Source organism: Pelophylax lessonae, assembly GCF_965119305.1.
Source record: "Pelophylax lessonae genome assembly, chromosome: 11".
NCBI classification, from domain to species: Eukaryota; Metazoa; Chordata; class Amphibia; order Anura; family Ranidae; genus Pelophylax; species Pelophylax lessonae.
In genome coordinates, this window is record NC_138778.1 from 13,179,936 (window position 1) to 13,306,910 (window position 126,975).

General features: G+C 43.5%; 1 protein-coding gene across 4 annotated transcripts; it reads left to right on the forward strand.

Annotated features, from left to right (window-relative positions):
* Positions 1–24,217: 24,217 nt before the first annotated feature.
* MYOCD (myocardin) lies at positions 24,218–117,730 on the forward strand. Of its 4 annotated transcripts, none has more exons than XM_082271187.1 (14): positions 24,218–24,442; positions 57,200–57,265; positions 64,779–64,834; positions 71,330–71,405; positions 73,085–73,246; positions 81,611–81,789; positions 94,874–95,002; positions 100,510–100,757; positions 102,501–102,648; positions 105,703–106,662; positions 112,678–112,806; positions 115,397–115,519; positions 116,718–116,775; positions 116,886–117,730. In XM_082271187.1, exons 1-14 carry the CDS (start codon positions 24,388–24,390, stop codon positions 117,422–117,424), a joined length of 2,928 nt encoding a protein of 975 aa, XP_082127313.1. In that variant the 5' UTR covers positions 24,218–24,387; the 3' UTR covers positions 117,425–117,730. The 4 variants fall into 4 exon arrangements, with proteins under 4 accessions (XP_082127313.1, XP_082127314.1, XP_082127315.1 ...); XM_082271188.1 differs by having other exon boundaries at positions 100,513–100,757; XM_082271189.1 differs by lacking the exon at positions 57,200–57,265.
* The last annotated feature ends 9,245 nt before the right edge of the window (positions 117,731–126,975 follow it).

The following is a 126,975-nucleotide window of genomic DNA, read 5'->3' on the forward strand; positions in this document are numbered from 1 at the left end:
GATACGGTGGAGCCAGGTGTACTGTCACTGGGATGGAAGATACGGGGGAGCCAGGTGTACTGTCACTGGAATGGAGGAGTTAAAAACTCACATTTGTGAGTGTCACAAAAATGTGAAGCGTTTCAGAGCATGCGCCGTATCGTTTGGGCCCAAACAGCGTGCACCTTTGTCAAGCTATCGCATTTTTATGACGAAACGCTTCACATTTTTATGACCTCACTGGCGCAGGTTGCGGTCCATGGTGCGGTTCAGCCCTCGGTTTCATCTCTCTCCGGAAGCCGGCTAAAAACATCTACATCTACGGAGGAAGCAAAGAGGAAAAACTGTACACCAAACCTGCTGGAAGCACTAAAGACCCACCGTCCAGGACTCACAAAGGGACTCCTCACTCCCCTATTTCAGGCGTCATACATTCATGTCAAATGTGAGTTTTTAAGAACCTGTGTGTCTTTTATTAAATTATCTACAGTCTGCATTTAGAGGCGCCTTTGGGTTTCTTCTTTTCTTATAAGAAGATTGCCAACTCCAAGACCCTGAATGGTCAAAAGTTCCCATAGACACACTCCTAAACCTTGTGGACAGCCTTTCCAGAAGAGTTGAAGCTGTTATAGCCGCAAAGGGTGGGCCAACTCAATATTGAACCCTACGGACTAAGACTGGGATGCCATTAAAATTCATGTGTGTGTAAAGGCAGGCGTCCCAATACTTTTGACAATATTATATATATATATATATATATATATATATATATATATTTATTTATTTTTATTTACATTTTAGCCACTTGCTGACCGCCAGTCGTAATATTATTGCGGCAGAGCAGCTCGGCTGCGTCCAGTCACGTAGTACTACATGAAAACCAAGAAGATCCTGCGCTAAGTGAAATAATATAAACAGAAATTGATATTGTGAAGCAGCTGAAACACTTGATCTATATAAATCAAAAATTATGGAAAAACAAATAGTGCAGCGCTATCATGAAAATTGAAACATGTATATGAATTAATACAAAGCAATTGCCAAAAATGACACAACAATTGGTGCAACTCCAAATTAATAAGGTGACCAAAAAGTGCAGATATGATCAATAATCAATTTGCATATAAAGTGAAAAAGTCCAAACGTCCAAAGGTATATATGCAAGATCCAAAGTGAATGGTAAAGGAAGACGTGGGATTCCCAAGAGGAAAAATAACTGGAAGAACACCTGTGACAAATCTGCTATAATGGCTGCTTACTAGAAGAATCGGCCCCCAAATTAATGGTCAGGCCATATACGCTGGGATATATATCTGAAACACTCCTCTTAGTATGATCCTTAAGTGGGGCAATCAATCTCTCCCAGGTCAGGTTAAGCACGATCCAAGTACATGCAAGCCACATATATGGGAAAAGAGACACGAAGACCCATAGTGTAAACCAGTAAAGATAAGCAGTTTGATTTATTAAAGGTTGCACTAACATCCAGTAGGTAAAAAAATAGCATCGATACAGCATGTAAAATCCGCGGCGTCCCGCGTGTAGTGTACAAGCCAGGCTTCAAGGGGCGTGGTAGTTGAGCGTCAGGTACCGCCCGACCGGTTTCGTCATACGTGACGTCGTCCGGGGCGTGGTTGGACTACGTAGTACTACATGATTGAAGTGCATGTGGTTTCGGTGGCAAAGCGGGAGGCGGGCCGCGGGAAGAGCGGCGGCGATTGCCACTGCCCTCCCGCAATCGTCGGAAAAACCAACAGAAGACCCGCCTACTTATTTACACAAAGCAGGCGGATCTTCTCTCAGACAGGCAGGGAGACATCAGCAGTTTCAGCTAAGCTACAACCCCAATCTCTCTGTGCCTGACACAGAACCCCTCCCCCCCCCCCCACACAGTCAGTAAGCATATTAGGCATACATTTAACCCCCTTTTTGATCACCCCCGTATTAACCCCTTCCCTGCCAGTGTCATTTATACAGTAACAGTGCATAGTATTTAGCACTGATTACTGTAGTAATGTCACTGGTCCCCAAAAAGTGTAAAAAATGTCAGTTAGGGGTCCTATCTGTCTGCTGCAATGTCGCAGTCCCGCTAAAAATCGCAGATCGCCGCCATTACTAATAAAAAAAATAAATAAATAAATAAAAAGTCCAAAAATCTATCCCGTAGTTTGTAAACGCTATAACTTTTGCGCAAACCAATTAAAATACGCTTTTTTGGATTTTTTTTTTTACCAAAAATATGTAGCAGAATACAAATTGGCCTAAACTGATAAAAAAAATTGAATTTTTTTTTTTTTTTTTTTATTAGGAATGTTTAATAGCAGAAAGTAAAAAATATGGCAGTTTTTTTTCAAAATTGTTGCTCTTTTTTTGTTTATAGCGCAAAATCTAAAAACCTCAGAGGTGATCAAATACCACCAAAAGAAAGCTCTATTTGTCGGGAAAAAAGGACATCAATTGTATTTGGGTACAGCATTGCATGACCGCGCAATTGTCCGTTAAAGTAACGCAGTGCCGAATCGCAACAAAATGGCCTGGTCATTAAGGGGGTAAAATCTTCCGGGGCTGCAGTGGTTAAGTGAAGCATTGTGTCAGTGTAACCTTTCCAGGTATTTATTACCTCTCCCAGAGATGACAGTACTCCCCCTGACAATGTCTTCATCTGCTATTTTTTTCTCCAGAAGGACGGCCCCACCTGTTCAGCATAGGCGTGCGCACAGTGGGTGCCAGGTGTGCCTGGGCACACCCTAATCACCCTGTGTGGCACAGATTTCCCCTATTTAAACCCCTGATATTTCAGCAAAGCCCACCATACGGGGCTCCTTACATATTGTAAAAAAATGTAATTGTAAAAAATAAAATAACAATAAAAACTACTGACACTATCCACAGCCCTATTGACACCAATCTCTAACCTATTGACACCGTCCACTGCCCTACTGACACCATCCACTGCTCTACTGACACCGTCCACTGCTTTACTGACACCATCCACTGCTTTACTGACACCGTCCACTGCTTTACTGACACCGTCCTCTGCCCTACTGACACCGTCCTCTGCCCTACTGACACCGTCCACTGCGCTACTGACACCATCCACTGCTCTACTGACACCGTCCACTGCTCTACTGACACTGTCCACTGTCCTACTGACACCATCCACTGCTCTACTGACACCATCCACTGCTCTACTGACACCATCCACTGCTCTACTGACACCGTCCACTGCCCTACTGACACCATCCACTGCTCTACTGACACCATCCACTGCTCTACTGACACCTTCCACTGCTCTACTGACACCATCCACTGCTCTACTGACACCATCCACTGCTCTACTGACACCGTCCACTGCCCTACTGACACCGTCCCCTGCTCTACTGACACCATCCACTGCCCTACTGACACCGTCCACTGCTCTACTGACACCGTCCACTGCTCTACTGACACCATCCACTGCTCTACTGACACTGTCCTCCGCCCTACTGACACCGTCCACTGCCCTACTGACACCATCCACTGCCCTACTGACACAGTCCACTGCCCTACTGACACAGTCCACTGCTCTACTGACACCGTCCACTGCTCTACTGACACCGTCCTTTGCCCTACTGACACCGTCCTCTGCCCTACTGACACCGTCCTCTGCCCTACTGACACCATCCACTGCCCTACTGACACCGTACACTGCTCTACTGACACCGTCCACTGCTCTACTGACACCATCCACTGCTCTACTGACACCATCCACTGCCCTACTGACACCGTCAGTATATATACACATGCATGTGTACGAACTTTGAGGTGCACACCCTAATGCAATAGGCTGTGCACACCTATTCTGTTCAGGCATCATTCAGGGCTCCAATCTACTTCCTGGACTGAGATGCCGGCTCAGAGATGACACAATCATGGTCTGTGACTTGCTACAATGTTGCGGTTCAGGTTAACCAATATGTTTCAGATTCTGGAGTTGGGAGGGATAACATACAAGCGAGCTGATTTCCTATTTTATTCAGAATAATTTGGTGTCAGTGACGATCCAGGATCACACAATGATAAAGTCCTGAGGTCATGGTGAAGTCAGGAAGCGCTGCCAGTGGAGGGTTACATCACTGTCCCATTCTTTTGATCATTTCATTGGAAGCCGTCTCATTACCCCGAAACATAATTGAGGATATTTTGGTTCCCAGGAAAAGCAAATCACATCCTCACATTTTGTCAGAAAATCCTCCAAATGAATCACGATAAATAAATTCCCTTTCTTCTAATGTACAAAATTTCTTAGAAGACATTCCAGAAATGTTAGTTTATAGTGAGGGTCAGTGGTAGGGGTCGTGTGAGGTACATTGGTGGTCAGCAGTGGATAACGTGGTGCACTTGGTGGTTGGGGGGGTCTGATGGGGTATATTGTTGGTCACTTGGGGCTTGAAGAGTACCATGGGAGTCACTGGGTGGTAGAAGGTTATTGTGGTGATTAGTGGAACTTTAGAGGTACAGTGGTGGTTGTCTGGTCAGTGGTGGCCAGAGGGGTACATTGGTGGTCAGTAGTGGCTAACATTCTACACTGATGGTCAATGGGGGTTGATGGGGTACAATGGAGGTCACTGGGGGCAGAAGGATAAAATAAAGGTCACTGGGGGGGAGTATTAGAGTAGTATGGTGATTAGTGGTGGCAGGAGGGGTACATTGGAGGTCAGTTGTGGCTAACGTAGTACATTGATGGTCAGTGGGGTCTGATAGGGTCCATAAGTGGTTAGTGGGAGCTGGAAGGGTAGAATGTTGGGAGCTTAAGTAGTACATTTGTGTGTTTTTTTTACATTTGTGTTTAGTGGGGGCTGAGGTGGTACATTGGTGTTCAGCAGTGGATAACGTGGTACACTTGTGTGACTGATTGGGGCTAGAAGGGTACATTGGTGCTTGGTGGGGTCTGATGGGGTACATTGTTGGTCACCTAGAGCTTGAAGAGTACCATGGGAGTCACTGTGTGGTAGAAGGTTATTGTGGTGATTAGTGGAACTGTAGAGGTACAAGGGTGGTGGTCTGCTCAGTGGTGGCCAGAGAGGTACATTGATGGTCAGTAGTGGTTAACCTTCTACACTGATGGTCAATGGGGGTTGATGGGGGAAGTATTAGAGTAGTGTGGTGGTTAATAGGGCTGTAGAGGTAGATTGGTGATTGGTGGTGGCAGGAGGGGTACATTGGTGGTCAGTTGTGGCTAACGTAGTACATTGATGGTCAGTGGGGTCTGATAGGGTCCATAAGTGGTTAGTGGGAGCTGGAAGGGTAGAATGTTGGGAGCTTAAGTAGTACATTTGGGTTTAGTGGGGGCTGAGGCGGTACATTGGTGTTCATTGGAAGAAAAAACACAAAACTTACCTTAACACCTGTAAGCGAGTTTAGTGTTTGAGCGTTCATTCGTTCCAATGGCCAGAATAAATTAACATTCTGGCCAATGGAATGAACGAGCACCCAAATGCTTGACGTGCCTGAACGCAACTAAAACAGTGTTCCCAATACACAAGTTCCTGAGAAAGGCCAAAGAGTGAGTGATTGCTGTAGCGAAGAACCAGCTGGAGACCTGAATGATTTAAGGCAAAAGATATGTCACCAGCACACCGGGGATCTCCATAAAAGGGTCCAATGCTTTATTGAACAATCACATCACAAAAGAAAAGAGAAACGCTTCGGAGCAACGCAGGACCCCTTCATCAGGCTTGGTCACGTGCCTGGTGAAAGGGTCCTGCGTGGCTCTGAAATATCGCTATCTTCTACTGTAATGTGATTATTCAGTAAAGAGTGGACCCCTTTATGAAGTTCCCTGGTGTGCTGGTGACATATTTCTTGCCTTAAATGCGCCTAAATGCATTAGTAAAACACAGCTTTAGGCACGTTTTTCTTCCCTGGAGTCCAGCGGAGGAAAAAAAAACATCTTGCATGCATGCACTGCAGTTGAGGCCTCCTATGACTTGTAAGTAGACCACAACTGCAGTTGAGGCCATCTATGTCTTGTAAGTTGACTACAACTCCAGTTGAGGCCACGTATGCCTTGTAAGTTGACCACAACTGAAGTTGAAGCCACCTATTCCTTTTAAGTTGAACACAACTGCAGTTGAGGCCACCTATGCCTTGTAGGATGACCGCAACTGCAGCTGTGGCAACCTATGCCTTGAAAGTTGACACCATCTATGTCTTGTAAGCTCACCTCAACTGCAGTTGATGCCACCTATGTCTTGCAAGAGGACCGCAACTGTAGTTGAGGCCACCTATGTGTTGTAAGTTGACCCCAACTGCAGTTGATGCCAGCTATGTGTTGTAAGTTGACCACAACTGCAGTTGATGCAACCTATGTCTTGTAAGATAACCACAACTTTAGTTGAGGCCACCTATGCCTTGTATGTTGACCACAACTGAAGTTGAAGCCACCTATGCCTTGTAAGTTGACCACAACTGCAGTTGAGGCCAATTATGCCTTGTAGGTTGACTACAACTGCAGTTGAGGCCACCTATGCCTTGTAAGTTGACCACATCTGCAGTTGGAGGCCAATTATGCCTTGTAGGTTGACTACAACTGCAGTTGAAGCCACCTATGCCTTGTAAATTGATCACAACTGCAGTTGAAGCCACCTATGCCTTGTAATTTGATCACAACTGCAGTTGAGGCCATCTATGCCTTTTAAGTTGACCACATCTGCAGTTGAGGCCACCTATGCCTTGTAAACTGACCACAACTGCAGTTGAGGCCACCTATGCCTTGTAAACTGACCAAAACTCCAGTTGAGGCCACCTATGCCTTGTAAATTGACCACATCTGCAATTGAGGCCACCTATGCCTTGTAAACTGACCACAACTGCAGTTGAGGCCACCTATGCCTTGTAAACTGACCACATCTGCAGTTGAGGCCACCTATGCCTTGTAAACTGACCACAACTGCAGTTGAGGCCACCTATGCCTTGTAAATTGACCACACCTGCAGTTGAGGCCACCTATGCCTTGCAAGTTGACCACAAATGCCCTATGGCAACCATGTATATACTTGGGGTAGAACTTGATGATTCTTATGAAGTTGAAAACACAACTGAAATATAAAACAAAGCAAAAATTTAAAGGCACAAAAAAAAAAAAATAATTGCACAATATCGTTATTTAGCAAGATGATGGCGGTGTCCCCTTAACAACCTCAGGCCCCGTACATGCTAAGGTGAGGCCACGTGGCTGCTGAAGAGAGACAAAGTTTATGACTGATGGTTGTTTAATGAACTCTAGATGGGATGAAAAATGACACAAATGGCTTAAACTGGGGAAGATACAGCCCAGATACTGCCGGGCCGGCTCTATGGATGCCTGGAAGCCATACATCTTCACAACGACACATGGCCTGTGTAAACTGTTTAGAAAGCCCAGTAGAGACAAAGCAGCCTTCCTGGTGTAACAGGAGCGTGCCCCGCCTCCCCGCTAAGTGCAATCACTTTGCCGTCCTTCTGAATTGTCGCAACGGCCCCGTGTCCCCTGCTAAGGGTCGCGTTCAGCCTGTCAAGCAAATTAATGGTGAATGCTCAATTTTTATTTTACAGTCCGGAGCGCTGACAAGGAGCAGACAGGCCATCTCCGTCAAATTTCTTCCAGAAAACAGGCGAGTCACCTGACTTAAGGGGGAAAAAAATGAAGAAATGATAAATTCAAGATATTTTCTGGGTAAAATAGACAGATATTTACATCAGGGGGATCAGCCGGGAGTGGAGTATTTCAAGGCAAGATGGAGGACTTGACGGCCCCATATCTCTTCTGGAGAAGTGCGTGGAGGATGGGGGACATGTGTGCATTCCAGGGATTAAAAATGGGAAATAAACTAAAATAATACTTTTATTGTACAAATGAGGACGTCAGGTGAGAGTCAAGAGTCAAACTGGGGACACATTTTAATAGGGTGACCAGACACAGTGCCAGGACGAGGTCAACCAGTGCTCAGGGCAAGGATAGGAAAAATGGCCCAGAGTTGGTGATGTCACCGAAAATAAAAAATGTTCTCAGATCAGTGGTGTCACCAACAAGGTCAACCAGTGCTCAGGGGGAGAATAGGAAAAATGGCCCCGAGTTGGTGGTGTCACCCAAAAGAAAAAATGTTCTCGAGTCAATGGTATCACCAACAAGGTCAACCAGTGCTCAGGGGGAGGATAGGAAAAATGGCCCTGAGCTGGTGGTGTCACCCAAAAGAAAAAATGTTCTTGGGTCAATGGTGTCACCAACAAGGTCAACCAGTGCTCAGGGAGAGAATAGGAAAAATGGTCCTGATTTGGTGGTGTCACCGAAAAGAAAAAATGTTTTCAAGTCAGTGGTGTCACCAACAAGGTCAACCAGTGCTCAGGTGGACAATAGGAAAAATGGCCCCGAGTTGGTGGTGTCACCGAAAAGAAAAAAATTTCTCAAGTCAGTGGTGTCACCAACAAGGTCAACCAGTGCTCAGGTGGAGAATAGGAAAAATGGCCCAGAGTCGGTGGTGTCACCCAAAAGAAAAAATGTTCTTGGGTCAGTGGTGTCACCAACAAGGTCAACCAGTGCTCAGGTGGACAATAGGAAAAATGGCCCCGAGTTTGTGGTGTCACCCAAAAGAAAAAATGTTCTTGGGTCAGTGGTGTCACCAACAAGGTCAACCAGTGCTCAGGGAGAGAATAGGAAAAATGGTCCTGAATTGGTGGTGTCACCGAAAAGAAAAAATGTTCTCAAGTCAGTGGTGTCACCAACAAGGTCAACCAGTGCTCAGGTGGACAATAAGAAAAATGGCCCCGAGTTGGTGGTGTCACCCAAAAGAAAAAATGTTCTTGGGTCAGTGGTGTCACCAACAAGGTCAACCAGTGCTCAGGGGGAGAATAGGAAAAATGGCCCTAAGTTGGTGGTGTCACCGAAAACAAAAAATGTTCTCAATTCAGTGGTGTCACCAACAAGGTCAACCAGTGCTCAGGGGGAGAATAGGGAAAATGGTCCTGAGTTGGTGGCGTCACCGAAAAGAAAAAATGTTCTCAATTCAGTGGTGTCACCAACAAGGTCAACCAGTGCTCAGGTGGAGAATAGGAAAAATGGCCCCCGAGTTGGTGGTGTCACCGAAAAGAAAAAATGTTCTCGAGTCAATGGTGTCACCAACAAGGTCAACCAGTGCTCAGGTGGACAATAGGAAAAATGGCCCCGAGTTGGTGGTGTCATCCAAAAGAAAAAATGTTCTTGGGTCACTGGTGTCACCAACAAGGTCAACCAGTGCTCAGGGGGAGAATAGGAAAAATGGCCCTGAGTTGGTGGCGTTACCGAAAAGAAAAAATACGGAATTCTGGGGAACAGCGATCTGGCTGTTTCTTCTCCCTGAAAAGCAGGGAGAAAAGACAGCCAGATTAGTAAGTAAAAGCAGCACATACTACACATTGTTAGGCACACAGTTAACCCCTTGATCACCCCTAGATGTTATCCCCTTCCCAGCCAGTGTCATTAGCAGGGGAGGACTGGACCAGGAGGGGCAGGGGGGCAATTGCCCTCCCGGGCCGCTCTGATGCTCCGTTAAAAGGCTGCACCGCTTCTGCCACAGACATGCTTAAAGGATTACTGGTGATGAGAAGTAAAAAGTCCCAACTTCTTACTACTGGGTGCGCAATGAAGACAAGGACAGAGCGCAGGACTCCCCCCCCCCCCCCCCCCCAGCATGGATGGTGTAAACTGTGTCTGAACAGAGGCCAGTTTCCTGCCCCACTGGAGACTCTCCTCCCCCAGCTTCCCCAACTACCCCTGCTGGCCAGGTCAGGAACCCGGGTTCACCCGGTGAGTAGAGAGTACCTGGAGCGAAGCTTCAGTCTGGAATGGGGGCCAGGAGGAAGGCGGGAAGAGGGAGAGTGGGAGGGGGGCTGAGTCGCTGCACCACGGGCCTCTGATTTGTACTTGCCCCCTGGGCCGAAAGTTGCCAGTCAGCCCCTGGTCATTAGTACATGTCACTAGCGATGTCAGTGTCATTTAGTGACCCTCCCAGCCTGTGTCTGTTAGCGCCAGATTGCCCGCCACCCTATCACAGTCACACTATAAATCACTGATCACCGCCATTGCACAGCGGCTACAAAAAGTGTATCTGCTGACTTTTAATAAACCTGTCCCAGGATCCATCAATGCGACTGCCCGAAGCCTCGATCCTCTCCCTCTCCCTTTGGCGGCACCGGCATCTCAAGTGTGGGCACCAGGCTGTGACAGTCAGGTGCGCACTGCGCATGCGCGAGTCACGCTGCATGTTGTGAATGGCCGGGTAACCTCTGACGTGTCCCAGAAGATTGCAGGGAGGGAGAGGAGAACTTATGCTCGAGACATCTAGGCAGCCCAGGCGGAAGTGGGAGCGGGTACCTGTCAAATCTAGGTACCCGTACACCCCCCCACATAAAAATTACATGCCAAATGTGGCATGTCAGGGGGTCAGGAGTATTTAAAGTGGAAGTTCCACTTTTGGGTGGAACTCCGCTTTAAATTAGGACCATTTCTGTATTCACAGTTCCACCCTGGTGTGGTACAACCAATACAATTTAATAGACAGGGAGATTCCCGGCGAATCAGGGACGCTTGGGAGCAAGAGGTATGGCTGCGCCCTAGGCGGCAGTGCGCCCTAGACGACTGCCTTGTTCGCCTAGCGGTAGCGCCGGCCCTGGGGAGAGTGCATGCATTTTCCGGGGAAGGAGCCGCATGCTCCAGTTGCTTGTGTATAAAGCAGAGAAGGTCGCTAATTCTGGTTGCAGGGTCGATCACATGAATGCATTTAGCTATTCTGCCAGTGGTGGCACCAGCAAGGTACAACCTTGACTCTCTCATTAGGATGGTCGATCCAATCGTGATTCGGGATTCTCCATCCGAACAATAATCCGGCAAACAAAAAAAAAAGTACAGTTAGAAAAGAAGAAACGTCTCCGATCCATCTGCTCGCTCATCGCCCTTCCCGTCCAATCAGCAGCTGCCATTGATTCCGACGTGCAGGCAGCCAGTCCGGGGTTAGCTCACTTTGTGATTGCCGCACTCTTCAATTAGGAGTAAATGGGAACCATCGACGTTCCGCAATCAGCGTAATTGTGGCGCAGAGGAAGTCTTCCCTCACCTGTCGCTTCTCATTTCATCGAAAAATCGCAACTTCATCCTCTCGGCGGGGCCCATGTCCCGGCACAGCCAACGCTTCTGCTCCTTCCTGTTCACTTCAAGGGCCACATTCACACCAAGCCATTTGAAATGCGCGATTTTTACGCTTTTTTTGTGCATTTTCACACATATTTCATGCCACGCGCAGAGGGCAGCCCGTAGATTTCAACAATCTGCCTTACGTGCAGCAAAGTAGCTCATGAAGCTTTTTGCCACATTCCTATTTGTGCTTTTTTTTTTGGTGCATTTTTTGCGTGTTTTTTTGCGCAATGCAAATTTGTGCCCTGTGTTTAGGGTGACATTAACCACTTCTGGACCGGAAGATTTCCCCCCTTAATGACCAGGCCATATTTTGCGATTCGGCACTGTGTTGCTTAACCGGACAATTGTGCGGTCGTGCGACGCTGTACCCAAATAAAATTGATGTCCTTTTTTTTTCCACAAATAGAGCTTTCTTTTGGTGATATTTGATCACCTGTGCGATTTTAATTTTTGAGCTATAAACAAAAAAAAAGCGACAATTCTGATAAAAAAAAAAAAAAAAAAATGTTTTCACATTCTGCTATATAACATTCTAAATAAAAATTTAAAAAACAAAAAAAAATTTTTTTTCCCCAAAAAAAAGCTTTATTGAAAAATGAATAAAAGTGATGTTTACACCATTTGTGTTAGGCCCCTTTCACACATGCGGTCCGTTTGTCCGTTTTTCATCCATCCGTTGACGGATGAAAAACGGACATCAATGCATCTCCATGTAAAAACGGATGACAACGGATGATCATCAGTTAACATCCGTCTTCATCCGCTTCCGTCAATGTCCGTTTTTTTAACGGATGAATGCCCTATTTTTCATCCGTCAAAAAAACGGATCGGACGAAAAACGGATGACAACGGATGAAAAACAGATAACTGATGAAAAACGGATAAGGGCTCTTTCACACGGTCCGCCTCCGGCGGATGACAGCTCCGTCTCCGCTTGCAGAGCGGAGAGGGAGGTGTCTCAGTCCCCGCTGCCCTCTATGGGGGATCGGATGAGAGCGGACCGCCTGTCCGCTCTCATCCGATCCGATCCGATTACTGAACGGATGGAAAAATAGGGTTTCCATCCGTCCAGATTTCACGGACAGGATTGGATACGGATGGCAGCGGGTGTCAGCGGACATGTCACCGCTGACATCCGCTGCTCCATAGGGCTGAATGGGGCATCCGATCAGATCCGCCTAAAAAACTGACAGGCGGATCTGATCGGATCGCCCGTGTGAAAGAGCCCTAACAACTGACGAAAAACGGATGAAAAATGGATGAAAAACGGATACATTTTGACGTGACTGAACTGATAAACTGAACGGACCGTATGTGTGAAAGGGGCCTTAATGTTTGCATTAAATTCTCAATAAAAGCTTTTATTGAAAAAAAAAGAAAAAAAAGAAAAATTAGTATTGAAGAATTATAAAATACGTCAAATAATTTTTTAACATTTCAGGCCAATTTGTTTTCTACAACATATTTTTGGTAATAAAAAAAATCCCAATAAGCGTATTTTGATTGGTTTGCGCAAAAGTTATCCCGTCTACAAACTAGGGGAAAGATTTATGTCATTTTTATTGTTTTTTTTTTTTACCAGTAATGGCAGCAATCAGCGATTTTTAGCGGGACTGCGACATTTCGGCGGACAGATCGGACCCCTAACTGTTTTTTTTTTTTTTTACACTTTTGGGGGGACCAGTGACATTACTACAGTAATCAGTGCTAAAAATATGCACTGTTACTGTAATAATAACACTGGCAGGGAATTGGTTAACTTTTATGGGTGATCAAGGGGTTAAATGTGAGCCTAGGGGAGTGATTCTAACTGTGGGGGCATGGCTTGTGATCCCCCCCCCCCCCCCCCGCAAAAAGTATGGAGTACTAATCTGCATGCTTTCCACCACAGCATACATTCTCCCTCCTCCTAGTACAAATCTGCCCCCCTGCTAAAATAAAAAAGCTAACCCCTAAAATGTCCCCTTCTAGTACACCCCCACCCCCCCCCCATTCAAATCCCCCCTCCTAGCACAATTTTTCCCCCAAATTCCTCCTCCTAGCACAAATTTTCCCCCAAATTCCCCCTCCTAGCACAAATCTTCTTCCCCCATCCTCCCTCCCAGAACAAATCCCCCATCTTAGCACCCCACCCCCCAGATTTCCCCTCCTAGAACAATGTAAAGTAGTGAGTGTACAGCTTGTATAACAGTGTAAATTTTCTGTCCCCTCAAAATAACTCAACACACAGCCATTAATGTCTAAACCACTGGCAACAAAAGTGAGAACACCCCTAAGTGACAATGTCCAAATTGGGCCCAATTAGCTATTTTACCTCTCCGGTGTCATGTGACTCGTTAGTGTTACAAGGTGTGGAATTGAAGTGGCCTCTGTGGCCCCTTGGGGCCCTTATTACTTCAGGCCCTGGAAGGGGTTAAATGCTCATAGGATCGTCTGGGCTCCTTGTAGGGGATAACCCCTGTGGAATTGAAGGGGCCTCTGTGGCCCCTTGGGGCCCTTATTACTTCAGGCCCTAGAAGGGGTTAAATGCTCATAGGATAGTCTGGGCTCCTTGTAGGGTATAACCCCTGTGGAATTGAAGGGGCCTCTGTGGCCCCTTGGGGCCCTTATTACTTCTGGCCCTGGAAGGAGTTAAATGCTCAGCAAATAGTTTGAGCTTTTTTGTAGAAGATGTCCCCAGCAGAGTCCTGTGACATGCAGGGGCCCCTGTGGGCCCTCAGGGGCCTTATCTCTTTATCTGATCCCTGTGTAAAGGGGGTTTGTATAGCAAGGGCCCTGGAAGGGGCTAAATGCCCAAAGAATAGTCTAGGTTCCTCGTAGAAGATGTCCCCTGTGGCATGGCAGTGGCCCCTGTAGACCCTTGGGGCCCCATCACTTCATTCCATACCTGTGTAGAGGGGATCGCACAGCAAGGGCCCTGGAAGGGGTTAAATACTCAGGGAATAGTCTGTGGTCCTTTTAGGAGATGTCCTTAGCAGAGCCCTCTAGCATTGTAGGGGCCCCTGTGGCCCCTCGGGGGGCCCTTATCCTTAACATTTAATCCAATCCCTGTGTAGAGGGGAGCGCACAGCAAAAGCCCTGGAAGGGGTAAATGCATGGGTAATAGTCTGAGGCTCTTGAAGTAGATGTCCCCAGCAGAGCCCTGCAGCATTGCAGGGGCCCCTTATCATTTCATCCGATCCCTGTGTAGAGGGGATCACACAGCAAAGACCCTGTAGGGGTTAAGTGTTCAGAGAACAGTATGGGGTCCTTGTAGGAGATGTCCCCAGCAGAGCCATGTGACATTCCAGGGGCCCCTGTGGCCCCTCTGGGCCCTTATATTTTCGTCCAATCCCTGTGTAGAGGGGATCACACAGCAAAGGGTTACTCAGAGACCAGTACAGGCTCCTTGTAGGAGATAACCCCTGTGGAAATGAAGGAGCCCCTGTGGCCCTTCAGGGCCCTTATTACTTCATCTGATCCCTGCTGTAGTATGGGTCATACAGCAAAGACCATGGAAGGCATTAAATGCTCAGCAAATAGTCTGGGCTGCTTGTAGGAAATGTCCCCAGCAGAGCCCTGTAGCATTTCAGGGGCCCCCCGGGGCCCTTATCACTTTACCTGATCCCTGCTGTAAAGAGGATCGCACAGCAAAGGCCCTGGAAGGGGTTAAACGCTCAGCCAATAGTTCAAGCTTTTTGGAGGAGATGTCCCCAACAGAGCCCTGTGACATGGCAGGGGCCCCTGGGGGCCCTCTGGGTTCTTATTGCTTTATCCGTTCCGTACTGTAAAGGGGTTTGTACAGTAAAGGTCCTGGAAGAGGTTAAACACCCAGGGAATAGTCCAGGGCCCTGTAGGAGATGTCCCCTGTGGCATTGGAGGGGCCCATGTGGCCCCTCGGGGGCCCTTATCACTTCATCCAATCCCTGTGAAGAGAGGAAAGTACAGAAAAGGCCCTGGAAGGGGTTAAACACCAAGGGAATAGTCAGGGCTCCTTAAAGGAGGTGTCCACTGTGGCCCCTCGGGCCCCCATCACTTCATCCAATCCCTATGTAGAGAGGATGATAAAGCAAGGGCCCTGGATAGGGGGTAAACACCCATGGAACAGTCAGGGCTCCTTGTAGAAGATGTCCCCTGGGACCTCTCGGGCCCCCATATCTTCATCCAATCCCTGTGTAGAGGATGGTACAGCAAGGGCCCTGGATAGGGGGTAAACACCCAGGGAATAGTCAGGGTTCCTTGTAGGAGGCGTCCCCTGTGGCCCCTCGGGCCCCCATCACTTCATCCAATCCCTGTGTAGAAAGGATGGTACAGCAAGGGCCCTGGATAGGGGGTAAACACCCAGGGAATAGTCAGGGCTCCTTAAAGGAGGTGTCCCCTGTGGCCCCTCAGGGCCCCGTCACTTCATTCAATCCCTGTGTAGAGAGGATGGTACAGTAAGGACCCTGGAAGGGGTTAAACATCCAGGGAATAGTCAGGGCTCCTTGTTGGAGGTTTCCCCTGTGGCCCCTAGGGACCCCCCATCACTTTATCCCATCCCTATGTAGAGCTGGATGGTACATAAAAGGCCCTGGAAGGGGGTAAACACCCATGGAATAGTCAGGGCTCCTTGAAGAAGATGTCCCCTGTGGCCCCTCAGGGCCCCCATTACTTCATCCAATCCCTGTGTAGAGAGGATGTTACAGCAAGAGCCCTGGATAGGGGGTAAACACCCAGGGAATAGTCAGGACTTCTTTGTAGGAGATGCCCCCTGTGGCCCCTCGGGCCCCCGTCACTTCATCCAATCCCTGTGTAGAGAGGATGGTGCAGCAAAAGCCCTGAAATGGGTTAAACACCCAGGGAATAGTCAGGGTTCCTTGTAGGAGATGCCCCCTGTGGCCCCTCAGGGCCCTTATCACTTCATCCAATCCCTGTGCAGAGATGGATGGTTCAGAAAATACCCTGGAAGGGGTTAAACGCTCAGAACTTTCAAAAGCCTCCATACCGTGCAGAGCGCGCTGTCTCTCGCTGGGCTGTTACATCACCCAGTGGCGAAATCCTTGCGGTTCGCCGTTTCCCCATCTGGGGTTTGCAGTGAATTTGCCTCCAGGTTATGTTCTCATAGTGGATTCATTGTCACCTTTCACTGAGCCCCCACAAACAGCTGCAGGTGTGCCCCCCCCCCCCCAAAAAAAAAAAAAAAACACACGACGTCCTCACGGTCCTGAACACGCGAGAGGGAATGGAATGGAAATGCCGCAGACCCGCGTCAGACCTCAAACCTTCTTCATAGGAAGGTTTCACAAGCCGGGGGCGGAAGGACCTGCTGAAATGTCCGCTTCCCCAAACCTTCGAAATGTTTCAGAAACGAGGGCCGTGTATTGGCCTTAGGTGCGGGCTTTGCGCACGTGCGCGCTGCGGGTAGGGCGGCTTATTTATTGCAATGAGAAAGGCAGAGAAAGAAGCCCCGACTCCTTGTTTTTTTTTTTTTTATAAATTGCGCCGCACCGAACCACATGGTGCTGTGCATTTCTGTGCGTATGGGGAAAACGCACAATGGTGCGCACGTTCCCGACACGCACAGATGTGAACTCCAGCTAAAGCCTAAATGACCAGAGCGTTCCGCTTCCCCCTTATTGGTCAGTCTAAAAATGTGCGCCCCTCGGGGTGTAGTCACCCGCTCAGAGGGTAGTCACCAAGAGCTGTCTCAACCACTTGTCAACCAGCCGTGGCAGACATATGGCGGCAGGTCCCTACGAAATGACGTACCTGTGCGTCGCTCCATGGGAGCGATGGTGGGCGCGCGTGCCCCCCCCATTAGCCAGAGGGGAAGCTGATCTGCGGGGTCGGCGGCTGCAATTGCCGCCAGGTAGCCATCGTGGGTGCGTGCGCCCATTCGCCAGCGGGAAAGCTGATGGCACTGTGGCATTGCAGGGGCTCCTGTGGCCCCTCAGGGCCCTTATTACTTCATCCAATCCCTGTGAATAGAGGAAAGTACAGAAAGGGCCCTGGAAGGGAATAGTCAGGGCTCCTTGAAGGAAATGTCCCCTGTGGCATTGCAGGGGCCCCATCACTTCATCCAATCCCTTTGTAGAGAGGATGATACAGCAAGGGCCCTGGATAGGGGGTAAACACCCAGGAAATAGTCAGGGCTCCTTGTAGGAGGTGTCCCCTGTGGCCCCCATCACTTCATCCAATCCCTGTGTAGAAAGGATGGTACAGCAAGGACCAAGAGCCCTGGAAGGAGTTAAACACCCAAGGAATAGTCAGGGCTCCTTGTAGAAGATGTCCCCTGTGGCCCTTCGGGGCCCCCATCACTTCATCCAATCCCTGTGTACAGAGGATGGTACAGCAAGGGCCCTGGATAGGGGGTGAACACCCAGGGAATAATCATTGGCTTCTTATAGGAGGTGTCCCCTGTGGCCCCTTGGGCCCCCATATCTTCATCCAATCCCTGTGTAGAGAGGATGGTACAGCAAGGGCCCTGGATAGGGAGTAAACACCCAGGGAATAGTCATGGCTCCTTAAAGGAGGTGTCCCCTGTGGCACCTCCTTTAGGGGAAGCTGATCTGCGCGGCTGATCTGCCGCCAGGTAGCGATCGTGGGTGCGCCCCTCCATTCGCCAGCGGGGAAGCTGATCTGCGGGGCAGGCGGCTGCAATTGCCGCCAGGTAGCGATCGTGGGTGCGCACTCCCCCCCCCCCCACCATTCGCCAGCGGGGAAGCTGATCCACAGGGCCGGCGGCCAATATTGCCGCCAGGTAGCGATCGTGGGTGCACGCGCACCCATTCGCCAGCGGGGAAGCTGACCTGCGGGGCCGGTGGCCACAATTGCCGCCAGGTAGCGATCGTGGGTGCGCCCCTCCATTCGCCAGCGGGGAAGCTGATCTGCAGGGCCGGCAGCTGCAATTGCCGCCAGGTAGCGATCATGGGTGCGCGCACGCCCATTCGCCAGCGGGGAAGCTGACCTGCGGGGCCGGCAGCTGCAATTGCCGCCAGGTAGCGATCCTGGGTGCGCCCCCACATTCACCAGCGGGGAAGCTGATTTGTGGGGCCGACGGCCGCAATTGCCGCCAGGTAGCGATCATGGGTGCGCGCGCGCACATTCGCCAGCGGGGAAGCTGATCTGCGGGGCCGGCGGCCGCAGTTGCCGCCAGGTACCTGTGATCGCTCCCCATGGAGGCAGAATGGCGGTCTGCTGTTCTGTCAGTAATGAACACAGGGATCCTCCTGTTTAGAAACACAGGTTCATTCCATAAGCACCTCCCCCACACAGTTAGAAAGCACCCCCTAGGGACACATTTAGCCCTTTGATCGCCCCTGGGTTAACACCTTCCCTGCCAGTGTCGTAATTACAGTAACAGTGCATATTTTTAGCACTGATTACTGCAGTAATGTCACTGGTCCCCCCCCCCCCCCAAAAGTGTCAAAAATGTCAGTTAGGGGTCCGATCTGTCCGCCGCAATGTCACAGTCCCGCTAAAAATCGCAGATCGCCGCCATTACTAGTAATAAATAAATAAATAAAAATGACATAAATCTTTTCCATAGTTAGTAAACGCAATAACTTTTGCGCAAACCAATCAAAATACGCTTATTGGGATTTTTTTTTTACCAAAAATATGTAGCAGTAAACAAATTGGCCTAAAATTATGAAAAATTTTGATTTTAATTTTTTTTTATTGGGAATGTTATATAGCAAAAAGTAAAAAATATTGTTGTTTTTTTTTTTGCGCAAACCAATCAAAATACGCTTATTGCGATTTTTTTTTTTTCAAAAAATATCTAGCAGACAACAAATTGGCCTAAAATGTTAAAAAATTTAGATTTTTAATTTTTTTTGGGGGGGGGGGGGGGGGAATATTATATAGCAGAATGTGAAAAATATTGTTTTTTTTTTTCTTTTTTCAGAATTGTTGCTTTTTTTCTTTGTTTATACATTTTTTATAAATAAAAATCGCACAGGTGATCAAATACCACAAAAAGAAAGCTCTGTTTGTGGGGAAAAAAAAGGACATTGATTTTATTTGGGTGACGACCGCGCAATTGTCAGTTAAAATAATCGCAAAAAAATGGCCTGGTCATTAAGGGGGCAAATCCTTCCGGTCCAGAACTGGTTAAAGGGGTATACACATAGGACACACAGCAGGACCAGTACTAAAGTAGAACCCAATCACTGACATCTCCTTTAATCCTTAACACGTTCATGTCATTTCAAGTCTGTAAATCTGCAGATTTCATCATGATAATCCCTGGAGATCCCGCCATGATGGTCCTTGTTCAGCCACTTCCTTTTATAGGGTGACAACGCTCCGTCCCTGTCTCCCAACTATGCTCCTGTGTTGTCACCCCATTCCACGGGTTACCAGCTTCCATTTGAACACACATTCCACTGTTGTCAGCATCAGAAAGTCAACTCAGAGACATGACATGTTTGAAGTAGCTGCAAAGAGGCTGCAGGCGATTTTCATCAGATGTAACCATGAATGAAAAAAGTATTTTATTTATTTATTTTTTTATGGCAATTGTTTAGGATATGCAATGCACAAAGGAAAGGAAATGTCAGCCGGCGAAGGGTTACATCTACTTTTAATTCCAGCCTGCACAGCTTTACAGGCCCCTATCCTGGACTCATTCTGATTTCACTGCACACTGTGAGCTTCTCACAATGTGCAATAGAAGCTGCAGTAAGTCAGATAGATAGAGCTCCCCTCCCTCCTTCCCTTGCTAGAGAACATCCAGCATTATTTAGGCCTTTGATTCCCAGCCTGATTTTCTCTGGCCCGCCCCTTTCATTCATTAGATTTCTGTTTCACAAATCATGGAGACTCAGCATTACATGTGGGTGTTACCTAGATTGGTCTGCTTGCACATTTAGCACCTGCACTCCCAGATTAACATCAATGCAGGCAGGCATTTTGATATTTGCATAACTCCTCCCACTGCTTGCATTAGGGCTGCAGATTCAGCATATTAATATTTACATAACCCCTCCCACTTCTTGCAACAGGGCTGAAGATTCTGCATTTTCATATTTGTTTAACTCCTCCCACTGCTTGCATCAAGACTGAAGATTCAGCATATTGATATTTGCATAACTCCTCCCACTGCTTGCATCTGAGCTGAAGATTCAGCATATTGATATTTACATAACTCCTCCCACTGCTGACATCAGAGCTGAAGATTCTGCATTTTCATATTTGTATAACTCCTCCCACTGCTTGCGTCAAGACTGAAGATTCAGCATATTGATATTTACATAACTCCTCCCACTGCTGACATCAGAGCTGAAGATTCAGCGTTTTGATATTTGCATAACTCCTCCCACTGCTTGCATCAAGACTGAAGATTCAGCATATTGATATTTGCTTAACTCCTCCCACTGCTGACATCAGAGCTGAAGATTCTGCATTTTCATATTTGTATAACTCCTCCCACTGCTTGCATCAGGACTGAGAGCTCTTGAAAGGAGTACTAAGGCAGGGTGCTTGTGATGTTGTCTGTGTACAGCACCCTTCTGGGCCCTCCCACTAGCCATAACCTGCCTGCATTGCATAGAGAACCACAGAGACCCAGTGATGATATCACACCCCTTTCATGTGTTAGATTTAATTTCTACCAATCATAAAGGCTCAGCAACACCTGCAGCCTGCCTAGGAACACCCACTTCTCCATATGCCCTCTACCTATAAAGGTATTCTGATATTTGCATAACTCCTCCCACTGCGTGCATCAGGGCTCTTGAGAGGAGGATTAAGGTGGGGTGCTGCAACGTTTTCTGTGTACAGCATCCTGCCGCTCCCTCCCACCACCAGGTCTCTTGAGAGGAGTACAGAAGTGGGGTGCTGCTGCTGGCCCCTCCCACCAGCTGCAATCTGCCTGCATCGCATAGAGAAGCACAGAGTCCCAGTGATGATGTCACACTCCTTTCATTTATTAGATTTAATTTCTACCAATCATGGAGGCTCAGCAACACATGTGGGCGTTCCCTAGGGTGGTATGTATGCAAATACAGCCTGCCTAGGAACAACCACTTTTCCATCTGCCTTCGCCTATCAAGGAATTCTGATATTTACATAACTCCTCCCACTGCCTGCATCAGGGCTCTTGAGAGGAGGATTGAGGCGGGGTGCTGTGATGTTTTCTAAATACAGCACCCTGCCAGGCCCCTCCCACCAGCCACAATCTGCTTGCATCGCATAGGGGAGCACAGAGACCCAGTGATGATGTCACACCGCTTTCATTTCAATCGATTTAATTTCTACCAATTATAAAGGCTCAGCAACACCTGCAGCCTGCCTAGGAACACCCACCCCTCCATATGCCAAAACCGCTGGTTGTTTTTTTTTTTTTTTAAGGCATAATGTGCTAGTATGCATTGCATACTAGCACATTATGTGAAACTTACCTGAAAACGAAGCCTTCCAGTGATGCGTTTTAATTGCTGGAGGCGGACTCCGGCTGTGTGACAGGTCAGAGCCGCGATGACGTCACTCCCGCGCATGCGCAGGGGGGGGCCGTCATTCACGGCACAGGTATGGGCGGCCGTTCCTTCAGAGCGCATGCGCCAATGACATCATCAGCTGCATGCAATGTAAATATCTCCTAAATGGTATGCTGTGCCTATAGGTAAGCCTTATTATAGGTATAGGGATGTCAAACTGGCGGCCCTCCGGCTGTTGCAGAACTACAAGTCCCATCATGCCTATGCCTGTGGGAGTCGTACTTGTAACTGCAAAGCCTCATGGGACTTGTAGTTCCGCAACAGCTGGAGGGCTGCCAGTTTGAGAGGAGTACTGAAAGCGGGGTGTTGCTGCTGGCCCCTCCCACCAGCCGCAATCTGCCTCTGCCTATAGGAGTCATACTTGTAGCTGCAAAGCATCATGGGACTTGTAGTTCCGCAACAGCTGGAGGGCCGCCATTGTTTACTTCCTCCTGAATCCCTGTTCACATATAAATGCGATTCCAGGTATCGCATGTGATTCGGAGCGCGCTGCTCTGCAAATCACATGCGATGTCTGTGCGATGCAAATTCAGCCATACAGATTGTAATGCAATTGGGTAACAATAAGAACAAAAGCAGTAAAATGGAAGCCAGCAACAATAGACCCCACCCCAGCAACAATAGACCCCCATCCCAGCAACAAAAGACCCCCATCCCAGCAACAAAAGACCCCCATCCCAGCAACAATAGACCCCCATCCCAGCAACAATAGACCCCCATCCCAGGCACACTAAATGCCCCCAGCAATAACAGATCCACCCAGCAACAAAGCACCTTCCCCCAGCAACAATAGACCCCATCCCAGCAACAATAGACCCCCCCATCCTAGGCAAACTAAACCCCCCCGCCAATTACAGATCCACCCAGCAACAAAGCATCTCCTCCCAGCAACAATAGACCCCATACCAGCAACAATAGACCCCCATCCCAGGCACACTAAATCCCCCCGCCAATTACAGATCCACCCAGCAACAAAGCATCTCCTCCCAGCAACAATAGACCCCACTTCAGCAACAATAGACCCCCCATCCCAGGCACACTAAATACCCCCCAGCAATAGCAGATCCACCCAGCAACAAAGCACCTCCCCCCAGCAACAATAGACCCCACCCCAGCAACAGTAGACCCCCATCCCAGGCACACTAAATCCCCCCAGCAATAACAGATCCACCCAGCAACAAATCATCTCCTCCCAGCAACAATAGACCCCATACCAGCAAGAATAGACCCCACCACAGCAACAATAGACCCCACCCCTGCAACAATAGACCCCCTTCCCAGGCACACTAAATCCCCCCAACAATAACAGATCCACCCAGCAACAAAGCATCTAACCCCAGCAACAATAGACCCCCACCCCTGCAACAATATATCCCCCTAGCAAAAGAAAAACCCCAAATCCCAGCAACAATATATCCCCTCAGCAATTTTAGATCCCCAAGCAACAATAGGTTCCTCACATAACATTATACACCCCCCCCCCCCAGCAAAAATGGCCCCCCCTGTTACAAAATACCACCTCAGCAACAATAGATCCACCCCAGCAACAATATTCCCCCCAGCAGCAACAACAGATCTATCAGCAGCAAGCAACAACAGACCTCTCCCTCAACAGTAGATCCTTGCCAGCAACAATTGACCCCTCAGCAACATAAGAAGCCCCATAGAATAACCAGACCCCCTGTGCAAAAAATTGATCCCTACCAGTTACAATAGATCCCCCAGCAGCCAGCATCATAGCCCCTTCAGCACCCCTTGCCTTTACATACATTCAGTGCTGGAGGTGCCGGCACTGTGTTCCCCCTGATTGTAACTGTATTGTCTTCCCTCACATTGTAAAGCAATGCACAAACTGATGGCGCTATATAAATCCTGTATAATAATAATAATAATAATAATAATAATAATAATATATGTGAACCAAGTCTGCAGGTATTCTGATATTTGCATAACTCCTCCCATTGCCTGCATCATTCAGGTCTCTTGAGAGGAGTACAGAAGCAGGATGCTGCTGCCGACCCCTGCATAGAGAAGCACAGAGACCCAGTAATGGTGTCACTGGGTCTAAAATAAGGTATGTAATGAAAACGGAAAGGTTTTATTTAAAAATGTCATTAGCATGTTGATGAAGGGGGGGGGGTAAAATATCAGCAGATTAGGCTTTAGCTTGCAGACGTCGGTCATCCTGCATCTGTCTGCAGCTGGCTGTTTGCAATTTTCTTCGCAACGTCTCCAGGCAGGTATTAGGAGGTTGGGTCACTTCCTCCCCGATGAAGACACAACCTCCCGGGGAGCTGATCTGTTTGCGGACCCTGGTGTTGGAAGTCGATTGGCTGTAAGTTTTTTGGTTGGGACCCCTCCTCCGATGATGATGATGATGATGATGAGGATGAGGGGGGGTGGGGGGATCAGATATCCCTCTTGATGTTTCCTACTAGACAGTGACATCAGCTGGGAGCCGAGTGATGCTGATAATAGTAACCCAGGGAGGAGGCGACTCCGGGAGGACGGCACTTAATTAATCCAGCACAGCTGAAGGCAGAGCATTCGCCTCTCGTACAAGGTCAGAGTTTGATGGGACCAAATTCTCTTCCGAAGGATCCCACCGTCCGCCGCTGAGCCAAAGGAAAGGAAAAGAAGAAGGGGGTGGGTGGGCTGGGACCGGCGAACGACCCGTCGGATGTGGCGTTCTCTCTCCTCCTCGCGGTGGTCTTGCCCGGGACTCCTTTTCGACCTTGGAATTGCGACTAAAGGAACAACATGACTCTACTGGGATCGGAACATTCCTTACTGATTCGGAGCAAGTTCAGAACAGGTAGGACGCCCAACCGCGCCACTGCCCATCCATGGGATCAGTGCGACTTTTTTTATTTTAATGGTGATATTCTCAGGACGCATACGGGAAAAAACACTGCTAAAAATATATTTATATATAAATATATATATATATATATATATATATATATATTGTAAAAAGACGTCCGATTTTAGCCGCCGTGGACAAGGCAGTCCTCCGTACTTACAAAGGGTCATCTGGTGTGGCCAAAATGGTCTACCGTACCTTCAAGGGGTCACCCGGTGTGGCCAAAATGGTCTAACGTACATACAAGGGGTCGTGCGGCGTGGCGAAAATGGTCTACCGTAACAACAAAGGGTTGTCCAGCGTGGCCAAAATGGTCTACCGTACCTACGAGGGGTTGTCCAGCATGGGCAAAAGGTCTACTGTATCTACAAAGGGTCATCCGGAATGGCCAAAATGGTTTACCGTACCTACAAGGGGTTGTCCAGTGTGGGCAAAAGGTCTACTGTATCTACAAAGGGTCATCCGGCGTGGCCAAAATGGTCTACCGTACCTACAAGGGGGTCATCCGGCGTGGCCAAAATGATCTAACGTACCTACAAGGGTTGTCCAGCGTGGTCAAAATGGTCTACTGTACCTTCAAAGGGCTGTCCAGTGTGGCCAAAATGATCTAATGTACCTACAAGGGGTTGTTCAGTGTGGCCAATATGGTTTACCGTACCTACAAAGGGTTGTCCAGCGTGGGCAAAATGGTCTACCCTATCTACAAGGGGTTGGCCAGAGTGGGCAAAATGGTCTACCGTACCTACAAAGGGTTGTCTGGTGTGACCAAAATTATCTAATGTACCTACAAGGGGTTGTCCAGTGTGGCCAAAATGGTCTACTGTACCTACAAAGTGTTGTCCAGCGTGGCCAAAATTATCTAACGTACCTACAAAGGGTTGTCCAGCATGGCCAAAATGGTCTACAATACCTACAAGGGGTTGTCCGGTGTGACCAAAATGATCTAACGTACCTACAAAGGGTTGTGCGGCGTGGCCAAAATGGTCTACAGTACCTACAAGGGGTTGTCCGGTGTGACCAAAATGGTCTACCGTACCTACAAAGGGTTGTCCAGCGTTGCCAAAATTATCTAACGTACCTACAAGGGGTTGTCCAGCATGGCCAAAATGGTCTACCGTACCCAGAAGGGGTTGTCCGGCGTTGCCAAAATGGTCTACTGTATCCTTAAGGCAGGCGACACTCTACATTTTATTATAGGCATTTATATAGCGCCAGCAATGTACATACTGACCATTCACATCAGTCCCTGACCTCAGGAGCTGACAATCTAAAACTGACCATACCCGTTGCAAACTGATTGTGCAATCTCCTTTACAAGGGTCTGTCTGATTGGATACAGATTGAATGGATTATATAGATCTGTCATTGTATTATATTGTTTCAGTAAATCGATTGTATGGTTTATGGCCACAAGCGCAGGGCGAGCATGCAAACTCCATGCAGCTGCTGTCTTGGTTGGGAATTGAACCCCCAATGCTGTAAAAGTGTATGGCCGGCTTAAGGTCCCCATATTACAGCCACATTAGACAGAAGCTGACTGATCTACCTGGGAGTGTAGAAGGAAATCCACACAAGCATAGGGAGAACATGCAAACTCCATGCAGCTGTTGCAGGTCTTGCTTGGGAATTGAACCTGAGAACCCCAGTGCTGTACTGTGTATCGCCGGCTTAAGGTCCTCTCTACATCACATATTATGGCCACATTAGACAGGAGCTGACTGACCTACCAGGGGTTATGGGAGGAAACCCACACAAACTCCATGCAGCTGTTGTCTTGGTTGGGAATTGTACCAAGAACCCTAGTGCTGTACTGTGTATAGGCTTAAAGTCCCCATATAACATACTGGGTACAAATTAGACAGGAGCTGACTGACCTAGCAGGGAGTATAGGAGGAAACTCTTGCAAGCACAGGGAGAACATGCAAATTCCATGCAGGTGCTGTCTTGGTTGGGAATTGTACAGAGAACCCCAGTACTGTACTGTGTATGGCTGGCTTAAGGTCCCCATATCACATACTAGGTCCAAATTAGACTGGGGCTGACTTACCTAGCAGAGAGTATGGAAGAAAAGCCATGCAAGCACAGAGACAACATGCAAACTCCATGCAGCTGCTGTCTTGGTTGTGAATGGTATGGAGAACCCCAGTGCTGTACTTTCTATGGCTGGCTTAAGGTCCCCATATCACAAACTAGGTCCAAATTAGACAGAAGCCGACTGACCTACCGGGGAGTACATAAGGAAACCCTTGCAAGCACAGGGAGAGCAGGCAAACTCCATGCAGCTGTTGTCTTGGTTGGGAATTGTACCGAGAACCCCAGTGCTGTACTGTGTTTGACCAGCTTAAGATCCCTATCTCACATATTGCGGTCACATTAGATAGGAGCAGACTGACCTACCAGAGAGTATGGAAGAAAAGCCATGCAAGCACAGGGAAAACATGCAAACTCCATGCAGCTGCTGTCTCGGTTGGGAATTCAACCTAGAACTCCAGTGCTGTACAGTGTTTGACCAGCTTAAGGTCTGTATCTCACATACTACAGTCCCATCAGACAGGAGCCAACTAACTTACCAGGGGAGTGTGGGAGGAAACCCGCCCAAGCACAGGGAGAACATGCAGACTCCATGCAGATAGCCCATTGATTGGTATTTGAAAAGAGAACCCCGGTGCTGTACTGTAAATGGCCGGCTTAAGGTCCCCATCTCACCTACTACTCCTGCAACAGACCAGAGCCGACTGGCTTACCAGGAAACAAACGCAGGCACTGGGGTGGCATGCAAACTCCATGCAGATAGTGTATTGGTTGGTATTTGAACTGAGAACCCCAGTGCTGTACTGTAAATGGCCGGCTTAAGCTCTCCATCTCACTACTCCTGCAACAGACCAGAGCCGACTGGCCTACCAGGAAACAAACGCAGGCACAGAGGGGACATGCAAACTACATGCAGTTAGCCTATTGATTGGTATTTGAAAAGAGAACCCCAGTGCTGTACTGTAAATGGCCGGCTTAAGGTCCCCATCTCACCTACTACTCCTGCAACAGACCAGAGCCAACTGGCCTACCAGGAAACAAACGCAGGCACGGGGGTGGCATGCAAACTCCATGCAGATAGTGTCTTGGTTGAGATCTGAACTGAGAAAAGCCAGTGCTGTATGCAATGTAATGTATTTCCAGCTTAGGATCTCACATTCAAGGGTGCTTCAGACAGGAGCCAGCTGACCTACCAGGGAGGAAACTCGCACAAGCTCAGGGACAGCATGCAAACTCCATGCAGCCGGTGTCTTGGTTGGGATTTGAACTGAAGACCCCCAGTGCTGCAAGGCTGATCTCCACTAAGCCCACTTATTGATGTAGGGGATGATAGGGTCTTCCCCCGCACGTAAAATCGATCACTAGTACCGAAAAAAAGAAAGAAGAATCCGATTTCTTTATGCATTTCAATAAACAATCGATTTCTTTTTTCCAATCGATCTCTCCCAATAGGGATAACCAAAGTTGACATCCTATTCGATCGATCCAACATGCACTGGGAAGTGGGTTTTGATCAGTATGGTTGGCAGATACGGCTGTAAATTACTGTTGTCAGTCTCTTAATCCGATCGATTGAAATGTCATTGATTTGGGTAGAAATTGATCAATATATTTCCGACATGGCCGATCTACTTAGATTGATCGGATCCGGTCTAGATCGATCGGAAGGTTAGATTAAATCGAACGTAAAAAAAAATCAACGTGTGCACGGCCATCGTTAGATCTACCAGTGGCGGAAGGGCTCTCCTGATCTTATCGAATCGATCGTTCTGGTTACAATGCTGTAGCAGATTCTGCAATCTGATTGGATGGTGTATGGTCAGCTTAAGAAGTTCTACAGCAGCCTTTTAAAAATGTAAAAGACAATCGAACAGTCTAAGATTTAAAGCTGCGAATAATTGACCGCGAACGACAGGTAATGCAACCAACTCGCGCGTGCGTTTCTGCGCGTTGCGCACAGGGCGGCCCATTCTTTTTTTTTATAGGCACGGGAAACGCTCGGGACCCTTTTTTTTCCTAAATCGTGGCGCAAAAACGCGCCTGTTCCCAGATGTGCGGGGGTGCCGCTAGGGATAAATGGCCGCAAAACCACGGTGCGTTTTGGGAAAGCACGCAATTTTGCGCGCGTGTCTGTAACGCACAAGCGTGAACCTGGCCCCAGCGCACCGTCAGTGGGAGAGATTTTCCCGTGTGCTAAAAAATCTCTCCAGCATTTCCCAATCAAGGGAAAGCCTTCCAGGTGTCGCGGCCGGCGCCCGCCTGCGCTTTTGTTAACCGTACCATATCTTAGAATGAACTCTAACCCTAAGGTGCCATTTTTTTTTTAAAGACTGTCCCTTTAATTAACCCCTTCCTCCCCGCAGTGCAGATCTGACAGCTTGCGCTCCTTCTGTCACAGGCAACCGGTATCGGTTTGGGGGGGACGCCGCGATTCCCCTCCAGGCGACGAGTTCTTGGCGGCGTGCGCGCTCTTTCAATAACGTTTTTTGGAGAAGCAAAAACCACTTCCTACCGCAGCCTCGTTAAGCTTGTTAAATGGAAAATGCAGAGTTTTTGGAAAGTTTGCAAACAACTTGCAAGCATGTAAGGGGTGGGCCTGGGGGGGGGGGGGGGGGAGGTTGTGGTTGACCGTGCATTATAGTGCGCCCGCCACGCGCTGGGGAGAGGGCATGCCGAACGGTGCCAGGGCGCAATGCCTTTCCGCAGAGCTGTGACTGCGGGGTACCTGTCGCTGTGTAGACGCCAAAAACTTAAACCTCGCCCTTTCACTGCCGGGACCGCACTGCACTACTGTCTATGCGGGTGACATCATTACCGACCAACTGCCATTGTCAATTTGTGCTGTATTCGCGATACTTGGATGTATAACTAAACTAAGTATAGTATATAACTAAACTATATATATATATATATATATATATATATATATATATATATATATATATATATATATATATAGCTATATATACTATATATATATACTATATAACTAAACTAAGTATAACTAAACTTCACTAACCCTGATTCGCTTAAGGCATAAAAAAAAGAAAAAAAAGTTGAAAGGCCACTTTAGCATGCCGTAGGTGCACTTTCATGAATGCTATTGCAGCTTGACAAAGCAGAGATATCGTCTGTGTTGAATCACTGCAGCTTCAGTAATCCATTGGCAGGTCTGCCTATCAAATTATATTATTTGTCAGAGGGACTTGTTGAACGCGCATGCAAAATACCACTTAAGGAGTGCTTCATAGTGCCTATAGTGTTATAAAGACATAAAACTTTTATAGAAATAAATAAGGTTTTATAAAAAAAATAAATAAAATAAAAATAAAACTATGAGAGGCCACTTCAGCATGCCTTAAGTGCGCTTTAATGAGCCTTGGGTCAGCCCAGCGTCAGCGACCTATTGGCAGGTGACATTATATAAAGTATTATATTTCAGAAGGACTCGTTGAATGTACATGCAGAATATCAGTTGAGGAATAAGTGATATTGCCTAAGGCATTCTATAATGATATGACAAAAATAAATAAATGAATTACTTCATTTATTTAAAAAAAAAAAAAAAAAAAAAAGAAAGGCCACTTTAGCATGCCTTCAGTGCAATTAAATAAGCCCTAAGTGCTGTTGCAGCTTGACCAATCAGGGCAGTTGTCTGTGGTATTTGAATGCAGCGTCAGTCATCTATTGGCGGGTGACAACTGCCTGTAAAAGTTTCTTGCATTTTAGAAACACTTGTTGAATGCACATGCAGAATATCAGTTAAGAAATATCTGGTATTGCCTGAGGCATGCTATAATGACATGATAAAAAAAAAAAAAAAAATCTATTTATTACTTAATTTATTTGAAAAAAAAAAAAGGCAACTTTAGCATGCCTTCAGTGCACTTAAATAAGCCTTAAGTGCTGTTGCAGCTTGACCAATCAGGGCGGTTGTCTGTGGTATTTGAATGCAGCGTCAGTCATCTATTGGAGGGTGACATCTGCCTGTAAAAGTTTTTTTTGTATTTTAGAAAAACTTGTTGAATGCAAATGCAAAATATCACTTAAGGAATGCTTGATAATGCCTAGGGCATGCTATAATGACACACATACACAAAAAAAAGGCCACTTTTGCATGCCTTGGGTCAGCCCAACATCAGTAACCTATTGGCAGGTGACATCATTATATAAAGTATTATATTTCAGAAGGACGTGTTGAATGCACATGCAGAATATCACTTAGGGAATACCTGGTATTGCCTAAGGCATGCTACAGTATAAGGACATGATAAAAAATACATCAATTTATTACTTAATTTATTTAAAAAAAAAAAAAAAAAGGCCACTTTAGCATGCCTTCAGTGCACTTAAATGAGCCCTAAGTGCTGTTGCAGCTTGACCAATCAGAGCGATTGTTTGTGTTGCGTGAATGCAGCGTCAGTCATCTATTGGCGGGTGACAACTGCCTATAAAATGTTTTTGTATTTTAGAAAAACTCATTAAATGCGCATGCAAAATATCACTTGAGGAATGCTTGATAATGCCTAGGGCATGCTAAAATGACACATACTGTACACACAAACAAAGGCCACTTTTGCATGCCTTATGTGCACTTTAATGAACCCTAATTCCTATTGCAGCGTAAAGAATTATAATAATATATAATAATTATAAAATAATAATATCATCCATTATTATTATTATTATTAATAATAATAATAATAATAATAATACTGATATATATATATATATATATATATATATATATATATATATATATATATATATATATATATATATATATATATACTGTATGTATGTATATATATATGTATATATATAATTAAAAATAATATTATTTTTATTATTAATAATAATAAAAATAGGCCTCTTTAGCATGCCTTATACAAACACATATACAGTATATAAATTAAAGGCCACTTTAGCATGCCTTAAAGGCACTTTAATGAGCGTTAAATGCTATTGCAGCTTGACGAATCAAAGTGATATTCTGTGTTCTGTCCTGCAGTAATCCATTGGCAGGTAACGTCTGACTATAAAACAATATTATATTTCAGGACTCAGGAGGACTGAATGTACATGCTAAATATCATTTAAGGAATGCTCCATGGTACCTAAGGAATGCTATAATGAGATAGATTAGATCAATAGATTAGATGGATGGATGAAAGGTCACTTTAGCATGCCTTCAGTGCACTTTAATGAACCCTAAGTGCTGTTGCAGCTTGGCGAATCGGGGTGATTGTCTGTGTTGTGTGAATGCAGCCTCACCAATCCGTTGGCAGGAGACACCTGCCTATAAAAATGTTTGTATTTTAAAATGCACATGCAAAATATCACTTAAGGGATGCCTAATAATGCCTTAGGCATGCAATAAAGGCACAAAAAGAAAAAAAAAAAAAAAAAAGAAAATGAAAGGCCACTTTAGCATTCCTTTAATGCACTTTAATGAACCTTACATGCTTTTCAAGCCTGACCAATCAGAGTGATTGTCCGTGTTGTGAGACTGCAGTGAGAGTCTTCCTTTGGCAGATGACATCTGCCTATAAAATCTTTTTACCTTTCAGAAAGACTTGTTGTTTAATACGCATGCAAAATATCACTTAAGGAGTGCTTAAGGCATGCTGTAATTACATGTTAAAAAAATAAATATATAAATATATGTATAATATATATATATATATATATATATATATATATATAATAAAAATAAATAAAATAAAAATAATTTAAAAAATGAAAGGCCACTTTAGCATGCCTTAGGTGCACTTTAATAGGCCTCAATTGCTTTTGCAGCTTGGCAAATCAGAGTGACAATCTGTCTTGTGTGAATGCAGCGTCAGTAACCGATTGGCAGGTGACTCCTGCCTGTAAAGTATTATAATTCAGAAGGACTTGTTGAATGCACATGCAAGAATATCACTTTAGGAATGCTTCACAGTGCATAGGGCATGCTATAATGACAGGATACAAATAAATCAATTCAATAAAATAATAATAAAAAAAGAAATTAAATGAAAGGCCACTTTAGCATGCCTTATGTGCACTTTAAAGGGCCTTAGATGCTGTTGCAGCTTGACCAATCAGAGTGACTGCAGCGTCAGTAATGCGTTGGCAGGCAACGTCTGCCTTTAAAATGATATTGTGTTTTAGAGGGACTTGTTCAACTAGCATGCAAAATATCACTTAATAGACCTGCTATAATGGCATGATAAAAATAATTTAATAAAAAAAAAAAAAAAAAAGTCCACTTTAGCATGCCTTGAGTGCACTTTAATGAGCCTTAGATGTTATTTCAGCTCGACGAATGAATGTGTTTGTCTGTGCTGTAAGACTGCAGAGTTAATAATTTTTTTGCAGGTGACATTTACCTGTAAAGTATTATATTTCAGAAGGCATGCTAGAATGAAAAAATAAACAAAAAAAAAATATAAAAATAAAAGGCCACTTTAACATGCCTTCAGTGCGCTTTTTAAATGGTTTTGCAGCTTGACCAATCTGGGCGATTGTGTTGTACGGCAAACATGCAAACTATCACTTAAGGAATACTTCACAGTCCTGATAGCTATACTGTCATGATAAAAAAATTGAAAGGCCACTTTAGCATGCCTTCAGTGCACTTTAAGGGGCCTCAAAAGCTGTTGACCAATCAGGGCGCTTGGCTGTGTCATGTGATTGCAGCATCAGTAATCCATTGGCAGGTGAAGTCTGCCTATAAAGTAATATATTTCAGAAGGACTTGTTGATTGCACAGAGACTTCATAGTGCCCTAAGGCATGCTTAAATGGCATGATAAAAATAAATATATGATTTATATTTATTAAATTAATTAATTAATTTATTATTTATTAAACTAATTATAAATAAATATATTAATAATATAAATATATTATTATAAAAAAATATATAAAATATATTGATAATAAATATATTATAAAAAAAAAAAGGCCACTTAAGCATGCCTTAAGTGCACATTAATGAGCCTTGGATGCTATTGTAATTTGACCAATCAGAGGGAGCGTCTGTCTTGAATGACAGCAGGGTCAGTCATTTGTTGGCAGGTGAATTATAAATAAATATATTAATAATATAAATATAAATTAAATGGCATGATACAAATAAATATATATTTATATTTATTAAGTTAATTCATTATTAATTTATTTATTATTTATTAAATGAATTATAAAAAAATATATTAATAATATAAATATATTATTATAAATAAATATATTACATATATCAAATATATTGATAATAAATATATTATGAAAAAAAAAAAAGGCCACTTTAGCATGCCTTAAGTGCACATTAATGAGCCTTGGATGCTATTGTAATTTGACCAATCAGAGTGAGCGTCTGTCTTGTATGACAGCAGGGTCAGTAATTTGTTGGCAGGTGAATTATAAATAAATATATTAATAATATAAATATAAATTAAATGGCATGATACAAATAAATATATATTTATATTTATTAAGTTAATTCATTATTAATTTATTTATTATTTATTAAATGAATTATAAAAAAAATATATTAATAATATAAATATATTATTATAAATAAATATATTACATATATCAAATATATTGATAATAAATATATTATGAAAAAAAAAAAAAAAAAAAGGCCACTTTAGCATGCCTTAAGTGCACATTAATGAGCCTTGGATGCTATTGTAGTTTGACCAATCAGAGTGAGCGTCTGTCTTTTATGACAGCAGGGTCAGTCATTTGTTGGCAGGTGACATCTGTCTATGAAGGATTCTATTTCAGAAGGATTTGATGAACATGCAAAGACTTCACAGTGCCTAAGGCATGCTATAATGACATGAAAAAAATTAAAGGCCGCTCCAGCATGCCGTAAGTGCATTTTATTGAGCCTTGCAATGCTATGGCAGTTTGACCAATCAGGGCGATAGTCTGCGTTGTGTGACGGCAGAGTCAGTTATCCATTGGCTGGAGATGATCTTGTATTTGATAGAACGCTTCCACACAATGGCTTTATTGTTTTTGCTTGGATACATTGTTCCAGCATGCCTGGAGTGCGACCAATTGTAGGAGAAACCTGAAACGCAGGCATAGCGGATTTTTAGGTGCTTTCGCAGGAGAGCTCCTCCCACCTGTTTGCATAAATAAACGCGCTCCGTATCTAAACACACAGTAGAATGTAAAAAAAAAAAAAAGCGTTAACTGGTCCCAGTGGCGAATATTTTTTTAAACTGGGCGCTTCTTCGGTGTAATGAAACCTGGTGACAGGGTGCCACCCACAACCGACCTTTGAAACGCGGATGGAGCGCCCCTTTAATCACACGCACAGCGCCTGCCCCCTGCCCAGTGCAGCGGATTTGGAATTTCTGCTCCATTTTGACGCGCTTGTTTCCTTCTCAGCCAATCAGATCTGGACGTCAAATGACATCATCGCCCGAAATATCCCATCAGCCGGTCACACGGCTGACCTTCACGGTTAACCCTTTCCCTGCACATGCTGACTGGGATGGATTAATCCGTTCCCTCATCTAACACCTGTAACATGTTGCAGGTTTTGGGATAAGTGTGACTTTTATTACCATTGGGGGCGGAGTTCTCCCTAATAAAGAATTCTTTCTTTGATGTTTTAGTTGTCTGGCGGCAGATTTTGTTTTATATTTTGTATCTGCTTCTGATATTAATGTAACAATGACATCGCGCCGTCACCAAAGGAGCTTACAGTCTGTCCTTCCTCCCGCTGTGTACCTAACCCACCCCCATCCCAATCCCACCGGGAGTTGTGTACCCATCCCAATCCCCCGGAGAGCTGTGTACCCATCCCAATCCCCCGGGGAGCTGTGTGCCCATCCCAATCACCCAGGGAGCTGTGTACCCATCCCAATCCCACCGGGGAGCTGTGTACCCATCCCAATCCCACTGGGGAGCTGTGTACCCATCCCAATCCCCGGGGAGCTGTGTGCCCATCCCAATCCCCCGGGGAGCTGTGTACCCATCCCAATCCCACCGGGGAGCTGTGTACCCATCCCAATCCCACCGGGGAGCTGTGTGCCCATCCCAATCACCCAGGGAGCTGTGTGCCCATCCCAATCCCCCGGGGAGCTGTGTACCCATCCCAATTCCCCGGGGAGCTGTGTACCCATCCCAATCCCACCGGAGAGCTGTGTGCCCATCCCAATCACCCAGGGAGCTGTGTGCCCATCCCAATCACCCAGGGAGCTGTGTGCCCATCCCAATCCCCCGGAGAGCTGTGTACCCATCCCAATCCCCCGGAGAGCTGTGTACCCATCCCAATCCCCCGGTGAGCTGTGTATCCATCCCAATCCCCCGGGGAGCTGTGTACCCATCCCAATCCCCCGGGGAGCTGTGTACCCATCCCAATCCCCCGGGGAGCTGTGTACCCATCCCAATTCCCCGGAGAGCTGTGTACCCATCCCAATCCCACCGGGGAGCTGTGTACCCATCCCAATCCCCCGGGGAGCTGTGTACCCATCCCAATCCCCCGGAGAGCTGTGTACCCATCCCAATCCCACCGGGGAGCTGTGTACCCATCCCAATCCCTGGGGAGCTGTGTACCCATCCCAATCCCCCGGGGAGCTGTGTACCCATCCCAATCCCCCAGGGAGCTGTGTACCGATCCCAATCCCGCAGGGGAGCTGTGTACCCATCCCAATCCCCTGGGGAGCTGTGTACCCATCCCAATCCCCCGGAGAGCTGTGTACCCATCCCAATCCCCCGGGGAGCTGTGTACCCATCCCAATCCCCCGGGGAGCTGTGTACCCATCCCAATCACCTGGGGAAGGGGATTCTGTTTATGATAATTATGTAAGTTGTTGTTATTATTATATTTATTATTATTATTATTATTATTATTATTATATAGGATTTATATGCTGCTAACAGTTTGCACAGCGCTTTACATTATAAAGGGAGACAATACAGTTACAATACAACTCAATACAATGTTTTCCATAAAAATAAAATTTGATTTGTCGCCGGGGGAGTGGAAGGGTTAATCTGCAGCGGTGACTGTCTGTGGGTCAGGATATACTGTATACGGCGTTACGCAATGGCGTGCGATGCTCAGAGGAGCCGTACACAGGCGGGAACACATGCAGCGCACAAGTGGACGGAATGTGCGCTGAGTGGAAGCAGCTTTTCCAATCTCTTATCGGAAAGTCTGTCCCTCTCTCCGGTGACAAATATGAAGGTGACACTCTGATAAGGGGGCGCTGCTTTCCGTCACTCACTGTCACTGTCAGTTAGATAAATGCGCTAATGCGCTTCTGTCTTTCTTTATCCCGAATTTACGCTGGAGCTACGCTGCCCTCTAGTGACCGCAAATATACAATCGCCTCCCAGCTGTCGCTTTGTCTGCTTGTCATCGTTCAAACGTATTCTTCAACTCTGATCATTATTATTATTATACAGGATTTATTATTATTATTATTATTATACAGGATTTATATAGCGCCAACAGTTTGCACTTTACAATATGAGGGAAGACAATACAGTTAGAATACAATTCAATACAGGAGGAATTGGGGGGCCCCGCTCATAAGAGCTTACAATCTAGAAGATCATCCAAAACAATTCATCAAATCCAGCCGATACATTTCTACATTTTTTGGAAAGATTTACTTTTACTCCTTTTCCCTCCCCCTCTCTCTCCTCTTCTCTTTTCCCCTCTCCTCTCTTCTCTTCTACTCTCTTCTCTCTTTCTTACTCTTCTCCCTCCTCCTCTCTCCGCTTTCTCTCCTTCCACTCTTCTCTTCTCTCCTCTTCTCTTCTCTTCTCTTCTCTTCTCTTCTCTTCTCTTCTCTTCTCTTCTCTTCTCTCCTCTTCTTTCTCTTCTCTTTTCTTCCCTCTCTTTACTCTTTTTCCCTGCTGCCTCTCTCCCCTTTCTCCCTTCCCTTCCGTTCTCCTCTCCTCACTTTTTTACTCTTCTCCCTCCTCCTCTCTTCCCTTATTCTCTTCCCCACCTCCCCCCCCCTCTCTCTTTTCTACCCTCTCCTTTTTCTCTTACCTTCCCTTTTCTCTCTTCTACTCTTGCCTCTCCTCTATATTTACTCTTTTTTTCCCTCCCTCTCTCTCCTCCTCCCCTCTTTCCTCTCCTCATTTTTTTACTCTTCTTCCTCCTCCTCCTCCTCCTCTCTTCCCTTTCTCTTTTCCCCATCCTCTCTTTCTCTCTCCTCTCCTCCCTCATCTCTCTCTCTTCTCCTCTCTTCCCTCATCTCTCTCTCTTCTCCTCTCTTCTCTCATCTCTCTCTCTTCTCCTCTCTTCCCTCATCTCTCTCTCTTCTCCTCTCTTCTCTCATCTCTCTCCTCTCCTCACTTCTCTCATTCCTCTCCTATCCTTCCTTCTCCTCTATTTCTCTCTCCTCCCTCATCTCTCTCCTCTCCTCGCTTCCCTCATCTCTCTCCTCTCCTCGCTTCTCTCATTCCTCTCCTATCCTTCCTTCTCCTCTCTTCCCTCATCTCTCTCCTCTCTTCCCTCATCTCTCTCCTCTCTTCCCTCATCTCTCTCCTCTCTTCCCTCATCTCACTCCTCTCTTCCCTCATCTCCTCTCTTCCTTCATCTCTCTCCTCTCCTCGCTTCTCTCATTCCTCTCCTATCCTTCCTTCTCATCTCTTCCCTCATCTCTCTCCTCTCTTCCCTCATCTCACTCCTCTCTTACCTCATCTCCTCTCCTCTCTTCCCTCATCTCTCTCCTCTCTTCCCTCATCTCTCTCCTCTCCTCTCTTCCCTCATCTCTCTCCTCTCTTCCCTCATCTCTCTCCTCTCTTCCCTCATCTCTCTCCTCTCCTCTCTTCCCTCATCTCTCTCCTCTCCTTGCTCTCCTCAAGCTCTGTCCTCCCTCCTCTCTACTGCCAACTTCTGAGACAGAGATAAGCCTCGCCGTGGCTGCGCAAAGAAGCACAGGATCTGAAGGAGGAGTTCTGTCCTCCTCTCTGCTGCTGAATGCTGACGCAGGGTGGGGGTGGAGATGAGGGGAGTGCCGCAGCAGGAGAGGTGCAAGGGCCACATGAAATGGCCTGGGGGGGCCCACATTCGGCCCGCAGGTCTTGTGTTTGACACATGTGACTTAGTGTAACATTTTATAATATTAATATTAGATTTATGAAGTGCACAATGCTTTACAACATAAAGGGGAAGTTACAACACATAAGCACCAGGGGAGACCTGGCCCCTAAGAGCTTACAATCTAATAGGAAAGGGTACAATAGTATCTTGTGATGTGTTGCTGCAGCCCCTTGGTGGGAGTTTGCTCGCTCTCCTGGACGGTTTTGCTGGTCCTCGTTGTGCTATCGTTGTGTCAGGCCACATTTAGCAAACACCTCGGGGTGGATGTACAGGAGGAAAATTTCCCAAGAGCGGCAGGAATGTTAATTTATTCCTGTAAATCAACCTGAAGGATTGCGCAATGTGTACTCCTCCTGTCAGCACGACACGGCTAACCCTAATCCTGGCGCTTCCTATGGGATAACAACCACCAATGGCTCCAACATAGAGGAAGATCACGAGAAGTCCATCCCAAATACCAAAGAGATTAAAAATATATATATATATATATACAGAGCATCCGGAAAGTATTCACAGCGCTTCACTTTTTCCACATTTTGTTATGTTACAGCCTTATTCCAAAACAGATTAAATTCATTATTTTCCTCAATATTCTACAAACAATCCCCCATAATGACAATGTGAAAGAATTTTGTGCGAAATCTTTGCAAATTTATTAAAAATAAAAAACAAACAAAATCCCATGTACATAAATATCACAGCCTTTGCCATGACACTCAGAATTGAGCTTAGGAGCATCCTGTTTCTCTCCTCTCTTCCCTCATCTCTCTCCTCTCCTCTCCTCGCTTCTCTCATTCCTCTCCTATCCTTCCTTCTCCTCTCTTCCCTCATCTCTCTCTCTCTCCTCTCCTCCCTCATCTCCCTCCTCTCCTCTCTTCCCTCATCTCTCTCCTCTCTTCCCTCATCTCTCTCCTCTCCTCGCTTCTCTCATTCCTCTCCTATCCTTCCTTCTCCTCTCTTCCCTCATCTCTCTCTCTCTCCTCTCCTCCCTCATCTCCCTCCTCTCCTCTCTTCCCTCATCTCTCTCCTCTCTTCCCTCATCTCTCTCCTCTCCTCTCCTCGCTTCTCTCATTCCTCTCCTATCCTTCCTTCTCCTCTCTTCCCTCATCTCTCTCCTTTCTTCCCTCATCTCTCTCCTCTCCTCTCTTCCCTCATCTCTCTCCTCTCTTCCCTCATCTCTCTCCTCTCCTCTCTTCCCTCATCTCTCTCCTCTCTTCCCTCATCTCTCTCCTCTCCTCTCTTCCCTCATCTCTATCCTCTCCTCGCGTCCCTCATCTCTCTCCTCTCCTCTCCTCGCTTCCCTTATTCCTCTCCTATCCTTCCTTCTCCTCTCTTCCCTCATCTCTCTCCTCTCCTCTCTTCCCTCATCTCTCTCCTCTCCTCGCTTCCCTTATTCCTCTCCTATCCTTCCTTCTCCTCTCTTCCCTCATCTCTCTCCTCTCTTCCCTCATCTCTCTCCTCTCCTCTCTTCCCTCATCTCTCTCCTCTCTTCCCTCATCTCTCTCCTCTCCTCTCTTCCCTCATCTCTCTCCTCTCTTCCCTCATCTCTCTCCTCTCCTCTCTTCCCTCATCTCTATCCTCTCCTCGCGTCCCTCATCTCTCTCCTCTCCTCGCTTCCCTTATTCCTCTCCTATCCTTCCTTCTCCTCTCTTCCCTCATCTCTCTCCTCTCTTCCCTCATCTCTCTCCTCTCCTCGCTTCCCTTATTCCTCTCCTATCCTTCCTTCTCCTCTCTTCCCTCATCTCTCTCCTCTCTTCCCTCATCTCTCTCCTCTCCTCGCTTCCCTTATTCCTCTCCTATCCTTCCTTCTCCTCTCTTCCCTCATCTCTCTCCTCTCTTCCCTCATCTCTCTCCTCTCCTCGCTTCCCTTATTCCTCTCCTATCCTTCCTTCTCCTCTCTTCCCTCATCTCTCTCCTCTCTTCCCTCATCTCTCTCCTCTCCTCGCTTCCCTTATTCCTCTCCTCTCTTCCCTCATCTTTCTCCTCTCCTCTCTTCCCTCATCTCTCTCCTCTCTTCCCTCATCTTTCTCCTCTCCTCTCTTCCCTCATCTCGTTCCTCTCCTCTCTTCCCTCATCTCTCTCCTCTCTTCCCTCATCTCTCTCCTCTCCTCTCTTCCCTCATCTCTCTCCTCTCCTCGCTTCCCTTATTCCTCTCCTATCCTTCCTCTCTCCTCTCTTCCCTCATCTCTCTCCTCTCCTCTCTTCCCTCATCTCGTTCCTCTCCTCTCTTCCCTCATCTCTCTCCTCTCCTCTCATAGAGGAAGATCACAGAGAAGTCCATCTCAAATACCAAAGAGATTAAAATATATATATATATATACAATGCATCCGGAAAGTATTCACAGCGCTTCACTTTTTCCACAATTTGTTATGTTACAGCTTTATTCCAAAATGGATTAAATTCATTATTTTCCTAAAAATTCTACAAACAATCCCCCATAATGACAACGTGAAAGAATTTTGTGCGAAATCTTTGCACATTTATTAAAAATAAAAAACAAACAAAATCCCATGTACATTAGGCTACGTTACTGCGATTCTGCCTGCGATCCGGAAATCATTGCAAATCCTGGGACGCCTGTGCGATGCCCGTGATTTGCAATGGCACCCCAAACGCTGTGAGATGTTGCCGCGATTTCCGCCTGCCGAATTGCGGTACCATCGCGCAAACAGAATCGCGGGACGCATAACGCACAAAAGAAGCACTTGTACCTTTTTTGGACATCATGCGATACTGTTTGCGCGATGTTATCGCGATTCGGCAGGCGGAAATCGCGGCAACATCTCACAGCGTTTGGGGTGCCATTGCAAATCACGGGCATCGCACAGGCGTCCCGCGATTTGCAATGATTCTGGATCACCAATTCTGCCCACGATCCGCTACGCCCACATGTGAACGTAGCCTAAGTATCACAGTCTTTGCCATGACACTCAGAATTGAGCTCAGGTACATCCTGTTTTCACTGATCGTCCTTGAGATGTTTATACAACTTGATTGGAGTCCACCTGTGGTAAATTAATTTAATTGGACATGATTTGGAAAGTCAAACACCTGTCTTTATAAGGTCCCACAGTTAACAGTGCATGTCAGAGCACAAACCAAGCCATGAACTCCTTTGGGATGAATTTGAGTGGAAACTACGAGCCAGGCCTTCTCATCCAACATGAGACATAGGATGCAGACGGCTTGGCCATACAATGCATTGGGTGCCTAGGAGGCAAGAGGCTGGGCTGCATATGGTCATTGGTTGCTAGGATGCAGACAGCTTGGCCATACAACGCTTTGGTGGCTAGGAGGCAAGAGGCTGGTCTGCACTCGTCATTGGTTGCTAGGATGCAGGCGGCTTGCCATACAACGCATTGGTGGCTAGGAGGCAAGAGGCTGGTCTGCACTCGGTCATTGGTTGCTAGGATGCAGGCGGCTTGGCCATACAACGCATTGGTGGCTAGGAGGCTGGGCGGCATATGGTCATTGGTTGCTAGGATGCAGACGGCTTGGTCATACAACGCATTGGTGGCTAGAGGCTGGGCTGCATATGGTCATTGGTTGCTAGGATGCAGACGGCTTGGCTATAAAACGCATTGGTAGCTAGGAGGCAAGAGGCTGGGCTGCATATGGTCATTGGTTGTCATGAAGCAGGCAGCTGGGATGAATAGCATCATTATTTGGTAACAATCAGGCGGCTGGGCTGCACAAGGCCGTGTTGCTGGGACACAGGCAGGAGGGCTGCAATTAATGATTGGTTGCTAGGATGCAGGTGGCTGGGCTGCACTCAGTCATTGGTTACTAGAATGCAGGTGCCTGGGCTGCAAGCAGTCATTGATTACTAGGATGCAGGTGGCTGGGCTGCACACAGTCATTGGTTACTAGGATGCAGGTGCATGGGCTGCACGCAGTCATTGGTTACTAGGATGCAGGTGGCTGGGCTACACGCAGTCATTGATTACTAGGATGCAAGTGGCTGGGCTGCACACAGTCATTGGTTACTAGGATGCAGGTGCCTGGGCTGCACGCAGTCATTGGTTACTAGGATGCAGGTGGCTGGGTTGCACAGCAATATTGGTTGCTAGGATGTAGGCTGCTGAGCCGAACTACATAGTTCGTTGCTAGGAAGCAAGTGGCTGGGCTGCACGTAATCATTGGTTACTAGTACCCAGGCGGCTGAGCAATAAAACATCCTTGATTGCTAGGAACCAAGCCACTGGCTTTTCTTCACAGCATTTATTGGTTGCTAGGAAGCAGGCAGCGGGGCTGCACACATTGATTGATCACTAGGATGCAGGCGGCTGGGTTGCCCAGCTCACCGGGAACCCCAAGTGCGAGAAACTGCCGGGGAATTCAACTCTCCGCCAACAGCAAACACTTAAATGTCAGCTTTGGGTGCGGGTTCTCCTTTAGTGGAACTTTTAATAACTGCCGTTAGGATTGTGCAACAAACCTCAGAACATTTACAACACAGCCTGGTCAGCTGATGCCGGTTTCTTAATGGTCCTTTCTGGTTACCCAATGACTGCAGATCCTGGTAACCTCCGGGGCTCCTCGCTGTGGAGTGGGGTTGGCGTGGCTCTGCTTGTCATCTCCACCATATGTTTCCAACTTCTAACATCAAACAGGAAGGCCGGCTCCAGCCACTTAAATGATGTGGTGTGACCCATTAACCCTTCCAACCCGAGAGGCCTGCAGCGCACTTATTGTCTATAGAGCAGCTGTGTCTTCTTCACAGACACTCTCCGAGTACACAACGAGGCCGGGAGAGACAGACACAGCACTGACAGGGTTAACAGAGTAAAAACACAGAGCTGAGTATCCGTCTCTCCTCTCCTGAAATACTCTGCACTGCTGGAGGACTCTCCTCCTTCCTCTATAACTCTCCTCTCCTGGAATACTCTGCACTGCTGGAGGACTCTGCTCCTTCCTCTATAACTCTCCTCTCCTGAAATACTCTGCACTGCTGGAGAACTCTGCTCCTTCCTCTATAACTCTCCTCTCCTGAAATACCCTGCACTGCTGGAGGACTCTGCTCCTTCCTCTATAACTCTCCTCTCCTGAAATACTCTGCACTGCTGGATGACTCTGCTCCTTCCTCTATAACTCTCCTCTCCTGAAATACTCTGCTCTGCTGGAGGACTCTGCTCCTTCCTCTATAACTCTCCTCTCCTGAAATACTCTGCACTGATGGAGGACTCTGCTCCTTCCTCTATAACTCTCCTCTCCTGAAATACTCTGCACTGCTGGAGAACTCTGCTCCTTCCTCTATAACTCTCCTCTCCTGAAATACTCTGCTCTGCTGGAGGACTCTGCTCTTTCCTCTATAACTCTTCTCTCCTGAAATACTCTGCTCTTCTGGAGGACTCTGCTCCTTCCTCTATAACTCTTCTCTCCTGAAATACTCTGCACTGCTGGAGGACTCTGCTCCTTCCTCTATAACTCTCCTCTCCTGAAATTCTCTGCACTGCTGGATGACTCTGCTCCTTCCTCTATAACTCTCCTCTCCTGAAATACTCTGCTCTGCTGGAGGACTCTGCTCCTTCCTCTATAACTCTCCTCTCCTAAAATACTCTGCACCGCTGGACACATCTGCTCCTTTCTCTACAACTCTCCTCTCCTGAAATACTCTGCTCTGCTGAATGACTCGTACTAACATGATGTGCTAACATGACAGCAGCTAGTGTTAAGTTACTGTTTTTTTTTTTTTTTTTTTTGGGGGGGGGGGGGGCGGGGGAGCTGGGGCGGTAAAACCACAGCTCAACCACTTTTTTTTTCTTTTTAGCACCCCCCTAGCTGTCTGCATACACGGGGCTTAACTCTCTTCTCCTGGCGGTCACATAATAAGCTCAGGCCGTAGGTGGAGGATTGCTGTAGGTGACAGTAACTAGATTTCCCGTCTTCGGGAAGCGCAGAGGAATTGTAAATAACATTTTCTTAGGTTTCCGGCTCGGAGCCAGACATGTGCGCTGCAGCTGCTAGTAAACGCAGACCGATCTTTAAACTGTTTCATTTCACAGTCAAGTGTTTCCATCTTCTCTTACAGACAAGGTGTTTTCATCTTTAGTTTTTCTTTCGTTGCATAAATATTCTGTATGGCAGAAATGCTGGAATTCATCCGGCGCAGTCTTAACGTACCAGCCAACCAACCAACCAGCCAACCAACCAGCCAACCAACCAAACAACCAGCCAACCAGCCAACGACCAGCCAACCAACCAAACAACCAGCCAACCAGCCAACCAACCAACCAACCAGCCAACCAACCAGCCAACCAGCCAACCAACCAATCACAGCACTTACCAATCACTTAACAAACGCTGTCCGCAAAGGGGAAAAATAATTGTAATCCAAAGTGGTGATCTTGGAATGATGGGTGGAAGAATGGATGGATGGAGGAATGGATAGACATTGGATAGATGGATGGATGGAAGAATGGTTGGATGGAGGAATGGATAGACATTGGATAGATAGATGGATGGAAGGATTAATAGATGATGGATGGGTAAAAGACTTACAATAGATGAATGATGGATTAGTGGATTGATGGATGAATGGAGGAATGGATGGATGGAGGAATGGATAGACATTGGATAGATAGATGGATGGAAGGATTAATAGATGATGGATGGGTAAAAGACTTACAATAGATGAATGATGGATTAGTGGATTGATGGATGAATGGACGGACAACCAATGAATGGATACAGGAATGGACAGATAGATTATGGGTCAATAGATGGATGAATGGATGGACAGAACATAAATGGATGGATCCGGAAAAGATGGAGAGATGAATGCATAGATGACGGGTGGATGAACGCATAGACAGATAATGGATGGAAGGATGAAGGACTGGATAGTTGATGGATGGATGAAGGACTGGATAAATGATGGATGGATGGATGGATGGAGGACTGGATAGTTGATGGATGGATGAAGGACTGGATAGATGACAGATGGAAGGATGGATGGATGGATAGATAGAGGACTAGATAGATGATGGATGGAGGACTGGATAGATGATGGATGAAGGATTGGATAGATGATGGATGAAGGATTGGATGCATGGATGGATGGATGGAGGACTGGATAGATGATGGATGGATGGAAGACTGGATAGATGGATGGAAGACTGGATAGATGGATGGAGGACTGGATAGATGATGGATGGATGGATGGATGGATGAATGGAAGACTAGATAGATGGATGGAGGACTGGATAGATGATGGATGAATGGAGTTCTGGATAGATAATGGATAAAGGACTGGATAGATGATGGATGAAGGACTGGATAGATGATGGATGGATGGAAGACTGGATAGATGGATGGATGCATGGATGGATGGATGGAGGACTGGATAGATGATGGATGGATGGAAGACTGGATAAATGGATGGAAGACTGGATAGATGGATGGAGGACTGGATAGATGATGGATGGATGGAAGACTAGATAGATGGGTGGAGGACTGGATAGATGATGGATAATTGATGGATGGATGGATGTATAGACAATGGATTAATGGTTGGATAGATGGATGCATGGAGAGATGATGGATGCATAGATAAATAGATTAATGGATGGATGAATAGATGAATGGAGAAATGGATAGACAGATAATGGGTGGATGGATGGACAGCAGATACATGGATGTAAGGAGGATAGATGGATGCATAGATAATGAATGGAGAGATAATGAACAGATGGATAGATAAGTGGATGTATAGACAATGGATGCAGGGTTAGATGCATGGACAAATAGACGATTGATGGATGGACGGACACATGATAGATGGATGGATGGACAAAAGATGAATGGATAGATGATAGATGAATGGATGGATGGATGGACAGAAGATACATTAAAGGATAGAGGTAGATGGATGGATGCAATGATTGGAGAATGGAGAGAAGATGAATGGGTGAATGAGGGACAGATGGATGCATAGATGTTGGGTGGAGAAATGGAGAGATGATCGATGGATAGACGGGTGGAATTACTTATTATGAATTAATAAACGGATGGATAGGGAAATGGAGAGGAAATGGGTGGATAGACAGATAGATAGATAGATAGATAGATAGATAGATAGATAGATAGATAGATAGATAGATAGATAGATAGATAGATAGATAGATAGATAGATAGATAGATAGATAGATAGATAGATAGATAGATAGATAGGATAGGTTTTTATAAGTTCTTTCTTTTAATTGACTTGTGATTTATTTATGAAAGCGCTATTTTTTTTCTTTGAGTATGCCCTTTACTTTTAACTCTGGATGAAATAGGGAAGGGTTTGACCCTCTGTCATGTTTTTATTGCTGTCTGTGTCCAGACTCGGGGGAGTCACCCTCTCTATTTATCCTGGCGACCTGGTGTCAGTCTCTGCACAGCAGGGCTGGACTGTGACAAGCGGAAGCAGCACAAGTAACCAATCAGTTCATGGGCTGACAAGAAGCATGGTGATAGGAGGAGAGAGCAGAGTGACAGAATGATGAGCTCATCACTGAGCTGCTTCTCCTTTTCCTGTCCAGTCACAGGTTGGGGGCTCGTCCGGGATGGTCTGGACTCATAAGACATGGGTAAAATGATGCTGGCCTGAGAGCAGAGTGATAGAAACGATGAGCTTATCACTGAGCTGCTTCTCCTTTCACTGTCCAGTCACAGGCTGGGGGGGGGGGGGGTTCAGTGGGCTCAGAGGAACGGCGCTGGCCATCACGCTGAGGACACCTAGTGGCAGAAGAAATAGTGGGAGTATTTATAGACTGGAACTGAATATTGCATGAAAAGTGGGATGTACTATTTTATCTGTAATTGGGCCATTTGTTTTTATCTTGTTGGTTTTGGCTGCCTAAAAGCCCAACTTTGGGCAAAATTTATATATATAAATATAAATATATACATAAATTTTATTTTTATTTATTTATTTATTTTTTGGGAAAAACCTGGGTGGGCAAGTTAATGAATCTATGGGAGGGATATGAAACACAGAGTTGTTGGAACGTTGGCTAACACTGTAAATATCTGCAGAGTTCCCATGGCAGGACTTGTGCCCTAATATCCATTCAGGTGGATCTGACCTAAAATTATATTGTAGAATCTTTCTATGAACGCTGCACATTATAAATCCCAGATGGCTGAGTATTAATTGGTTTGTTACATACCGATTTCATTACTTTCTGGGGTTTTTTTGTTTTTTTTTTTCTTCGTAAATGTCGGCCAACAATATTTGACTTGTTTTCTGCTCAATAAAAAAAATGAGTTTTATCTTGTTATTAAAGCAAATGTTATACCCAATTAAAAAAATATGAGCCACTACTATTATGGCATGCATTAAGCTTTGAACTAAGGCGCTGCTTGAGCTTCCCGGTCCTCAGAATAAATTGGAAAGTAAAGTGTCGGTGTAACACTCAAGGTATTTATTACCTCTCACAGAGATCACAGTACTCCCCACTGACAATACTGTACTTTCATCGGCTTTTCTCCCCAGAAGGACCGCGCCATCTTTGTTCAGGCATCATCCAGAGCCAGCTTGCTGCTTGCTACAAAGATATAATGATGCAATCTGATCACTGGGGCAGAAAGGACTGAAGAAATGCTTCCTCTTGCCTGCAGCAAATTAATGACATCATCTCAGCCTAGGCATAATCACTAGACTGGACCTCAAAGATAATTTTTTAATGATAAGTGTTTTTTTTTTTTCATTTTTTTTTTTTTTTTTTAAATGGTACTGTTGCTGTATAGTGTGACATGTCAGGAATTTATCTATGTAGACTTGTTATTTCAAAGGCTACACAGATTAAAGTTTTTTTATTCTTCATTTGATTATTCTCCATTTTTATCACTTTTAATATATATTTGATAAATATTAAAAATGATAAAATAGAGATGATAAAAATAGAGATTAATGAAATTAAGATTCTCATTATATATATATATATATATATATAATATACAGTATATATATATATATATATATATATATATATATATAATATACAGTATATATATATATATATATATATATATATATATATGTAAGCTCTAACGAGCAGGGCCCTCTTATTCCTACTGTATTAAAGTGTATTGCATCTATTGTATTTGTACTTTTTCCCCTGCGTAGCACTGCGTAAACTGTCGGCGCTATATAAATCCTATATATATATATATATATATATATATATATATATATACAACACACACGCACACACATATATATATATTTGCTATTTTATTTTTTTAAGAATCGTCCTGGTCTCTTATATTTTCTATATATATATATATATATATATATATATATATATATATATATATATATATATATATTTAAAATAATAGAAAGAGGCCAGGACATTCCTAAATATATTATTTATATCTATCTATCTATCTATATATATATATATATATATATATATATATATATATATTTATTTATTATCATTTTTATTTTTTAAGAATTGTCCTGTCTCTTATATTATATATGTATATATATAATATTTAAAATAATAGAAAGAGGTCAGGACATTCCTAAATATATTATTTATATATATATATATATATATTATATTTATTATCATTTTTATTTTATTTTACTTTTAATCTTTTTTTTAAGAATTGCCCTGGTCTCTCATATATTTAGAATATTTAAAATAATAAAAAGAGGCCAGGACATTCCTAAACTTTATATATATAAATAATAAATATATATATATATATATATATATATATATTATTTTATATATTTATTATTATTTAATTTTTTTTTTTTTTTTAAGAATCGTCCTGGTCTCTTTTTAAGATGGCACAATTAATGAGCCTTAATCTTCCCAGCTCAGCACTTTGGAAAACGGCGGTGTAGGTTATCTACCGCCACATTCCATCACCATGACGACCACATCACGGAGCCCGCATGACACTCCATAAATACAGCAATATCTGGGTCACACTGACAAATGTTGCAGTTGAGAAAAGTGTTTACATGGTCCTGTCGCAGTGCGAGAGATTAGACGTGATCCAGTGCCGTAAATAAATTTATCTGGCCAAGAGCAGAATCTAAACACGGCGAGAGAAAGAGACAGAACCAACAGGGGGTCCCGCTCGGCCTCCATTTTGTCACCGTGACTCTGTCCTTGGCAGTTCGGGTCCTCTGATAATCTAGGAGCCCATCGCATTTTTTCCAGATGGATGCACATTAACCGCCGCCGAGGAAGACAAAATGTCTCAGTCCGATCCAATTTATGAGATGCAAAATGCGTGTTTATTGGCCTTAAGAGGGTTGTAATATTTTCTCCATTGTTGAATCGTTTAACGAAAGCCGTCGCAACTTATTTTACTCATTTACAGGCCGTGCGAGCATGTTCTGATCGATTTTACGGAGAATAAGGAAACCAATGATATCAGGTCTCTGCACCATAGGAGCTTACACTTTAACCACTTGCTGACCAACTGCCCCCTGTATATGGCGGAAGGTCGGCAGGTTTCCGCGAATCGCTGTACCTCTACCTCTGACCATCACACTATAAAAGCCTCAATTCTTCTTTAACCACATGCCGACCAGCCGCCGGGGATATACGAGGACAGGTCGGCAGGTTCCCGCGAAACGCTGCACCCATATGTCGCTATGCAGGAGCGAGCGGGGAAGCCGATGCACGGGGCCGGCGGCCACAATTGCCGCCTGGCACCCATGATCGCTCCCTGTGAAGAGAGAATGGCGGTCTGCAGAACATAGGTCTCTGTGTTGATTTCACAAGCTCACCCCCCTCACAGTTAGAAAGCACCCCCTAGGGACACAGTTAACCCTTTGATCACCCCTGGTGTTAACCCCTTACCTTCAGAGCGCATTCGCCGATGACATCATCGGCTGCATGCATTGTAAATATCTCCTAAACGGTGCAAGTTGCATGGAGATATTTACAGTACCTATAGGTAAGCCTTGTTATAGGCTTATCTATAGGTACAAACATTACAGGGGGGGTTTACAACCACTTTAAGTGCCCCAAGTCTTCTACCGAATGCCCCAGATCTTCCACTGATTTTTCCAGATCTTCCACTGAGTGCCCCAGATCTTCCACTGATTGTTCCAAATCTTCTACTGAGTGCCCCAGATCTTCCGCTGAGTGTCCCAAGTCTTGTACTGAATGCCCCAGATCTTCCTCTGAGTTTCCCAAGTCTTGTACTGAATGCCCCAGATCTTCCGCTGAGTGTCCCAAGTCTTCTACTGAATGCCCCAGATCTTCTGCTGAGTGTCCCAAGTCTTGTACTGAATGCCCCAGATCTTCCGCTGAGTGTCCCAAGTCTTGTACTGAATTCCCCAGATCTTCCACTGATTTTCCCAGATCTTCCACTGAGTGCCCCAGATCTTCCACTGATTGTTCCAAATCTTCTACTGAGTGCCCCAGGTCTTCCGCTGAGTGTCCCAAGTCTTCTACTGAATGCCCCAGATCTTCCACTGAGTGTCCCAAGTCTTGTACTGAATAGCCCATATCTTCCGATAGTATCCTAAGTCTTCTACTGAATACCTCATGTCTTTCACTGAGTGTCCTAAGTCTTCTACTGAATATCCCATATCTTCCATTGAGTGTTCTAAGTCTTGTACTGAATGCCCCAGATCTTCCGCTGAGTGTCCCAAGTCTTGTACTGAATGCCCCAGATCTTCCGCTGAGTGTCCTAAGTCTTGTACTGAAGGCCCCAGATATTCCGCTGAGTGTCCCAAGTCTTCTACTGAATACCCCATATCTTCTGATAGTGTCCTAAGTCTTCTACTGAATACCCATTATATTTCACTGAGTGTCCTAAGTCTTCTACTCAATAACCCAGATCTTCCGCTGAATGTTCTTAGTCTTCTACTGAGCGTCCCAGGTCTTCTACAGTGTGCTCTATGGCTCCTTTGAGATATGGAGATGATACATTCTTTACATAGCTCTGACATATTCTGCAGTGCTGTACTGAGGACACTGCATCAGTGCACATTCACTGCACCAGAGGAGCTTACAATCTTATGTCCCAACACAATCACACATTATGGCCCGTTGCAATGAAAGACGATCAAAGCAAGGATGTACTGCAAGAGAATACAAGGATTTCCAATACTGACTTCCTTCTAAAAATACTGGATGAGCATTGGCAAACTGGGAAGAGTTTAGCAGTAGTAGCTTATGGGGTCTCTCAGTATGGAGCTCCTGTAAGCTACCTTGTGTTTTTTGTATTGTAGATGAAATGTGATCCTGTCAGAGCTACAATATATTTATTAAGCATTTTCTAGACCCAAAAGCAAACAGAGAGGTCACTCCTTCCAGGTCTTGGCCACCTCACTGAATACATCTACACTATGAGCTTAAACTACACATGAGCTTAAAATTCTTTCAGACACAACAGGAAGTAAGATAACATATCTCCAATGTGAGGGAAAATCTAGATATCACTAAAACAAGTGTCCCCACCTCTAATCCTGTTCTGGTGACAACTCAAAATTTTGGATGTTCTCACTTGACAGTGATTACCAGGACAAATATGGTGAATCTTCCTAAGGGGGACAAAGTAAAAACCTGACACGGCTTTTAATTTTAAGTTATGGCTGCAGATATTGTTTAGTGTTTACTTCAGAGAAAGACAAATGGTAGGGTCCCAGGGGAGTTGCTAGACCCTGGCACCCAACACACATGCACCAGGTCTTCTGCTGAGGGCCTCAGGTCTTCCACTGAGTGCCCCAGGTCTTCCATTGAGTGCCCCTGGTCTCCCACTGAGTGCTCTAGGTCTTCCACTTAATTCCCCTAGGTCTTCCACTGAGTTCCCCCAGGTCTTCCACTGAGTGCCCCAGGTCTTCCACTGAGTGCCCCAGGTCTTCCACTGAGTGCCCCAGGTCTTCCATTGAGTGCCCCTGGTCTCCCACTGAGTGCCCCAGGTCTACCACTGAGTGCCCCAGGTCTACCACTGAGTGCCCCAGGTCTCCCACTGAGTGTCCCAGGTCTCCCACTGAGTGCCCCAGGTCTCCCAATGAGTGCCCGGGTCTTCCACTAAGTACCCCAGGTTTTTTACTGAGTTTTCCTGATCTTCCACAAAGTGCCCCAGGTTATCTACTGAGCGTCCCAGGTCTTCCACTGAGTGTCCCGGTCTTCTACTGAATGTCCAGGTTTTCCAATGAGTTCCCCAAGTCTTCTACTTAGAGCCCCAAGTCTTCTACTAAGTGCTTTAGGTCTACCTTTATATGCTCCAAGTCTTCTATTGGATGCCCTAGGTCTTCCACTAAGTGTCCTGGATCATCTACTGAGTGCCTCAGGTCTTCCCGCTAAGTGCCCCCAAGTCTTCTACTGAATGTCCAGGTTTTCTAATGAGTTCACTGAGTCTTCTACTTAGAGCCCCAAGTCTTCTACTAAGTTCTCTAGGTCTACCTTTATATGCTCCAAGTCTTATACTGAATGCCCTAGGTCTTCCACTAAGTGTCCTGGATCATCTACTGAGTGCCCCAGGTCTTCCCGCTATGTGCCCCAGTTCTTCCACTGAATGTTCTAAGTTTTCTACTTAGTGTTCCAGGTCTTCTACTGAGCGCCCACGGCTACTTTGAGATATGGAGGTGATACATTGCATTTTACCGTTTTTGGAACATAATTTATCTACATTTCTATTATTTATTTTGACAATATAGTTTTTAGACCATTTAATTTATTGTATATTTAGTTAAAAAGATTACATTAGTTTTAGATTTGATCCAAAGTAGTCATCATAGTATTCTGCCAACCCCTCTCAGAGGTGCCCGTGGTCTATTAGGACCCTAGAACCGCCTCTGCATGGAGCCGCATACACTGCCTGCAGGCAATAACCAGGCTTCTTTGTAAATACTCAATTCCGCCGTCAGAGTTTGATCTGTCTGCAGTTGTGATACTACAAAGGCCAATTGCCACATGTTGCCCGGGGCAGAAGGATAGGCCTTTGATAATTTCACTGGGGAAATGTGAGCTGACATCGCTGTTATTAGGTTTTGGACGGTCCCCTCGTACAAGCTTCTGTTGTCGCTTTCCATAAACCCGCCAATGAGCGAGGAAACGTTTTCCCACAGATATGGATTGTACCGCCGCTACTAAACCGATATTCCTAATCTCCAATGCCTTGTACACTCGCGTTCTCTTCCTGCAGCTGTCGCCACTTTCCTCCACATGTTTCCTGTTAGATAAAAAGACTTTTCTGCTCCAGAACTTGAAATGGAAACGTCTGCCCAACACGTGTCTACCTTCTCGCCGCTATGAAGTCACGTCAATACCCGATGGCTTTTTGTGCAGCCCTTAGTCAGCAGATTGACTGGAATTAATTTTATTAAGAATGGAAAGAAATTTAAAATGCGTTCCTTGGTTGGTTAAACAATTAATATTAGCGGCATTTCCAAAAGCCTTTGCAGAAATCTAAACTAAATTAACCTCCAATTTCACAGTGCAGGCCAAAAATAGCTTTGATAAAGTTCTTCCCTAGAACTCGGAGGGTTCAGTGCTATGTGACCGGGCTTTGTTGATAAAAAAAAAGCCATGTGATTTCCACTGACATGGTAATCCAGATCAAAACTATAGGGAGGCAGGGATGGTAACCTGTTAATGACGGCTTACTTTGCTGGGAGGGCGTCTGTTCCACGATTGCGCTTTCTGTGCTGAGTCTGAAGGCCTCAGCTGATCACAGATCGGGGTAAAAGGCAGTGGCGGCTGGTGCTCCATGGGCCGGGGGGGGGGTGGCAGACGGACCACACCATACACCCCCCCCCCGGACCACACCAGGCCGCACACCCCTGGACCACAGCAGGACAGGACAGGACCCCCAGGACAGGATCACTCACCCTGCGTGGATATCAGCGACGGCGGCTTCTTCCCCCTGTCTTCTGCGTCTCCTCCCACCTCCTCCTCCATGCCCAAAGGTATGGCTTCTCCTTTCGGCCAATTGGGAAACGGGTCTCAGAACCTGCTTCCTGATTGGCCAGGAGGAGGATCCGTGTGACAATAGTGAACTTTCATTTGCTATTGTCGCACATCTGGGTGGGCTCGGGGCACAGTGCTCTGCGCCCCGAGCCCACCCTTCTTTTTTAGCCTGTGAGAGCCTCTGCCTCTAATCACATGGTTAAAAAAAAGCCCCATTGAACTCCATAAGTTCGGTGCCCTGCATGTAGATTAGGGGGCCGGACGCATTGGATAGGGGAGGCGGCGCCCCTGCGCCCCATATGCACCAGCCGCCACTGGTAAAAGGCCAATCACAGTGGCCCTTTACCACATGATCAGCTGTGTCCAATGACAGCTGATCACAGATGTTACCACAAGACGGTTATAGGCTTTTTTCTCCTCACGCTGTCAGCGTGAGGAGAGAAGAACAAAGCCAATAACCTGCTTGTGTTGAAGGGACATCGGCACTGATAATCAGTGCAGTCCCAACAGTGCTCGACAGTGCTGCCAATCAGTGCCTCCTTGTCAGTTTTACCTATCAGTGAGCCTATCAGTGCCACCTATACGTGCTCATCAGTGCCATCTATTAGTGCCCATAAATCCTGCCGATTAGTGCCACCTATCAGTGCTGCCTATCAGAGCCCATCAGTGATCATCAGTGCCACCTATTAGTGCCCGTCAGTCCTGCCGATCAGTGCTACCTATCAGTGCACTTCAGTGCTGCCAATCAGAGCCCATCAGCGCTCAACAGTGCCACCTATTAGTGCCCATCAGTCCTGCTGATCAGTGCCACCTATCAGAGCCCATCAGTGCCACCTATCAGTGCAGCCCCATAAGTGCCTCCTCATCATCAAAGGAAGGAGCTGGTAAATTACATATTTACCGACCCTTTCTTGTTTCTATATTGTGACACATCCCCTGCAGCAGCCAGCAGGAGAGGAAAGGGAGCACAGTGGGGGGGGTCAGCACAGAAGGGGGAGACCAGGGGGGCACACAGGGGCCCAGAGACAGCATAACACAAGTGAACTGGATAGGAGGAGTGGCGGGGGCAGCATTCAGAGGAACCAATCTCCTCCATTTTCCTCCTGCAGTTACAGGAGAAAAAGGAGCACTGTGATATCTCTACATGCTGCCCCCGCCACCCCTCCTATCCAGGTGTAGAGGGGAGCCGCACAGGCCTCCTGGAGCATGGGGCCCTGTTGCAATTGCAACCCCTGCAACTCCAGTAGTTAGCCCCTGGCCCATAGGAGGTGGGGATGAGGAGGGTGCCACAGCTGCAGGATAGCTGCGAGGGCCGCATGAAATAGCCTGGCCAGCCGGATTCGTTGTGTTTGACACATGTGCCATACAGGGAAGAGGACTAAATCTGAGTGCTAGTACCAATATAATAGAATTCTTGCTAATTCTTGCTAATTAGTACACAGTCTAAGCTTGGAAGTTGAAAAATGCAGCTTTACTCTATCTGTAGAGAGGATTTGAAGTTAGTCAATAAAGCTTTTACCATCGCATGAAGATATTAAAGGGCGAGTCTTCTCCTCTTACGTAGTAATTCAGTTTTATGTGATAACTTTTGGAATCATGTATTGATGTCAGGGGCTGACTGGCAACTTTCAGCCCAGAGGGCAAGTACAAACCAGAGCTCCATGGTGCAGCAGCTCGGCCCCCCTCCCACTCTCTCCCTGACCTCCTCCTGACCCCCATTCCAGGCTGAAGCTCTGCTCCAGGTACTCTCTACTCACAGGTCCCGACCTGGCCAGCAGGGGGCGGTTGGGGGGAGCTGGGACAGCTCGATTGGGGCTCCAGTGGGGCATGGAACTGGCCTCTGTTCAGACACAGTTTACACCATGCATGCTGGGGGGGGGGGGGGGGGGGCTTGGGGGCCTGCGCTCTGTCCTTGTCTTCCATCTGCACTCAGTAGGTCAGTGGCAGGGACTTTTTACTTCTCTTCACCAGGGATCCTTTAGGCATGTCTGTGGCAGAAGCAGTGCAGCCTTTTTATGGAACATTAGAGCGGCCCAGAGAGCAATTGGCCCCCTTCCCCCTTGCCCAGTCCTCCCCTGATTGACATACGCCTTTTGACTTTCAGAGGTGACATCTCCATGTCATAGTTCCTGGGTCTAGTTCCTAGAGTTTTGGGTGACCATACTTGCCTTGGGGTGCTCCCACTCTTCCTTTTACATCCTACATTCTGCATATATAAATGAAAAACCAAGTGGAGAGAGTAGGACCCCTGATCCTGGCCATAGCAGGCATGTAGGACCTAGGAACTAAGAGCAGAGATCTTACCACCCATGTCCTTGAAGTGATTAAGGTAAGGTGATTGCACTCTTCAGCCAAATCTTAAAGATTTTACTATTAGGTATCTTGAACTTTTCACTTGAGTTCATGCAACTGATAAGGAAAGCTGAGTTTTCTTATCAATGTTTGTCCCAAATTAACAACTGTAACTCCTGCGTTGTTTAGACTGGTGTGGTTCTTATCAACTAAGGTGTGTTTGCAATGCATGGAGTTATACCCAACTTTTAACCAGCCTTAACCTCCAGACCTCTGACATCTAATCCTGCCCTGACAAATAGTCATTGAGTGTAGAAGAAAGTGCATGTTTCTTCTCAAAGTTGTGATTATCCTCCATTGGACCTGGACATTTGGTCATGTTCCTGGCCATGGGCATTCTCATCCTTGACATCTTTCTTCTAATAGTTCTACAGTTACGGCTTCAGCAGAGAAGGGACCGTCAGCATCTGGTGGATCATGGCTTCGTGCATTGTGAGTATACCCTGGAGATAATTCATCCTCTTTGGACTTACAAAAACATTACCTTGACTAACAAAGGAGTCTCGTCTTCATTAGAAGATTGTCTACTACATTACTGACCTTCAAAGTATCGTCTCCTGCTTATAGTCGTTTTTTAAATGATTTTGAATTGCTGACCATCTATGCACTCATTAAAGCAACATGCATCTAAATAACCCAATTTACAATTTAACTGAAGCTTAAAATGTACATTAATGTAACATATAGTAGCTTACGAGTCCTTGGAAGTGGCCTTAGTATTCCTGTCAATAACACATCTCCTGTCCTAGGGTGAGAGGACTCACTGTACCACACCTGTGGAGGAGAAGTGTTGCCAACCTAGGGTGAAACTAAGAAAACCTTCCCCTCTCCTCATCTCAGTAACATGAGGGGAGGTGCTCTGTAGTCCATAAAGATAGATAGTGACAAAGGTGACTGATAACAGTCAGCACAGGATCAGAAGAATTCTGGTATTGAACAGATATACACTTTTAGCAAGACTTGTACTCTATATGGATGGAGAGTTGGCACCAGTAGGTAGACAGGTTTGAGATATCTGTATAAGCCTAAGTTCAGCCTTAAATAACACTGTGGTATCGCCATAGTTTTGCCACCAAATACAAGTATGACTTTGCCTATTGAAATGGGCAACATATATGAACCTACATTTGAGAGTGATGACAGAATTTAGGTTGCTATTGTTAAACATGGTCATTACATATAGGATTTTAGGTATAACTAGAACTGAAAAAAAAAGTATTTTTTCTAGTTTTGGATAGAATGCAGAAGAGTTACTCACTTTGTCTGGTTCTTAGTGATGTTTTTTTCTTGGACAGAGTCACTCTCAGCTCCTGTTCTGGCTGTAGTTGTCACCAGGACCAGATCCCATACACACTTGTGCATTGTGGCAAAGCATGCTAAAATGTGTGTTGCCACAGCGCATGAACCTGCTGTATATGAGGTGTCCTGCAGTGCCATTCATTGTGCATGACACCCAAATACATTGGGTTGGTGTCTCTGGGCTTCCCATACCCTGCTCTGTACTCCTATTTACAGCCCCATCTCTGTCCTTCATATCCATGGACTCCCATTACAACCCCATCTATGTCCTTCATATCCCTGGACTCCCATTACAACCCCATCTCTGTCCTTCATATCCCTGAACTCCCATTACAGCCCCATCTCTTTCATTCATATCCCCGGACTCCCATTACAGCCCCATCTCTGTCCCTCATATCCCTGGACTCCCATTACAGCCCCATCTCTGTCCCTCATATCCCTGGACTCCCATTACAGCCCCATCTCTTTCCTTCATATCCCTGGACTCCCATTACAACCCCATCTATGACCTTCATATCCCTGGACTCCCATTACAGCTCCATCTCTGTCCTTCATATCCCTGGAATCCCATTACAACCCCATCAATGTCCTTCATATCTCTGGACTCCTATTACAACCCCATCTATGTCCGTCATATTCCTGGACTCCCATTACAACCCCATCAATGTCCTTCATATCTCTGGACTCCTATTACAACCCCATCTATGTCCGTCATATCCCTGAACTCCCATTACAGCCCCATCTCTTTCCTTCATATCCCTGGACTCCAATTACAACCTCATCTATGTCCTTCATATCCCTGGAACCCCATTACAACCTCATCTATGTTCTTCATATCCCTGGAACCCCATTACAGCCTCATTTATGTCCTTCGTATTCCCAGACTCCCATTATAGGCCTCATCTTTGTCCTTCATATTCCTTTACTCCCATTATAGCTCCATCTATGTCCCTCATATTCCTTTACTCCCATTACAGCCCTATTTATGTCCCTTGTACTCCCTTACTCCCATTTACAGCCCCATCTCAGTCCTTCATTTCCCTCTACTCTCACTACAGCCCCATCTCTTCATATTTATTTACTCCCATTTAAAGCCCCCACCTCTGTCCTTCATATCCCTCTACTCCCATTACAGCCCCATCTCTTCATATTTCTTTACTCTCATTTACAACCCTACTTCTGTCCTTCATATCCCTGTACTGCCATTACAACCCTGATTCTGCCCCTCTGAGCCTTTTAGCCCCAGTATAGCCTCATCTCTGTCCTTTACACCCTTGCGCTCCCATTACAACCCATCTCTGCCATTTGTAGCCCTGTACTCTCATTTATAGCCCCATCTTTGTCCTTCATATCCATGTATTTTCAAAATAACTTGTCTCTGTCCTTTGCATTCCTTTACTCGATTTACAGCCCCCTTCTCCATCCTTCACATCCCTGCATTGTCATTATGGCCCAATATCTTCCCTTCATATATCTGTACACCCATTACAGCCATTTCTGTCCTTTATACCTCTGTATTTCTATAAAAGCCCCATCCCTGTTCTTCGTATCCCTATACACCCATCGCAACCCCATCACTGTCCTTCATATCCCTGTACTCCCATTACAGACCAATATCTAACCCTAATATCCATGTTCTTCCATAAAAGCCCCATTCCTGTACTCCTATTACAGGCCCATCATTGTCAATCATATTTTTGTACTACCTTTTGTACTACCTTTACAGCGCCGTCTCTTTATTATCTTCTACTCTCTTTAAAACCCCATATCTTTCCTTTGCATTCTTCCAGTTCTAATAGTGTCCATCCCTATCCTTCATATCCCTGTACTCACATTACAGCCCCGTCTCTATCCTTCATATCCCTCTACTTCCAATAAATCCTTTATCTCTGTCCTCCTTTTTCTTGCACTGCCAATACTAACTCATCTCTGTCCTTTATATTCCTATTCCTTTACTTCCATTACAGCCCCACTTCCATCCTTCATATCCCTCTTCTCCCATTACAGTCCCATCTATGTCCTTCATATCCATAACCGTTGTCCTTTTTATCCCTCTACCCCTATTACAGCCCTATCTCTGTTTTTCACATCCATGTACTTCCATTACATCCCCATCTCTGTTCTCTATATCCTTCTACTACCATTACAGCCCTATCTCTGTCCTCCATATCTTTATACTCCCATTAAAGCTCGTCTCTGTCCTTCATATCCCTCTATTCCAAGCACAGACCCATCTTTGTCCTCCATATCCCTCTTCTCCCATTACAGCCCATCTCTGTCCTCCATATTCCTGGACTCCCATTACAATGCAATATCTGTCCTCCATATCACTGGACTCCCATTAAAGTCCCATCTCTCTCCTTCATATACCTTTTCTCCCATTACAGTCCATCCCTGTCCTCCATATCCCTGTACTCCCATTAAAGACCCATCTCTGTACTCCCATTACATCCCATCTCGGTCCTCCATATTCCTCTACTCCGATTACAGTCAGATCTCTGTCCTCCATATCCATCTAATCCCATTACAGCCCATCTCTGTCCTCCATATCCCTGGGCTTCCATTACAGCTCAATTTCTGTCCTCCATATCCCTGGACTCCCGTTACACCTCATGTGTCCTCCATATCCTCCTACTCCCATTACAGCTCAATTTCTGTCCTCCATATCCCTGGACTCCCATTACAGCCCACCTGTGTCCTCCATATCCTCCTACTCCCATTACAGCCCATCTCTGTCCTCCATATCCCTGGACACCCATTACACCTCATCTGTGTCCTCCATATCCTCCTACTCCCATTACAGCCCATCTCTGCCCTCCATATCCATGGACTCCCGTTACAGCCCATCTGTGTCCTCCATATCCTCCTACTCCCATTACAGCCCATCTCTGTCCTCCATATCCCTGGACTCCCATTACAGCCCTTCTGTGTCCTCCATATACTCCTACTCCCATTACAGCCCATCTCTGTCCTCCATATCCCTGGACTCCCATTACAGCCCATCTGTGTCCTCCATATCCCTGGACTCCCATTACAGCCCACCTGTGTCCTCCATATCCTCCTACTCCCATTACAGCCCATCTCTGTCCTCCATATCCCTGGACTCCCGTTACAGCCCATCTGTGTCCTCCATATCCTCCTACTCCCATTACAGCTCCATTTCTATCGTCTATATCCCTGGACTCCCATTACAGTCCATCTATGTCCTCCTTATCTTCCTACTCCCATTACAGCCCATCTGTGTCCTCCATATCCTCCTACTCCCATTACAGCTCCATTTCTGTCTTCCATATCTCTGGACTCCCATTACAGTCCATCTATGTCCTCCATTTCCTCCTACTCCCATTACAGCCCCATGTCTGGCCTTCATATCTCTGTCCCGTATCTGCTGCCTGAGCCTCCAGTAGGTTTCTAGGAATGTTTGACATTGTACCCACTTTCATAAAAAAAATGAATAACTCAGTAGTGAGACAATTGGTTGTTTTCTAGGAGATAGAATTGTCCAGCAGTGTAGATTTCAGAGGAGCCCCTCTGGTTGGGTCATATTCCCGGTCCTGTAAATATTTAGCTCATGGTGTATATAGATGTGTGGGCGTTCATATCATACACAGTTGGATCCGGGTTGCGTGTTTAGAGGCGCACACTGACTGTTTGTTGGATACGGATGACATTCTAGTGTTGTACTGATCACTACCTTTTTTAATTACGATTACCACACTTTTTGTTGCGTGTTGACATCGCATTTAACTTATTCAAAAGTTAACTACATCACATCCTGTGCTGCATCGAATGAAGGAGTTTGCTTCAAGTTCTCCTTTTATTTTGGGGTGGCTAACCGTGTGATTTAATAAACTAACCACAGTATGCTGTTTATTAAAAAAACATTCAACCCTAACTAAATGACATTTCGTTTGCTATGCATTCTATATATCAGACATATATATATTTATATATTGTGTATGTTGTGACAGGAAGTCAGGTAAATCTATGGGTGTTGTCACAGACGGGAGATACATTTCTGCCTTGTTTAGACAATTCACCAATTACTATTAGGTGTCGGCTGCGAGAGGTAGCCAGAAAGGTTTAGGACGTTGAAAAGCTTCAGTTATTCAGAATGAGGCAATCAGTAGTCATCCTCTGGATAACTTATGGAGGCCTTTATTGCTTCATTCTAAATAGCTGAAGCTTTTTCAACGTCCTAAACCTTTCTGGCTACCTCTCGCAGCCGACACCTAATAGTAATTGGTGAATTGTCTAAACAAGGCAGAAATGTATCTCCCGTCTGTGACAACACCCACAGAATTACCTGACTTCCTGTCACAATGTATATAAATAAATATTTTTCATCCATTGTTACATCTCAGCACTGCTGATCTGCTGCAACCTCTGTGCAGTCACTTCCTGTCTACTTGCAATCCAGCAATGGCTGCAAAGCATTTTTCAGGACGGGTTTCCTGATGGTGACAACAGTGGACCCTGCCTGTGTGATGAAAAGACCACTTGCAGTCTCCATCAGAAGTCCATGTGACAGGGTGACAACATAGGAGCACCATCAGGAGACAGGGACAGTATTGTCACACTATAAGAGGAAGTGCCTAAACAAGGAACCTTCTTGGCAGGATCACAAGGGGTTATTTTCATGAAAGCTGCAATTGTAAAATGACTGAAAGCAACTTTTCAAATGGCATTAAAGCTGAACACCAGGGATGATGTATTTTGTATGCTTACACTGGGCCAGCTTGGCACGATGCAAGTATGTATATACACTAAATTACCAAAAGTATTGGGACACCTGCCTTTACATGCACATGAACTTTAATGGCATCCCAGTCTTAGTCCGGAGGGTTCAATATTGAGTTGGCCCACCCTTTGCAGCTATAACAGCTTCAACTCTTCTGGGAAGGCCGTCCACATCTCTTATGTTACTGCAGTGCCCAGGGCAGTCACCCCTCCTGCCCACTCCTTGCCCACTCCTGCCCACTTCAACTCCTCTGGGAAGGCTGTCCACAAGGTTTAGGAGTGTGTCTATGGTAATGTTTAACCATTCTTCCAGAAGCACATTTGTGAGGTCAGGCACTGATGTGGATGAGAAGGCCTGGCTCTCAGTCTCCGCACTAATTCATTGCAAAGGGGTTCTATCAGGTTGAGGTCAGGACTCTGTGCAGGCCAGTCAAGTTCCTCCACCCCAAACTCACTCATCCATGTCTTTATTGACGTTGCTTTGTGCACTGGTCCAAATCATTTGGTGGAGGGGGGATTATGGTGTGAGGTGGTTTTTCAGGGGTTGGGCTTGGCCCCTTAGTTCCAGTGAAGGGAATTCTTGAGGCATCAGCACACTTATACATTTTGAACAATTTCATGCTCCCAACTTTGTGGGAACAGTTTGGGGATGGCCCCTTCCTGTTCCAACATGACTGCACACCAGTGCACAAAGCAAGGTCCATAAAGACATGGATGAGCGAGTTCCCCTTACATCAGGGTTCCCATCAGTGTTACCTTATACATCCGGGTCCCCATCAGAGTCTGCTCTTACACCAGAAGCCTCCTCATCACATTATAGCCTCCCCTTCACATCAGAGTCCCCCTTCCACATCAGAAGCCCCCATCACTTCATAGCCCCCCTTACAAATCACAGGCCCCCCTTATGTCAGGTTTCCCCTCAGGGTTACCCCATACATCAGGGGCCCCATCAGAATCCTCTTTTGCACCAGAAGCCCTCTCATCACATCAGAGCCTCCTCCTTCACATTAGAGTCCCCTTTTTACATCTGAAGCCCCCATCACTTCATATTCCCCCTACAAATCACAGTCTCCCCCTTACACCAGGGACCCTATCAGAGTAACTGCATATATCTGGGTCCCCATCAGAGCCCCCTCTTACACCAGAAGCCTCCTCATAACATCATAGCCTCCCCCTTCACATCAGGGTCCCCCTTTCACACCAGATACCCCCCATAACTTAATAGCCCCTTTACAAATCACAGCCCCCCCCCTTACATCAGGATCCCTATCAGAGTTATCACATACATCAGGGTCCCCATCAGAGTCCCCTTTTTACATCTGAAGCCCCCATCACTTCATATCCCCCCTACAAATCACAGTCTCCCCCTTACATCAGGGACCCTATCAGAGTTACTGCATATCTGGGTCCCCATCAGAGCCCCCTCTTACACCAGAAGCCTCCTCATAACATCAGAGCCTCCTCCTTCACATTAGAGTCCCCCCCCCCCATAACTTCATAGCCCCTGTAGAAATCACAATCTTTTTTACATTAGGGTTCTTATCAGAAAAGGAGACCAACTGATCTGAATCCTGAAGTCTGTGTACAGAGTCTGAGGATACACCACTGACCCAAGCTGTGGGCCAGATAAAAACTCGTAGTGGGCTAAATTTGGCCCACGGGCCGTAGTTTGGAGACCCCTGCTCGAGAGATAAGGGTATCAGACCTTCACCTCTGCTTTGATGGGGGGATGGTACAGTGAGGTAGTTATTTCTTGTATGTGGAGCACAACCTCATCATCATTTATCCCAGATGTACCGAGGACTCTGACCCAGTTCACACATGGGAAGCTCTCACTGGTAGGACGGATGCAGGCAAATAAAAAATGTTTATACTAATCCGCCTCGTTGTCTGTTTGCCGTTTCAGCCCTCAAGAGTCCAGCTGCCTTCCAAGAACAGAAAAAGAACCTGGAAAAAGCCAAGGTAAAAACTGCAGATGTTATTTTAACTCCTTTATCCCCCTATAGCAGACATAGGACATAAGAAGTATAGAGGGCAGCATGGGCAGGAACAGACTGTAGGTGCCCACTAAGACTGGGATGCCATGTGTGTGTGTAAAGGCAGGCGTCCCGATACCTTTGACAATATAGTGTGTATGTATATATATATATATATATATATATATACACACATATATATATATGTATACATATATATATATATATATACACATATATATATATATATATACACACATATATATATATATATACACACACACACATATATATATATATATATATATATATATACTATATTGTCAAAAAGTATTGGGACGTCTGCCTTTACACACACATGAACTTTAATGGCATCCCAGTCTTAGTCTACTGTAGGGTTCAATATTGAGTTGGCCCACCCTTTCCAGCTATAACAGCTTCAACTCTTCTGGGAAGGCTGTCCGCAAGGTTTAGGCGTGTGTCTATGGGAATGTTTGACCATTCTTCCAGAAGAGCATTTGTGAGGTCAGGCACTGATGTTGGACGAGGAGGCCTGGCTCGCAGTCTCGGCTCTAATTCAAAGGTGTTCTATTGGGTTGAGGTCAGGACTCTGTGCAGGCCAGTCAAGTTCCTCCACCCCAAACTCGCTCATCGATGTCTTTATGGACCTTGCTTTGTGCTCTGCTGCGCAGTCATGTTGGAACAGGAAGGGGCCATCCCCAAACTGTTCCCACAAAGTTGGGAGCATGAAATTGTCCAAAATGTCTTGGTATGGCCTTCACTGGAACTAAGGGGCCAAGTCCAACCCCTGAAAAACAACCCCACATCATAATCCCCCCTCCACCAAGTGATTTTGACCGGTGCACAAAGCAAGATCCATAAAGACATGGATGAGCGAGTTTGGGGTGGTGGAACTAAACTGGCCTGCACAGAGTCCTGACCTCACCCTTATAGAACACCTTTGGGATGAATTAGAGGGGAGACTGCGAGCCAGGCCTTCTTGTCCAACATTAGTGCCTGACCTTACAAATACTTTTCTGGAAGAATGGTCAAACATTCCCATAGACACTCCTAAACCTTGTGGACGGCCTTCCCAGAAGAGTTGAAGCTGTTATAGCTGGAAAGGGTGGGCCAACTCAATATTGAACCCTACGGACTAAGACTGGGATGCCAAGGAATCCTGACCTCAATCTGATAGACAAAGGCAATTGGGCTGTTCACTTTGGATGAGAATTCTCCCCAGAGCTTAGTGGGTGAAACCCAATCAATTATGAATAAATAAATAAATAAACAGCATTTCTTCTTGCATATGTTTGGATGATGAAAGTCAGCAGAGCTTCACCTCATTCAATAAGCTCTGGGGCAAATTCCCTTGCAAAGTGCAGTTTTCCCTTGCAAAGAGAACATCCTATTTGCCTTTAATAAATCAACCCCAAGATAGTCACGTATCTCATTTCATGACCTATCCCAAACATAAGAGGAGTATTCCTCATTTCAGGACAGTGGGTGGAGCCATGCAAATCATTGCTTTACACTCTGTTGGCCAAATACCCATTCACTGCTGGTGTATAGTGCAAATACAGCCTAATATTATAGAGTAATTTATTCCAAATGGCATACGTTGGTTTTGGGCTTTTTGGCCATCATGGGTGCAATGTATGGAAACACTGGAGTAGTGCTAATGAGCAGGGCAGCCATCGGAAATGTTGGGGCCTCTTACACAGCTTTAGGCCTGGACCTGACCATCAACATTCCCCAGGGCCCCCCCACTGGCTGTCCCACCAAGTCCCATCCCATGCCCTCCTCCTTCTCCATCCCATCTCCCCAATCCCATGTCCTCCTCCTGCAGTCCCATCTCCTCCATCCCATGTCCTCCTCCTCCTCCAATCCCATCTCCTCCATCCCATCTCTTCTCTCTTGCACTGTGCACACTTCCTGGTAGCCAAGGCCTGGGCCCCTCCTGATGCTCAGGCCCCATACACCTGTGCCTCTCTGATGGCGGCCCTGCCAACAAGTGTCCCACAGAGGGGACCAGAATCCACACAACATTGACCTCCTCTACTAGACAATTTACAGAACAGTCATGGGACTCCTCTATGAGCAGGGGAGGACTGGGACAGGGGGCAAGGGGGCGATTGCCCCCTGGGTCGCTCTGTTGCCCCACAAAAAGGCTGCACTGCTTCTGCCAAAGACATGCCTAAAGGAATCCTGGTGAAGAGAAGTAAAAAGTCCCCACTGCTGAACTACTGAGTGTGGGTTGAAGACCAGCATGGATGGTGTAAACTGTGTCTGAGCAGAGGCCGGTTTCATGCCCTACTGGAGACTCTCCTCCCCCAGCCAGCCCCAAACAAACTGTCCCAGCTCTCTCCAACCGCCCCCTGCTTGCCAGGTCGGGAACCCAAATTCGGCCGGTGAGTAGAGACTACCTGGAGCGGAGCTTCAGCCTGGAATGGAGGTCAGGAGGAGGCCGGGAAGAGGGAGAGTGGGAGGAGTCACTACACCATGGGCCTCTGGTTTGTACTTGCCCCCTGGGCCGAAAGTTGCCAGTCAGCCCCTGTCTATGAGCCAATAGCCTTGTGTGTTTCAATAAGCGACAATAATGTTCACTATTGGTATGAAAACCCAATCCCAGCTCCAAGTCTACAACCAAAACATAAACTAGTACTTGTGTGCCTCTCCTCATCTGACCCGAGATGGTTCTTGTAAAAAGGCAATCTGCTTTCTTAGTCAGTGGTGAGGAAGTGGCCTGTCTGACGGGAGGGGAGAGCGAGCACTATCTGCTAGACATCAATCCTTACAAAATGGCCGAACAGTCGCTCCGCACTGAATGAAACCTTTTCACCGAACTGCAGGAAATGTACTGAGTCAGCCTCACTAATCATAATATTTCAACTTCTGTTTTTCAAATCAGAGGATACGGTGAGGTCACAGACGAAACCAGAGAGCCTAAAGTTGTCATGTAGAATTACTGGGGATTTCATTAGGTTGTACCTGCGCTTCTTTTTGTATCAGTTTACAGCGGCGACTTTAACCCTCTTCGATCTATACACTGATCGGAATTTTTTATTGAAATCAATTTTACATGATTTATGTTGAAGGACGGAGACAGTTGTCTCCAAGAAAATAGTCTCAACAAAGGATAGGGAAAACCCAAAAGGGTAGTTGGACTTTCTCTGTATCTTTGGGTTCAAAAATCTCATAACAAGAAGTTTTTATAAAAACATACAAAATTTATTGGATACAAAATATTTTTAAAAAGAATACGGACATGTACAGGGGGTTCATTAGACAAAAAGGCTAGTGTCACATAGGATTTTTTTAAAAAAATATTTTGTATCTAATAAATTTTGTAGGTTTTCATAAAAACTTCTTGTTATGAGATTTCTAAACCAAAGGTTCAGAGAAAGTCCAACTACCCTTTTGGGTTTTCCCTATCCTTTGTTATGAGATTTCTGAACCAAACAAAAAAGGCTAGTGTAACAAAGTGATAAATTCGCAATTATAATCTGATAAAAAAATAAAATAAAAAAAAGTGCAGGTAAACCTAATAATTTTTTTTCCCAACATGTTGCTCCTGTCAATTTTTTATATAATTATTTTTTTACAAATTACCCCAAGGAGAAAAAAAATAGTTAATAGCAAAAAAACAGATCAATTAACATAAAGCATGTTTAAACAGTGAGCCTGTAACTAAAAAGAGAAAGTAATAGGTACCCACATCCAAATTGGCATCTAAATTAGAGAAGATGAAGAACGGAGACTGTTGTCCCCAAGAATTCTCAACAAAAGGTTAGGGAAAACCCGAAAGGGTAGGTGGACTTTCTTGGTACCTTTGGTTCAGAAATCTCATAACAAGAAGTTTTTATAAAAACATACAAAATTTATTAGATACAAAATATTTTTAAAAAGAATACAGACATGTAGTCCGACAATGGTTTATTAGACAAAAAAAGGCTAGTGTCACATAGGATTTTTTAAAAAATATTTCGTATCTAATAAATTTTGTATGTTTTCATAAAAATAAATTGTTATGAGATTTCTGAACCAAAGGTTCAGAGAAAGTCCAACTACCCTTTTGGGTTTTCCCTACCATTTGTTATGAGATTTCTGAACCAAACACAAAAGGCTAGTGTAACAGAGTGTTAAATTTGCAATTATAATCTGATACAAAAAAAAAAAAGAAAAAAAAAGTGCAGGTAAAACCTAATATTGTTTTTTTCCCAACATGTTGCTCCTGTCAATTTTTTATATAATAATTTTTTTACAAATTACCACAAGGAGACAAAAAATAGTTAATAGCAAATAAACAGATCAAACAACATAAAGCATGTTTAAACAGTGAGCCTGTAACTAACAAAAGAAAGTAATAGGTACCCACATCCATATTGGCATCTAAATTAGAGAAGATGAAGGACGGAGACTGTTCTCCCCAAGAAAACAATCTCAACAAAAGGACAGGGAAAACCCAAAAGGGTAGTTGGACTTTCTCTGTACCTTTGGTTCAGAAATTTCATAAGAAGAAGTTTTTATAAAAAAATACAAAATTTATTAGATACAAAATATTTTTTAAAAGAACATGGACATGTAGTCCGACAATGGTTCAGACAAAAAAGGTTAGTGTCACATAGGATTTTTAAAAAAATATTTTGTATCTAATAAATTTTGTATGTTTTCATAAAAACTTCTTGTTATGAGATTTCTGAACGAAACACGAAAGGCTAGTGTAACAGAGTTTTAAATTTGCAATTATAATCTGATACAAAAAAAAAAAAAACCTGGAGGTAAAACCAAATAATTTTTTTTCCCAACATGTTGCTCCTGTCAATTTTTTATATAATTATTTTTTTACAAATTTCCCCAAGGAGACAAAAAATAGTTAATAGCAAATATACAGATCAAACAACATAAAGCATGTTTAAACAGTGAGCCTGTAACTAACAAAAGAAAGTAATAGGTACCCACATCCATATTGGCATCTAAATTAGAGAAGATGAAGGACGGAGACTGTTCTCCCCAAGAAAACAGTCTCAACAAAAGGATAGGGAAGACCCAAAAGGGTAGTTGGACTTTCTCGGTACCTTTGGTTTAGAAATCTCATAACAAGAAGTTTTCATAAAAACATACAAAATTTATTGGATACAAAATATTTTTAAAAAGAATACGGACATGTAGTCCGACAATGGTTCATTAGACAAAAAAGGATAGTGTCACATAGGATTTTTTAAAAAAATATTTGTATCTAATAAATTTTGTATATTTTTATAAAAAAAAAATGTTATGAGATTTCTGAACCAAAGGTTCAGAGAAAGTCCAACTACCCTTTTGGGTTTTCCCTATCATTTGCTATGAGATTTCTGAACCAAACACAAAAGGCTAGTGTAACAGAGTGTTACATTTGCAATTATAATCTGATACAAAAAAAATAAAATAAAAAAAGTGCAGGTAAACATAATAATTTTTTCCCAACATGTTGCTGCTGTCAATTTTTTATATATTTCTTTTTTTTACAAATTACCCTAAGGAGAGAAAAAAGAGTTAATAGCAAAAAAACAGATCAATTAACATAAAGCATGTTTAAACAGTGAGCCTGTAACTAACAAAAGAAAGTAATAGGTACCCACATTCATATTGGCATCTAAATTAGAGAAGATGAAGGACGGAGACTGTTGTCCCCAAGAAAACAGTCTCAACAAAAGGATAGGGAAAACCCAAAAGGGTAGTTGGACTTTCTCGGTACCTTTGTTTCATAAATCTCATAACAAGAAGTTTTTATAAAAACATACAAAATTTGTTAGATACAAAATATCTTTTTTTTAAAATCCTATGTTACGCTAGCCTTTTTTTGTCTAATGAACCATTGTCGGACTACATGTCCGTATTCTTTTTAAAAATATTTTGTAGCAGAATACAAATTGGCCTAAAATCGTGAAAACATTTGATTTTTAATTTTTTTTTTTTTTTTTTTGGGAATGTTATATAGCAGAAAGTGAAAAATATTGTCAGTTAAAGTAACGCAATGCCGAATCGCAAAAAATGGCCTGGTCGTTAAGGGGGGAAATCTTCCGGTCCAGAAGTAATATGCATGGGAGCATTCGTGTGAAAATTGTGAGATCGGGTACTGATGTCGGATGAGAAGGCCTGGCTTACTAGCATTTAGTTACGATGAGGATGAGTCTCTGTATATGTCCCTCAAGTTCATTTATAGAGAGATCCACATACTTTTGGCCGTATAGATAGGTGTTATAGTGAGCTGTACACAAAAGGTTTGGCCTTCATTTCTACTGAGTAATTGTTTGTGGAATCAGAAAAGCCTAAGCTATATTCATATATCATTTTCAAAGTGTTCCACACATTGCTGCCCATATAAAACATTTTGTTCCCAGACAGCGCAGAACAGGAATGTGTTTAATTTATGAACCCACCAATCCCTGCTGGGACCGTGCCTGTATTTTACTTATGTTTTGCAATCATTTCTTTGCAGGGTGAGGATTATTTGAAGCACAAGGTCAGGAGCAGACCAGAAAAGTCTGATCTGACAAACATGCATATTCTACAAGGTGAGTTACTCAGCCATTGGAGGTTACCTTCATAAGAGGTTAAAAAAAAAAATCAATTTTTAAAAAAAATGATTTTGCATATTATTTTACCTTTTACAATGTTGTGGCAAATGCAGTCCAGGTGGATTGCAGAGTACAGGGGCTGACTGGCAATTTTCGGCCCAGGGGGCAAGCACAAACCAGAGGCCCATGGTGCAGCGACTCAGCCCCTCCCTCTTCCCGGCCTCCTCCTGACCCCCATTCCAGACTGAAGCTCCGCTCCAGGTACTCTCTACTCACCGGGCGAATCCGGGTTCCCGACCTGGCCAGCAGGGGTAGTTGGGGGGAGGTGGGGCAGGAGCCTGAGGGAGAAGAGTCTCCAGTGGGGCATGTAACCGGCCTCTGCTCAGACACAGTTTACACCATCCATGCGGGGGGGAGGCCTGTGCACTGACCTTGTCTTCATCCCCCACTCAGTAGGTCAGAAGTTGGGACTTTTTACTTCTCATCACCAGTAATCATTTAGGCATGTCTGTGGCAGAAGCGGTGCAGCCTTTTAACGGTGCATCAGAGCGGCCCGGGGGGGGGGGGGGGAATTGCCCCCCTGCCCCCTGGCCCAGTCCTCCCCTGGCAGAGTAAGTTTGAAAGAGTAGATGGTTTTGGACTAGAGGCAACCTAAACCATATATAAAAAAGCCTTAACCCTAATACTGAGGCCTTGCTGGAGCAGTGCTGGCTAAGGCGGTCAATCACACCTAAGAAAGTAGAGTTTGGAGCCTCAAACTGCCATGTAGATCTCCTTAGGATTGGTTGGTTGAGCTGCGTCTCATAACTTTCATAGAGGCAACCTAAACCATACATAAAGAAGCCTTAACCCTAATACTGAAGCCGTGTTGGAGCAGTGCAGGCTAAGGCGGTCACTCACATCTAATATGGATCAGAGGCGTAACTAGAACCTTCAGGGCCCTGATGCAAGAAACCATGAAGGGCCCCCCAGACCCCTGGCCGGGGCCCTTACCTTCAAGCCCAGGGCTCTTCCCACTAATCCTGGGGCTCTTTACACTTGTTGCATGGCCTTTTATTACGGTCCCGCAGCAGGATTCTTTCACAAGTTCTGCAGTGGGCCCCCTTCCTGCAATCTTGTGGGCCCCCTTCCTGCAATCTTGGGGCCTCCCCACAGTGGTGCAATGCCAGGGTCCGGTTGCAAGTGTGACCTTTGCGATCCTGGAAGTTCACCCACTGGTTTGCTACCGGGCCCCCTGGAGCATGGGGCCCGGTAGCGATTGCAACCCCTGCAACCCCTGTAGTTACGCCCCTGATATGGATCCAGTTGGTTGAGCTGCGTCTTATAACTTTCTTAAAGGAAACCTAAACCATACATAAGGAAGCCTTAACCCTAATGTTGAAGCCTTGCTGGAGTAGTGCTGGCTAAGGCGGTCAATCACACCTAACATGGATCCGGTTGGTTGAGCTGTGTCTTATAACTTTCCAGGATGCAAACTAAACCATACATAAAGAAGCCTTAACCCTAATACTGAAGCCTTAACCTTTAACTCTAACACTGAATTACTGTATTTGTGAATTTCCTACTTTTCTAAGAGACCAAATTTTGCCTATAAGAATCTAAAATGGAATTTATACCACTGAATATATGGGAAAGTTTCTCTTTTACCGAGAATAACAAGCGTTTCCCACATCTAGATTCATCTACCGAGGGATCAGCACAAACTGCCCAGATGAAATTGAAAAGGGCTCGCCTTGCAGATGACCTGAATGAAAGGATTGCCCTCAGGCCGGGTCCTCTGGAACTCGTGGAAAAGAACATCATTCCTCTTGAATCTACTGTGAAAGAAGCCATCAAAGGTGGGACAATTTTTTTGTTTTTTTTTCTTGAGGCCATCCCACCTATATGAGCTTGTTGGAGATCCTATAGCAAAACCATTGCCATTACAGTAAACCCCCGCTCCATCGCGGTTCCGTTTTTGCGGTCCCGGTATATTGCTGTTTTTTTTGTAATGTTATTTTACTATATAAATCATTCAAAATTAAATATTTTTGTGTTATCCATAGCTCTTGCTCTGTCTCTCAGTATCTTTTATGTGTTTAAATGAGTTTCTATTGTTTTAAAAGTGTGTTTAAAGACCTTAAAATGCTTTTACACGTACAGTGACAGTAAAAAAACATGCCTACAATGCATTTTAATAGGGTTTTTCTATTTCGCGGATTTTCACTTTTCGCGGCTGGGTCCGGAATGTAACCCCCGCAGTGGAGGGGGGTTTACTGTATTTATGGAGTTGACGCCCCCTATTCCTTTGTGGCCTTTACTTTTCTGGGAAGGCTTTCTACAAGATTGTGAAATGTATTTGTTGGAATTTTGTACCAATTTTAACAAAAGAACATTTATGAAATCAGGTACTGATATCGGACGAGAAGATCCATATAGTGTATTTAGATGCCTTCAGTTTTTTGTAAGCTCTCCTGATACAGAGCACATAGACATGGAGCAAGACATATTAACTAGGTTATCTTTTTGTACTTCAATTTAGTATGTTTTTGTAAGCAGGGCCTTTAACCACTTAAGCCCCGGAAGATTTTACCCCCTTCCTGACCAGGGCCTATTTTGCGATTCAGCACTGCGTGATTTTAACGGACAATTGCGCGGTTGTGCGACACTGTACCTAAAGGAATTTGGCGTCCTTTTTTTCCCATAAACAGAGCTTTCTTTTGGTGGTATTTGATCACCTGTGCGATTTTTTGATCATGCGCTATAAACAAAAAAAGAGCGTAAATTTTGCAAAAATAACAATATTTTTCACATTTTTTTATATGAAATTCCCCCCCAAAAAAAATGTAAAAAGCAAAATTTTTTAACATTTTAGGCCAATTTTTTTTTTTTACCATATGTTTGGTAAAAAAAAATGCAAAAAGCGTATTTTGATTGGTTTGCGCAAAAGTTATTGAGTTTACTAACAAAGGGAAAGATTTTTGTCATTTTTGTTGTTTTTTTTTTTTAACGCATAATGGCGGCGATCTGTGATTTTTTTTTTGCGGGACTGCGACATTGGGGCGGACAGATCAGACCCTTGACTGACATTTTTGACACTGTTGGGGTTACCAGTGACATTACTACAGTAATCAGTGCTATAAATATGCACTGTTACTGTAAAAATTACACTGGCAGGGAAGGGGTTAATTTTATTGGAGAGGGAGGGGTTAATGTATGCCTGGTGCTTGCTAACGCGTGTGGGGGGAGGTGACCGAGTGACACAGGGACAGATCGCATGTTCAGCTATGCTGAACCCTGCAATCTGTCACTGTTTGTCACTTAGGAGATCTCCAGACTCGATTCCCCAACGATCGGGGAAGAGCGGCGGTGATCACCGCCACTCCTCCCCTGGCCCGACTCCCGCTGTGACTGAAAACAGCGGGAGCGAGCCTCCGGCGGCGCGCGAGCGCCACCCACAAGGGGAGGAGTCCAGCGATGTAGGTCTACGTCGCTGGACGTAATCGAGCCACTTTGCCGCAGTACAGTCCCAGTGACTGGTCGGCAAGTGGTTAACAAAAGAAGATTTATGAAATCAGGTACTGATATTGGACGAGAAGATCCATATAGTGTATTTAGATGCCTTCAGTTTTTTTGTTAGCTCTCCCGATACAGAGCACATAGACATGGAGCAAGACATAATAACTAGGTTATATTTTTGTACTTCAATTTAGTATGTTTTTCTAAGCTGGGCCTTTAAATTTGTCCACATTTTCTTGTATTGGGTTTCATATTTGGGTAAACCATGAGCAACAGTTTGACAGAAAAGTAGAGTTGTTCCACTCAGAAAAGTTTTGGAACCTCAAACTGCCATATAGATCTCCTTAGGATTGGTTAAGGCTCTCACGATTAACTCCATGAAAGAATATGAGGTAGTTCTCTATTAAATGCCACATCCAATTGATTATATACAAAAAGTTAACAGAACCCCAGCTCTGCCTTTCTTAGGCGGACTTTACTGGCACAGTTTGGAGACCAAAATAGTAAAAATTGTATTTTTTTATTATCCAAGTGTCATGGACTTGCAATAGTGTTTGGCAAGCTTACCTGTTCCTTCATGTCTGTATTAGAGGTCAGACTTCACTTCTGGTTCCTTTTTATCACCTCTCCTTTCTGTTCCTGCCCCACCCCAGGTCATCACAGGAAGTCTATATTAACCAGTGCACTGCAGGTCTGCTTTGCTGTTCAACAGTGTTTGTTTCCTGTTTCCTGTTTCCCGTGTGCTTGATCTACTTTTCTGTGTACCGACTTTGGCTTGTCTCTGACTATTCCTGTTTGCCTGTTACCCTGACCTTTGGCCTGTCCCTTGGTTACCCTCGTCTGCCTGTTACCCCGACCACGGCTTACCCATCACCATTCCGTGTGTCCTGAGTGGCTGCTTCCCTTCTCTCCCTACGGAGCATGACCCGGGGGACCCCAAGGGCCGCGACCTGGCCCAGCTGCAGCCAAGTCCATCCTCACCACTAGAGGCTCTGGTGAACACCTGCTGGGTCTTAGACTCCGCGCCCTGGGGAATCTTGGGCTCACGTTCCGGTCTATCCGCAGCAGTCTGCTATCGGGTTCACTACTTTGCGCTGCACCCCTGCCTCCAACAGGGTGCAGTTGTCACCTGGCCACAGGTGACCTGACACCAAGTTTAAAAAACAGAGCACATGTGTCATCATACAAAAAATATCCACAGCAGACATATAACAAGAACATCACAAAACACAGAATATAAAACCAGTAGAGCAGGACATGGAAAAAACTGGAACGAAGGACACTTCTGGTGGGGAGACAGGGATAGTCCTATGTCCCCCACCCAAATACCATGAGGTGACCCAGTTCCAGTGGCAGAAAATTGATACAGCCAAAGGGTCAACCCAGGGGGACATAGGACTACCCCTGTCCCCCACCAGGAGCAAGTATCCTTCGTTCCAGTTTTTTCCATGTCCTGCTCTACTGATTTTATATTCTGTGTTTTGTGATGTTCTTGTTACATGTCTGCTGTGGATATTTTTTTGTATGATGACACATGTGCTCTGTTTTTTAACCGCTTGCCGACCGCCGCACGACTATTTACGTTGGCGGTCAGCCCCTCACAGGCAGAGCGACGTAGTACTACGTCGCTAGCCTGTGAGGGTCTAGGGAGCGAGCACGCCGTCACGGTTCCCCCCGCGCGTGTGACCGGCGGACCCGATGTCCGCCGGTCACTTGGTGATCGTCGGTGCAGAGGGAGAAAGGCAGGCGGCTGATGTAAACAGGCCGCCTGTCACTCTCCCCTGAGTAGGAATAGTGATCATACGGTTCTACTATGTAGGACCGTTGATCACTGTTCCTACACCTCAAGCCACAGCCAATCACAGTTATAATCACGCCCCTAGGGACACACACCACCCCTCCCTCTCAAAAAAAGTTAACCCCCTCACTGCCAGTGTAATTTTACAGTAACAGTGCATATGTATAGCACTGATTACTGTAGAAATGTGGAAATGTAGAAAACAGGTTTGGTAACCCCAAAAGTGTCAAAAATGTCATTCAAGGGTCCGATCTGTCCGTCGCAATGTCGCAGTACCGCAAAAAAAATCGCAGATCGCCGCCATTACGCGTTAAAAAAACAACAACAAAAAGGACAAAAATCTTTCCCTTTGTTAGTAAACGCGATAACTTTTGCGCAAACCAATCAAAATACGCTTTTTGCAATTTTTTTTCTACCAAACATATGTAGCATAAAACAAATTGGCCGAAAATGTTAAAAAATTTTGATTTTTACATTTTTTTTTTGGGGAATTTCATATAAAAAAATGTGAAAAATATTGTTATTTTTGCAAAATTGACGCTCTTTTTTTGTTTATAGCGCATGATCAAAAAATCGCACAGGTGATCAAATACCACCAAAAGAAAGCTCTGTTTGTGGGAAAAAAAGGACGTCAAATTCGTTTAGGTGCAGCGTCACATGACCGCGCAATTGTCCGTTAAAGTCACGCAGTGCCGAATCACAAAATAGGCCCTGGTCAGGAAGGGGGTAAAATGTTCCGGGGCTTAAGTGGTTAAACTTGGATAATAAAAATTAAATTTTTTACTATTTTTGTCTCTAAACTGTGCCAGTAAAGTCCGCCTAAGAAAGGCAGAGCTGGGGTTCTGCTAACTTTTTGTATAACTCCATAAAAGCATCTAGAACAATTGTACAACTATAGAATACCAGAAGGTGCTGAGTGAAGAGCACCTCAAATCATAGAAGGACTTTGGTGCGTACGCATTTTGGATTGTTACTTGTTAACCCTAATTTTGATGATTAATATTTCTGATCTTTACGCCGCAGATATATTGCCTAAATACCACTGTGAAGCAAACAAAGGCTAGCCACTTCTATCACTTTCTTTGACTTAGTAGCTGCTCAAAAGATTTTTTGACCTAGATAGCTTACATGGAAGACTCAGATGTTGTAGCCAACATTGTAGCTGATATAATTCAACCGTCTAAAGTGAAAAAAATGCTTGGAATAACATCACACTAATCCTCGTTCCCTCTGGGTTGAGTTTTTCAGTCAGATAAAAAACATTTCTTCGAACGTAATTTGAAAGTAATTTGGGGCTCAGCGTTGCACTATGCCAACATGACTGGAGATGTTGAGCACTCGATGGCTCAATGGACTTGGCACTCATTTCTAGATGTGTTCACGTTGATAAGTCCAACAATCAACATTTTTTGGGCCGCTCTCTGCATGTCTTACAAAATAATGATTTAAATCCGTCCCTTTGGTATTACATCTTTACTGGTCCAAACCTATAAAACAGGATAATTTGGCTTTAACCTGTTATATATATAAAATGTTTAGACACTGCAAAGTGCAGTCTAGTTATTTACGTAATCTGACTTGAGTGCACAGGTTTGAGCCAAAAACCTAATAACTTCCAAACGGCGGGCAGCGAGGTCTACGTTCTGAGCTGGCACATATCTGAGGGCTGATATCACAGACCAATTTACCAGCTGCCTGTCAACACTCAAAGCTCTCCATCCATGAGGACAAAATGGAGTCTGGTCCAGGAAGAGAAGGATTATGCAGAGCTTGAGTCACATTACTGCCCGACATGGTGGTCTGTGATGGGCTTTTAAGTGTTTTTAACCAAGTTAAGCCCAGTTTCGTCTAACGAAAATGATGTGCGCCTCACCTTTACAGATTTTTTGCCAAAAAAGAGGCATTGCATTAGGGCTAGGCCATACTGTTAGGAAAATCTGTTACCTCGTTGATGTAATTTTACCTTTTTCTTTCCTCTGAAACCAAGTTTGAGATGGAAAGAAAATTGTGTATCTTTTACTAGAGATGTGCACGATGGAAAAAATTGTTTTGTTTCGGATTTGTTTTTTAAGTCAACCACTTTACCACCGGAGGATTTTCCTGCTTTACGTCCAGGCCACTTTTTGCAACTTGGCACTGCGCGACTTTAACTGACAATTGCGCGGTCATGCAACCCTGTACCCAAACAAAATTTACGTCCTTTTTTTCCCCACAAACAGAGCTTCCTTTTGGTGGTATTTGATCACCTCTGCGCTTTTCATTTTTTGCGATATTAATAAAAAAAAGAGCGAAAAAATTGACATTTTCTACTTTGACAGTTAAAATATATCCAATATATTAAATTTTTGTCATATATTTAGTCCAAAATGTATTTAGCTACATGTCTTTGACAAAAAAAATCCTCAATGAGCGTATTTTTAACCACTTTAAGACCGGAAGATTTTACCCCATTCCTGACCAGGCTATCTTTTGCGATTCGGCACTGCGTTATTTTAACGGACAATTGCGCGGTCATGCAACTCCGTACCCAAACGAAATTTACGTCCTTTTTTTCCCAAAAACAGAGCTTCCTTTTGGTGGTATTTGATCACCTCTGCGCTTTTCATTTTTTGCGAAATTAAAAAAAGAGCAAAAATTTTGCGAAAAAATTGACATTTTCTACTTTGACAGTTAAAAAATATCCAATATATTCAATTTTTGTCATATATTTAGGCCAAAATGTATTTAGCTACATGTCTTTGACAAAAAAATCCTCAATGAGCGTATTTTTAACTGCTTTAAGACCGGAAGATTTTACCCCATTTCTGACCAGGCTATATTTTGCGATTCGGCACTGCGTTACTTTAACGGACAATTGCGTGGTCATGTGACGCTGTACCCAAATTAAATTTATGTCCTTTTTTTTCCCACTAATAGAGCTTTCTTTTGGTGGTATTTGATCACCTGTGCGATTTTTAATTTTTGAAAAAAGAGCGACACTTTTGAAAAAAAAAAAATTAATATTGCAGCTGCTATTCACCAAGTAAAAATATTATTAAATTATTATTATTTATTAAAATTATTAGTTATTGGTCAGGGAGGATATGTGCACCATATTTCTGCTCTTTTATGAATAACAGAAGCAAACAAATAGAATTTGCTCATACTTTGCAATTGTTGAAGACAAACCCTCGGGGAGTAATAGCTTAGGAACGATTAGTTTTAAGAGCCTTATCTGGATCATTTACACTTGCTTCTGGATCAACAACAATCTGTCTAGTATTAGCAACTATCATTCCTTTTCTCATCATGTCTCAGAAGCGGCTGATTGGTGCCAGATGCTTTTATTGGCAGTTGCCCTTGTTCTTTATCCAATCACCCCATTCCATATGGATAGTTTCCAGTTCTTAAGAGCTGCTACCACCATGAAAGGATGCTTTCAGCCATATAAACAAAAATTAATTTTGACCTACCTGTCTCTTCTATAGGAAGGTGAGATATCAATGTTTGTAAGGATGTCACTTCTTTGCACAGGTCATGCATGTGACAAATTATGTGTACCCTATATGGCCAAACAGGGCTGGCCCAAGGCATTGTGCTGCCTGGGTCCAAGAATGAAATGCTGCCCCCCCCCCACCCCCCCTCCAAAAAAAAAAATCATGCCCCCTTCCAGTAAAGAGATATTTCCATAAAGCAAAGAGACCTTCCCAAAATAGCAAAGAGACAGCCCAATCCAGCAGATACATCCCAATATATTCAGCAAAGACATTTCCATAAAGCAAAGAGACATTTCCATAAAGCAAAGAGACCTCCCCATATAGTAAAGAGACAACCCAATCCAGCAAAGAAACATCCCCATATATTCAGCAAAGAGACGTGACCAATCCAGCAGATACATCCCCATATATTCAGCAAAGACATTTCTATAAAGCAAAGAGATATTTCCATAAAGCAAAGAGACATCCCCATATAGTAAAGAGACAGCCTAATCCAGCAGATACATCCCCCATATATTCAGCAAAGACATTTCCATAAAGCAAAGATACGCCTCCAAATAGTAGACAGCCTAATCCAGCAGAGCCATCCCCATATATTCAGCAAGAGACATTTCCATAAAGCAAAGAGACATCCCCATATAGTAAAGAGACAGCCCAATCCAGCAAAGAGACATCCCTATATATTCAGCAAAGAGACGTGCCCAATCCAGCAGATACATCCCCATATATTCAGCAAAGACATTTCCATAAAGCAAAGAGACATTTCCATAAAGCAAAGAGACCTCCCCAAATAGTAAAGAGACAGCCCAATCCAGCAGATACATCCCCCATAAATTCAGCAAAGACATTTCCATAAAGCAAAGAGACATTTCCATAAAGCAAAGAAACATTTCCATAAAGCAAAGAGACAGCCCAATCCAGCAGAGACATCCCCATATATTCAGCAAGAGATATTTCCATAAAGCAAAGAGACATCCCCATATAGTAAAGAGACAGCCCAATCCAGCAAAGAGACATCCCCATATATTCAGCAAAGAGACATGCCCATTCCCTGCAAAGAGACTCACCCCCTCCAGAAAAGAGACATGCCCAGAGGGAGGGAGAGAGCCTTGGGTCCTCGAGCAGTGCGTCCCTGTTGCCGCCCCTCTTAAAGGGCTGCCTAGGGACCCATGGTAGGGCCGGCCCTGTGACCAAAGGTTTGTGAAGATCTGACCATCACTCTATGAAAAGTGATGTAGACTCCTACGGTCAGAAGGAATGTATGTAGACACCCCTCAAAAATGTTGAGTTCTCGTAATCTTGCTCTGTATACAGCTCTTCATCCAAAATAAAGTCCTCTCAGATATTGGGTTCATTTTTACCAACTAACTTAAACTGTTCTTTATAAAAATACTGCTCTCATAACTTAACTTGGTTTCTCATTGTTGAAGGCAATACAGCGAGTTACTCCAAGCCAGTGGATGCCTTTGCCTTTGAAGAAGACAGCAGTGATGAAGGCTTGTCCCCAGACCAAGAGAGAAGTGATGAAACGCAGGGAAACCCATCTTCATCTCCACAAGAGACCAAAATCCAGGACCCCTCCAACTCCCCTGACCCAGTCCCAACACAGGTAATACTTCTCTTTAATTTTTTTGTTTTCGGAGAAAACAGGGTCAATGTATTTAAGCTGCCTTTTCAAAGAAGCTATTAACTTTGCATTGCAGTTTAGACATCTACTATACCCTACCTATTATTAACATATTGATACGTTTATGGAGATTTAGGGGGCCACTAAATGGGCAATTTGCATTTTTGTCGGTCCTTTATACTTTACTCAGTGGTCCCCAAACTGTGGCCCGCAGGCCAGATGTAGCCCTTTGCCTGCCTTTATCTGGCCCTTAAGGCATTATTCCTCCCACTGACACCAACAATGGGGAACTATTCCTCCCATTGACACCAACAATGGGGACCTATTCCTCCCATTGACACCAACAATGGGGACCTATTCCTTTCATTGACACCAACAATAAGGAACTATTCCCCCTATTGAAACCAACAATTGGAAACTATTCCTCCCCCTGACACCAAAGATAAAGCACTATTCCTCCCACTGACACCAATGATGGGGATTATTCTTCTCACTAATATCATTGATGGGGTGCTATTCCTCCCACTGATACCAGTGACAGGGCACTATTTCTCCCACTCACACCACTGATGGGGAACTATTCCTTCCACTGACACCAATGATGGGGCACTATTCCTTCCACTGATACCAGTGATGGGGCACAATTCCTTCCATTGACACCAATGATGGAGCACTATTCCTTCCACTGATGCGAGTGATAGGGCACTATTTCTCCCACTCACACCAATGATGGGGCACTATTCCTTCCACTGATACCTGTGATGGGGCACAATTCCTCCCACTGACACCAGTGATGGGGCACTATTCTTTTCATTGATACCAGTGATAGGGCACTATTCCTCCCACTGACACCAATGCTGGGGCACTATTCCTCCCACTGACACCATTGATGGGGCACTATTCCTCCCACTGACACCATTGATGGGGCACTATTCCTTCCACTGATTCCAGTGACGGGACACTATTCCTCCCACTGATACCAGTGATAGGGCACTATTTCTTCCACTCACACCAATGATGGGGCACTATTCCTTCCACTGACACCAATGATGGGGCACAATTCCTTCCACTGACACCAGTGATAGGGCACTATTTCTCCCACTCACACCAATGATGGGGCACTGTTCCTTCCACTGATTCCAGTGACGGGACACTATTCCTCCCACTCACACCATTGATGGGGCACTGTTCCTCCAACTAATACCAATGATGGGGGCACTATTCCTCCCACTGACACCAACAATGGGAATTATTCTTCCCACTAATACCAATGATGAGGCACTCTTCCTACTGACCACAGGCATTATGTACTTTTTTTTACCGCGGCTGACCACCATGTCTGAGGCATTTTCTAGTCCCACTGGCCACAATCTGGCCCTCCTAAAGTCTGAAGGACAGTAAACTTGCCCTTTGCTTAGAAAGTTTGGAGACCCCTGCTCTAGGCATATGAAAATGAATATGGTTTTACACATGCATGAGCAAAGATGAGTAGTTCTGGGAAGGGTTCATTCAAAGTCAAAGAACATTAATTTAAGTTTTCTTGTGTTTTTTTTTTTTTATAATTTAAGAAGTGTGATTATTACAATAGATGTTTTTCATCTGGTTATAAACATATATCAATGAGTTGGTTTCTGGGGGTATTGGACTAATCATGCATTGGAATTCAGTTCTTTAGTGTGAGCTTTACGGGGAACACAATCGTGATTGGATTTAGATGCTTGACTAGCTTTCTCTCTCGCTCGTTCTCTCTTGGGACCAGCTTGGCCATAACTGTTCTTAAAGACCACTCTGTCTCCATCTTGTAAAATCCCACCTGGCTTTTTTTCTATCTATTTTGGTTTCACCTCCTATGCTTTCTCATTTGTCAAAGTTGGGTGGGGCAAACCTAGAGAAGAAAGACAAGCAACCCTATCAACAAGCATTTTAATGGCAGTAGAGACCAAAACCCCATGGACCTTTTTTTCTGTACACGGAAAAAGTAAAGTATAATGTACCCCGAAATACACATGACTGTGAAATCCAAAAAATGCTTGATTCTCGACATTAAACACAGTCATGTAGTCCAGTGACCATGTGTGGGGACCATTGAAAGGTGCCTTCTTTGCTCTCCTATTGGAATAGCTGGTCATGCTGACCTCTTTCTCATTGCCTATTGGATGGATGATAAAGTGATGGGGAAACAAATACAACTCGAAAAAAATTAAAACCTTTTATTACAAACCAGAAATCAGGATACTGTGTTTATATATCAGCGTCCTTCTAAATCAGAAAATGGTAATTTGTAGTGATGTATTCCTTCTACCCAGTGCCGGGACAAGGTCATCTAGAGCCCAGGGCAAACATATCAAACTAATAAAATCCCACATGGAGGAGAAACTTCTTTTTTGTATAACATATAAAACTGTGCCCCCCCCCAAGATGTATCAGCATTATGTGTCAGTAACCCCCCCCCCCACCCTAAAAAAAAAGAGCACTACTGTGTATGCTTACCCCTAAGCATAATCTTCCCCTCCTCCCAGGACAAATCCACCCCCTTGCTAAAAACCCCCCTCCCAGCACAAATTTTTGCCCCCCAAAAAAGGAGTGGGGTCCCAGCTCAAATCCTTTTTCCCCACAAATTACGCCCGCACAAGTGGACCCCCCAAAAAAATCACTCCTCCTAGCACAAATCCTCTGCCCCTCAAATTTCCGCTCCCAGTACACATCCTCTTCCCCCCTATCCAAATCCACCCTCTTAGCACCCCCTCCCCTCCAAATTTCCCCTCCTAGCACAAATACCCCCCAATCATCCCTACTAGTACACATTCCCCATGCCACCCCCTAAATTCCCCCTCCAAACACAAATACCCTTCCCCCAAACTACTAGCAGCGGCACCCCCCCCCCCCCCTCTGCCCCACCTCTCATGTTACCACAGTGCCCAGGGCAGCCATCCCTCCTGCCCAACCCTTGTCCCAGTCCTGCATATACCACTTATATTATATTACCAAAAGTATTGGGACGCCTGCCTTTACACACACATGAACTTTAATGGCATCCCAGTCTTAGTCCGTAGGGTTCAATATTGAGTTGGCCAGCCCTTTGCAGCTATAACAGCTTCAACTCTTCTGGGAAGGCTGTCCACAAGGTTTAGGAGTGTGTCTATAGGAAGCTTTGACCATTCTTCCACAAGCTTGTAGATAGAATAAATGGCACACAGTATCTGGCTATCAAAGCAAAACACTGACGCAAAGTGTAATAGTAGAGGGGGGACTAAACACCCTCCCAGCAGCCAGCATCAGCTGCAAAGGGTGGGCCAACTCAATATTGAACCCTACGGACTAAGACTGGGATGCCATTAAAGTTCATGTGCGTGGAAAGGCAGGCGTCCCAATGCTTTTGGTAATATAGTGTATATTCAGTACAGATGGAACATCGGGAGCCTGCATGGAGGCCCTCAGCATAATCACTTTCCCCCTCCTAAGATCCACTATTAATCTTTTCTGATGTAACCAAACTGACATAAACCGTTAGATCGGCCTTGTGTTTGATGGTATGATGGATGGCGGAAGGCTTCATCCTCAGCTTTGCTTAGTTTAATAATTTGTAAAGTCAATGATTCTTATTATAGAGTTCACCTAGAAATCTATACATCACCTTGTTTAGAATGTCAGGGAAGTGCTGAGATTACCCAGCGGTAGCAAAGGTTCCATCTTCTCCTTGTTCTTCAGATGATAGCGCTGTTCTGTGTAGGGTATCCGGGGGGGATTGTTATCCCAGAAATGACAGATTTTTGGCCCGGGGCCTCCAAAGCTTCATTCCGGTGTCTTTGTTACACAGTGTACTTGGCATGGCGGCCCTCGATTTTCCAGGCAATGAGGGCAAATGGCCAAGGCATTGTCTGCACGGTGTGTCTAATAGTGAAGGGGGTCTTATGAAATACGATTGGTCTCGGAAGGCTTGCAGGTTGCACCGCACTCACAAGCGAACGTTCGTGACTCACAGGCAACAACTGTTTTACGACCTTCTTCATGTTTTAGGTTTTAGCTGCCTAATAGGCAAAAGAAAATGAGATATGTGACAGCAAATGCACAGCGGCCCACCCACCACTGCCCAGCCCCCCCACCACCGTAAAATCCATTCTTCTCAGATAACTATTCTCCAAAATGTACTAATTATTATATGATATAAAATACCGGTACAGTCCCGAGGCAATTCCGTCATTGCCAAATAATGATTATTGTATCATATGATATGAAAACTAAGGACAACCTGAAGCAGCCTATCATTGCTTTATACAGGAGTGACATCACCGCTCTTCAGATATAAGTTATATAATACAGGAGTGACATCACCGCTCTCCAGATATAAGTTATATTATACAGGAGTGACATCACCGCTCTCCAGATATAAGTTATATTATACAGGAGTGACATCACCGCTCTCCAGATATAAGTTATATTATACAGGAGTGACATCACCGCTCTCCAGATATAAGATATGTTATACAGGAGTGACATCACCGCTCTCCAGATATAAGTTATATTATACAGGAGTGACATCACCGCTCTCCAGATATAAGTTATATTATACAGGAGTGACATCACCGCTCTCCAGATATAAGTTATATTATACAGGAGTGACATCACTGCTCTCCAGATATAAGATATATTATACAGGAGTGACATCACCGCTCTCCAGATATAAGTTATATTATACAGGAGTGACATCACTGCTCTCTAGATATAAGATATATTATACAGGAGTGACATCACCGCTCTCCAGATATAAGTTATATTATACAGGAGTGACATCACCGCTCTCCAGATATAAGTTATATTATACAGGAGTGACATCACCGCTCTCCAGATATAAGATATATTATACAGGAGTGACATCACCGCTCTCCAGATATAAGATATGTTATACAGGAGTGACATCACCGCTCTCCAGATATAAGTTATATTATACAGGAGTGACATCACCGCTCCCCAGATATAAGTTATATTATGGAGGAGTGACATCACCGCTCTCCAGATATAAGTTATATTATACAGGAGTGACATCACCGCTCTCCAGATATAAGTTATATTATACAGGAGTGACATCACCGCTCTCCAGATATAAGTTATATTATACAGGAGTGACATCACCGCTCTCCAGATATAAGTTATATTATACAGGAGTGACATCACTGCTCTCCAGATATAAGATATATTATACAGGAGTGACATCACCGCTCTCCAGATATAAGTTATATTATACAGGAGTGACATCACTGCTCTCTAGATATAAGATATATTATACAGGAGTGACATCACTGCTCTCCAGATATAAGTTATATTATACAGGAGTGACATCACCGCTCCCCAGATATAAGTTATATTATACAGGAGTGACATCACTGCTCTCCAGATATAAGATATATTATACAGGAGTGACATCACTGCTCTCCAGATATAAGTTATATTATACAGGAGTGACGTCACCGCTCTCCAGATATAAGATATATTATACAGGAGTGACATCACTGCTCTCCAGATATAAGTTATATTATACAGGAGTGACATCACGGCTCTCCAGATATAAGTTATATTATACAGGAGTGACATCACCACTCTCCAGATATAAGATATATTATACAGGAGTGACATCACTGATCTCCAGATATAAGTTATATTATACAGGAGTGACATCACTGCTCTCCAGATATAAGTTATATTATACAGGAGTGACATCACTGCTCTCCAGATATAAGTTATATTATACAGGAGTGACATCACTGCTCTCCAGATATAAGTTATATTATACAGGAGTGACATCACTGCTCTCCAGATATAAGTTATATTATACAGGAGTGACATCACCGCTCTCCAGATATAAGATATATTATACAGGAGTGACATCACCGCTCCCCAGATATAAGTTATATTATACAGGAGTGACATCACCCCTCTCCAGATATAAGTTATATTATACAGGAGTGACATCACTGCTCTCCAGATATAAGTTATATTATACAGGAGTGACATCACCGCTCCCCAGATATAAGTTATATTATGGAGGAGTGACATCACCGCTCTCCAGATATAAGATATATTATACAGGAGTGACATCACCGCTCCCCAGATATAAGTTATATTATACAGGAGTGACATCACCACTCTCCAGATATAAGTTATATTATACAGGAGTGACATCACCGCTCTCCAGATATAAGATATATTATACAGGAGTGACATCACCGCTCTCCAGATATAAGATATATTACACAGGAGTGACATCACCGCTCTCCAGATTTACAGTGCATTGCGAAAGTATTCGGCCCCCTTGAACTTTTCGACCTTTTGCCACATTTCAGGCTTCAAACATAAAGATATAAAACTGTAATTTTTTGTGAAGAATCAACAACAAGTGGGACACAATCATGAAGTGGAACGAAATTTATTGGATATTTCAAACTTTTTTAACAAATAAAAAACTGAAAAATTGGGCTTGCAAAATTATTCAGCCCCCTTAAGTTAATACTTTGTAGCGCCACCTTTTGCTGCAATTACAGCTGTAAGTCGCTTGGGGTATGTCTCTATCAGTTTTGCACATCGAGAGACTGAAATTTTTGCCCATTCCTCCTTGCAAAACAGCTCGAGCTCAGTGAGGTTGGATGGAGAGCATTTGTGAACAGCAGTTTTCAGTTCTTTCCACAGATTCTCGATTGGATTCAGGTCTGGACTTTGACTTGGCCATTCTAACACCTGGATATGTTTATTTGTGAACCATTCCATTGTAGATTTTGCTTTAGGTTTTGGATCATTGTCTTGTTGGAAGACAAATCTCCGTCCCAGTCTCAGGTCTTTTGCAGACTCCATCAGGTTTTCTTCCAGAATGGTCCTGTATTTGGCTCCATCCATCTTCCCATCAATTTTAACCATCTTCCCTGTCCCTGCTGAAGAAAAGCAGGCCCAAACCATGATGCTGCCACCACCATGTTTGACAGTGGGGATGGTGCGTTCAGGGTGATGAGCTGTGTTGCTTTTACGCCAAACATAACGTTTTGCATTGTTGCCAAAAAGTTTGATTTTGGTTTCATCTGACCAGAGCACCTTCTTCCACATGTTTGGTGTCTCCCAGGTGGCTTGTGGCAAACTTTAAACAACACTTTTTATGGATATCTTTAAGAAATGGCTTTCTTCTTGCCACTCTTCCATAAAGGCCAGATTTGTGCAGTATACGACTGATTGTTGTCCTATGGACAGAGTCTCCCACCTCAGCTGTAGATCTCTGCAGTTCATCCAGAGTGATCATGGGCCTCTTGGCTGCATCTCTGATCAGTCTTCTCCTTGTATGAGCTGAAAGTTTAGCGGGACGGCCAGGTCTTCGTAGATTTGCAGTGGTCTGATACTCCTTCCATTTCAATATTATCGCTTGCACAGTGCTCCTTGGGATGTTTAAAGCTTGGGAAATCTTTTTGTATCCAAATCCGGCTTTAAACTTCTCCACAACAGTATCTCGGACCTGCCTGGTGTGTTCCTTGTTCTTCATGATGCTCTCTGTGCTTTAAACGGACCTCTGAGACTATCACAGTGCAGGTGCATTTATACAGAGACTTGATTACACACAGGTGGATTCTATTTATCATCATTAGTCATTTAGGTCAACATTGGATTATTCAGAGATCCTCACTGAACTTCTGGAGAGAGTTTGCTGCACTGAAAGTAAAGGGGCTGAATAATTTTGCACGCCCAATTTTTCAGTTTTTTATTTGTTAACAAAGTTTGAAATATCCAAAAAATTTTGTTCCACTTCATGATTGTGTCCCACTTGTTGTTGATTCTTCAAAAAAAAAAAAATTACAGTTTTATATCTTTATGTTTGAAGCCTGAAATGTGGCAAAAGGTTGAAAAGTTCAAGGGGGCCGAATACTTTCGCAATGCACTGTAAGATATATTATACAGGAGTGACATCACCGCTCTCCAGATATAAGATATATTATACAGGAGTGACATCACCGCTCTCCAGATATAAGTTATATTATACAGGAGTGACATCACCGCTCTCCAGATATAAGTTATATTATACAGGAGTGACATCACCGCTCTCCAGATATAAGTTATATTATACAGGAGTGACATCACCGCTCTCCAGATATAAGATATATTATACAGGAGTGACATCACCGCTCTCCAGATATAAGTTATATTATACAGGAGTGACATCACCGCTCCCCAGATATAAGTTATATTATACAGGAGTGACATCACCCCTCTCCAGATATAAGTTATATTATACAGGAGTGACATCACCGCTCTCCAGATATAAGTTATATTATACAGGAGTGACATCACCGCTCTCCAGATATAAGATATATTATACAGGAGTGACATCACCGCTCTCCAGATATAAGATATATTACACAGGAGTGACATCACCGCTCTCCAGATTTACAGTGCATTGCGAAAGTATTCGGCCCCCTTGAACTTTTCGACCTTTTGCCACATTTCAGGCTTCAAACATAAAGATATAAAACTGTAATTTTTTGTGAAGAATCAACAACAAGTGGGACACAATCATGAAGTGGAACGAAATTTATTGGATATTTCAAACTTTTTTAACAAATAAAAAACTGAAAAATTGGGCTTGCAAAATTATTCAGCCCCCTTAAGTTAATACTTTGTAGCGCCACCTTTTGCTGCAATTACAGCTGTAAGTCGCTTGGGGTATGTCTCTATCAGTTTTGCACATCGAGAGACTGAAATTTTTGCCCATTCCTCCTTGCAAAACAGCTCGAGCTCAGTGAGGTTGGATGGAGAGCATTTGTGAACAGCAGTTTTCAGTTCTTTCCACAGATTCTCGATTGGATTCAGGTCTGGACTTTGACTTGGCCATTCTAACACCTGGATATGTTTATTTGTGAACCATTCCATTGTAGATTTTGCTTTAGGTTTTGGATCATTGTCTTGTTGGAAGACAAATCTCCGTCCCAGTCTCAGGTCTTTTGCAGACTCCATCAGGTTTTCTTCCAGAATGGTCCTGTATTTGGCTCCATCCATCTTCCCATCAATTTTAACCATCTTCCCTGTCCCTGCTGAAGAAAAGCAGGCCCAAACCATGATGCTGCCACCACCATGTTTGACAGTGGGGATGGTGTGTTCAGGGTGATGAGCTGTGTTGCTTTTACGCCAAACATAACGTTTTGCATTGTTGCCAAAAAGTTTGATTTTGGTTTCATCTGACCAGAGCCCCTTCTTCCACATGTTTGGTGTCTCCCAGGTGGCTTGTGGCAAACTTTAAACAACACTTTTTATGGATATCTTTAAGAAATGGCTTTCTTCTTGCCACTCTTCCATAAAGGCCAGATTTGTGCAGTATACGACTGATTGTTGTCCTATGGACAGAGTCTCCCACCTCAGCTGTAGATCTCTGCAGTTCATCCAGAGTGATCATGGGCCTCTTGGCTGCATCTCTGATCAGTCTTCTCCTTGTATGAGCTGAAAGTTTAGCGGGACGGCCAGGTCTTCGTAGATTTGCAGTGGTCTGATACTCCTTCCATTTCAATATTATCGCTTGCACAGTGCTCCTTGGGATGTTTAAAGCTTGGGAAATCTTTTTGTATCCAAATCCGGCTTTAAACTTCTCCACAACAGTATCTCGGACCTGCCTGGTGTGTTCCTTGTTCTTCATGATGCTCTCTGTGCTTTAAACGGACCTCTGAGACTATCACAGTGCAGGTGCATTTATACAGAGACTTGATTACACACAGGTGGATTCTATTTATCATCATTAGTCATTTAGGTCAACATTGGATTATTCAGAGATCCTCACTGAACTTCTGGAGAGAGTTTGCTGCACTGAAAGTAAAGGGGCTGAATAATTTTGCACGCCCAATTTTTCAGTTTTTTATTTGTTAACAAAGTTTGAAATATCCAAAAAATTTTGTTCCACTTCATGATTGTGTCCCACTTGTTGTTGATTCTTCAAAAAAAAAAAAATTACAGTTTTATATCTTTATGTTTGAAGCCTGAAATGTGGCAAAAGGTTGAAAAGTTCAAGGGGGCCGAATACTTTCGCAATGCACTGTAAGATATATTATACAGGAGTGACATCACCGCTCTCCAGATATAAGATATATTATACAGGAGTGACATCACCGCTCTCCAGATATAAGTTATATTATACAGGAGTGACATCACCGCTCTCCAGATATAAGTTATATTATACAGGAGTGACATCACCGCTCTCCAGATATAAGTTATATTATACAGGAGTGACATCACCGCTCTCCAGATATAAGATATATTATACAGGAGTGACATCACCGCTCTCCAGATATAAGATATATTATACAGGAGTGACATCACCGCTCTCCAGATATAAGATATATTATACAGGAGTGATCACTGTCCGTATTTCTGTACTATTAGTTTTTTGGCGTTACATTTAAGATTTTAGTAAAGTTTTCTTCCCTTGGCCGTCTATCAGTAATATTCTTTGGTTCCCTTTAATAAATGTCCTGTCAGTAGGTAAAACTAGGCAGAATTTGTAGAAATCCTGATTTAGGTGAGGTGTCCCCGGGAGATTTAATGCTCCTCGTCTGCCAAATGCGTGCGCACTTGCAGCGTGTTCTCCGCGTACAGCCGCTGTCATTTTCCAGACGCTGCGCAGATTAAGGAATTGTCGCCTCTGTCTTGCTGGTTTCCGAATCATAATTTAGGAGCTTTCCTAGATTAGTCTGCAATGAAAACAGCCAATGGCAGGACAGGCTTCAGCCTGAAGAAATGTTCTATTCACTCTTAACTCTTCATTATGCTAAATTCTGGAAAATTCGATCTCAGCAGGTGCATCTATGTGATCGAAACTTGTGGTCCATCACATTGCCTGAAATACTCTGCACTGCTGGAGGACTCTGCTCCTTCCTTTATAACTCTCCTTTCCTGAAATACTCTGCACTGCTGGAGGACTCTGCTCCTTCCTTTATAACTCTCCTCTCCTGAAATACTCTGCACTGCTGGAGGACTCTGCTCCTTCCTTTATAACTCTCCTCTCCTGAAATACTCTGCACTGCTGGAGGACTCTGCTCCTTCCTCTATAACTCTCCTCTCCTGAAGTACTCTGCACTGCTGGAGGACTCTGCTCCTTCCTCTATTACTCTCCTCTCCTTCAATACTCTGCACTGCTGGGGAACTCTGCTCCTTCCTCTATAAGTCTCCTGTCCTAAAATTCTCTGCTCTGCCGGAGGACTCAGCTCCTTCCTCTATATCTCTCCTCTCCTTAAATACTCTGCACTGCTGGAGGACTCTGCTCCTTCATCTATGACTCTCCTCTCCTGAAATTCTCTGCTCTGCCGGAGGACTCTGCTCCTTCCTCTATAACTCTCCTCTCCTGAAACACCCTGCAATGCTGGAAGACTCTGCTCCTTCCTCTATGACTCTCATCTCCTGAAATACCCTGCACTGCTGGAGGACTCTGCTCCTTCCTCTATGACTCTCCTCTCCCGAAATACCCTGCACTGCTGGAAGGCTCTGCTCCTTCCTCTATAACTCTCCTCTCCTGAAATACACTGCAATGCTGGAAGACTCTGCTCCTTCCTCTATGACTCTCCTCTCCTGAAATACTCTGCTTTCCTTGAGGACTCTGTTCTATTCTCTATAACTCTCCTCTCCTGAAATAATCTGCACTGCTGGATGACTCTGCTACTTCCTCTATAACTCCCCTCTCCTGCAATACTCTGCACTGCTGGAGGACTCTGCTCCTTCCTCTATAACTCTCCTCTCCTGAAATACTCTGCTCTGCTGGAGGACTCTGCTCCTTCCTCTATAACTCTCCTCTCCTGAAATAATCTGCACTGCTGGAGGACTCTGCTCCTTCCTCTGTAACTCTCCTCTCCTGAAATAATCTGCACTGCTGGAGGACTCTGCTCCTTCCTCTATAACTCCCCTCTCCTGCAATACTCTGCACTGCTGGAGGACTCTGCTCCTTCCTTTATAACTCTCCTCTCCTGAAATACTCTGCTCTGCTGGAGGACTCTGCTCCTTCCTCTATAACTCTCCTCTCCTGAAATAATCTGCACTGCTGGAGGACTCTGCTCCTTCCTCTATAACTCCCCTCTCCTGCAATACTCTGCACTGCTGGAGGACTCTGCTCCTTCCTCTATAACTCTCCTCTCCTGAAATACTCTGCTCTGCTGGAGGACTCTGCTCCTTCCTCTATAACTCTCCTCTCCTGAAATAATCTTCACTGCTGGAGGACTCTGCTCCTTCCTCTATAACTCTCCTCTCCTGAAATAATCTGCACTGCTGGAGGACTCTGCTCCTTCTTCTATAACTCTCCTCTCCTGAAATACTCTGCTCTGCTGGAGGACTCTGCTCCTTCCTCTATTAGTCTCCTCTCCTGAATACTCTGCACTGCTAGAAGACTCTGCTCAGGGTAGACATCTACTTTAATTGCACTTGGCACACTCAATAAATCAGTTATAGCCATGGAAATGACTTCTTCTTGCACCGGGTGCTGTTTTGGGGGCACATTACATTGCAGTGGGTGAAAGCGATCCTCCAGCTCCCGAAGGCTCCTCCAAATGTTCTTTCCCAGCCAGAATATCCAGTTTCTCCGGTGCCTCAGGTGATAGAAGTCCAACAAGTTTGCAGTCTTCAGTTAAATGATACAACACATTACAGAGTGTTTAATTCAATAATAGCTTCATTTTGGCAGAGGAGAGCCATCTCCAGATATGGTCACTTCTCTCCTGGATGCGGTTGGCCCTCGTTCATTCGTCATTAACTCCAAAAATCCGTAAAAACCAGCAAACTTCTCTACGAAGAACCGTGACATACCTTAATAGAATTCGGTGATATAGGAGACTTTTTGTGCGCCTTCCAAGCAGCCCTTGAGTAACTTGCAGAGGAATGGAGACAAATAGGACAATAAATAACTCTCGTAAATCCCTTCCCTAGGCCTTTCTGCCGTGACTGTCATCTTAGACGTTTTACTTTTAGTCTAATCCCGATGTGTGCAATGCCTGCCCGGATTGGGTGTCTCGCTGTGTGGTGGGATAAATAAGGGCATTTGGTGCTAAATCCTGCCGTTCTCTGCTTCTAGAATCACGCAAAGGAGAATGAAAGAGACTCACAGGATGTGGGCAATCCCCAAAGTCACCCTTGTCCGCTGCACCCCGACAACCAGTTGTCGCCAACGGGACCTGCTGCACCCAACTCCGCGCTTTCCAAGGTAGGTGTCTGGAGCTGCTTAAAGTACCAGGTCTCTTTCTGACACTTAAAAAATACTTAGAACCCCCAAACATTATAAATATATATATATATATATATATATATATATATATATATATATATATATATCATATATATATATATATATATATATATATATATATATATATCATTTTTTAATTTTTTTTTTTTTTTTTTTTTACCAGAGACCCCAGAGCAGGGGTGTCAAATTCAATTTCATCATGGGCCGCATCAGCATTACGGTTGCCCTCAAAGGGCCGGTTGTATCTGTAAGACTGTATAGGTACAGAACTGTATAGAGACAATAGGTGCAGGAACTCAACCATGCCCCCCACCCCCTATGGACCTCATCAAGCCAGATTTCACTAACTGTGGAAGGATCTTAAAGGGGCAATAAATACCAGGAGTGCATTATGTGTAGAGTTCAGGGGTGCCCTATATATACAGAGTGCAGGGTTCAGGGGTGCACTGTACAGAGTGCAGGGTTGAGGAGTGTGTCACAGACAGAGTGCAGAGTTCAGGGGTGCGCTGTGTATGGAGTTCAGGGGTGCCCTATATACAGAGTGCAGAGTTCAGGGGTGCACTGTGTACAGAGTGCAGGGTTCAGGGGTGCGCTGTGTACAGAGTGCAGGGTTGAAGAGTGTGTCAGATACAGAGTGCAGTGTTCAGGCGTGCGCTGTGTACAGAGTTCAGGGGTGCCCTATATACAGAGTGCAGGGTTCAGGGGTGCACTATGTACAGAGTTCAGGGGTGCCCTATATACAGTGTGCAGGGTTCAGGGGTACACTGTGTACAGAGTGCAGGGTTTAGGGGTACACTATATACAGAGTGCAGGGTTGAGGGGTGCGTCACATATAGAGTGCACAGTTCAGGGGTGCCCTATATACAGAGGGCAGGGTTCAGGGGTGCGCTGTGTACGGAGTGCAGGGTTCAGGGATGCGCTGCGCTGTGTACAGAGTGCAGGGTTGAGGAGTGCCTCACATATAGAGTGCAGAGTTCAGGGGTGCGCTGTGTACAGAGTTCAGGGGTGCCCTGTATACAGAGTGCAGGGTTCAAGGGTGCGCTGTGTACAGAGTGCAGGGTTCAGGGGTATGCTGTATACAGAGTGCAGGGTTGAGGAGTGCGTCACATATAGAGTGCAGAGTTCAGGGGTGCCCTATATACAGAGTGCAGGGTTCAGGGGTGCGCTGCTGTGTATAGAGTGCAGGGTTAAGGAGTGCGCTGTGTTCAAAGTTCAGGGGTGCCCTATATACAGAGTGCAGGGTTAAGGGATGCGCTGTGTACAGAGTGCAGGGTTCAGGGGTATGCTGCAGGGTTGAGGAGTGTGCCACATATAGTGTACAGAGTTCAGGGGTGCCCTATATACAGAGTGCAGGGTTGAGGGGTGTGCTGTGTAGGGTGCAGGGTGGTTATGGCCATAGGCTGCTACTTACATGATCAAGATGGTGGGATCCCTCATCAAAAGATCAAATCCTGGTTATGTAGTTAGGCAGGGCTGGCCAAAGACATTGTGCTGCCTGGGTCCAGCACAATGCTGCCCCCCCCCCCTTCCCCCGCAAAAAAAATAAAATTCACGCCCACCAAAAGGCCCCCACATCCATTATTTTATATAAAATTTAGAAAATATTATTTATACTGTTATCTTCTTCCATAACTCCCCACCGGACCGGTCCACCAAACACCCGCTGTCTGTCCTCAGTCCTCCTGTCACTCCTGTGTCTGCCACCGCCCTAGAAGATCCAGCCTTCCCTGTGTGAGATGGAGTGTGCTGATGTGTGACGTCATTGCGCACACCACGATCACGAGGAGGAGACGCTCCGCCTCCTCATACTCATCAGTTTGCCCTACGGGCGTCAGTATTAGATGGGGGAAATGCCGCCCGTAATGCGCAGCAAACTGATGACCCACAAAACTGCTGGAAAAAAAAATCTTGGGCGTCAATTTGCTGCCCCTCTCGGAGTTCCGCCTGGGTCCAATGGACCCAACAGGACCCATGGTAGGGCCGGCCCTGTGGTTAGGAGTGCCTAGTAAGAACCGGTCCTTTTGCTTGGAGTTTTGGCCCGGTTGCCCTCAATGTATTCAGGTCATGCTGACGCGTATCCAGCCATAATTCAGGCTATATAGTATATTCTTTTCAGTTTCGGTTGCGTATTCTTGTTCAGGCCCTAAAGAAGGCGGAGTCCTTTCCTCCGAAATGCGTTGGCTTTCTCTGACGTTTCTGTTGAATGAAAATGTTTAATTGAAAAGAGCGACAATTCTGAAAAAAGAACAACAATATTTTTTACTTTCTGCTATATAACATTCCCCCAAAAAAAAATTAAAAATCAAATTTTTTCATCCTTTTAGGCCAATTGGTTTTCTGCTACATATTTTTGATAAAAGAAAATGTCAATAAGCGTATTTTGATTGGTTTGCACAAAAGTTATTGCGTCTACAAACTACGGGAAAGATTTATGTCATTTTTATTGTTTTTTTTTTTTTTTTTTTACTAGTAATGGCGGTGATCTGTGATTTTTAGTGGGACTGTGACATTGCGGCGAACAGATTGGACCCCTTACTGACATTATTGAGACTTTTGGGGGGGACCAGTGACATTACTACAGTAATCAGTGCTAAAAATATGCACTGTTACTGTAATAATGACACTGGCAGGGAAGGGGTTAACCTAGTGGGTGATCAAGGGGTTTATGTGTGGGCCTAGGGGAGTGATTCTAACTGTATGGGGGCGTGGCTTGTGAAATGATCACAGAGACCTGTGATCCTATATAGAAGGATCACAGGAGCTCTGTGATCATTCCAGAGAGAAGAACGGTCAGCTGTGTTTACAACAGCCGACCATCCTTCTCTCTCAGCGGGGAGCGATCGCGGGTGGCCGGCGGCAGCCGTGGCCGCCGGCCCCATGCATTGGCATCCCCGTCGCCGAGTGGAGGCAGGAGCGCGCTGCCGGCGGCGCGCACTCGCCCCCTAGCACCAGGCACGCAACCAACATAGTACTACGTCGGTTTGCGCAGGAGGGGCTGCCTGCCGCAGTAAAACTGGTTAAATAACGAACATGTTATGCTTACCTGCTCTGTGCAGTGGTTTTGCAAAGATCAGCTGTGATCCTCTTATTTTTGGGTCTCCCGGCTGCGCTCCTAACTCCCCCCCCCCACCTCGAGCAGTGTCCCCTGAGAAATGCGCTTGCCCTGGGGGCACAGCTGCGTGCTCGCTCCCGAGCCGCTGCTCTATGCATCTATAAGACACATAAAGCTGCAGCTTGGCCCGCCCCCTGCTCTCTACTCATTGGCTTGCTGGCAGTAAATGACAAGAGTGGGAGCCAATGGGCTCTCGCTGGTGTCTCAGCCAATGAGGAAGGAGAATCCCGGTCAGCCAAGGCTATTGTGAACATTGCTGGATCAGAGGGAGCTCAGGTAAGGATTGGGGGGGGGGGGGGTGCATAGAATGCACAAAGGTAAAAAAACCTTCAGACTTTACAATCACTTTAAGACTTACTGTAATGTTAAATAATGTTATATAAATGATAAATGTTAATTTTTTTCTCTCTAACCTGCAAAGTAAAGGCATAATGTGCCAGTATGCATCACATACTAGCACATTATGTGAAACTTACATGTAAATAAAGTAGACATGTGCATGATGAAAAAATTTGTTTTGTTTACTTTAGATTCATTTATCTAGTTATTTCGTTTTGTTAAATTCGGTTGATTCCTTCAATTAGAATTCGGGATTCGTATTCAGAAGTCTTTTTCAAATTTTCTTTGAACATACCGATTTTTTTTTTTATTCCAATCGATACATATTGAATAGGTGGTCGATTTGAAAATTTTCGTTTTTTTTTTTTTTTTTTCGATTCGAATGTGGCAAAGCGAACAAAAGAAAAATCTTTATCAAATGATTACAAGGACAAAAACAGCATTATTTCCAAATGGTACTTTAATAACACACAGTCTTTGATTTCAGAAATATTTTTGCAGTTTGAACTCAACTGGAATTCGATGTCAAATTCAAATCGAATTTCGCATTGAATTTCCGAAATTCAGACGCATTTCATTTTGTTATTCGGAGCATTCGGTAAACGTTGTTTATCCACTTAAGCCCCGGAGGATTTGGCTGCTCAAAGACCAGGCCCTAATGCGCGGTCGTGCGACGCTGTACCCAAATGAAATTGACATCCTTTTATTCCCACAAACAGAGCTTTCTTTTGGTGGTATTTGATCACCTGTGCGATTTTTACTTTTTGCGCTATAAACAAAAAAAGAGCGACAATTTTGAAAAAATAACAATATTTTTCAAATTTTTTTATATGAAATTCTCAAAAAAAAATGTAAAAATCAAAATGTTTTACCATTTTAGGCCAATTTGTTTTCTGCTACATATTTTTGGTTAAAAAAAATCGCAATAAGCGTATTTTGTTTGGTTTGCGCAAAAGTTATTGCGTTTACTAACTAAGGGAAAGATTTATGTCATTTTTATTGTTTTTTTTAAACTAGTAATGGCGGCAATCTGCGATTTTTTTTGCGGGACTGCGACATTGCGGCGGACAGATCGGACCCCTAACTGACATTTTTGACACTTTTGGGGGTACCAGTGACATTACTACAGTAATCAGTGCTATAATTATGCACTGTTACTGTAAAAATGACACTGGCAGGGAAGGGGTTAACTTTATTGGTGATCAAGGGGTTAAGTGTGTCCCTAGGGGCGTGATTCTAACTGTCAGGGGGCGTGGCTTGTTAGATCACCACAGAGACGTACGATCCTACATAGCCGGATCGCATAGCCTCTGTCATGATCTAAGGGAGAATGACAGGCGGTTGTGTTTACATCAGCCATCTGTCTTTCTCCCTCTCCTGAGGGAGATCGCGAGTGAGCGGCGGACATTGGAGCCGCCGGTCACATGCGCAGGGATGGCAGGGAACGAGTGGGGGCAGGAGCACGCCGGTGGCGGCGCGTGCTCGCCCCCTACATGCTCGTGGGCGAGCGTCGTACCCATACGTCACTTTGCCTGTAGGGGGCTGACTGCCGCAGTATATAGTCGTGCGGCAGTCGGCAAGTGGTTATACTGTTATTCAGATATATCCGAATCTCAGAATAATGAAACGAAGCACACATGTCTAAAATTAAGCCCTCATTGTCACCGCTGGAGGCCACATGCATCTTCGCCCTTCTTCCTTCTGGGTCCGGCCGGAGCTGCGTGACGTCACTCCCGCCCATGCGCGGGGTAGCCGCCAGTTACGGCACGGGGCTCTTAAGAAACGGCACGGGTGGCTGTTCCTTCAGAGCACATGCACTGATGACGTCATTGGCACATGCGCACTATGTAGTAAATTTCTCCAAAACGGTGCAAGTTTAGGAGATATTTGCAGTACCTATAGGTAAGCTTTATTATAGGCTTACCTATAGGTACAAACAATCAATGGAAGTTTTTTCATTGGGGAAGGCCAAAACAATAATTCACCACCAGTCTTCATTTTTGTCTGAAATCAGCAGAACAAGCCTTCCACGGACTCCAAAAACCGGCACAAAAAGCCCAAAGACATCAAGCCGAAAGTGAAAAAGCTGAAGTACCACCAGTACATTCCTCCAGATCAAAAGGCAGAGAAATCTCCACCGCCTATGGACTCGGCCTACGCCCGTCTCCTGCAGCAGCAGCAACTCTTCCTTCAGCTGCAGATCCTCAGCCAGCAGCAACAGCAGCACTTCAGTTACCAGGGCATGCACCACTCACATCTCAAGTACGTCTCTACTTTGGTTAAATCTTTCAGTAGGGTTAAAGTACATATAAATCCCAACTTAAATGTGATTCCAGTTGCTTTGTGTCTTGGGTATCCTAAACCAGGGGTCTCCAAACTTTTCAAACAATGGGCCAGTTTACTGTCCTTCAGACTTTGGGGAGGCTGAAACGTGGCCAGTGATGGTAAAAAAATGTCCAAGGCCAAGCATCAGTGAGAATAGGCTTGGCCTCAGGGTTGGTAGTCAGTAGGGGGAGGAGTAGTGCACCATTGGTATCAGTGGGAGGAATGGTGCCCCATTATTGGTATCAGTGGGAGGAATAGTGCCCCGTCATTGGTATCAGTGGGAGGAATAGTGCCCCATCATTGGTGTCAGTGGAAGGAATAGTGCCCCATCATTGGTGTCAGTGGGAGGAATAGTGCCCCATCATTGGTGTCAGTGAGAGGAATAGTGCCCCATCATTGGTGTCAGTAAGAGTAATAGTGCCCCATCATTGGTGTTAGTGGGAGGAAAAGTGCCCCATTATTGGTGTCAGTAAGAGTAATAGTGCTCCATCATTGGTGTTAGTGGGAGGAAAAGTGCCCCATCATTGGTGTCAGTAGGAGTAATAGTGCCCCATCATTGGTGTCAGTGGGAGGAATAGTGCCCCATCATTGGTGTCAGTAGGAGTAATAGTGCCCCATCATTGGTGTTAGTGGGAGGAATAGTGCCCCATCATTGGTGTCAGTGGGAGGAATAGTGCCCCATCATCGGTGTCAGTGGGAGTAATAGTGCCCCATCATTGGTGTTAGTGGAAGGAATAATGCCCCGTCATTGGTGTTAGTGGGAGGAATAGTGCCCCATTATTGGTGTCAGTAAGAGTAATAGTGCTCCATCATTGGTGTTAGTGGGAGGAAAAGTGCCTCATCATTGGTGTCAGTAGGAGTAATAGTGCCCCATCATTGGTGTCAGTGGGAGGAATAGTGCCCCATCATTGGTGTCAGTAGGAGTAATAGTGCCCCATCATTGGTGTTAGTGGGAGGAATAGTGCCCCATCATTGGTGTCAGTAGGAGTAATAGTGCCCCATCATTGGTGTTAGTGGGAGTAATTGTGCCCCATCACTGGTGTCAGTGGGAGGAATAGTGCCCCATCATTGGTGTCAGTAGGAGTAATAGTGCCCCATCATTGGTGTCAGTGGGAGGAATAGTGCCCCATCATTGGTGTCAGTGGGAGGAATAGTGCCCCATCATTGGTGTCAGTGGGAGGAATAGTGCCCCATCATTGGTGTCAGTAGGAGTAATAGTGCCCCATCATTGGTGTTAGTGGGAGGAATAATGCCCCATCATTGGTGTTAGTGGGAGGAATAGTGCCCCATCATTGGTGTCAGTGGGAGGAATAGTGCCCCATCATTGGTGTCAGTGGGAGTAATAGTGCCCATCATTGAAGTATAAGAACTCACCCAAACTCTACCGCAATAAAAGGATGATGGGCTGTATGTTAATGCTCTGGCTATCTCATCCAACATGAAACCTTCTGCTATAAAGCATTCCCTGGTTAAAAAATGCTGGTCTACATAGTTCAGTGAAGCAAGAGCAAAGCGGGAAGGAGATAGACTTAAACCATCCCAAGTGAGGATCTATGAATAAGGAACACCACACCCTACAATATATTTAAGAAAAAACATGGAACAAATAAACACTGGTTGTACTTTACTAAATTTCTGTTTTAGTGATATTTAATTTACAAAAATTCTGCTTTCTCAAAGGCAGCAAAATGAACAAATGCACCGGAATGCCAACACGCCAACAATCAGCAGTCCTTCGTTGTCTCCAGTAAAGACCACTTTCTCTGGCCAGTCTAATATGTCTTCCATGAAGCCAGGACTTCTCCCGTCCAATCTGGATGACCTAAAAGTAAGTTATGGTCTGCTGGCTAAAACAAAAAAAAATAAAAATAAAAGACAAGGAGACTGACACATGGCGCCAAATGTAAAATAGAATTGTGAGTATGTTTGAAATGTGACCTCTATTTTTTATGCGTCTAGATTAGCGATCGACCGATATAGTTTTTTCATTGCCGATACCGATACCAATATTTTGGTCATCGGATATCGGAATCGGCCGATATGGGCCGATATTTTCGTCCATTTAAAAAAAAAAAATATTTTTTATTTTTATTTGACAGGTACTCTTGTGGAGGGATCTGGGGGTCTAAAAGACCCCAAACCCCTCCTCTGCACTTAAAAGCATTTAAAACGCCATGTTTGGCTGTTTTGAATGCTGTAATTTTTTTTGGCGCCAGTACCCAGAAGTGATGACATCACCACATCACGTCTGGGTTTTTGCATGGAGACCCGATCAGACCCGAATGCGGCCTTGATCGGGTCTTCGGCGGCCGCGCAGGCTGGTTGCCCGGGTCTCCCGGTGGGACGGGAAACCCGGGCGAGCCGCGGAAGGTGGCGGTAGGGGGGGGATGCCCCCTCCCACTCCTTGCAATGACAGCCGAGCGGCTTCTCAGCCGCATCGGTTGTCATTACAAGACAGCTGACCATTGGCTAGGGACGCCGGTACCGGGGTGATGCCTCTAGCTGCAGGCATCTCTCCGGTACAAACACTTTCCGAAATATCGGTAATATCGGTAACCTCAGGGGCCGATTCCAAAATATCGGGGGAAGTGCATATCGGCCACCTCGGGGAAAGTGCATATCGGCCCTCAATATATCGGCTTTGCCGATAATCGGTCGATCCCTGGTCTAGATAGTTAAAGCGGATCTTCACTGCATCTGAGCACCAGAAACCAAGAACACCATTTAATTCATTATTATATATTTTTTATAGTTAAAGCAAACTCGCTCATCCGTCCATTTCTCCATGCTTTTTTTTGTTATAAAATTACTTTGAAAAACAACCCCCTGGCATTTCTGTCTGTAGCCACCTTGAGTAAGGCAAATGATTCATGCAGCATTTACTTCCTGGAATCCATCTGCCCTTAGATCAAGCATGCATGCAAGAGTGTGTTCTTAGCTGAGAAAACCCCTCCTCCCCTCCTGAAGACTCATGGGTTACTTAAAAAGTAACCCAGTTGTTGACCCTCCTGAAGACTCCTGGGATGTATGACATCACTTACCTAGGCAAGAAACCAGGAAGTAACTGAAGAAATGTAAAAGAAACGTTTAGAGTCGGTTCACACTAGCGCGACTTGTCAGGCGACTTGTCAACCTGACAAGTCGCGGTCCGTCGCGGTCCATTGACCGCTACAGGACCCGTTCTAATAGGAGCGACACAAGTCGCTCTGACCAGTGTTGGGGGTAACTAGTTACAAAGTAACGGATTACAGTAACTACATTACATTTTTTGGTAACGAAGTAATGTAACTAGTTACAATACTAATATTGGTAACTACACTACTTTACTAGGATATAGGAGGTAACTACACTAATTTACTAGGCTATAGGAGGTAACTACACTACTTTACTAGGCTATAGGAGGTAACTACACTACTTTACTAGGCTATAGGAGGTAACTACACTACTTTACTAGGCTATAGGAAGTAACTACACTACTTTACTAGGCTATAGGAGGTAACTACACTACTTTACTAGGCTATAGGAGGTAACTACACTACTTTACTAGGATATAGGAGGTAACTACACTACTTTACTAGACTATAGGAGGTAACTACACTACTTTACTAGGATATAGGAGGTAACTACACTACTTTACTAGGCATAGGAGGTAACTACACTACTTTACTAGGCTATAGGAGGTAACTACACTACTTTACTAGGCTATAGGAGGTAACTACACTACTTTACTAGACTATAGGAGGTAACTACACTACTTTACTAGACTATAGGAGGTAACTACACTACTTTACTAGACTATAGGAGGTAACTACACTACTTTACTAGGATATAGGAGGTAACTACACTACTTTACTAGGCTATAGGAGGTAACTACACTACTTTACTAGGCTATAGGAACGCGCTTTCCTGCGTTACCCAAGCCGTGTGATACAATCGTTATTTGGAAGAATAGAGAGGGATGAAGTTTATGATTTTTTGTTGCACTTTATGTTTTATTCTGTTTTTTCAGGTTTTGTTCTCATGTTTCCCAAAGCCTGTGTTTATAAAATAAACTCTATGCAGAAAGAGTGTCATGTATCTTCTTCTACACGGTCAATTTAGGCCCCGTTCACATAGGGACGATCCGACTTCCCCAGGCGACCTCCGTCTATGGCGGTCGCCTCCGGGTCGCCCCAAAGAAGCTCCGGACCCTTTTTCTAAGTCGGAGCGACTTGTGTCGCTCCTATTAGAACGGGTCCGCAGCTTCCCTATGGAAGGCGACCTACGGCGACCTGTGAGGCGACCAGGTCGCCCCACAGGTCGCCTTAGTGTGAACGGGGACTAAGAAAGAAGAAAGTAAAGTAATAAGTAGTGAAGTTACTTTTCAAATGCAGTAACTAGTAAAGTAATCTCGTTATAATTTACAGAAGTTACTAGTAACTAGTAATTAGTTACAATTTTTGAGCAACTACCCCAACACTGGCTCCGACTTAGAAAAAGTGTCCTGTACTACTTCGGGGCGACCTCGGAGCGACTTGCAAAGACTTACATTATGTGAAGTCCCTGCAAGTCGCTCCGAAGTCGTGGTGCATGGGAATGCACAAGTCGCCCCCGAAGTAGTAAGGAGTCGTGTCGCCCCAGTGTGAACTGACACTTAAAACAAGTAAATATGGTATACTTCCCTATGTATTTACTAATACTAGCAGCATGAGGAATAAAGATAATCAATGTTGATTGGGAGAGTAAAGTTCCACTTTAAGCTGTGAAGGATGGGCTGAGTGGTTGGCCAGCATCTAGAGTCAGTTTGAAACATACAAGAAGCCTGGAGTTGAGCACTATGATAACAATACATAAATGATGTTCATATGTGACTATACTTTAGCATTCTTTCCTCTTCTTCAAGGTGTCGGAGTTGAGGCAGCAGCTTAGAATACGTGGGTTGCCCGTGTCTGGTACAAAGACCTCCCTGATGGAACGACTGAGGCCCTTCCAGGAATGCGGTGGTAACACAGTTCCAACTTTTGGCGAGATCACCACAGTCACCTTCCCAGTTGCGCCAAATAACTCTATGTCGGGTTACCAAACTCACCCATCTGCAGGGGTTATCTCAAATGGATTCTATCAGTTCGGTAGCACCAGCTCCACCCCACCAATATCCCCAGCCTCTTCCGATCTTTCTGTAAATGGGTCTCTACCCGATACCTTTAGTGACGGGCCAATGTCTTCTCCTCAATTTGGTCTACACCCTTCCCCAATCCACCTTAGTGCTGAAGAAAGTCTCTTGAGCAGCATCAACAGTAGCAGCTACCAAGCAGAACTGGAAGGCATGGATGCAGAAAAAGACAAAATGTTGGTGGAGAAGCAAAAGGTCATCAACGAGTTGACATGGAAGCTCCAGCAAGAGCAGAGACAGGTGGAAGAGCTTAGACTTCAGTTACAGAAGAGGAAAGGGAGCTGTGGGCCTCTAGATAAGGCACTTCCATCTCAACACTTCTTTGGAGTACAGATCAAACAGGAAAATGTGTCAAGCTGTCCCTTTGCCTCTAAGCAAATGACCATGAAAAACCAGACCAATAATGCAATAGAGAAGTTGGGATCATGTGCAACGCAACCAATGCCGTGCTTAATGAACAACCACTGTATGGAGGCCTCAAACCCCAACTCCATGTCTTCCACTTTTTTAAGTCCCCAGTGCTCTCCACAACATTCCCCACTTGGAACTACGAACAGTCCCCAGCACATCAGCCTGCCCCCATCTCCCAACAACCATTGCCACTACCTACTGCCCGTGTCCCCAAATTCACAAGGCGACGCGCGAAGTGTATCTCCGCAACGCATGAATACTCAGATTTGCACTGGACAGGTAATTTATCCCAAATTGTAAAACTGTACTTTATTGTGTGTGTAACCAATTTATATTCTTAAAATGTGTCACGTATCCTCAAAGTATATTTTCTCTTGGGTTAATACTAAGGCTATATAATTTGAGTTGTGTGAATAGAGACAATGGCAATTATTTATAAGCTAAGGCCTATAGGCAATTAAGAAAATGCAAGCAGTGAATGCAGGGGAGTAGAAAAGGGGGGGGATAAGGGGGGTCCAAATTTCCCCCAGAGGTTCTGGCAGGTGCTGGAGTAGCATAGTATTACCTCCTGAATGCCTTTCAGACACTCCGGATTAAAATCACTTTTCAGAGACCAAAAAAGTTAAAATCCATTGGTGGATGGGAAGACCTGTACATGGTATTTAACTGCAACAAAGAAAAATAAGGTCTCCTGTCCTTTGTTAGAAGGCTGTGCTGTTTGTCAGAGCTCTGTAAATCTCAGGTCTGGATGGACAAAATTACATCTAATTTAGCAGGTAATGCAGCTCCCATTTATGTATTTTATCTATGTGCAGGTCTGGTGTTAGAAACCACTGGGCCCCATACAGACAACTTGACACGGGGACCCCATACAGCCAATGCTTCAGTTATTTACCAATCACTCATTTTGTTCATTCAGGAAAGTAAGGGTCTAGTAAGTATGACCTATTTTCCTGGACCCTTCCCCAACTCCTAATCTTGAAGAATCCTATCATGTGCTTGCAGCTGCCGGCGGGAAGGAGAGGAGGAAAGCCGAAAGCACTGCAGGGGTGGGGGGCACACAGGCAGGGCTGTCTTTAAGGCAGGGCAAAAGGGGAAGCTGCACCGGGCCCAGTCATTGTTGCAGGGCCCAAAGTAGCTGCCCCTTGAGCTCGCACTGCCCGCAAATAGTTGATAAGTGGATTTGGGAGGGGAGCAAGAACATGTTTGCCCAGGGTCAAATCGATATTAAAGATGGCCCTGCACACAGGGGGGGCCTGGACAGCAGGGGGAAACATATGGTGCACACTGCACAGGGAGGGTGATTGATGCAGCAGGGGGGCAATTACTGGTACCGATCCTTTGTATGGCTCTCTCTGCAGCAGCTGAAAGCCATCAGGAGGGAGAGAAGAAGTTAGCTTTCAGCTGCTGCAGAGAGAACCATGCAGGGATTGGTTCCAGTAATTGACCCCCTGCTGCACCGATCACCCTCCCTGCCCACATCTGATTCACCCTGCTGCCTGGGCCCCACTGCTGACCTGAGCCCCGTACAGGAGGACCAGTGGTACCCTCTCTTCTACGGCTCTGTCTATGTGTTTAGCTCTTTGCCTGTTGTTCAGATTTAAACATAAAATGCCTCTTCTATTGTTATAATGCAAAACAAAGTAATGTGAGAATGGCACAGCTTGCATTGACCTTCAAGTGGCATTGGTAACTTCTGGTACCAGAATGATTAAATAACTCTGGATCTTTCTTGAGTCATCGGTCATAGGCATTACGTCTCTGAAATTTGGACCCCACTGCAGTCATGTCACGCCCCTTTCGGCATACCTCCCAACTTTTTGAGATGGTAATGAGGGACACCTACTAGCAAAAGTATAAAGGCATAGAACACACCCCCTGCCACACCCCCTTAAAGGAGAATTAACCGCCCAAAAAAATATTAGTTAAACCCAAAAGGGCTTTTTTTTCTTTTTTTACTACTACTATTCCTTTATATTGGCTTTTACAAATGCAGCAATTTAGAAATTGGATGAAAGGTTTAGCACTGGGAAACACTTTTTACCTGTCAAAGGGTGGGCCAACTCAATATTGAACCCTACGGACTAAAACTGGGATGCCATTCGCCCCAATACTTTTGACAATATTATATATATATATATATATATATATATATATATATATATATATATATACAGTATCTCACAAAAGTGAGTACAACCCTCACATTTTGGAAATATTTTATTCTATCTTTTCATGTGACAACACTGAAGAAATTAGACTTTGCTACAATGTAAAGTAGTGAGTGTACAGCTTGTATAACAGTGTACATTTGCTGTCCCCTCAAAATAACTCAACACACAGCCATTAATGTCTAAACCACTGGCAACACAAGTGAGTACACCTCTAAGTGAAAATGTCCAAATTGGGCCCAATTAGCCATTTTCCCTCCCTGGTGTCATGCACTGGGAAGCTACAGTTCATTGAGGGAACCATGAATACCAACATGTACTGTGACATACTGAAGCTGAGAATGATCTCCTCCCTTCGGAGTTGCAGCCGCAAGGCAGTTTTTCAACATGATAACGACTGCAAACACACCTCCAAGACGACCACTGCCTTGCTAAAGAAGCTGAGGGTAAAGGTGATGGACTGGCCAAGCATGTCTCCAGACCTAAATCCTATTGAGCATCTGTGGGGCATCCTCAAACTGAAGGTGGAGGAGTGCAAAGTCTCTAACATCCACCAGCTCCGTGATGTCGCCATGGAGGAGTGGAAGAGGACTCCAGTGGCAACCTGAGAATCTCTGGTGAATTCCATGCCCAAGAGGGTTAAGACAGTGTTGGAAAATAATGGTGGCCACACAAAATATTGACACTTTGGGCCCAATTTGAACATTTTCAATTAGGGCTATACTCACTTTTGTTGACAGTGGTTGTTGCCAATGCCAGCAGACAATGTCCAGCTACCCAACAAATACAAACATAAAAACAAATAGTAAACTGCTAAATAATAAACAGAAAGTGTTGTTTAAAGCTAATAAAGTCCATATAAGCACAGTTCCATAGAGGTACTTCAAAGAATTCAAGATGATAAGTTCCACAGGCCGTGAAAGTGGTGAGAAAATAGGATAGCCAGTGAATTCACTCTACAGGAAGAGTGACCCCCTAAGAATACGCTTTGTTTACTGTGAAGGAAGCCAGAGATCTGGTTCACTGGAATATCCTCCCTTGTGTCAGGGTAAGTGGCACCATAGAGATGGATGGATGGTGCGTGATTCCCCCACTGGGATGAACTCCAATCACCGGCCATTAAAAAATGAAAAGGTAACTGACATAGCGTAAAAACGTTTGGGCTGATTTATTTGGCCATTGGGACCTTCCCTTTATGGGATTGATGGTCCAATCATAGTGATCCTCCCGGGTCCCTAACTGTATATATTGGCCTGGTAATGGCGTGTGTGCATGCCCCTGATGACGTCACGTATGACGAAACACATCGGGCTGAGCTACACACACACGATATCATGCGCGGTTGATGTCGGCCATTTTGCTTTTTGGAATAATGATTAGCTGGACTTACATGTTTGTTTTAAAGCTTTCCATGTGAGCGTTACTCTTCTTTATAAATAAATCAGCCCAATCAGAATTACACTATGTCGGTTACCTTATTATTTTCATGCCTGGTGATTTGAGTTCATCCCACTGGGGGAAGCACCCAGAGGGGGCTGTATCCATCCTTTCATCCATCTCTATGGTGCCACTTACCCTGACACAGGGGAGGATATTCCAGTGATCCGGATCTCTGGCTTTGTCCACTGTAAACAAAGTGTATCTGACCGCTCTTATAAGGGGGGTCATACTTCCTATGGTAAGCGCGGTGGGAAATCACTGGCTGGTGACACCTCTTATTTTCTCAACACTTTCACTGCATGTGTTATTTCTCATCTTGATTGCTTTGAAGTACCTCTATGGGGCTGAATTATAAGTCATATACATACAGTGCATCTGGAAAGTATTCACAGCGCTTCACTTTTTCCACATTTTGTTATGTTACAGCCTTATTCCAAAATGGACTAAATTCATTATTTTCCTCAAAATTCTACAAACAATACCCCATCATGACAATGTTAAATAAGTTTGTTTAAAATCTTTGCAAATGTATTAAAAATAGAAAATATCCCATGTACATAAGTATTCACAGCCTTTGCCATAATACTCAAAATTGAGCTCAGGTGCATCCTGTTTCCGCTGATGATCCTTGAGATGTTTCTACAACTTGATTGGTGTCCACCAGTGGTATATTCAGTTGATTGGACATGATTTGGAAAGGCACACACCTGTCTATATAAGGTCCCACAGTTACCAATGCATGTATGAGCACAAACCAAGCCATGAAGTCCAATAAATTGTCTGTAGACCTCTGAGACAGGATTGTATCCAGGCACAGATCTGGGGAAGGGTACAGAAAAATGTCTGCAGCATTGAAGGACAGTGGTCTCCATCATCCATAAATGGAAGAAGTTTGGAACCACCAGGATTCTTCCTAGAATGGGCCACCCGGCCAAACTGAGCGATTGGGGGAGAAGGGCCTTAGTCAGGGAGGTGACCAAATACCCGATGGTCACTCTGACAGAGCTCTGGCATTTCTCTGTGGAGAGAGGAGAACCTTCCAGAAGAACGACCATGTCTTCAGCACTCCACCAATCAGGCCTGTATGGTAGAGTGGTCAGACAGAACCACTCCTCAGTAAGAGGCACATGACAGCCCACCTGAAGTTTGCCAAAAGGCACCCGAAGGACCATGAGAGAAAAAAATTCTCTGGTCTGATGAAATAAATATTGAACTCTTTGGCCTGAATGGCAAGGGTCATGTCTGGAGGAAACCAAGTACAGCTCATTATCTGGCCAATACCATCCCTACCGTGAAGCATGGTGGTGGAAGCTGGGAGACTAGTCAGGATTGAGGGAACGATGACTGTATCAATATACAGAGACATCCTTGATGAAAACCGGCTCCAGAGTGCTCTGGACCTCAGACTCGTACAAAGGTGCATCATCCAGCAGGACAACATCCCTAAGCGCACAGTCATAATTAACAAAGGAGTGACTACAGGACAACTCTAATGAAATAAATATTGAACTCTTTGGCCTGAATGGCAAGCGTCATGTCTGGAGGAAACCAGGCACCATCATTTGGCCAACACCATCCTACAGAGAAGCATGGTGGTGGCAGCATCATTCTGTGGGGATGTTTTTCAGAGGCAGGAACTAGGAGACTAGTCAGGATGGAGGGAAAGATGAATGCAGCAATGTACAGAGACATCCTTGGTGAAAACCTGTTCCAGAGTGCTCTGGACCTCAGACTCGGACAAAGGTTCATCATCCAGCAGGACAACAACCCTAAGTACACAGTCATAATTAACAATGGAGTGGCTGCGGGACAACTCTATGAATGTCCTTGAGTGGCCCAGCCAGAGCCCAGACTTGAACCCAATTGAACATCTCTGGAGAGATCTGAAAATGGCTGTGCACCGACGCTCCCCATTCAACCTGATGGAGCTTGAGAGGTCCTGTAAAGAAGAATGGGAGAAACTGCCCAAAAATAGGTGTGCCAAGCTTGTAGCATCATACTCAAAAAGACTTGAGGCTTTAATTGGTGCCAAAGGAGCTTCACCAAAGTATTGAGCAAAGGCTGTGATACTTATGTACATTGGATTTTATTTTCCTTTTTTCTTTTTAAGAAATTTGCAAAGACTTCAGACAATCTTCTTTCACGTTGTTGTTTTGGGGTATTGCTTGTAGAATTTTAAGGAAAATAATCAATTTAATCAATTTTGGAATAAGGCGGTAACAATCAAAATGTGGAAAAAGTGAAGCGCTGTGAATACTTTCCGTATGCACTGTAGTTACATTGGTCCAAGCTGGAATAATGTTAACATATCCATACCTGGAACTCTTCTTTAACAACCCTAATTATTTATGTTTGTGAGGCTTACATAGTTACATAGTTACATAGTAGTTGAGGTTGAATAAAGACAACAGTCCATCCAGTTCCCCCTGTGTAGGTGTGTGTGGACTTAATCATTTCTTATACCCCTGAATGTTATGATCCTTGAGATGTACGTCTAAGAGTCTTTTAAAAGTAGCCATACTCCCCGCAGTTACTACCATTTGTGGTAGAGTTCCACAATCTTGTAGCCCTTACTGTTTAAGTCAGAGTTCGGCCTCCATAAATTCAAGAATCTAACAGTGAAAATGAAGAAACCCCTTCAAGAGTATTAATTCTCTATTTTACTGTGACTTTGTATTTGTAGAATGCTGGAAGCACAGTATGCTTCTCTCCAAACCAGACCAGTTTACAGCCACCTTACGCTGACCACTCGGAAAGCAAGCAGGGTAACAAAGATGGCGTCTCACCAAAGAGCCCGACAGTGTTAGGAAAGGTAAGATGTCATGGGCTAAGACATATAGAATGAATAGTTAAAAAAAAAAAAAAAAAAGAAAAATGTCACTAATGCCTCGTTTCCACTGAGCGGAACGGTTCGTGTCGGTACAGTTTGGAAGGGTTAGAATGGTCCGGTCTATTCAGGTGAGCGTTTCCACTGCAAGTCCACCAGGGACCATGCGGGGTTTACACCAAATGAGGTGTTTGTTTTGCTCTTTCATTTGACGTGAGCATTGATAGTTTCCTGTCTGCCAATCAGTGGACTCTATCGTGTGACGCCAATAGCTCCGCCCTAACCATACCGTACCATTTCCTATGGCCCTACATCTGAAGCAGGACCAGGAATGGTGCGGTTTGGTTCGGTTGTATGGGCCACTTTCATAATGGAAACACTCAAATTAGCGTACCGTACCGTACCGAACCGAACCGATCCGCTCAGTGGAAACGAGTCATAAGTTGTTCTTGATATCTACACCACAGAGGAACTTGGGTTTTGCTCATGCAGGGTTAAAGACAGGTTCTCTTTATTGCTGCAGCTGCTCCCAACCACCTTCCTTTAGCTCTCCCACCTTGTTTTTGGACCTTAGGATTCAGGAAAAGAAGATCTGTAAGCTTCAAGTATTATCTTAGGACTTACCCAGAGCTAAAGACTATCTTCCCACCCCCGTGTGGCCAATCACCAAGATAGAACAACGTCATATGTTATAGTAGTTATGGTAGATTGCCGGATAAAGCAGGAAGTATGGAATTTGCATCGTCTAGATAGACTGTGTTTTGGTTTGCTGTGTGTGATCTGTCTTCTTCAAAGGCAATGTTCGAAGATTGGGAAGTGTTCCTCAGAGCTGGAACCAAGGGGCCAAGCCCAACCCCTGAAGAACAACCCCACACCATAATCTCCTCTCCACCAAATTATTTGGACCAGTGCACAAAACAAGGTCCATAAAGACATGGATGAGCAAGTTTGGGGTGGAGGAACTTGACTGTCCTCACCTCATCCCGATAGAACACCTTTGGGATGAATTAGAGTGGAGAATCCGACCCAGGCCTTCATGTCCACATGAGTGCCTGATAGGGTTGCCACCTCATCCCTTTAAATCCAAACACATATTAATTACACAGGTTCTGAGGCTAATTCAATGCAGGTAAGGCACTACGTGAGTTTAATTACCACCTTAATCAGCCACAGAATTAATACGTGTTCGGGTTTAACTACTTTACCACCGGAGGATTTTGCTGTCTTACGTCCAGGCCACTTTTTGCGATTCGGCACTGTGCAACTTTAACTGACAATTGCGCGGTCGTGCAACGCCGTACTCAAACAAAATTTACGTCCTTTTTTTCCCACAAACAGAGCTTTCTTTTGGTGGTATTTGATCACCTTTGCGATTTTTACTTTTTGCGCTATAAACAAAAAAAGAGCGTACATTTTGAAAAAATAACAATATTTTTCACATTTTTTTATATGAAATTCCCCCCCAAAAAAATGTAAAAATCAAAATCTTTTTAAATTTTTGGCCAATTTGTTTTCTGCTACCTATGTTTGGTAAAAAAAAATCACAATAAGCGTATTTTGATTGGTTTGCGCAAAAGTTATTGCGTTTGCTAACTAAGGGAAAGATTTCTGTCATTTTTGGTGTTTTTTTTTAACGAGTAATGGCGGCGATCTGCGATTTCTTTTGCGGGACTGCGACATTGCAGCGGACAGATCGGACCCTTGACTGACATTTTTTACACTTTTGGGGGTACCAGTGACATTACTACAGTAATCAGTGCTATACATATGCACTGTTACTGTAAAAATGACACTGGCAGGGAAGAGGTTCATTTTATTGGAGAGGGATGGGTTAATGTATGCCTGGTGCTTACTAACGTGTGTGGGGGGAGGTGACTGAGTGACACAGGGACAGACTGCATGTTCAGCTATGCTGTCACTGTTTGTCACTTAGGAGATCCGGCCGCTTTGTTTACACAAGCGGGCGGATCTCCAGACTCGATTCCCGACGATCGGGGAAGAGCAGCGGCGATCGCCGCCGCTCCTCCCCTGGCCCGACTCCCGCTGTGACTGAAAACAGCGGGAGCGAGCCTCCGGCGGGGCACAAGCGCCGCCCACAAGGGGAGGAGTCCAGCGATGTAGGTCTACGTCGCTGGACGGAATCTAGCCACTTTGCCGCAGTACAGTCCCAGTGACTGGTCGGCAAGTGGTTAAAGGGGATTAGGTGGAAAACCTAGTGCTTGACATCACAAATGTGCTTCTGGAAGAATGGTCAAACATTCCCATAGACACTCCTAAACCTTGTGGACAGCCTTCCCAGAAGAGTTGAAGCTGTTATAGATGCAAAGGGTGGGCCAACTCAATATTGAACCCTACGGACTAAGACTGGGATGCCATTAAAATTCATGTGCGTGTAAAGGGAGGCGTCCCAATACTTTTGTTAATAAAGTGTATCATTCTAGGATGGAATTTTGTTTCTTGTTCTGGATTTACAGCAACTGCAAAGGGTGATCTTGGTTTATTTGATTTTTTGATTTTTTTTTTAGTAAATAAATTATATTTATATTGAATAAAAATGTATATTTTTGAATTACAGATGAACACTTTACAACCGTCTCCCCAGGCAGGTCAAAAGCTCTCTGTGCCTTGTACGACTTTCTCCAATGCACCCACATCGGATTCCAAGCAGCTTCCGTCATATGAGGACGCTGTAAGACAGGTAATACAATATAAATTATTGTCCATTTCACCTAATATAAAAAAATAATATCATTTATGGAAAGCAATGGTTACATTAAATGTTTGAACCTAAACATCATATATACATTGTGTGATAGAAGTATATTCATCCAAACATGTGCTCATATTTCTTGGCCTGGAATCTCCTGTAACTGATCCAAAGTCTTACGGCCTTTGTTCTGAAATCCAATGATGTCATCTATAAGTTGTTCTCTTGGCTTGTACTGCTCCTTAACCACTTCAGCCCTGGAAGGTTTACCCCCCACCCCCCTTCATGACCAGGCCACTTTTTGTGATACAGCACTGGGTTACTATACTGACAATTGCGTGGTCGTCGTGCGACACTGTACCCAAATAAAATGCATGTCCTTTTTTCCCCACAAATAGAGCTTTCTTTTGGTGGTATTTGATTACCTCTGTGATTTTTATTTTTTGCGCTATAGACAACAAAAAAAAAAAATTAACAATTTTGAAAAAAAAAAATATATATATACATATATATATATATATATATCTATAAAACACATCCGATACAAAAATGGAAAAAAAAATCTTAATTTCTTCATCAATTTAGACCGATATATATTCTGCTAGATTTTTGTTAAAAAAATAAAATCCTAATAGGTGTATATTGATTTGGTTTGCACAAAAATTATAGCGTCTACAAACAATGGAATATATTTATGGAATTTTTTTTTTTTTTTACAAGTAAAGGCGGTGATCAGCAATTTTTAGCGGGACTGCCACATTGCGGCAGACAAACCTGACACAATCCAATAAAATAAAAAAAAAAAAAAATCAAATTTCTTCATCAATTTAGGCCAATATGTATTCTGCTACATATTTCTGGTAAAAAAATCCTAACAAGTGTATATTGATTGGTTTGCATAAAAGTTATAGCGTCTACAAACTGACGTCGTTCCCCTCTCTCTGTAACCCTGGAAATCAGGAGCGACCAGTAGTTTGTCTCCAAATGACAGGTAAACATGGAGGGTGAGGTCACCTGGTGACATCACCGTCACCAATGCAAAATTTCCGGTGTGCATATGTCTATAAGTCAGACTTTTTTTTTCTAAACTTTGAAAAGGAATTATGTTTTTAGTCCTCAAAACCTTCACTCATCGTGAATAAAATGTCTTCCTAAACCTTTTCCTCACTGCAATATGTTCTTTCCACAGCAAGTCACCAGAAGCCAACAGATAGACGAACTTCTTGACGTTCTCATTGAAAGTGGAGGTAAGTCCACCATGCAGACAACCTTGAAATTTCCAAATGTTATTTTTGAGTGTTCCTAACTTTTTTGTATTTGCCATCAGCTGAGTTTGATTTTAATAATTTTATTTCAGAAATGCCAGCAAATGCCAAAGACGAGCGGTCATGTGGGCAGAAGATGACTCAACTGGGTGTGCCAACGGGAAACTCAAATCTATCTGCTCCAAATTCTCACCTCCCTTACGATAACTGCCCCAATAACGACAGCCACCTTGAAGTCTTACTGAATACCCACAGCCCCATCGGGAGAGCCGCCGAAATCCCTCTGCTTAAGATAGGAAATGACGATGTGCACTTTGAACGCGTTCTAGAAGGGTTTTCGGGCAAAGTGACTGAAGATATTCTCCCATCCAGAGAGATATTAGAAACTTCTCTGTCTCCTATGGAGACCCAGATGTCACCGTCGTCCACGGAAAGCGCTGCCCTCCACCATTTAAGCTTTACCGAATCTCCTTGGGAGACCATGGAGTGGTTGGACCTAACCCCACCAAGCTCAGCCACAGGTTTGGGATCCCTTACTACTACTGGTCCCAGCATTTTTAACACTGATTTCCTAGATGTTAATGATCTCAACTTAAACAATGCAATGGACCTACACTTAGAACAGTGGTGAACTCCATAATCAATGTTTCATCTGTAGAGCCAAAAACAAAAAAAGCTTCAACGCAACGTGCCAAAGGATGGGTTCACCAAAGACCAACCAAAGTCCACTAAAGACATTCATTTCTTTCTAAGTGTTACAGTTACAAAATAAGTGTCTTTGAGATGGATCAACTATCACAGCTGGACTTCCAATGACTCAAGTAGCCAATGGGATTGTTACATATCTGTCCGATCTACCAGCTCTAGTCCAAAACCACCTAGGTATTTTGGACTTCATCAAACAAAACTTTGTACCAAAAAGGTACAGGTTATATAATGTACAAAAAAAAATGGATACCCGTGTGTTTTAATTTTTTTACGTCTTTAGTGCTAAATTGCAATGGTAGAACTTTATTTAAAAGAATGAACAACGGCAAAAAGAGCTTCAAACAAAACCTTTTCACAATGGGCTTTAATAGCTTACTTTCTGCCCCATCTATCTTCTTTGGTTTGTAAGGTTGGGTTGACTCCAAACAAGAACTCAGCACCTAGCAAATGTGATTTAACACTGATTATATCAAGAAATTCCAGTTTTTGACAAGATGGCCGTATTATAGTTTATTTTTTAGGTCTTATCTTCGGTACCCGCACAACTGAGGGGTTTTTAGCTTACAATTTTGCTCATAAACCCTGTATAATGAAACATATTATTTTTGTAGTCACTGGAAGTGCGATGTTGTACAGTCTTGAAACTGTTTTTTTTTTTTTTTCTGCTTTTTGTCTGTATATTTTTGGGCACAGAATATAATTAATTTCAATGTACAATTGTTTTTTGTTTAATTCATCTTCATAGGATTTGACTTTTTTTGAGGGGCGTTCCAACCCTATCATTATTTTATGTTGGCCATAGGATTCGATTTTAAGCGAATTTCCAAGCAGAAGTTTAAAAAAAAAACACCATTGAATGCAATTTTGTATTTATTTAAAAAAAATTCAATCATGTATTTTTAAATATAACTGGTTAAATGCCTGAATTTGTTGACGTAGTTTGACGGGGATACAACCTTATCATAATTCAATTGTAGGCTTAACTTCAATCAGAAGTGAAAAAAAAAACACCATTAAATGCATTTTTGGATTTATAAAAAAAAAAAAAAAAAAAATCCTATACTGTATTGTTAAATACAATTGGGTAAATGCCTGAATTTGTTGACTTAATTTGACAGAGGCAACAAACTTATCATTATTTTATGTTGGCCAAAAGATTTGATTATAAGCTTAACTCCAAGCAGAAGTTAAAAAAAAAAAAAAAAGAAATGCCATTGAATTCAATTTTGTATTTATTTACAAAAAAAAATCCTATAACGTATCTTTAAATATAACTGGTTAAATGCCTGAATTTGTTGACTTAGTTTGATGGGGATACAACCTTATCATAATTTTATGTTGGCCATAAAATTCAATTGTAGGCTTAACTTCAATCAGAAGTGAAAAAAATAAAATAAACACCATTAAATGCATTTTTGGATTTATTTAAAAAAAAAATAAAAATCCTATACTGTATTGTTAAATACAATTGGGTAAATGCCTGAATTTGTTGACTTAATTTGACAGAGGCTACAACTCTATCATTACTGTATTTTATGTTGGCCAAAAGATTTGATTTTAAGCTTTACTCCAAGCAGAAGTTAAAAAAAAAAAAAAAAGCGCCATCGAATGCAATTTTGTATTTATTTACAAAAAAAAGAAAAAATACTATAATGTAGTTTTAAATATAACTGGTTAAATGCCTGAATTTGTTGACTTAATTTGACAAGGGAACAACCTTGTCATTATTTTATGTAGGCCATAAAATTCAATTTTAAGCTTAACTTCAATCAGAAGTAAAAAAAACACCATTAAATGCAAATTTGTATTTATTTAAAAAAAAATCCTATACTGTATTGTTAAATACAATTGGGTAAATGCCTGAATTTGTTGACCTAATTTGACAGAGGCAACGAACTTATCATTATTTTATGTTGGCCAAAAGATTTGATTTTAAGCTTAACTCCAAGCAGAAGTAAGAAAAAAAAAAAGAATACGCCATTGAATGCAATTTTGTATTTATTTACAAAACAAATTCTATAATGTAATTTTAAATATAACTGGTTAAATGCCTGAATTTGTTGACTTAGTTTGACGGGGTACAACCTTATCATAATTTTATGTTGGCCATAAAATTCAATTTTAGGCTTAACTTCAATCAGAAGTGGAAAAAAAAAAAGACCATTAAATGCAATTTTGTATTTATTTAAAAAAAATGCTATAATGTGTTTTTTTAAATGCAACTGCTTAAGTACCTGGATTTTTGGATTTAATATGCATCTCCTGTCGCAGGCTTGTGGCTTGGAGGCAACCAAACTGTATTGCCTAACTCCGGTGGGGAGGTCACCTGGCTGGCTGGCTGTGCTGTATGGCAGAGCTGTGCAAATCTCAGGACTGAATGCATAGAACTAGTGTCCCCATTGGAAGATTTTCCCTCTATTATTTTTCTGGGGACAACCCAAATTTTTTTTTTTTTTTTTACTTTCAATGATAATGGTAAACAGCATTGAATGCAATTTTGCATTTATTTACAAAAAAAAAATCCTATAATGTATTTTTGCGTTAAATGCCTGAATTTGTTGACTTATTTTAAAGGGGGTACAACCTGGCTGGCTGTGGTTCTAATCCCTCTCCATTGTATCCAAAACCAAGTAAAAAAAAAAGTTTTGACTTTTTTGTTTGAATGGTGTCAATATTTCAATGGTGTATACTTAGCAGTTGGCTTGGAGTTCAGTTTCCCCTTTTGGGAAAAAAAAAAAAAAATCTTAAGGTAAAAAAAAACTGTGGACCAACTGCAGCAATGTTACAGTTTTCTGAATTAAAAGGGGAAAGCATAGAAAAAAAAATTAGTTTTCAAGTTTTCAAAAATGTCAAATTGGACAATTCCACCTTTGTCATGTTCCACCTATTTTTTTTTTTTTTTTTTTACATTTTATTTTATTTTTTTAAAAAAACCTGAGCAGAAACCACAATATTGTGCTAGCAAATTAAATTCAGACCATTACATACTGTACATATAAATAACAGTACATGAGTTCCTGATAGTATACCTACAACATTGTAAATGATTTATGTAAATAAATTTGTGTTTTTCTGGACTTTGTAAAATATAATAAAACATAAGTACTCAGTGTAGTGTAATGGCCTTGCTACAACCAGTACTGTACAGACGTCACCCTTTGTTTAGGGGTTGATAAATACGTTAAAACTCACTTTTTGTATTATTAAGCTACTGGAAGACAACACACTAATAATTATCTCTTTTTGTTAACCTGCTTAAATAGTTAAGTAATTGTAAAAGGGTTAACATAAATGTTGTAAGTCAAGTTGAACTGTACATTATAAAAAAAAAAAAATCTGCACCAATTTGTAGCTTTTACACTGTATATACGATCTCTGAATTTAATTGCATTTTTTTAAAGGCCATTTAAAATACAGGAATTGTTTATATATATATATATATAAAAAAAAAGTTGTGATGTTCACCAGACTAATGGACTACATCGCTGCATGCTGTATATAGGTAAAAGTATTTTTTTTTTTTATGTTGAAAAGCACCAATATTTTGTACAAAGTTTCACCATGCACTGCTAATATAGAGTACGAGCACCGAAAGTGTCTAAAATTGTATTTTTAACAATTAAAGAAAAGCCATTCCATACAGAGATTAAAGTAGCACTTTAAGCCAGCATAAATTTTACAGTTATTTGCTGTAAAAAAAAAAAAAATTCCCTTTTGTTTGCAACTTATTCTATTTCTTTAAGACTTTTGCTAAGGCATCCAAAAGCCCTGTGCTTCCTTTATAAACACTTAAAAGGCCAAAAACATACATTTGCATTAAGAAAAAAAATAAATCATTTTTTAAAAGGCCAAAAACTTACATTTGCATTAAGAAAAAAACAGTTTAATCATTTTTTTAAAAGGCCAAAAACATACATTTGCATTTAAAAAAAATATATATCATTTTTAAAAGACCAAAAACATACATTTGCATTAAGAAAGAAATAAATGATTTTTTAAAAGGCCAAAAACATACATTTGCATTAAGAAAAAAAAATTAAATAATTTTTTAAAGGGTCAAAAACATACATTTGCATTAAAAAAAATATATAAAGAATTTTTTAAAAGGCCAAAAAATACTTTTGTATTAAAAACTTTAAATATTATATTAATAATAATATTATTAATAATAATAATTCTATTTCTTTAGACTTTTGCTAAGGCATCAAAAAGCCCTGTGCTTCCTTTATAAACACTTAAAAGGCCAAAAACATACATTTGCTTTAAGAAAAAAACATTTTAATCATTTTTTAAAAGGCCAAAAACATACATTTGCATTAAGAAAAAAAAAATAAATCATTTTTTAAAAGGCCAAAAACATACATTTGCATTTTAAAAAAATATATATAATTTTTAAAAGACCAAAAACATACATTTGCATTAAGAAAGAAATAAATGATTTTTTAAAAGGCCAAAAACATACATTTGCATTAAGAAAAAAAAAATTAAATCATTTTTTAAAGGGTCAAAAACATACATTTGCATTAAAAAAAAAAAAAATATATATATATATATATATATATATATATATATATATATATATATATATATATAAAAAAATAATTGTTTAAAAGGCCAAAAACATACATTTACATTAAGAAAAAAAATTTAAATTATTTTTTAAAAGGCCAAAAACATACATTTACATTAAGAAAAAAAATAAATCATTTTTTAAAAGGCCAAAAACATACATATGCATTAAGAAAAAAAATAAATCATTTTTTAAAAGGCCAAAAACATAAATTTGCATTAAAAAAAAAAATAATTTTTCAAAAGGCCAAAAACATACATTTGCATTAAGAAAAAAAATTAAATTATTTTTTAAAAGGCCAAAAACATACATTTGCATGAAGAAAAAAAATAAATCATTTTTTAAAAGGCCAAAAACATACATTTGCATTAAAAAAAATATATATGAATAATTGTTTAAAAGGTCAAAAACATACATTTGCATTAAGAAAAAAAATAAATCATTTTTTAAAAGGCCAAAACATACATTTGCATTAAGAAAAAAAAATTTAAATCATTTTTTAAAAGGCCAAAAACATACATTTGCATTTAAAAAAAATATATAAATAATTTTTTAAAAAGCCAAAAAATACATTTGCTTTAAAAACTTTAAATATTATATTAATAATAATATTATTATCAATAATAATAATTAAATATTATCTTTTGTCTTCTAAAATTAATAAAAAGTATTGGAAAGTAAAAACTTTAAATATTTTTTTTGTTTTGTTTTACTTTGTCTTCAAAGGTTTGTCTCATATGTATTAAATTTAAGGTAAAACGAACAAAAAAAAAACAAAACAAAACAAAATTACGATCTTTCAATTTATTTTTAGTGTAATATATAGATTCCACATAAATATGAAATGGTAGCTATTAAATACAGATAAAAAATATATTGTGTACATATATTTGAAATCTGTTTTTTTATAAACGTGTGTGTTAGCATAACATTTACTGTCATTTATCATTTTCTACTGCTTTTTGTAAGTACTTAAATCACATTGGCTATTTGCTCATTAGATTTTTTTTTTTTTTTTGTTCCCACTTTCAACATTGTACACCAATAAATGTTCCAGCATCATATTTAAACCTATTTTGGAAAATTTTCACGAAAAAAAAAGACGATCTGTGAACAATAGGTCTGTTTAATTATATTTTATTTTATTATTTTTTTTGTAAAGAACAGCCTTTTTGTTTGCCAAACAAGTGGGACCTTAATTTAAAAAAGTACTTTTTAAGTTATTTAACAACAGTGGAAATTAAATGTTTAAAAGTTAAATTTATTATTAAAAATTACTAATCCATAAATAAATGTAATAGTCGCTAAAATATCACAGGTACCGAGATTTATATTTATTTCATTCAGTTCAGTATTCATATTCTGGTATGCCATGTATTATAGACCGGCCCTCAAGCCACATTTAAAAAAATAAAAATAAAATAGAAGAAACCAAGTGGACAAAGGAAATGTTTTAGCTATCAGGTTATCACTGGAATAAAAGCTAATTGGGGACCAAGTCCATCTTGGATGCAATTGGGTAACCACAAGATTGTAAACCATTATCATTCCCTTTAGTTCAGTTAAGCCTATACCACAAAAAATTTAAATTGTTAAAAACTAAAAAATGAAATAAAAAATATTTCTGCTTACCTTGCTTAATACAATGGCATGAAAATGGATAACGAAGTAGCCTATTAAATCAAGAGAAACACATATGCCACTGATAAATTAAATGTACAAATTATTTTTTTAATTTGAATATAATTTTTTTTATTTTTTTATTTTATAAAAAAATTCAACGTTTAAAAAAACAAAAACAAAAAACAAAAACATAGGCATGTCCACAGTTTGTTTCTTTTTTTTTTTTTTTTAACCCACTGCCCTTATCTGCCACATTTTTGAATTTCTGAACCAGTAAAAAAATAAAAAAAAAAATAAAAAAAATAATGATCGTCCAATGAGATGAGGTGCACAGGAAGTACATGACAGTTCACTCATATGAGACACACACCATTTGATAAATTTGCTGAGGGCCTAAAATGAGTGTACATTTTTTTTTTTTTTGTGGTTATCTGTCATAATTGATGGATAATTATTCTATATCAATTTTAAAAATTGCGTGCCTTCACTTTTCTGTGGTATGAGCAAAAACATGCAATGCAAAGGTACTACATATTTTATTTTTAAGGGGAAAAGCATCGTTTGAAAAAAATAAATAGATAAATAAAAAATAGCTCACATATATAATTTTGTCCTTGCGGCCAGTCACATGCAAGTGTTTTGATATGAATTATAGGGTTTGTTTCTATGTTTGCCTTAATCTTTAATGAAAAAAAAAAAATCTATATATTTTATGCAACTTTCTATTGTTGAAAAAAAATAAGTCTTTGTATATTTTTCCAGTTTTTGAAACTTAAAATTGTGTAAAATATGTTATGCCCTTTTGTGCAAAAACATCTACCATACTGTTTTGAATAATAAAAAAAAAAAAAAAAAAAAAAAGTGTCTAAATTCATTTTATGGGGCACTTCACAAGATGCACTGCAGATCATTGGTGTGCGCAGCCTATTGCATTAGGGTGTGTGCCCCAGAAAGGGCCGATCCTGGGGGTCACAGGCGCCTGGGTGCAGAAATATTTTTGGCGCCCCCACGTGGGCGTGGTCATCTTACTGTGCAAAAAAGTAAATCAGTGCAATTAAATATAAAGTGGTGTAGTGTTAAGACCCAATAATTTGGGACACATAAAGAAAATACAGCAGCTATATAAAACCTCCTTCACTAACGGGAGAAATGAACTATAAACAGATATGTATACAGCGCTATATAAAATCAAATAAAGTGACAATGTGCATCATATAAATCAATAAACTCGCTTAAAGTGCAATATATATTCCTCTTAAGTGCAATAAATAATGTCCATAAGGTGCATTCAAAGTAAAGTGCATAAGAGTCCACTGAAATATAAATATACCCGTGGATTAAAATTCAATAAAGTGCTTGATAGATGTTTCATATAAAAGTGCAAGTGACACCACCACCGTTTAGCCACCAGATGGCCTCTCATCTCATGGAAGCATTAAACCAGCATTGAATCCTCAATATGACCAGTAAAAGAAATGCCACTTCCTGAATCAATCTCACTGAAGCATTAAACCAGCATTGAATCCTCAATATGACCACTTCCTGAATCGATCTCTCACCATCCCATGGACATGATATGTGAATGAAGATAATGAGGCATCTAAGTGTGCACTGCTATTATCCTTTAATTGATTCACATTCAAAGTAGAATTGCACTCACATGAATTCATGTGAGTGCAATTCTACTTTGAATGTGAATCAATTAAAGGATAATAGCAGTGTATACTTAGATGACTCATTATCTTTATTCACATATCATGTCCATGGGATGGTGAGAGATCGATCCAGGAAGTGGTCATATTGAGGATTCAATGCTGGTTTAATGCTTCAGTGAGATCGATTCAGGAAGTGGCATTTCTTTTACTGGTCATATTGAGGATTCAATGCTTGTTTAATGCTTCAGTAAGGTGAGAGGCCATCTGGTGGCTAAACGGTGGTGGTCATCTTACTAACTCCTCCCCTTTAAAATGTATCTATGGCATCTCTTCATCTTTAAGCCCCACTGTTTGTAATCTTAATGCTCGGACAATAATTTAGTCAACCGCTTTGACAAGTCAAAATAAATGTTTAATTTACTGACAACTCTGTAAAGTGCATGTAAATCAAATCGTTGTAGCACAAAACAAATCCCCCTCCCGGCTCCACTACTACCTCCCGACAGGGTCCGACTGGCAACTTTTAGCTCAGGGAGCAAGTACTACCCAGGGGCCCATGGTGCAACTCGCTCCCCCTCTTCCCTGCCTCCTCCCTAAACCATGAAGGTGAAAATAGCCTGTGCTGAAGGTGGTAAAATCCTGCAGCACAGATTCGAGCACTTGTCAGGATAGAAGGAAAAAATAGATGAGGCGAAATGGGAAGAAAGGTTTACCTTCCAACATGGCAATGAGCCACAGCACACAGCAAAATTGACCACACAGTGGTTGAAGGAGAAAAAAATGAATGTCCTTGGGCGGCCTAGTCAGAGCCCAGACTTAAACCCCATTGAAAATCTGTGTAATGACCTAAGGACTGCAGTCCACAAATGGTCACCATTAAATTGAACTGAACTTGAGCAGTTCTTGCAGTGAAATAACATCCTTACAGAATGTCTTCAACTTACAAGTCCACCCCAATGCACTGTTTAATTGGGCATCTACAGGTGATTCTCAAAAATTAGAATATCATTAAAAAGTTAATTTCAGTGATTCAATTCAAAATGTGAAACTCATATTTTATATTGTTACATTACACACAAAATGATATATCTCAAGCATTTCTTTCTTTAAATTTTGATGAATTTGGGTTACAGCTAGAGAAACCCACAAAATTCAGTATCTCAGAAAATTAGATTACATAAAGCCAATTAAAAAAAAAGTATTTTTAATACAGAAATGTTGGCTTAGTGAGAAGAATGTCCATGTACAGTATAGGATGCACTCAATACTTGGTCGGGGCTCCTTTTGCATGAATTACTGCATCAATGCGGCATGGAGGCGATCAGCCTGTGGCACTGCTGAGTTAATAGGGAAGCCAAGGTTGCTTTGATAGCAGCCTTTAGCTCATCTGCATTGTTGGGTCTGGTGTCTCTCATCTTCCTCTTGACAATACCCACAGATTCTCTATGGGGTTTAGGTCAGGCGAGTTTGCTGACCAATCAAGCACAGTGATCCCATGATCATGTGACCAGGTATTGGTAGTTTTGGCAGTGTGGGCGGTGCCAAGTCCTGCTGGAAAAATGAAATCAGCATCTCCATAAAGCTGGTCACAGAATCTGTGGAGTATTGCCAAGAAACAGAGAGAGA

Bases quoted from the DNA above. Each gene is read 5' to 3' on its own strand.
- MYOCD (XM_082271187.1), top strand. From the start codon at position 24,388: ATGACTCTACTGGGATCGGAACATTCCTTACTGATTCGGAGCAAGTTC. The intron at 24,443-57,199 runs GTAGGACGCCCA...TTCTTCTAATAG, and splicing joins TCGGAGCAAGTTCAGAACAG to TTCTACAGTTACGGCTTCAG. The intron at 57,266-64,778 runs GTGAGTATACCC...TTGCCGTTTCAG, and splicing joins GGATCATGGCTTCGTGCATT to CCCTCAAGAGTCCAGCTGCC.